Raw genomic sequence first — 116,993 nt, 5'->3', positions numbered from 1 at the left:
CAGCAGTTATACCACTTTCCTGAATTCTCTGCTCCCCTCCTAACTCTACCTCTCTGACCAGCTGCTAAATTCAAAGTATTCCATTCCCTCATTTTTTGATAGCTTGTTTTCATGTATGCTTCTGAGAATCTTCAGAGGACTTCTGCTACCCGGGGACAGGAGAAAGCAATGTCCTATAAGCATGCAGAAGGATGCTTGAAGTCCTTTGAACACAGTATTTTCAGCCTACTTTAGAACTTACTTTATTTTTGGTCTTGGAAATATTTAGAGGAGGTGTAGACATGATTATATTTCATAGTCTGCTCTCTCAATTTAAATTTTCTTGCCATAGTCCCTCGAGATTGTTAAACACAATATTAAAGCTTTACATGAGGAATGCCAGCAATGGGATTCTTTTCTGCTGTGCAAGGCTGTGTAGTGTTTCTAGTAGGACACAAGCCAAGCTAAGAAATTCTGCTATAATGCTGTTTACAGGACTACAGGAGACTGGACAGAAAGGGAAACAAGGCTGAAAGGTGCTCTGTGTAATGGTAGGGTGGGAGAGAGAAAATGCATACAAATAGTCTGAGCAAACAAGCTGTTTCAGCCTGTAGTACTTATATTTGCACTCCCTTAGTTTAATGTTGGTGGTGGTCTGGAGAAGGTCTGGGCTAAGCAGCAAGGAGTCCTCTTGGAAGTCTGGTGCATGTCTCCGTCTGGATGTACACTGGGTATAGCAGAGCCCTTATGATTAGAGTGGGCAGTGATAAACCAGCAAACTCCTAATGCAAGTTGCTACTTAACATGGTCCTCTCCATATTTAAGTGTGCTGAGGCTGAGACTTTTAAGTGTACTTCAGAAAGAGGTAGTATTAACAATGAAGATAGTGATTAGTTTTCCATATTAATCAACTTCTTCAGCTGCCATGGCAGAGAAGGTGAAGAATGCAAGTGAAGAAAGCTGTGTGGTGATGAGCTACTGTAAGATAAACTTCAATGCAAATTTCCCTTTGTTTAGGATGGGTTCTGAGTCGGAAATTTCAATGATGTAGGACAGTAGAATGACAAGCACTCCCCTAAGCTCCTGAAGAGAGATTTCCTATATGAATACGACCATTTCTCACCTTCACAACTCTGCAGGCTGATTGCTACAAGCCATTCTTATGGCAATAGAGCATTTTGCCGGAACTATTTGTAAGTTTCATGAGAAATACCTGGACTGCATTTGCATCCATTAAGGGTCTGCTCTTTGTCAGAAGTTTATTTGTACTTCTGTACTGATGAGGCAGAGTTTGTGACTCTTCACTTGTATTATTAGAGGACAGACCCTGGCAGATGTTCAACAGACTCAAGATGGTTTCCAAACTTTTCTGCCCCTTCTGAAATATGCCTCACCCTCTCCTTGGTTGTTGGTGGCTAAAAAGCCCAGGTCAGAAGCAAGGACACAATCCTACAGTCCCACGTGTTTGCGCAGCTCAGTGCTGGAGTTCCCAGAGGCCGGTTTGTATGTTGGTAAAACAGACTGCAGTCTAACTGATCAGCAAACCCTTGGGCACTGCTGTACACGTGGTGAATTTCGTGCGTGCATGGAGCGTACACCCAACCCAAAGTTACTGACATGCTGCGTTCCGTTCATATGCTGTATCCAGAGGGGCTGCACTGATGTGTCTCTCCATCTTCATTCCCAGGATACAGTACCACCCCTGCCTTCAGCAGCTCCACTACTCTTGCATGACAGTACAGGTACTGCTCTCTCCTTGTGCAGAACTATGATTTTACACCTGCTTGCAGTGTTGCTCTCTTACCCCATGTAAGATCCCATTGGACATTTGCTGATTGACCTGCTAGTGCTCTTTGACACATTTCATGCTCTGCTTTGAAAAACGTGCAGAGCATGTTGGGCATACACAGTATTGAACACTTAAGAGATTGCTGAAATTTCCAAGCCATGAAATGGCATAATAATTAGTCTGCTGTCCCCAGGAGGTACCAGACATGCCTGCTCTGTGGAAGCTGTTGATGCACACAGAATGCTGTGTGGTTCTTCAGTTTTTCAGCAGTCAGTGTTGCAGGTGGTTGTGAATCATTTTTCTGCTTTCATGAATTGATGGCACTTCACTAGGGATGCATCCACAGCCGGTGTCTAAATCAGGCAGGTGGTGGAGTTACTTTCCATTCTGACAGCAATTAGAAAGGCTTCCACTGGAACCCTCCATGCAGTTCTGGGCACTGTCCTCCAGGAAAGATGTGGATTAGTCAGAGAATCCAGATGAAAGCAACAACAATGTCTGGTTTAAATAGTAGGATTTGCAGTTTGTCTGGATGGAAGAAGGCTATGGAGGAGAACACTTCCTGAAGTTTTCACTGTAGATAAAACAAGTAATGTAAAAGCTTTAGTTACAGGAAGAAAGGGGCACAGCCAGGGAATTCACTGGAACTCCAGTTTCACTATAAATACCAAAACCATGTAGGATGTATCTGCAGAAGTCCAGCTGATCATCCCTTGGAATGTGTGTGTCTTGGGATCCCAGCCAGAATAACTTTACAACCAGAAAAGGGGAATGTAGCTTTGATAAAAATGTTTTGTGAATCACTGAATTTTTAAAAATGAAAAATTATCCTTGATTGGCTAGAGAAAACAGATGATGCTTTTATAACTAAAACAAAGAAAGCAGGTCTCTTACCCAAGGCTGTGAACAGTAAGCACTTTCAAACCTCCTCTCTTCTGTTTATTCAATCTCAGCTGTGTTTTGTTAAGTTTATAAAGTTTAAGTTTACCTATTTTCATCTCCCAGTGTGTTAACTCCAGCTCATTCTGAGGAACTCTTGTTTTGTCAGACAAACGTGAGAACCCTCTTTGCTATCTCAAAATTAATCCCTGTCCCTAGGGTTTCCAATGCTGGAGTACTCTTTCCCCATTTGGGAAGACTTTTGTTGCAAAGATCTTTTGTCTCTGCGTTTTCACCACACTTATCCTCTGTCCTCACAGTTTTGCATCAGGCAAACCTAATAATTAGTTAGGTTTAATTTAATTGAGAGCCTGGATTCTCATGTGCTGTCTGTGTTAGACGAGAAAAGTGAAGAAAAATCATTCAATGAAAAAAAACATCACTTTAAACCTTCATAAAGCCTGAAAGCTCCCTTTTGTGTTCTTGTGTTCTTTGCTGATGTTTTCAAGTTGGACTGGAATTCTTAAACAGGAGAATTGTGCTGCTCTGTGAAGTTAGAGCTTGGCTAGGGCAAGAGGAGCTCATGGCCTGAGTGGACATGCCTCAATCATGCCAAGCCACTTCTTTGAGAGCCCTGGTGTAGTTGGTTTAGTGAAACTTGGTGTCTTGTGAAAAGTGCCACAGTGTACATTACCTGCAGCATTCCTTACTGCAGTGTGTCACGGTAAACCACTAAGAAAGAACTACTGCCACTGATGCACTGAAAACAAATGTGCTGAGAAGCTGGGTACAGCTTATCTTGCCTGATGGAGACAGGTGAGTCCATTCTAAGGGGACCAAGACACCTCGGATGAGGTTCTGGTGCCCACAAAGCTACATCAGACAGCAGCCAGATAGGATTAAAAAAAAAGTGGATCAAATGTATCTCTGGGTGCAAAACCAATGTGGGCATATGGGGAGGCTCAGTGGTGCCAGTGGGTCGCTTCCTGAGCTTCTCTCGGCTTGCACACCATGGAGAAAGGTACTTGGCAAACAGTTGGCAGGGAAACCGGCATCCGGGTTTGTCTGATCTTGTACCTGTCAGGCTTCTTTAGCCTGGGCAAACCGGCATTTGGGTGAACTGGGTGGTTCTAAGCAACCTCTTCTCTGCTGCCAGCAGCTGGGATGATGCCAGTGACTTGGGCCTGCTCACCTCACTGAGACATGCACTGAGTCCAGGGCTTGGCACAGCCCCCATTTGTATCCTTCCTTTGTCCTAGCTGGGAGCTGTATTTTCAGAGCTAACTGCAGATCTTCCTTCAAATACCACAGGACATGGTATTTCAGTGCCAGACAGGTCATGGGAAAAAAAAAAGCCAAGTACTATCTTGTGGCAACTGGGGACATTTTCAGATAAAGGTCATCACTAGGTCTGGGAAGTATGGGGCTGGAGAAGCATTCTCATGGACTGGCCACCTCTGGTAAACATCTCCACTCCTGGCTTGTGGCTGATAGTGGAGACCAGACAACAGAGCTAAGGAGGAGGTTGGGGCTGACATTTTGTGGGAGATTTGACAAAAAATCATTGAAGGACAAATCCATGGGGCTTTGAAGTGACTCAAAGGTGACACAGGGGAAAGGAGGTTTGGCAGCAATGTTAAAACTTGATACTACAAGACTGGAAGGCAGCACTCCTGGGCTGACTGCAGACTTGGAGCAGGTCTAGTGGCTGTCACTGGATGTATAGAGAAAACTGACAGGGAGAAAAGTAAGGCACGGGATTAGTAGGTGCATTGATACAGGTGGCATTTGTGGGGAAGTGGCTTTTAATAAAGTGCCCATGACTGCAGCTACAGGTCCCCAGCAGTGCTGGTAGTGGGGCCATCCAGCCTGGGCGGCCATGACTTGGTCTGGCTGAGCCTTATGGCCTCCCTGCTCCCCCTGTCCCAGTGCTGCATCAGTCCTCCCGGAAAAGAGTTTTTCCAGCCGCACTCTCAGGGGGGCTTTACAGTGTCCTGGATCCCCAAGGAGATGCGTATGTATGTTGTGGAGCTTCCCAAAAAAGCAGTTTGCCGAAGCATTTGGCTCGGCACTCTGAATAAAGGACGTTGCCACGGGACAAAAGACAAGCTCCAGCGTGTCTGACTAGTTAAAAAGCAGGAAAAACCCTCTAAAAACAAATGCTGCTCTTGATGCCGCCCTCCGCAGCGCCCCACAGCAGCCCCGGGGATGGACGCAGGGCGCTTGCCATCCCGAGTGCGGGCGGAGGGTAAGGACCGACCAAACCGGGATCCGGGGCGGGGGCCGAGCCGGGCGCAGCTGTTCTCGGCCGGGAGGGGCGGCGGGGCCGGCCCCCGCTGAGTGACGGCCGGGCCGGGGCCGCGGCCGGGCCGGACCCCCGCCCCTGGCAGCAGCGGAGCCGGCGCGGCCAGGACGAGCCGCCCGGGCTCGGCTCGGCTCGACTCGGCTCGGCTCGGCTCGGCACGACACGGCACGGCTCGGCTCGGCTCGGCGCGGCGCACGGGTGCGGTAAGCGAGCGAAGGGGCGGCGGGCCCGGCTTGTCTCGGGACACAATATTGGGCCGGCACCAGGCGCCCCCGGCTCCACAGAAATAGCGGGAGCCGCTGCGGTCCGGGTAGCGCGCAGGAAAGGGGACTGCTTGGTTGCTGGGTCGCCGTGCCTGCCTGCGTCTCTGCCTGCCAGCACACTTGCCTGCCTGCCGGGAGCCGTGCCCAGAGCTGGGAGCGCTGCTCCAGGATGCGCGGAGCCGGCGGCGGGCGCTGCGGCAGCCGGGGATCTCCGGGCTCGGAGAGGCCGTGCCCCTCGGCGGGCAGGCAGGATCCCGGGGCTCGGAGCGGCCGTGCCCCGCGGCCGGCAGGCGGAGGCCCGCGGCGGAGGCTCTGCGATGGACGGCAGCCGGCGGCGCTAACGCGTGTCCGCGGCAAATCCCGGAGGGGATCGGGGTGCTGGCGCGGTGGGAGGAGAGGGCTCTGCCCGGCGCTGAGCCGGGTTGCAAAGGGCACCGAGAGTTCTTCTTTACTGTTTTTGCTTGCCTTTGTAATCCAGGGAGCTCTTCTAGGAGATGGTTTTCCAGATAATGAATCGCTAGAAAGCTGTCCTGCTTTTGTAAGGGAAAAGTGGAAGTTAGGGGGGGGAAGGTTCCTTGAGGTAGTTTGTTTTATTTGCCTTGTCCCTACTTTCTCCAGCTTGAAATAGTCATTGCTTTGAAAAGCCCTGCCTATCCTAAAGATAACCTTTCTTCATCCGGATGGACACAGCTTCTACCCTCTGATTTTTATATAGTCATGGGTGGTCTGTTGGGTGGAATCCATAGCGCTCTGCCTCCCTTCAGAGCCAGCTACTCTTCCCTTATGTAGAGGTCCTTTCTCCTTGCTCTACATCTTTCCTTGGGTGTCGGGCCTTGAACCACAAGGGTGTTCAGCCATCTGACTGAACTTGGTTTTAAGTGTTTTGATTTTTTTTTTTTTAATCCCTTTCTTATGTGTGACCTGCCAGATCATGCAGCAGTGAAGAGATGACTTCCTCGTTTTTCGTCAAAATCCGTGCTGAGAGGTGGCACCTTACTCAGACTATTTGATAGAGCAAATACTAGACAAGCTTTTTGGGCACGGAGCCCCTACTTCAGGCTATAGTAGTGAGCTCTGTTGCCTTCTTGAAAGGAGGAGCTGGACTACAACATGGAAGCCAAGCACCATCTTGCTCGCACTGCAGTGCCCTTTTGCAGTGCTGTCTCTTGACAGCCTCTGTACCTGTTGCCCTAATGTACACATGGCTGGGTATTCCAATGAGCGCACTGCATCACAGGCTCACTGCTTCTCATTTCAAAGTCTCTGTTTTCCCCCTGTCAGGGCTCTTCCCCCACCACTCCTTCAGCACTGCATTGTTTTCCAGCCTGACTCATCTTGTTCTTCACACACTTCTCAGCTGTGATGGTCTGCTGCCTTTTCTCCAGATACTGTGGTTTTGCATAATATTGGAAATATGTTGCTTTCCTCTCACCCCCTTACTGTATTTGGGAAAGCCAAACAGATATGGAAACAGTCTGGTCTATCTCATTACTGATTTTCTTTGCCCAAGTTTTACTTTCATTCACCCAAAGGACCATTTGATTTATCTTTACAAAAGAACCTGAATTAACCTTTTGTAAGAAGCACCAGTCCTCAGTTGCCAGATGTGTTGTTCCTATTCCCCAGAGCAACTTGCTACTAAATTTAGCGTTTGCAGGTGAATTGTTGTACTCTTCTGTGTGTGTCTTCCCAGTTTTTCAGATATGACGAGTTTTTGTGAAAGCACAGCTAGGGGGAAGGAAACTGTGTCTGCCTTCTGATTTTTTTCCTCTATAGCTGACAGTCATTTGCACATCATGAGCTAGGAAGACTGTTTTCACTCCTCTGTTCAGGCAGAGACCTGTAAACAAATATCTTCACTTGATAAAATTACCAGGCTCTTGGAAGAAACAGGACAGAAAGTTGTGTTCCATGACTCCGTGGTGCTAAATGCCCCCATGTTCTTGGGCATGTAGAGGAAGCACCACGGGAAACTCTGTGGCTGTCCAGCCCATCCCCAGCTCACAGCAGATCTCTCCTCAGATAGGGAGGTTCTGGCTTCATATGGCCTGTGTCTGCAAATCCCCAAAGACCAAGATCCCCCTTCCTGAGGCTCTGCCTTAGAGCTGCATCACCCTCCTGGGAGGGAATTCTTCCTACTTGTTCATGGTGAATGAGATAAACACATAACAGAGGTTATCCTGGGTCAGACCAAAGTCTGTATATCCCAGGACACTCTGGCTGGCAGCAGCCTGGGGAGAAGCTTGGAAGCAAGGTTGCAGTGATGTTCCCGCAGAGCTCTCGCCCATGCAGCTTGGTAGCTCTTCCAGCTGGATCTGGTTCCTTTGCTTCTGCAGGCCTTGCATGATGGTGTGAGGGTCTTGCCTCTAAGTGTCTCGTTCAGATTTGGTGCACACTGTACCCTGCATACTCACTGCTGCTGCAACATCAGCCTGTCTGGAGCTGATTAGCTGCAGCTTGGTAGGGCAGTGCACTGCCATTCCCTGTGCCTCAGCCACACTAGCAGTAGGGTGGGATTGGGATGTGCAGGCATTCATGTATTACTAACAGCACACTGTGCTTTGGCTCTGGCACTCTGGCAGGGCTCTTTTACAAGACATGGCCGTTGCCTGTCTGAGGATCTGAGGCACTACTCAGTGCAAGACAGGAGCCTTTCTGCTCCTATGTTCATAATGCACCCATCAGGTTTCCCTCCAAAACTAGAGTGTGCCACAGAAATGGTGTGTCCACCTGAGGACTAAGAGAAACTCAGGCAAGAAACCCAGGATCACTTTCTGGAGGAGATTGTGCTGGCTGTGAAGCTTCCAAGTGGAAGGGTTCGAGTTACAGAGCAGGAACTGAGCGCAGAGTGTCACTAATGACTCAAGTGTGCCCACATGCTTTTCACAGGGATTAGTAATTAAACAACTCAGTGCATGCCAGGTGCATGAGACAACCTCACCCCAAATAGGAGAACACATAACTCTGTTTACAAGTGTGTGTGTTAAAAATATGTGAAGTGGGGGAGATACAGCTGGGATGCTTTGTGCTTGGGCTTTGTTAGATCTTGGCCTGGTCAGCAAACATCCAGGCTATTTGCTGATAAGGAAGACCACTTCATGAGCACCAGTATTGAGCTGTGTGGCTTGCAGGCTGCAGGGCTACTGACAAGAGGAGAGCCAGGAGATACAGGCAGTTTCTGGATATTGGGTTCGGAGTTGGGTGAGCTGAGAAGACTGAGGAGAGTGCAAGCAGTGTGAGACTTTCTTCAGCAGTAGTGGATAAAGGGACAGGTTACTTAGCTTGAGTGCAAGGAGCCTTCCCTAGTGTGTGCATGACCTCAGACAACAAGGAGTTTGCTGTGGAGATGTCAAGGATGGGAATGTCAGCTCTGACATGAGGATATCCATGGGAGTGAAGCTGCATCATCAGTAAGTCTTGCTTTTGGCCTGTTGAACTTCACTGCTGCAGGGGTTTGGGGGATGACGGTAGCTGCAGATAGTGTTACATGTTCTGCATGGTTGGTATGTCACTTCATGAGTCAGAAGTCGTGTGCTTTGAGAGACCCAAAATGCCTTCTTCCAGATGTTTCCTTTCAAATATGAATTTCAGGATGTCTTAGATTAACAACTCTTATTGGGACAAAATCTAGATCTTCTCTGGAGAAGTTTCAGTTTCCTGAAGGGACAGCAGATTGGTTGTTGGATTTCCTTAAGAATGAGCTTCTTGCAGAGGGGCTGAGAGTCCCTCAGTCTTCCTTGTTGATGGCTGCCTTGCCTGAAGTAATGAGAGTGTGTGCTCTGATTTCTACATCTGACATTGCAGAGCTTCTCACCATCTGGAGCACCCCTGTCTTTTCTCTGTCTACTCTCCTCATCCAGGATACGGATTTGTGTTTTTTCTTCTTTACAACTAATTTCCCTTTAGGCAGAATGTGACTGACTGCAGTTGGATTCCTCTGCAGCCTTCCTCTCTCCAGGCTGAACAAGTCCAATTCCTTTTGCTTGTTCAGCTTGGAAATACCTGTCTTGTACTAGAGGACATCAAATTGCATGCAGCATCCAGCTGCATGCTCAGTGGTGCTAAGCAGAGGATCCCCTTTGGGTCTCCCATGTGGATCTCCTGGCTATACACTTCCTAATGCAGCTTGGACTCCAAACCCAGAGCAGAGTCTGTCAAAAGTCTTTTGTAGCTTTAACTAGAGTTTTCATCATCTTGTACATTCAAGGTGGTGATGCAGAGCCCAGGCAGGCCAACAGTACTTGATGCTGCAGCCTGGGTGTGTGTTTATGGCTTGTTAAAATGATGCTTTCCTCTCTGCCTAGAAAATGAGATCTGCTTGAGAAGGGGTGTACAGAAATGTGCAGGAGAGTATTACCTTAAAGGACTGGTCTTAGGCATTAATCTTTCTTTCATTTTAAGAAGAACAATGTGCATTTGAAGTGGAGTAAACTTTTGAAGGTCTGTACCTCCACTGCAGGGTATGTAGTCACTTGCAAAGCCACTCCTAGGCTCTGGTTGTGTCTGTGAGAGAAGGGACTGTGGGGCCAAGGTGTGATGTTGGTACCTGTGTGCTGGGAGGAGACACACCTGTACCAGCTGCACTGACTCCCCTCGTGGGCAGGGCAAATCATGGTCACAAGCACCAGAAGTGAAGACTTCTGCTGTGTGTGGCTATGTGATGACACTGGGGATAGATCCAACTCCTCCCTCCATTCTGCTCTGATATCCTACTGGGTTTTGTACAATTCACATAGATTCACATTTTTAGATGTGGTTTCAGTAGGAGCTGATGTGCATCTTTGCCTTCGTGGCTGCTGGATCTGGCCGTAAGTTGTTGGTCAGTTCTTGAAACTGCAGGAGCCGGTTATGTCTGGTTGCCCAGTGCCTCAAAAAGCAGAGCTGACCATGGAATCACCAGCACCCAGTTATGTTGGGATACAAGCTCAGGGTTTGAAAGTTGTCCCAGGAGGGGAGAATAGCAGAGACTCGCTTTTTGGTGGGTTGATGTCCTTCATCTCTACATCCCCACCATGCCTGCTCCAGCACTACATGTGTAACAGCTACCCCTTCTCCGAGTGCTTCTGGTAACCCCCACCTTGCCTTGGACCACAGTGCCAGTGCCCCAGCTCTCCTTCATTTCCTGACTGTCAGCCAGAGGAGATCTCTAGGCTGACAGACCCTTTGCACACGTGTGCAGCTTCCCAAGAAATAAGGGTCTGAGTCCTGCCTGAGATTTCGTTAAGGTTCACTACAGGCTTTAAGGTTTGTCAGAGGACTGACCACGTAAGAAGACAGTTTTTATTTATGAAAAAGCTGGAGGTGATTTCTTCCTCTCATCTGCACAGAATGCATCTTGGATCTGCACCTGGATGACTCACTGAGATTTAAGTGTATGCACAGAAAGTACCAAGTTTTTATTGAATTTATAGGAAATGGTCACTTGAGGTATGTATACCTCCTTCATCAAAAAAAAAAAAAAAAAAAAGCCCCAGACACTGGCATTTATCTTTTAAGTTATGCTGCAAGTAAAGGAAAAAAAATATTGTAGCAACTATAGAGGGGATGGTTGATATTGGTTTGTTATTTTTATACTGCAAAATAATAACTCTGAACTTTGACTCAGATTTATACTTAAGCTGTAAAAAAAAAAAAATCTCATAAATCAAAACCCTGTGTGAGTCAAACAGGCAAACAGGAACAGTTTTCAAGCCATCCTTCATGATATGAATTCCTACCTTCACTGCTCCTTAAATACGGCTTTCATCCTGAAAAGACTTCTGTCTTCAAACTTGGCAGTTTTATGAAGAATCATCAATACCTATGCTGGTCATGCTTGGCTACCTCCTTATCCCAAAACCCAAGCCGCATGGTCTGCTTTCACATATCAGAGCACAGAAAAAGTTTTGTGGTAGATTCATGGGCTGTCTGGGGCAAGGATGTTAATTTCTTTTGGGCGTGGCTCTCATTCTGTGGCAGAGTATACAGAATTCCTGTCCTCTGCCTCTGGTGGTTGTTTGGTGTGTCAGTGGCCAGGGAGGCCCCAAACCCTCCCACGTGCCAAGCCTTGGGCATGGTGCTGCATGCGCAGACCCCCGGAGCCAGGGCTGGCTTGGTCTGACAGCAGAATTTATCCCTGGGAAGCCCTGCACCTTTGCTGGGCTTAGTTGCTCTTTTTCCCTGTGTTTTGATGAGGGGAAGTGGTTTCTGTGCAGTTCTGGTGTTGGCATGCTGGTGGTTGTGCGGAGAGGCGAGGGGCTGCCCGGCCCAGCGTGTGCCAGGTGCGTGTCACAGGGCGAGTGCCAGGTGCGTGTCACACGGCGAGCGCCAGGTGCGTGTCACACAGCATGCCTGACACACCACCTGTGGCTTCCACTGTGACATTTTTGTCTTTTGTTGAAATCTGTCTTGCTGCTGTTCCTGTCACTTTACCCAGCTCTTCCTCTCCTCATTTGTTCTTTTTCCTGGGTCTGTCGGATCACGGGGGATAATCCACCAGACCTTTTGGCTCGGCAGTATGGGTGCTGCTCCACAGCCTTCCCAAGCAGCCTGCTGGAGCCTAACCCCATTGCTGCCCGGCTCCTGCCCTCCCTGCTCGCTCATCTGAAGAGCACAGCCAAGTAACATGAGGATATCCATGCCTGCCCTTGGCTGGTGGTGAAACAGTGGGATGGGACCATGTGGGCCTCTTTCCCAGATGGATTTCCACTGCTTCCCTGTGCAGACGTCAGTGCTGCTCTCAGGTTTCGGCACCCCAAAAAGGTCATGGTGCTGCAGGGGGCTGTACCAGTGCAAAGCACTGTGAAAGGATTATTTCTAGTGTCATACAGGATGCTTTTCATTTTCACTTACTTTCAGCATCCCTTTGTTTGCTCAGCACTTTTGAACCCTTCAGAAAGAAACTGTTCTATCCCCCTCATGATCAGCAATGTTGTTTGGTTTGGCTTGGTTTTGATTTCCCATATTCATAGTGAGAACAGCCTTTCCTGTAGATGACCTTTTATTATCTCCCAGCCAATTAAATTTTTCTCCTTTAACAGTTTTGATGATCATTGTGCATTCCAGCCTGTGTGCAGACTTACTAAGTGCAAGTGCTTGGGCTGTCTTCCTGTGTGACTGACAAGTACTTTGAACAAAGAGACCTAATATCATGCTATCTTTGTAATCTATATGAGTTTCAATTTTTTGAGGACTTAAAGTTGCAACAGTGTCAGTTCTGTGCAGTATCTGTATCTTGCACTTATATTCTTTTGTGACGCTTCCTTAGTTGATTGAATGAAGAGTGATAGGGTTAATGGGAAAGAGTGAGAACTCAAGTTGTACTGAAGGATCTTGTTGTTTAGTTTGAACTCAGGTGAAGGTGGGACCTGTGTTAAACCATGCTTTGACTCTGGCACAAGTCAGGGAGAACTGTTTTGTGCTGATGGGTGTTTCAGTACTCTGTACAAACAAAAACAATTACGCTTAGGCAGAATTTACCTGCTTTCTTATCTCTGGCAGTTGAAAGCCCTCTTCCATTTACAGCAGATGGGCCGGTTTGCTTTTTCTCCCAGCACTCATTAGCAAGATAGGGCAGGAGAGGCCTGGGACGTGGAGATAAGGGAGCACCAGCAAACATGCTGGTCCTGGAGGCTGTGCTGGAGGACACGGTGCTGAACAGCTGGTTCTGCAGGCATGGGAGCAGTACAGAATGTCCTGCTGCCACAGGCAAGGCTGGTGCTCCTGCGAGCAGTCCTCTCAGTGTGCTCTCTGTGGGAAATGCGCGGGGCGCCAGCACCGCCCTGCTGCCCCAGCAGGTCTGGGAGGGCACTGTGCCCCTCCAACGCTTCTCTTTGGGGTACGTAGCAAATTAAATTCTCTCCACGGGGATTTCAGCTGTGTTTCAGCAGGCTCTGCACCTGTCTTCAACCCTCAGGGCCTTTGCTATATGCAGCCTCGGCTTCATATCTCTGCAAGATGCTTTGAAACCTGAGGCGTTTTCCAGAAGCGTTGCCTGTGTGCACTGACATCCCGTGTCTGTCCTGCCTCTCAGTGCTGACATCTCTGTCCTTCTGCAGGGAGGCAACAAGGTCACCCTGCGGGGCTGCACTCTGGTCCCAGACAGGCCCCTGCTTGCAGTCTTGCCTGCATTCCTGGGGAGGGTCTGTGGCTGCCTCTGGGAATAGTTGTCCTCAAGTAGCCAAGACAGATATTGCTCTGTGTGTGGCAGGTGGGGATATTTTAAGCCATTATAGGGAATTTAGCAGCCTGGGGTGGGTTATTCTCTGCCTTTCTGCTTGCTCCTATATAGCTCCTGCTCCTTCCACAGCATAATTGTCAAAACTACATGTGCCATATGCACATTTCATGTACATATGGCACATGAAATCCAGGCTAGTGGTGGCTCATGCACTGCAATGTGAGGCTGCAGTAGCACAGCACATATCCAGATCCAAGTCCAGGCTGCTTTTCTAGGAACTCCCACCTCAGTGTTCATGGGTAACTGCAGGAAAGTCTCTGCCCTTCTCTGTGCTGGCAGGAAGGGCAGGCTTGCAGGGGCTGAGCTGCTGGACATGGCTCAAAGGCTGGCTGGTGGCTGCCAGACTGGCAGCTCAGGAGCCCTGCACTGCGGGCTGCGGGGCGCTGGTGAAGCACAGGAGTGAGGGGTTCCTTCCACCACCTCACTCAGCCAGACCCGCTGAGCCACACCGCCCCTGCTTCCTCTCCACCCTCTTGCCCGCCCTTGGCTGCCGTGCCCACAGGTTGATGGCTGCTCCTTGGAGCAAAGCAGCCCAGTGAAAAGCTGATTTTCACTGAGCTTCAGGAGCTGTTTCTCCCATCAAGAAGGCACCATCTCCTCGCACTTCACCTTCTAAGTGGCGAGTGGCAGGAATGTGAGTGATGCAGGAATTGCCATCACACTAGTGGGGAACCAAACGTCTGACAAGATGACAGCTTCTAAATTTAAGGGCTTGCTGTTGAGCAAGCATGTGTGCATTACTGTGCCCTTTTGTGACCAAGCTAAAGATAATTTTCCTATCTGGAACAGCAGCTGTGTTGTAACTTGTACAAAGAAACTTCTCCACTGATGAAGAGTGATCATAAGAGCATAATCTGTCCTGAGGGGACAAGCAAAGCTGGAAAGATGTGATTCAGGGTAGGGCTCTGATGTTCCACAGGAGAAGAGACCATTTATAGAAACTCAAGATGTTTGGCTCCCTAGAAAATACACAAGCCTTGCTGTTATTTTTAATGTACATGTCGCTCAAAAGAATAGAAACACTTTAAGAAAAGTCACTTTAAATTATCTAGGACTCGATATTCTCTGCAAAAACAGAGCCAAAAAAATATAAATGTACAGGCAGTGCCGTGGAGCAGAAGGAGATTGTCAGCAAAAGAGCAGAGCTGGATATGCTTTTGTGTGTGAGTGTACTTTTAACCCACCTGCATATTTTAAACACATAGACCTTTTTCTCTGCAGCCTTCTTGCTTGCAGAGGTCCAGTTACATGCATATGATTGTGTATGGCACATTATATTAGGAGACATGGGCCAAACCTTGAGGTCAGCAGGGATTATCCAGATAGACCATTTCACTTCTCTTCTTGAAGGATTGCTGTAGAACGTGCAGTAGCGCACAGGTCAGCTGCTTAGCTGGCAGCAGTGCAAACATGTGTTGTCCAAGGAAAGGTGGGTCACTAAATAGCACATTTAACTGGCAGCCTCCTGAACCTGAGTGGATAATACTTCCTGATCTCCTTGTGGCTTTAAAATAGGGGAAGAAGTGCCACACGCTGTAGCCTGGTGGAGGTTTTCAGGGCTCAGAGATACTCAGTGGTGCTACAAATCTGTTTTCCCATCTGGTAACAATGTTATCTGGAGTGCCATGTGCAGGGCGGTGTTACTGCGGGCTTGTAAGGCCATGAGAGCTGCAGGCTTCATGACTTAAGGTTTATTGTCCTTCGAAGAAATAAGTGCCTAGGATGCTTCATTAACATCTAGCACTGCTTGCAGAAAGACATCCCTAGCCAGGGTCCTGTACCAAGAACTTCCTCAGTCCTGTCCCGTACATCCGTGGTGGGGCAATGTGCTCCCGGAGCTGCGCTGCTCTCACGTCTGTGGGTGATTATCTGTGTGTGGGATATGAAAGGGGTGCCTGAGCAATCTTTTGAAACCAGCTATGTTTTAAGCACAAATCTCCAGCTCTGGAGTGTTCAGTGTTCCCCAGCCAGGCAGGCTGCAGCATCGTGCTTCGTGTGTTCAGTCTTAACGCTTCTTGTTTTCACATCAGGTTCTGTTACAGCACAAAAGTGAGATCCACGAGACTCCGCTAAGATGTCTTACAGAAAGGAGCTAGAAAAATACCGAGACCTAGATGAAGATCAGATCCTTGGATCTCTGACAGAGGAGGAGCTCAGGAAGTTAGAGAATGAACTGGAAGAGCTGGATCCTGATGTAAGTAATTTTTAATTGAGACATTAGGTCGTGAGTCTTAGTAATTGTGGGGGAGTGGGCTGCATTAGTAATCTGTATTTCAGTGGGATCCTTTGCAGAGCCTGTACCTGGAGCAAGAGTGGAAGAGACTGGCTGCAGATACACAGAAGAAATTTTTGCCACTGGAAGCACAGTCTACCTGTGTATCTTTGTTTCTGTTTTCCTGCCCTTTTCCCAATGTGATGAGCATCTGTGACTTGCAGCAGCAATATGAGCCAATGCTGGTGCAGTGCAGTAATCCTGTGGAAAATGGATCTCTGTTTCTGAGCAGGCCACCTTGGAGGGAATGCTTTGTGGGTTGCTGGGTTTGAGGTTTTTCAGGGATTTTTTTTGGTGTCTTGGGATTGAGTTTTTTGTAACAAACTTCAAATGGCCTGTATTTTCCTCCATTTAGGCAGAATTCCAAATCCCGGAGTTTTGCAAAGTGGGACAGTTTATTTTTAGCAACCTCCTAGCATCAGCAGGAGCTGCACATACGCAAACATGGGGGGTGCTGGAGCCAAGCTGGTGAAAGGTTTTTGGAACCAGCATTGTCCTGATGCAGGGAATGTGCAGAGCCAACTGGCTGGCCTCTGGTTTACGGCAGTGATACTCGAGGAGCTTGGGCACTGCCAAGTGAGAAATTGTTCCTGCAACATGCAGTTAGTGTTTCTGTGGTAAACAATGGGTGCTGTAGGTTGCATCATCAGTATTTTAACTTGTAATGCAGGAAAATATTTGAGAGCTGGAAAACTGGCTCCCAGGATTAAGTGTACGGGCTGATGGGCTAGTTACAGCTACCTCAGAAGACACAGAGTCAGGCAGCATTCTGGGGAAGATGAAGAAAGGTAAAATAATTATGGACAGTGCAGGTGTAGTCTGCTTGAAGAGTGCATTGTTGCTTTGCACAGCATGAAGTCCGTGGAAGCAAGCTGTCTCCTGTGCCTCCCTGCTTGTGCAATTCACACACTTCTCTTGCCCTCCAGGGTTTCCTGGTTCTATCTGCTTCCTATTAGTAATTTTCCTTCCCAGGCTTTTCACTGATACAGACATAAATTATAATGAACTACTTTTATCAGGCAGGCATGGAAAAATCAAAGTGTGTTGTTCAGCATCACCTTGGATGTCTTAAAAAGTAAATGTCGACTTCTATCCAGTAAAGCTTTAAAGAACATGCTTAGTGTCAAATCTGGGAATAGTCTTACTTACTGCATTAAGGCTGTTCTATATTTAAATATAAGCAGGTGTTTACGTGCCATATGTGTCAAGCACGAACCAACTTCCCGTGGAGGCTTACGTGACTGAATAGTAAGGGGGCAGCTTGAAAAAAAGCTGGGGTTCACAGGGGTTTTGCTCTGCAACCAAGTGATCTCCTCTCTGCAGTTGTGTGATTGATCCTGAAAGGCAGAAGAGACCACCAGAGCTCTCTGATCTGCTCTGTGAAAGATCATGAGATTTAACTGAACTGGTCTTGTTGGGACACATGGAGCATTATGGGCACTTGGACAGACTCATATAGTGGGGAGAAGGTGGCTGACAGCTTCCAGAAAGAAAGGGCTGGAGCTGATGTTGCAGAAAAACACCTACTGGGCAGCATTTGAAACTGAAGGGGGGAAGGAGCATCACATATCTTGGATGATGTGGGAATCAGTGGGGCTGGATGAAGATAACCTTTGACACAAGGAGAATCAAATTGTCCAGCACTGTGGAAGAAGATTGGTGCAAAGAGGGGAGTGTGGAGGGGAGAGTGTTTGATGGATGGGGATTGTGGCCTGCAGGGATAACCCGTGTTTCTCCCCTCCATGTCTAGAATGCACTGCTGCCAGCAGGGCTCAGGCAGCGGGACCAGACGCAAAAGCCACCAACTGGCCCTTTCAAAAGGGAGGAACTCATGGCCCACCTAGAAAAACAGGCAAAGGACATTAAAGACAGAGAAGACCTGGTTCCTTTCACGGGCGAAAAGAGAGGTATGGTCACCCTTTGCACCATGCTGGGTGTGTCACAATGCAGGCATAGTGGGTGCATAGCAGAAGGGTTATGTCTGACCTGTGTTGACAAAACTTCTTTTTGACACTGCTGGGGTGGTGAATCTGCTCTCTCTGCTGCCTAGCCCCAGCCCAGGCTGGCTGATAAGCTGGGTGGGCCCAAGAGGTTCCTGTGCTGGCTGCTTTGGGCACCACCTGATATGTTGTTAAACGCTGGACAGAAGTTGTACCACGGTGCAGCCTTCTCCCATCCCCATGCCACTGCATCTGTATCAGGTTCTGGGAAAGAAATCATCTTCTGTCCTCTCCTGTTCCTCTTTGCCCTGTTCTCCTGTGAGCTCCTCATGGTAAGCTCCATGTTTCACTGTTGCCTTCCACTCTCCATTGTGACTCTCCAAGCTCCTCACCGTAGAGAAACTCCACAGCTCTCTGCAGCTGTGATGAGGCCCAGCAGTTCCCATCTAGTTCTCATAATCTCTTGACAACTCCAGCCTTATTTCCCAGTCTCCTGCAGGTTGCTGGTTTGTGTCTTCCTGCACCATACTGTGTAGCAGCTGCTGCACTCCTGCTCTGCATGCCCTGAGGCCTGTGAGCAGGGTTTTCCTCTGCCTCTTTTCTTTTCCTCTCCTTCTGGCATCTTTTGCTGTTCTCCTTGTATATGACCCATTATCCAAGTGACTTTCCTGTTCCCGTTAGAACTCCAAATATCATCTGACATGGGACATGATCTGCTCAGTCCTTGCCTCTGCATTCCAGGAGCTTCTCAGTAACTTCCCTCAGCTGTTGTGTCTCCCTCTGTCCTGTGATCCCCCATGCAGCAGAGAATCTGGTTCTGTGATACTCATGCTAATGGTTGGCCAGTGTAAAAAAAAGTGCTTGAAAATATGGGCATATGAACCTGTTTCCTAACTGAAGGGCTTTCTGAAAGTTGCCTCCTTACTGGCCTACATGGCTCTCTTAAAAAGAGCTTGTGTAAAATCTGTTCATTTAATCAAACCTGAGGTGTTATTTTTTTTAGAAAGTAATCCTTGAGAGAAGTAAATGAGTAAATTGAGTACTATCAGGAAGACTGGTTTGATACCTTTCAGATGTGCCCCAGTCCAGTGTTGCTTATCCACCTGGCTAGCCCAGAAGGTAGAAGCAGTGTTCTGCAGGAGACAGAGGTATTTCAAGCATTTTGAGTCTGCAGCATCATATTTCAGTCTGTTGTGATCTCAAAAGCATGAAACATATTTTCATTTGTAACATGCTGTTGAGAGAAGACACTATTTATATTGACTGTGAGCCAGAGATGGTAAATTACATATTTACAACTGTGATGAAGCTGTAAATAAATCACCACGTTTGCAATTTGGAGGGTGATTTACTAGTTGGCCATGGGAGGTTCTGTCCCTGGCTGTGCAGCTGGGCAGGGTGGGAGTGGGGCTGTGCAGACATCCTGTGGCATAAAATGTCATGCATTGTCTTTATCCTGCATGCACTGTTTAATTTAAAGTTCCATCTTGTAACAAAGCACCACTGAGATACAAAACTTTGTAGAACTTAGAAATTTACTCAAATTAGGTAATTAAAATTAAACTAGAACTAAACCCCAGAAATTCTGGTGTCACTGAGGTGTCAGAAGTAGTTACTGCATGACAGCAGAATTAAGTTTGCCCTGTTTCTCTTGTTCTCTGCTGGTGCTGTGCACACCAGAAGGTACATTCAGTTTGCCAGCCATGCAGCTGGTGGGACGGGGCTTTCAGATCTCCACACCAAGCCAGGGCAGGCATTTTCCTGCTGAGTACCCAGAAGGTGCCTGGCTGTGCAGGCACATGATGCTCTGCCTATTTTTGCAAGAGCAGCTGTGTCTCAGGAGGCAGATTCCTGCTCTCTCTGTTGGAGTGGCAGCGTGCAGGTGGAGCATAGGAGCACAAGGCTGTTCACGGCAGCCTCCATTTTGTCCCTGGGGACCCTGAGGTCAATTGCTTCTTCCTTGAGGCTAAATTTAGCCCCTGTCTGCATATCCCTGAGCAGCAGGATTGTTTCTCCCTTTTGGTGCCACTGACTCTGGTTTCAGGGAGGTGACAAAAATAGTCCTGGCTGGCATGCTAGACCAGGCCTTTTGCAGTCGCTATCTGTGCAGTGATCCAGGACTATTTTAGGGGAGGGGACTGCTCCAAAATATTCCCAGAGCCCTCCTACCCCTGTCCCAGCAATGCTGGATTTACCCAGCAGACTGCTCCCTGCTGTGGAGTCATAAAACATCACAAGCCTCTCTCTTTTTTTTTTTGGGGGGGGGGGGGGGTTGTCACAGGTGGATGCTGTGTTGTGAAATCCCAGACCTGACCCATTCTGCCTCTGAGAAGGATCTGCTGCCCATTGCAGCACGAGCAGTAAGGAGCTGGGAGCAGCTGTGCAGGGCCATCATCCCCGTCTGCTGCCCCCTGCTCCTGGGATGCAGCCAGCCCCGGCAGAGAAGGCCTGGTGGCTTGCCCAGAGGATGCCACCAGCATTGGGATGGGGGACTGGCAGGGAGCCCACTGCATCCAAAGCTCCAGCCTCTCATCCATGGGGGCACTCCCCTTAGGAAAAGGCCATGAGCAAGCAGCTAAGATGACAAGTTGGCATTACCAGCTGGACCTGTGGATTTGCACCTTTGAATTGCAGGGAATAGGTCTGCTTTGTGGCCTTTTGCTGTCCAGAGAGATAAAGCACAGGAATCTCCATCTGGTATGTCTTTGCAATGGGGTTGAGTGAGACCAGCTGTCCTAAGCCTGCTCCTCCTTGAATCCCATGTGTTTATTGAAGGGCTGTCTCTACTTGCTCCCAGAGCTTTCCACCACCTCCTTTCCACCCTCTTGAGTCGTGTGCCATCTGCCTTGCCAATGTGCACAACAGCAAGAGGTGTCTCGGTGGCAGGACCCATCCTGCACGATGCTGGGTATGGACCTCTCTTGAGTGCTGGCAAACCTTCACCCCTTTTGTGCAGCCTTTGAAGAAGCGAGGACCTGCAGGGTCAGGCTGTGCATGCCTTTCCAAGTGCTGGGCCATGAGCAGCCATGATCCTGTTCCAGTGTGCTGCTGGAAGGGCTGAGCTCTGCAGCTGCCCATGTCAGGCAGGTGCCTCCCCTGTGCATGGCAGCAGGACTCAGACCAAGCTGATGGAAAGGGATTCAGTTTCTCTTCTGGTTGTTCTCTTGTCCCCCCTCTGTCCTTTGTACTTTTCAAATCTCACAGCATGGAAATGCAGCTGCAAGGGTAGCTGTGAACTGGGTGCTGTGGCTTATACTGAGAGTGACCTCATTTTGCATTTACAGGAAAGGCTTGGATTCCCAAGCAGAAGCCGATGGATCCTGTTTTGGAAAGTGTGACTCTGGAGCCAGAACTGGAGGAAGCCCTTGCTAATGCCTCTGATGCAGAACTCTGTGACATTGCTGGTAAAATAATTTCACAGTAATCAGGGGTGAACGTTGTCCAGCTCCTAGGGGTTATTTTGTTCTTTTGTAAGAAATGAGCTATTGCACTTCTTGCTGCTTCCCTAAATGCTGTCAGTTCTGTCAGAATTTATTTATTTGTAAAAATAATTACTCTAAGCCTATGTGATTCAGTCAAGAGCGTAGACCAAAGCTGAGGAGGGAGAAGAAGCGTTTATGTATGGAACAGTGTGTGGTTTGATCTCTTCCTTTGTCTCTGCCACTGTCTGTTGCTAATTCCAGCCTGCACATTCAAGAGCAAAACTTGCTTCAAACCAAATCTTAGGAAACAGTCAAGCAGACCAAGTGGATTTCTTGTGCAACCTGTTAAAGGATCTGCCAGGTTACAGAAGTCTTTCAGTAACACTCAGGCCTGGTGGTTGTTAAGGAGTTTTTCAACACATTTTAAGTGGTGGATTTGTTGTTGATTTGTGTGGTCACACAGTCAGATGACAATACTGGTATGTTGCTGAAGGCCATCGTGTGGACTTAGCTCCTTGAGTCTTGTAAAGCTCTATCCTATAAAATCTGCCTTTTTAAGCTACACATCTGTGCAGCAATTATTGTCCCATGGAAAAGCTCTTCAGGGCAGCTTGTTCTACAGTTGCTGGGAGAATACACTTAAGTGGGAGCAGGAGTACTGATGTGATACTAATTGTGCTGGAATCTCAGTATTGACAGTGACAGCTTTGCTTCTGCCTGCTTAGCAGGGATCATTGTGAGCTGTGGTGTGCTGGATCCCTTCCTTGGCAAGGCCAGGAGGGTGGCTCCCAGTAGCCCTGGAAGGGCTCCCATGCCTTTGGTCAGGTGAGGGAGACAGAAATGGAGTGCCTTCATTCTGCCTGAGTTCCTTTGGAGAATGCATCATAAGCACCAGACTTAGAAAGAGTGGGTCCCTCTTGTCCACCAGCACAAACAGGAGCCCCCAAAATGCGTGGTCATGACAGCAGATGCTTACCTCTCTCTGCAGTCCAGATACTCACACTCCTGGCCACTGGAGAGATTTCATTGTACAAATAAGTTGCAATCTGGGGACAATCTGAGTTACCAAAATGCTGAACCTGCAAATTCTTTTTCCAACCTGTGTTGCACCCCTGAAAATTCCATCTACAAGAAATTGACAGAGAAAAGGGTGACCTAAAATACAAACCATCACACTTGAAGTGCCCAACCTCACTCAGACTTTCAGATGGAGACTGCTTGGCTCTGTGAGATCCAGTTGGGAATGTTCTGGGGGCCATGGGGAATTTCACTGAGACACTTTGCTTCTGGCTGTCTAGCCTGTGCAACCCAGACACTGAATCAGAATGAGCTGCCACTATAACCTGTTCTTGTGCTAGGCTTCAAGGATACCTTTCTCCTACAAATTCCAGCCCTTCTTGGCCTAAGCAACAGAACATGGTGACAGACTGGTGTTAACCAAGTCTAAAAAGTGCCTTTGTGGTTCAGTGCTTGGATTTTGGGGAGAAATTTATTGTTTTCACAACTGTGTCTATCCAGAGATTAAGACTTGTTCAGATGTGTCTGTTTCAACAAATATTCATGCATCTGCATTTTTCTTTAAAAAGTCATATAGCTACTGAAAAAAAAATTAGTTGATTCAAAAATCAGTTTATTTTCAAAATTGATCTTTCTGTGCATAGCAGGGTTGCTTTTAGAAACAAACTCTTTACCCAGAAGTTCCTAAGCCACTGATTTCTTATTGGTCATTTGCAGATGCCAGGAAGTTCACCAGAGCCCCCAGACATGGTTGAATTTTCATGGTTCAATTTGGCTTTGCAGTCTTGAGTCTGAGACACAAATTGGCTGAGTTTGGCTTTTGGGCTCTTACAGCATTTGAGTGGTGTTCATAGCACCACTCTCTACATTTTGACCAGGACAGCAGAGCTTCAGCTTCTCACAATGTCACCTTCCAAAGTACCAAGTGCAGCACTCCAGCCTGGTGAGTGAAAACACAATGGGCATTGCTGTGCTGCAGGTGACAGTCACCTCCCTGCTGCCTTGGGGTTGGTTTGGCTCCATGTGGGGCACAGCTCCTTCTCCAAGCTGTGGAGTTGTGTGGCATGTGCCCAGTGAGGAAGTGTGATGAGGATGTTCAGGCTCCTGCTGGACTGGGCCACTTGTGCTAAAACCTAACAGTGACATTTTTTGGAGTTTTTTACTGTCTTCTCCTCATTATTTTCATGTGATGCTGAATCGGGTAGGTTACTGGGAAGCTTTGAATGTTCATTGTCCACAAGATGATGTTCCTCTTCTCCTATGGCTCAGGCTACACTGGAATAAACAAGAGAGCTCATTGGAGCACTGTTGTATATTTATATCAGCTGAGGGGCTTTGTCTTCTCTTTTTATGTTTTTCTGTGCTTGCACAGAGAAAGGTAGTGTGCTGTGTCTTTTCCTGGAGCCCACAGTAAGTCATGTTCTTCTGTTTCTGTAGCCATCCTTGGCATGCACACCTTGATGAGTAACCAGCAGTACTATGAGGCCCTGGGGAGCAGCACCATCGTGAACAAAGAAGGCCTCAACAGTGAGTGATTTATGTCAGCAAGCTGCAGCACTCGGCTTTGAAGCTGCTAGCGGGGGCAAAGCGATGATTATTTTTAGGCTGAAGGCTAGAGCTGTGCATGTCAGAGCAGCCTGCGATTGCTGGGGCCATCTCTGGTGCATCCTTGCCCCGTGCCAGCCAGTGTGGTGTCAGCCACTTCCCTGGTGCCATCTGGGAGCCAGCACTTTCCAAGGGACAGCCCCACGCAGGCAGTGTGCCTCCTGTCACTCAGATTTGGTCCTCAGCAGCACACAGCAGCAGGCACTGGCTGTCCTGTGCTATGTGGCCCCAGTGGAGTGGCTTCTCATCTCATGGCTGCTTGTCAGGTCATGCTTCCATCTCTCCACTTCTGGAAGAGGAGGAAAACACTCAAAGAAAACATCGTGCTACTCAGGCTGCTTTCATTTTGACATCTTGCTTTTCGCTTGCAGGTGTGATTAAGCCCACACAGTACAAACCAGTTCCCGATGAGGAGCCAAACTCAACAGATGTGGAGGAAACTCTGAAACGAATACAAAGCAATGATCCTGACCTTGAGGAAGTCAACCTGAACAACATTATGGTATTTGCCCCTTTCTACCCTCCTCTCTTAGTAACAAGATGCTGATGCACAGAAGGCAGACACTGAGTCTGTTTTGCTGCTCAGAGCAGTACCATCACACTGAAGATAGCCAGACAAGAAACACCAGTACTTCCCATCTCCACTGTGGGCAGCAGAATGGATTGTTACCTGCTGTGGGACAAAGGCCTGGGATTGGTAGAGGGAGGATTCCTCTAAGTGCCTGGAAAAATGGAGCTGCGTTGAGCTGTGTTGAACATGGTCTGGGGAAACTCAAAACTGGCTCTCTGGTTAAAGCCATTTTAGGTTGCTTTAATGACTTAGACAGGTATATTTGGTGGAGGGAATGTTGATGTATGTTATAAGATGTGGGAGGAAAAAGGTTTTATAATCCAGATATTTGCCATAAAAATATGAAGAAGTCACCCTTCTTGCAGATGACTCTTTCTACCACCCAACCATCCCTTCTGTGGACTCCTTTACTTCTTGTAGAAAGCAAGTCAGGACATAGTATATTTTTTTAGTCTATGTATGTGCCTTTGGGACGCATACATAGACTAAAACATACAGTTTCTATTTATGGGGTCTGTTAAATGATGACATAGCTAAACAGTGAGAACAAGGTTAACTGCATGTGCACACCAAAGACATTTTTGCTGTGCTACCCACACCTTTCTACAACAGAAATATTTTTAATTTAATGTATTTGATTCAGGCTAGTGACCCCCACCCCTTGAGAACACAAGGCTGAGGACTGGGCAGGCAGGCAGGCACTATTTTTGTGTGTTGAACTCATGACTTTGGGATGGGGTTTGGAGAACTGGGGAGTGACAGTGGAGATTCAATGCTGCTGGGTGCTGTGTCATGGCTCTGCAGATGACTTTGAGTATAGATGACTACACATGGTGGGATCCAAATGGTGTGGCAAGAAGTCCAAGGTGAGGATGCCACTTACAATTTTAGGTGAAAATTTGAACAGCTGAAAAGGGCATCTAAAGTTCTTTATAAGTGAAAAATACTGATTTTTGAAGGAACTCAGAAAAAGCAGCATGGATTGTTTTCTGGGCTGAGACACGGCATGACAATTGTTAGCCTGTAAGAGGTTGTATAAAGCAGTCAGGGGTGTCTGTGATTTGTGTTACGAGGAGATAATTTCAGGCCTTTCTGGATCAGTTCCCATTGGTGAAAGTTTTCTGAACGGGACATGAATGCTTCTCAGTGCTGCCATTTGTATCAGAGAGCACAGGAACAGTGCTTTGTAGGCTCCCAGATCCAGGTTACAAGCATCCCCACAATGCCCATGTTCCTAGGTAGCTGAGTTTCTGGGCAACTAAAGAGCAGAGATGTGGCTTCAAATCAAGGCAGTGAGCTTTCAGCAGAGCACAAAATAGGATGAAGACATTGCCATGCTCCTTAGAACATGATGGTTATAGCAAGAGAACTTGTGAAAACATTTTTCAACTCCTTCCCAAATTACTTCAGTGCATTTGGTGATTTGACCTTGATGAGAAGTTAAAAGTATCTTTTGCATGTATTGCATATTTATTGCATACAGATGATGGCCTAACACATGACTTCTGCATTTCTTGTCACAGAATATTCCCATACCAACTCTAAAAGCTTTTGCAGAAGCACTGAAAAACAATGAGTATGTGAAGAAGTTCAGCATAGTTGGGACCCGGAGCAACGATCCCGTTGCTTTTGTAAGTACTGTGAGCTCATTGTCCCAGTGTTTTGACAGGAGCTGTTCCCAGGCAAGGTATTTCCAGCCTTATTGACTGACTGCTTCTGGACCTTGTGTTGTGTTTGGTACATTCTGCTCCTCTGGCTGTTTGCTGGTGCTTTGCACAGTTTCAGGAGCACTAGTGGAAGCCAGCCACAGACAGGCTTTGGTTCCTTCACTTCATTTTTCATCTGTGGAGGTTTCAGGGTGCAGTCCTTTCATCCATGCAGTCCCGTATTTGTCCTCTAGGATCTCCTGAAAAAGGAGCATGGGGCAACAACAGATGTCCTAGTGGCATCTTCTAAAAGCAGTTTGTCTCTGTCTCTGGAGATTTGTTTCTGTTGGTACAAAGGTGTGCACGTCTGCTGCTCCCCTCACACATGTCTGTTCCAGCTGTCTCTCATATGTTCTTTGTGCAGATGTGTGCAGAAGCAGGACTCTGCATCTCCCAATGTGTGGCCTCTGTAGGTGATAATGGGTCTTTCTGGCTGCTGTGAGTGATCTTAAATATCAGTGGGGACACAGGGAGGAGCCAGTCATTTTGCCTGGCCTCCATGCTGCCTTCCAGGCTGCATCTTTGCATTCTTCTCCAGCACCATTACAGTCAGTTTTTGCTGTTAGTCACCCTGCCTACCTCCACACACACATGCACACACGTTTCCTGATAGAAAAAAAACTTTCTGGAGGGCAATACTGCCCTTAAATTACTTCAGGCACTCTGGACTGGGAAGACTGCCTGTGCAGGCAGGACAGGTGCTATGTCAGAGCTTGAGGGGTGCTGTGCTGGGCTGGGGGAGCTGTGGGGCTAAGTGCTGTGGCTGCAGGTTAGCCCTGCCAGTGACATGATCTGATCAGGTCTGGGGTGTTGTGAGCATTCCAGCCACTTCTGGTCTTACCCACTAAGGAGGCAAAAATTATTAATATGGCTGTGATGCCGCTTGGGAGGACACCTTGGGTGTGGAGATCCCTTGTTGTTCAAGAGAAATGCTCCTCTCTCTTCATGTTTTAATGGGAAGTATCTCAACCCTGTGCAGTGCAGGCAGGGCCCAGTGCTGGTCAGCATCCTTGTCATACCATGCTGGCTTTAGAGGAGGGACAGATGAAGCTGTAGGGCAGCTGCAGGTGTGCACTATCACCTTTTGAGGTAGCCCCAAGTGCTTGTCCATGTGAGGTTTTTGCTGTGGCCTCCGGCAGGCTCATGTTCAAGAATCCCCCTGCAGCAGCAGGGAACCCCTTCACTCCACAGAGAGCACTTCCATCTGGTGGCAGTGAAACCGTGCAGCACGCTCCAGGAGTACTCTGGAGGAGAGGGGGGCTGAAGCCCTGCTGCCCCCTGGTGCTCTGCCCCTGCCTGTCTGACTGCCAGCTCCTCCTGCCCACCTCTGTCCACAGGCTCTGGCAGAAATGTTGAAGGTCAATAGCACACTGAAGAGCCTGAATGTGGAGTCAAACTTCATTTCTGGATCTGGGATCCTGGCTATCGTCGAAGCGCTCGAGGGCAACACGTCGCTTGTGGAGCTGCGCATTGACAACCAGGTAAAGTGAGTGCGGGTGACAGCTCTGGCCAGGTGAGCATGTGGGGAGCAGAGTGTGCCAGAGAGATACAGAGGCTGGGGCAAGCACAGCTCCCTGAGAGACCCAGAGCTTGAAGCAGCTGAGCTATGGGCATCGCAGAGACAGCTGACTGAGAGACCAAGATCCTGGTTTCTACAGATGTCCAGCAGCTGCTAATCTGTCCCAGAAATAAAGTCGTTGGGCAAAAGGACTTGTGGGAATGTCTGCTGGAGGAGTTGGAGCCTCTCAGTTGTAGCATGTGTACAGGAACAGGCCAGCAGTTTGTTTTACCAGGTCAAGTCAGAAATGGACACAGGTCCAGAGAAAGATCTACAATCTCCACCCCTTCCCTCTAAGTGCTTGCTCTGAATCACACTCTAGCCTGAACAGCTTGCTTTTCTGTTTTCTGTTTTCAAAAGAGTCAGCCCTTGGGCAACAAAGTAGAAATGGAAATCGCAAATATATTGGAAAAGAACACCTCCCTACTGAAGTTCGGGTACCATTTCACTCAGCAAGGTCCCCGGCTTCGCGCCTCCAATGCCATGATGAGTAACAACGACCTGGGTGAGTCAGGCTGGCCGAAAGCTGGGGAGTATGGGAGGGTCCTGTGAGCAATTCCTGGTGGGATTAAGGCAGAACTGCTCATGTTAAAGATGAGTGTGAATTAGAATGTGCCTCTTGAAGGGTCTGATGATGCTTTGCCCCTCTAGGAGGAAGGCAGCCTTCACCAGCTGGTTTCTTACTGCAGCTGCTGTCAGCCAGGCAGTGTTTTTTGCAGTAACAGTGGGTATTGTTGGGAAAGAGCAAGAGCTGCTGATGTGGTTCGGTAGAGCTTGTGATACAGCATGTGGCACATGGGCTACGAGCTTCTAGCATTTGTGATTCCTGCCAACTGCTTGTCTTCCTCTAGCTTCATTCCCACTTTAACAAGGAGATGAAAAATAGTAGACTTGAACTTTGACAGCAGTTAAGATTTGGCCCATTCCCCTCAGCAAGACAAACTGGAACTGCTTCTAGGGATATGTGGGAAGCCACATTGCTTTGAGTTATCTGTATATCCTCAATGAAGTGATTAGACGTGCTTGTGAAGCAAAATGTGGGCAAGTCTGCAAAGTGCCATTTCAGCCAAAGCACGTGGCAGAGCCTCTCCATTGCTTGGCTACGAGCTGCTGTAGAGCACTGGAAACTGGGCCAGCAGAGCAGTGCTGAATGCAGCTAACACACCCACCACACTGTACACAGCAGCTGTCATATCAGGCAGATGATAAATTTGTTTGTTTTGAAAACAAATGGGAAAAATCAATCTTGCTTCAGCCAGTACTCTGCTCCTAGGAAGCACAGCCAAGCTATGTGCCAGTTCTTGAAGGATCACACAAAATACTCAGTACCTGGTCACTCAAGCACTGCACTGGGACAGGTTTGCTATTTTCTGTCCTTTGGAAGAGAGCTTGATTTTTAATGACTCTGCAACAGCTGGTATGCAAAGTAATCAGCTCGAAGATTTACAATCTAGTATTTTGATTGTTCCTGCTGTTAAGAGGACAAATTCACAACTTGCCTTCCATGTAAGACTCGTGTATTTCGCCTGCTTGGCCACTAAGATCTGCATTTTTTGTCTGATTTAGTTCTTGTTTGCAGCTCATATTCATCGGTCTGATGGTCTCTGGCAGTAGCATCTCAGCTGTACACCTGGACAATGTATAAGTAAAAAAAGCCTTTATTTTCCTCCCTGTCAGCAATAGCTCTCTGCTTGTGCTCCACTCTAGTTGTTCTTGCCTATCAAGTGATGCTACCAGAAAATGGTTTTGGTCCCATACCTCCTGTTCCCTAAGATGCTCTCTGTGAACCAACTTGAAGGCTTTATGTTCATCTTATCAGCTAACTTCTGCATCCTCTTTATGTTCTGGGTTGGTTTTTTTCCCACACCTTTCCTGGAAAGTCACAAGTGTAGGTGTCAAGAATTTTAATCAACTTTTAAGACTAGATATGAGACTGTTTTGGCTATTTTAACCATGATCAGAGGACTGCAGCCCAATGGCTTAGGATAAGAAGAGATTTTTTTTTTAATTGAAAAGGCAGATTTTTAATTTGAAAAACCAGCAAAGGAAAAACTATGACATCTGTTTCCTGCTGTCTTTCCATCAGTCAGATGATGAACTGGCTGAAGTCCAATTACAAAGACAAACTGTGAAATATAATTAACTACAAAATAAGGGAGGTAAGGCTGAAAGTAGCTGCTAGCCTTAAAAATGCAGAGGGAGAAAAACCTCATCTTCCTTGATTTTACTGTGAAAGGCTGTGCCTGCTGCTTAAGGCAGGAATTCAGAAGGGGATGCTATCCTGTTTCTTTCCTAGCAGAAAGTACATCTTTCAGCTCCTTTCAACGGCTGATAAGGCAAGCCTGCCATTCACATTATCCCGTTGCCATGACTGACTCCTCTTTCTCCTCTTTTTCAGTGAGGAAGAGAAGACTTGCAGAAGTGAACGGGCCTATTTTTCCCAAGTGCAGAACTGGAGTGTAGTTCCTGGCTATGGAGGTCATTCCCAGTGATCTCTGCTACACTGTGGAAATCTAAAGGCAATAAGTGCCTTGACAGAGTATTTGTGGTGCCTCTGTTCTGTTTTATGCACTAACAGTTGAAACGAAATAGTGGCTGTAGTTTTTATGAAAATTTTATCCAGTAGGACTGTTGATGTTTTCTGTAGAGTTGGAAACTATTCAAGCCAACTTGACAATTTTATGCAACCTCAGTTTAGAGTACAATTCAGTGTTAAAGGGGATTAATTTTTCTATAAAATTCCTGCACGGTGTTTCATAGTTAGGATGTGGTATGCATGAATGAAAGATAAAATTGTTTCACACAAATTATAGAAGTATTAAAAAAATACTTTATTTTATTTTATTTTTCAAAGTTGATCTCAAGTAACTACAGAGGAATAACTAGTTTAACAAGCACTTCTAACATCTGAAGACATGGCTAATTTCAAGAATTGTGAGTTACAGTTTTTTGCCAACATTTGCTGAATAATTTGAGATGCTTTGTCAAATGCATCCCGGTGTTTCTTATAAAAAAACTGATCTCCACCCCCAGTCAAATGGAATTTAAGGCCACCAAATAGAAAACAGAGTCTCAAAAATCAAGTGGTTTAGATGGGTGAATATCCTTCAATCCCATGCACATGTGAAGAAAACAGTCATTCTCAGAGGTGTGATGCAAACCCTAACCCCCCAGAGATGGCCAAACTAATCGGCAAATGAGAACCTTCTCTTCTACTCCCCACTCTTTCCAGTTTTCTAGTGTTAAAAGCGTTTGTCCAGATATTCACTGCAGACAGGTCAAATTTCTCTCCCTTTGCTGTTTTGTCTAGATGACCATGTCCATTAACTAATTTTTTTTCTGCTAGGAATTATTTCTCTTACTGCTGTCCCTTACGTCCACATAAATGCAAGAATAAATGTCGTGCCCTAAAAAAACTGTGAAGTGAAATACCCCAAATCTGAACTTACACTACGTATGATCTCACAGCTTTTTGTCAGCGTACACTCATCATTCGGCCTAGGAGGAATTGCCCACAGGCTTGTGGATCCCCCAGACCTGCAGTAGACTGGACCCAGCACATCCAAAACTCCCACTGTTAATGTGGGTGGGATCCTGCTCAGTAAGAAGTCTCCATGGAAGAAGCACTGCTGTACTGAAACCTTAATCTTGGGCAGGTGACACATCCTAGAAAATGTTCTCTCTTGCTAAAAATCTGCCTTTAAATGTCTGTTAGAGAGTGAGGTTTTTCAGCCTTTTACATACATTCTGGCAAAAGTCCCAGAGATTTCTCCAGTGCTTGTGCACAAACACCGCTGATGATTTAGCTCTGACCAGCAAAGCAGAGGAACACTATTCAGCAATGTGGGAAACATACTTGTTGCTCTCCAAATCTTAATAAATGTGCCTGTGGTGTCATATAAAATACTTCACCATAGCTTGTTTCCTCACTGTGCAAGTTCTGTATCAGAAAATGAATGTGGAATAAAAATACTTGAAAACATATTAAAATGAAAAAAACTGGTAGACTTAAAAAAGTACTTCCTTCTATGTGCATTGTGAAGACTTGGAAATGACCAACTGAATCATCAAATTAGAGCCACACACTTTTAGCAGAGCCATCTACTCAGGTTTGCATGACACAGGCTCAGCTCTTCCCTTGGTTTCAGAACGTAAATTAATCTTATCCTGGAAAGCCTTGGTAGTACCAAGAAGCACAGACATGCAAGGAGATTCATCTGCAGATCAGGGAGCACTACCACATGGATACTATACAGCCCTTAACAAAAAAAATCTAAGAACTTTGTCCACTGTAGCAGCATTCACATTAATCTTGCAGCCCAAAGGTATATTAAGCTGCAGAATCATCCCAGGTTGGCTGATCCTTACAGAGCTGTTTTGCTGCAGGATGCATCTGACAGCTGAGGGTGGTGCAGCAGAGACAGGCAGTGCTGAGGCATCAGGCTGTGTGGTGAAAGGCTGTAAGCTGTGCAGCAATGGAGCTACAAAATGGTGATACTTAGGAGCAAATGCATCCCTGTTTGCAAATCTGGCCCAGCAGCTCCCTGGGAAAAGGGAGGAAAAGCCATCTGGTGACTGCAGCATTTGGCAGTCACAGCCCATCTGAAAACTCTTCCCTCTCCTGGAGCACTCTCTGTGCCTTCTCTCAGTGGTAATGCCTCTCAGACATCACCACTGAGAGGCCTGGATGCCACCACATACCTTTTCACATGGCAAGTCCTTATGTGTACTAATCTGACAAAACAAACCCAGCAAACAGGTCAGAGGTAGCCTTATGGGCTAACTTGCAAGAAGCAGGCTGAAATGGTCTCTTATCCCCTCCTCTGCTCCCTGCAGCAGAGACAACATGGCTTTTTGGGACTCCATCTGTACATCTCAAATCCTTCTCCTCCCTTACCTTAGTGCAGCAAGGACCAGGAGAGGCCTCATGGCTCCCCTCTGCCTTTGAGGTAGAATCTCCACCTGGGAGGAGCTCTCAGAATTGTACCTTGTAGCCAGGTCTACCATGTGGCAGACTAGCTAGTTTCAGTGTTTATCTCTGCAGAATTAAGCACCTCCAACATAGTATGTGAAGTGTATTTGTGCAGTACTTTAAAAATTATAGTGGAAGCATTAAAGGTTATTTATCATAGATGCTTCAGAAATTTACATATAAAATAAAGTTGTTGCCATCCTGTACTGGTAAGTGATACAGAAAAAGCATTACAAATTGATTACAGTGTTCCAGACCTGCTGATGGCCTGAATAACAAAGTTGTGTTCTTTTTAGCCTAACACAAGAAGATGAGGGGGCACTCCCCCTCAGTGCTTTAGACCAGACCCGCAAATACAGCTTGCATGTTTCTTCACAAATACTCCAGTCCTCAAAACCACAGGAATTAACCAGCCAGCAGTGACCGGGAAGCCAGGGAGACACTGGCACTGCTCAGACTCCTGCTGAAGGTGTCTACTGATGGGAATTTTCTAATTTCTTCTCAAGGATGGGTTTTTCACAGATTTATATTAAATACTATCCTAGAAAGATTCCCAAAGGATATACGCCTAAGCTCTAGGGTTTTGCCTCGTTAATGGAATTGTCGTGAGGACAGCTGGTGAACCGTTGATTTCATGGTAGCAATACTGGAAGCAAGAAGAAATGCTTGTCATGGCTTTAATGGAACCAATGCCCATGTATTTAATTTGCTAGTCAAGCCAACAATGAGGCCTTGCTGAATTAATAGCACCATGGGAGAAAGGTACAATCTCTATGAAAATAACATAGCGCTGTCATTAAGCAACTGCAGAAACCTAAGAAACTATTTTCTAGCTTTTAAAAGCATTTGAAGTGAAAAACCCCAAACCTAGTGACTTTGATGTCCTAACGACTTACTGTTTACTTCCCAGAATGACAGTAAATTTCAAAGATATTTTTCAGTCAAGACACATCTTCCATGCTATTAATAAATCCTTTCTGTACATTCTACAGCATCAGGCACACAATACAGCACGTGGAGCAGTATTTCAAGCTCATCTGCTGTAGGTCCCTTCAAAGACAATTTCTCCACTAACAAGTGCTGGAAATTGCATAAACATCTTGCAGCCTTTAAAAAACTCAACTTATGTTTAAAAAGCACAAATGCTTCCCAGAACTTGAATTATTTAACCTGGATAAAGGATCTTGCAGTCTCCTCACAGCTGTTGCTGACATTTGCGCACATAGGCATCACTTTCAGTGCCATGATGCTGGTATTTTGACAGTCTCTGTGCTCCCCTCTCTGTGTGCTTGTTTCAACATGCTTCAAGCTGTTATGTTTTTTTAGTGCAAGCAGAGCTGAGCCCTGACTATTTCATACACTGACAAGCTGAGGGGAAAAAACAGTTTCCAGGGCGACTGAGCACTAGCAAGAAGATTGGGTTTGCTGCTCATCCTACAGGTCACACAAGTATGGCTAGGCAAACAGTGTCTCTGGGCCTTTGCTCCAGCTCCTTATGCTGCCTTCAGCCAGTTTTACAGGAGTTAAGCTAGTAATTTCAGGTAACATCACCTTCCTTCTCACTACTATAAAGCAAGAGATGCAGGTCAATGGCACGCATGTGGACTATATCTTCAGGATCTTAATCTGGTCACATACCCACACCAAATTGATAAATCTGCTGTTTGTACACCTTACTACAAGCTACTGAAGCAGATGCATGATCCTTGGAGAGGTCAGATAGGTTGATCTCCATGCAGGAAGAAAAAAACGGAATTGTTCTTGAATTCTTTCAGTTTCTTTTGAACAGTGAGCAGCTCTGTCACATTGCAGATACTCTGCTCCAAAATCCCCATGGTAAAGGCCACACTACAAGACTGTACCCAGAGAGAGGAATCCTGTAGTGCTGGTGATGAATTGGGCACTCAGGTAATTTACAGGCAAGCAATGGATGGTTTTCAGGGCATATTCTATGTTTAAAGGCAGCATATGAACAAGACTTCCCAAGCTGACATATTTTCATAATTTCCAAACCTAACTGTTTAACGGATAGAGATCTGGTTACAAAAGCCCTTTATATGAGCACATGCCAGATTAACCAATGAAACAGCTTAATCTTTTCCTGTGTCCAGCATCCTTGGTGAGACATGTTCAATGGGTACCCTTGGCCGTCTCCTTGTACATTCACATTCCTCCTTAAGTATCTGTCCTGAAGCCCTTGAAGTCACCTTGAACTCCTTCTCTTGACAAACAGGACAGCAAGCTGTAAGACCTTTGTTGCAACAACTTGGACATGTCAGGACAAGCTGCCGGCAGTGCTGACTGGAACAAAGTTTATATTGGTCCCACAGCACCCCACAGTATCTGCATGCTGGAGGGAGGAGGAAAAGAAAAAGTTAACACCCATACTGCTCTGGCTGCTCCCTTGCAGAGGGCTTGCCAAGGCACCATGGGGCTGCCAGCTCCCATTTAAGTGGCTGATGTCTTGCAGGTTTTTAATTCCTGTTTAGCTTGATCTTCTAGAATCTAGTTCATTTTAGAATATCTTTTTTAACATACTTGAGACAGTTTTCCCTCTGGAAAAGAGGAGAGTAGCTCACTAGTACTTTCTCTAGTTCTGAATAGACAGATATAAAGATTCTTACTGACAAGAGAAGAAAGACATGCAGGTAGCAACTAAGCCTGTATGCAGGAATGTCACCTGCTGAGGAAGGGGATGCCATAGAACTTCCCTCCATCTACAAACAATGGCTTGTGCAGACAGGACGCCATTTGCAGTCCTGGTAGAGTCTTTCCAGAACATTATGGGTTTTACTCTTTAACTGAAAGCTACAGCCCAGTTTTAGCTGTACCAAGAAGGTGCATATCACAGCACTTCCCCTTGAAACTTCCATATGGATGGCTGTGATGTATCCAAAGTATGTTCAGTTTCCATACCAAGTCAGGCCCCTTCAAGATGTATAGAGTAAATGCAGAGGAGGAATGGGACGTTATTCTTTAAAAGTTACCAACTCAGAATAAAAACAGCACTGCTTCCTTAAAAATAAGAGCTGGAGCCAAATTCCAGCTACTTGTATCTGGCAACTGATAGCAAAATAAAGAGATTACTTAATTTGCAGTAATTGAAGAGCAATCCCAGCCAGAAGATCAGGCAATGTTTTCAACAGCATTGACTAGAGGCCACTGAAATTCCATGGGATACAGAGTTTTTTAAACATGAAAATAACAAATTGCTGAAGAGCACAGTGCCACTACTCTCCCAATACCTGGAAATCTTTGTTGATTTTCTGTGAGACTGCTGGAGCAGAGGACTGCTGGTAGCAAGAGAACTATTTAAGACTTTGGTCACTTGGCCAACCACAGTCTACTCAGCACTGTGGGCAACCAGGTGGTAACAACAGCTGTAGTGCTGGACATATGTCTCCATAGGTACAGATGGCTCATAACAGAGCTGTTCTGCAGGGGATACTTCCTTCTACTGCTCCAGTTTTAGTGAACTCTTGTTAGTAACCCCTTTCCGTCTCATTTCTGTTTTACATGTTAAAGGACATGTAAAGCACACGTACATGTTTACGTATAGTGTTGATAGTCATCGCAGGAAGTGACAGCACTACGAGATCAAAGCAAGTATGAGGAAGAACTACACAGGCCAGCTTGCCTGTCCCTACCCTGCACACCTCTGGAAATGATTGCAATAGCTTCCCAGCCTTCTGCACTTACATTATCTAGTCCTACCTGAGATGATATCTTCATTGGAACAAATGGCGTAACGATCATCAAATACAAACAGCTTCCCCCTGTAGAATCCATCTGGAAACTCTTCTAGGTACTTGTGAATTCCACCTTTTAGCTGGTAAACCTCTCTGCACACTGCCTGTTTAAAGCATATTAGCAGAAAAACTGAAGGAGACCACAGCAGTGGTGGTGTGCCAGAGTTCCCAAAGCAAATGCTGTAAATGCCAGAGGTCAGTGAAAAGCAGCAGCCTCTCAGTGACCATTAGATGGCACCATGTGCAGCCACAGCTCTAGGCAGTGCCACCAGGGAGCTCTGGGGGGCTCCACAATGCTGGCTTGTTGGAATGAACCCAACTCTTCATTTAATGTTACACTCAAAAGAAGCTGGTAACCTCCTCACTTGAGGAAGGTCTGCTATATCACAGATCAAATGTTTTTGAATCTCCATGAACTGCTGCTTGTTATTCAGTATTCATCTAGTTAACAGTAGAAGCAGAATTTTGCAGGGTTCACATTGATGCAGCGGAAAAAAGAACCCCAAGGTTTAAATCTCTGGAGAACCTTTTTATTTTGTTCCCTTGATCCTTGAGAGAAGGATCCAGGAGAAGAATGGGATGGAAATTTTAGAACACAATTAGAACAATGCACTGTACTGGATTTAGTTCTCGAAAAGCACTGACTGGCTAATTTTCACCACTGTGAGATGCTCAAGCTGTGCAGTAATGACCACAGAGCATAACCTAGACAGTCTGTGGAAACACTGCAGAGTATTTTCAAGCCCTCCTAAAACAGTCCTACAAATATCTCTTCTCAGGAAATGGGTTATGTAATTATTTTCACTGCTGTGACACTAGTCCACGCATGTCATACTGAGCCACACTCAACTATCCAGGTGCTTGACTGACAGCGTGAGGCAAGCACATGTCAGAGGCATTTATCTCCCCACCTATGCATTCTGCAGTTTGTGCACAGCAAGAATTCTCCAGCAAGACAAAAGACAGGAGCTCTTAAAGCAGCCTCAACCCCCCGACACTTTGCCCTTAGAATGACATCTTACCTTGCTCCTGAGGTAAGCAGAGCCTCTTTCACAACGAATCCCTCCTGTGCAGTACATTAGGACACGCTTGTCTTTAAAAAGCTCCAGGTTTTCATCTACGTAGCTTGGAAAATAGCTGAACTTCCTGATATCTGGAGCCAGACAGCCCTGGAAATGTCCCTGCAATTACAACAGATGGCCACGCAACTGATTACAAGCACTGTTACTGATAAGGTCTGTGCCTCAAACCAGAGGAAGTAACAAACGTTTGGGCTGGAATATTCAGCTCACTGCAGCTGCTTTAGGCAGCTCCTCAGCTGCATTAATGCATCAAAACTTATGTTAAAATCTGTAGGAGGATTCTGGACACAGCAAGTCTCCTCATCGAAAGAAGAGAAAGCTAAGCTGAACTGTCAGAGAGAGGACAAACCACAACAGTGCATGAGGGGTGGTGGCTGTGACAGCAGGATGCCCTTTTCTTTTTGACAGATGGACAAGACAAAAATTGCTAAAAACCATCCCTACAAATTATACTACTTCAAACATTCATGCTCATGTTGTATGGACCTCTTTGTTTTCTTTCTGCCCCACACTGTATAAGCACTGGCCAGGTACGCTCCATCCTTAGTTGCTGGGCAGGTCCTCTACTGCTTGTATCTAATATTCATTACTAAACTGCACTCTGTACACATTACAGTCAAGCTGGAGTATGTAATCTCTTCTAACAGTAAGCTGTACTCACAATTGTAAATATTTCACCCCTGCACCTGTAAAGAAGCAGGCAAGCAGCACTTACTATTTTACTTTCATAGAAGTTCCTACAGTCCAGCAAGATGGTATCGCTTTGTCCTTGAGTGGCCTGAGACAAATACTGTTCTACTTCTCTATGAAATTCCTGAGGGGATAAATGGATTCCTTTAACAAAACAAAACAAAACAAACAAATAACCAAAAAGAAAAAAAAAAAAAAAAAAAGAAAGAAAAAGAGAGAGAGAGAAAAAGGGCCGGGGGGGAAGAGAAGTGAGAAGCAGAACTACGAAACAATGTCACAAATGAGATCACTGATCCAGATTCTCCTCAGACTTCCAAACAAAACTTTTTTGTGATTATTAACAGACTTTCCATCCCAACTCAATCAGCCAAGTTTATCCATTTTTGGTTTTCTACTGGCAAATGAAAGAAAACACAACACTCTTCCATACAACGGAAAAAGCAGCAGACAGCTACTTATCTCTATGATCTTCTGTTGCATCCCCCTGGCTACTCTTTACAACTGTAGAAGAGGGAGTAACATGTGCCACTCCTCTTTGCTCATATGTCATTACACTTGGAGGTGCAGAAATACAATTTTTTTAATAAACTCTTCTTGATAACAATAGAAAATTTCCATAAACACGTATTACTTTCAGTACAACTTCAATTTACAAAGAGTTTCTCAATTTTCAGGGCTTAGGACTCTTAATCTACTGAAAAACTAAAAAGCTCAACCAGCAAAATCCTTTAGTTTATTAAAAAATACCCCTGCAAGCAACCTGCCAGAGTAATAGGAACCATCTTCACAAAATGCTGCAAAAAGGGCAAAAAAGGAAAGAAATAGCCAAACATACAGCCCACAAACTACCAAAAAATGGGAACAAAAAATAATCCTCTTCCAAATCCACAAAAAGATGCTGTAGAAGTTTGGCACCAACAAAATCTCTTGGTGGAAAAAACCAGCCCAAGGCTGCTCTGTTAATTGCTATTTACTGTGCTCCTGCTTACCACCTATGTAAGCATCCTTAAAGCAAATCCATGGCCAGGAACACCTTATCAGGCGTAATCCACACTAAGCAGCTACAGCTAGCACAAAACAAATGCAGTCAGATGGAGCTCATGCAGAACTTGGATCTGCTTAGTGCAAAAGGTAGGAGCATGGCTCTTGGTGCCAAAACGAGTGAAGCCAAGTCAGCAGTCCCTCCTGCTCCATGTCATCTGAACTCTCCCACAAAACCTGAAGTTAATTCTGAAGTTTTCTGAGGCAGCTATACACTTGGCTAGCCAAAATCTAGGACGGAAAATTCTCTGCACCAGTAGCTTTTGACTAACAGTAAGATACCAATTTCTGTATCTATTTCTCCTGTGGGCTGGTGATTCTGCAAAGGGAAGTATTTTTGATAAAGGATTTTACTCTTCACTCTTCTCTCACTTGGGTGAGAGGCTTTATTTTTTTCTTTATCTAATTACATAAACTTACCAGTTTCCTTATAAGACACTATCTTTGGATCAATGCCCATAGGTACAATTTCTCTGAATACTCCAACTCGAAGGTCTGGGAAACAGTGAGCTCCTCCTGCACTGCTCTAAGAAACCAAACATAAAAAAACAATTCACCAAAATATGCCAGGTGTCAAAATTAAAATTACCCACTCACTGGGTAATTCTACTGATCATTACAATATGAAAATATCTTTGTGGCTGAGGGAAAGAAGTGTCTTTCCTGCTGAAATCCACACTCTAAATCCTGAAGTTTAGGCAGTGGACCCCTAACATGACCTGGAAAACAGGTGTCTTAGGCCCAATAACTGCAGGTGAGACAGACAGCATTTGGTTGGAAGTGCAGGAACGTAGACCAAATCTTAGCAACACGTCCTCACTTACTGAGAGAAAGTTGAGGCCCCTACAAAAACATGGTGATCCTGACAGGAATATTAAAAAAAGCCCTCCAGTAATGGATCATGTTGCCACACGCAGGCCCAGCAGTTCTCTATGTGGGCCCTGCAGTTCTCCTCATCCCTCTGGCACCGGACACAAGCATAGCTGTGCTCCAGTCATGATGTGTGTGATGGGAACTGCAGTGTTCATGTGTGTGATGGAGATGTATGGGAAGTCAGCCAGGCACGAGATTTGTTAACAGTGGAGGCTGGCACCTACCTCTCCCCTCAAACTCAAGCAAGAGATTTCCCCTTCAGAAGTCCTGATATGCCCTTTATTGGTAGGCACCCCCATTGCAGGCCACAGGGAGTGAGAATTTCTGCAGGACTGAGCCTCAAACATGGCCTAGGCATCATCAAGTAAATAAACACTTAAAGAAAAGTGCACCTGTGCAGCAGTGTTCCAACTATTACAGAAATCAATCTGCAGGAACTGTAGTGGCTACTGGGTATGTTTATAGCCCCAAGCACAATTCTCACTCCTCAATCCCTTGTCTTCATGGCACAGCCACCTGAAAGCCTCACTCACTTGGGCATACAACATTCAGGAGGAACTGTGAGACAGCAAACAGTGTTATTCCACTAATGCATGAACACTGATGCCCAGAGAGATCATGCAAGGTTGAAGGTTTTGCCAAGGTTTGGGAAAAATTCCATCCCTTTTTTTTTGTATCTACATGTGACTGTAACTAACATAACTCCTCTTGAAATTCAGCCAAGCATAGCTTTTAAAGCTAAGACTGAATCATCACTGCAGCTCAGCATGGAATTTGAGTTTCACAAGTTCCACTAACTCCTTTGATCTACTTGTTTATGAAAAAATAATAGCACTCCCTGCAAATAAAACTGTGTGGAGAAGAGCTGCTGCTAAAGCTGCAGCTTTACTTCCTTGCAGAGAAACCAGAACCTACAGTGGTTGGCAGCCAAAGCCTACCAAAATGCCATACAGTGCACCAGCCACTGCTGCTCTCATCATCTGAGGACAGCAATCAGTACATACGTAGCCAGGCACTAAGTGGAGTAGGAAGAACCTATTTACAGTCCCTGTGTTTTCTCTGGAAGATACCCAATCCATGGAACTGACAGTGCACCTATATGGACACCAAAACCTGCATGAACCTAAACCAGTAGTACTGCTTCCAGTCACAGCAGGGTGAAGACCACAGTGTGCAAACACTTTGCTGGGCTGTGTGTCATGATGCCTGCTCAGTCTGGAGTAAGCGCTTGTTGCAGAGTGGCGGTGCTTAGGCACACTCCCTCACTCACCTGTACTGGGGGGCTTTGCAGCTGCACCCACAGCTGCCAAAGCTTGTGGCAGCTGCTAACACTGCCCATGGAAACTCCCAATTCTGGTAAAAACTAGCACAGATTTTTGGTATGGTTGAGATCCACCAACTCAGGTAAGTGGTGGGGGAGCAGAACTGCCATGGCAGAAGTAATACCGCCAAGAAGGAATCTACTTATTTCTTGAAAATTAAAGTACCCCCATTAACAATGTCTATGTGAAAATAATTTTTTCATACCTTGAAATCCTCTTTACACAAAATGTTTTTGAACAGAGGCTGGGAAAGCATAACTTTAATGTAGAGACTGGTAGCTACTTTGCTTCCCCCAACTGTCCCATTAATTCCTTCTGAAGCAACTCGTACCTAGGAGGCAAGAGGAAAAGCTGGAGCTGAGCCTTAGTTACAGCAAAAGAGATCTCAGTGAAATTGGCAAAATATGACTGGGTGACAAAGGGCAGGCACAGGAGTATGTTCAGAAAAGAGACTACTGAATAAGGAAGGAAAATACAGTTAGACTGAAGTTGAACATGAAGACAATAAACAGGAAAAAAACCCCTCAACAATCCAGTCATCACTTCTCAGCCATTTTAAAAGAATTGCATCAGGACAGTCAGAGAAGTCCATTCAATAAACAGAAAAATGCTGTATAAACAGGGAAATTGCTGTCTGCAAATCCTGCAGTCAGCATTAGAATTCCCACTGGAAGTTGCCTCAGAAAGAACAATAGGCTTGTGCTGCATGACTCAGAGAGCTAAAAAAGAAAATGTGAATATGCATAACATCGTATCTAATATTAAATTTTGGGATGAGTCATTTTATCTCCAGCACTGACAAATGAACAAAAGCTCTGAAGTGGGGGTGGGGAGGGGTAAGGAGGAAAGACTAAATATAAGAAGCAAGGAAAAAAACAACTGACTGGGAAGGTAAATGCTGTACCTGTCTTGGAGATGAGATGGAAAAAAAAAAAAAAAAGAAAAGAAACTTGAGCAAAACACCAACAACCAGGCAAGACAGCTGAGCAGAAAAATAAGTGAATCCATGATGACACTTCACCCCCAGACCTGTGCTGATGCACCACTGGCAGAGAGCAAGAAGCTACTTAGGAAGACAAGCCACAGAAAAAAGGAGCCTCCTGCTCCACACTGCCCTCCTTTTCCCCACAGAAAACGTAGGAACATCAGCTTTGTGAGGCTAAAATTCACCTTCTACCACAGCATCCAAAGGCCAGCTACACAAGCAACTCACATCGTTGGTCTAGCCTGCCAGGAATGAAGAGAATAGACTGTGCAGGAAAGAGAACTGCTACATTGTGGTGTGCCCTAAGGTGTTGGCTGCTCTCACCTAATTCCTGACAGGATGGTTTTCAGCTTGGTGTAGCCACTCTGTCTGGGAGCCCACTGTGCACTGAGGAGGGAGGATACAGGTGATCAGGGAGTGGAGCAGGTCCAGACACATGCTATCCCTCCAGCTTGGCACTCCAGCTACACTGTCCTGCACGTGCCCTTCAGCCACAGGACACACCCAGCCTGCTAATGCCAGCTGAGACACCTGCATGCAGCTCCCTGCTGACACCAGTAAGTAAGCTGCTTTCATCTCCTTGCCTGTATAGAAAAATGCATCATGAATCTCTCATGTGAATATCCCTTCTGGTTGATGGCAGGAGTGATAAAAAAACTCATTTTCCTGTTTCCATGTGTAAAACTGATGGAAATGGGGTAACCCTTGCAAGAACAGGGTCTGCACCATGTACTGCCTGTGAGGCTCACTCAATGCCACACCCAGGGTTCCCTGCATCAAAAGAGATTTAAGATTATCTGTATTTTTTTTCCTTTGTTATGATAGCTCTTAAACAGAATTCTAAAAGATACCTTACCAAGTCTGAGCCTCTCTTAATGGGATCATAACAGACTAGCACTTTCTGGTGCAAAACACATCTGGTTCTCCATATAACCCATCATCCTGTACTAAATAAAGATGTGGGGATTTTTCCTTAAGAATAGAACCATTGCTTCAAAACTTACCTTGCCAGTGAGATGTAGATGCTGACACAAGGCCTTTTGCCAAGCACAGAGCTTCTCTGGATCCCTCACCTCACAGTAACAGTAATAGAGAAGTACGTCTCCCACCTGGCTGTCCACAGCATGGCAAAGGTAAGCAAATAGAAAAAGAATGTTAAGAAAGAACAAAATTATACTATTAGCAGTAACCATTCAAAAAGCAAGACAATTTTATTTTGGCAGATGTGTAGAGAAAAAAAGCCCTCAAACAAACTTTGGAGGGATTAGCACTACTGGTTTGATTTATTTCAAACAGAAGGAATGTTAACCAAAAAAAGCTCCCACATTGCCCTCCTTTCCCACAGAAAACGTAGGAACATCAGCTTTGTGAGGCTAAAATTCACCTTCACCACAGCATCCAAAGGCCAGCTACACAAGCAACTCACATCGTTGGTCTAGCCTGCCAGGAATGAAGAGCATAGGACTGTGCAGGAAAGAGAACTGCACTTGTGGTGTGCCCTAAGGTGTTGCTGCTCTCACCTAATTCCTGACAGGATGGTTTTCAGCTTGGTGTAGCCACTCTGTCTGGGAGCCCACTGTGCACTGAGGAGGGAGGATACAGGTGATCAGGGAGTGGAGCAGGTCCAGACACATGCTATCCCCCAGCATGGCACTCCAGCTACACTGTCCTGCACGTGCCCTTCAGCCACAGGACACACCCAGCGTGCTAATGCCAGCTGAGACACCTGCATGCAGCTCCCTGCTGACACCAGTAAGTAAGCTGCTTTCATCTCCTTGCCTGTATAGAAAAATGCATCATGAATCTCTATGTGAATATCCTTCTGGTTGATGGCAGGAGTGATAAAAAAAACTCATTTCTGTTTCCATGTGTAAAACTGATGGAAATGGGGGTAGGACCCTTGCAAGAACAGGGTCTGCACCATGTACTGCCTGTGAGGCTCACTCAAGGCCACACCCAGGGTTCCCTGCATCAAAAGAGAGTTAAGAGTATCTGTATTTTTTTCCTTTGTTATGATAGCTCTTAAACAGAATTCTAAAAGATACCTACCAAGTCTGAGCCTCTCTTAATGGGATCATACACAGACTAGCACTTTCTGGTGCAAAACCACATCTGGTTCTCCATATAACCCATCATCCTGTACTAAATAAAGATGTGGGGATTTTTCCTTAAGAATAGAACCATTGCTTCAAAACTTACCTTGCCAGTGAGATGTAGATGCTGACACAAGGCCTTTGCCAAGCACCGAGCTTCTCTGGATCCCTCACCTCACAGTAAACAGTAATAGAGAAGTACGTCTCCCACCTGGCTGTCCACAGCATGGCAAAGGTAAGCACATAGAAAAAGAATGTTAAGAAAGAACAAAATTATACTATTAGCAGTAACCATTCAAAAAGCAAGACAATTTTATTTTGGCAGATGTGTAGAGAAAAAAAGCCCTCAAACAAACTTTGGAGGGATTAGCACTACTGGTTTGATTTATTTCAAACAGAAGGAATGTTAACCAAAAAAAGCTCCCACATTTCTAATTCTTGGGTCTCATTACAAAGTGAACTTTGTACTCTCACTGCCAGCGGCCTACCATATGTTCTCCCCACAGAACACAAGAATTGCTGACTTTTTTGCACACAAGCAAGACATTAAATGCTCGCTTTGCCAAAACAGCACTTGAAAACTCACGCACTTGAGCTGTTTAAATTTAAAAAGCCAAAGCTTTTTGAAAGATTGTGTGTTCCCACATTTTGTGCAGCACAAGCCAAACTCTGCCACAGTCAGAAATGTTTCCGTGAAACATCTTCTAACTAAATGAGCCCATGAGGAACCTGAACGAAAAGCAGAAAGGAATCCGTGCAGAGCATACCCTATTGTTCTGCCCCTCTCTGCTGCAGTCTTTCCTTACAGATCCAAGCTGTCAAACAAGACCCATACAGGCCTGCTTTAAAACAGTACAGGATGGTTCAACGCACCACTAAAAACGGCAAGGGGTCAAACACTTAATATAAAGGATATTCAGAGAATCTGAAGATCCAGAAGAATATTCGGGAAGACTCTTCCTGTATCTTAGAAGTGTCGCTTGACTGAATCTCATAAGAAGTACTACTGGCGGACGGTCATGTAGAGCCGAATACCCCACTCCTGGAGCTTTAGAGCAGCGAGAGGCTCCCTTACCTTGTCAGATCATCCTGGCTGATGTGGCTTGTGTCCGGGAGCGTCCAGGAGATCTCCGGACTGCTGCAGGAGTGCCCGCCCGGGCGGGCCGCGCTGCCCGGCGGAGCCGGGCCGCCCGCGGGGCTGCCTGCGGCCTCGGCCGGCCCCGAGCCGAGCCCCGCCTGCCGCCCCACGTCCCCGGAGTGGTGCAGAGCCACGTGCCTGTGGATGCTGGGCAGCTCCTCGAACGCCTGCCGGCAGCACCGCCACCGCACGCCCTCTCCGCCGCCGGGACACCGCGACGCGGCCGGCACCTCCTTGCCTTTGACGAACAGGGAAAAGGCCTGGAACGCACCGCAAGCGTCCGCGTTACCGAGGTTACAGAGCTGCCCGGCCCAGGCCCGGCGCGGCCCCGCGCCCGGCCCCGACCCACCTTCCTGCGGGCGGCCGCGCGCTGCTTCCGGCCCGCCGCAGCCCCCTCGGAGCTGCCTCGCGGTGAGCCCGGCCCGGGCGGAGCCGCCTCGCCCGGCACCATCTCCTCTCCGCCGGGAAGGGCCCGCTCTCCTCCGCCTCCCCGTCTCTTCGTCCCTGCCCCGGAAGCACTCAGGTTCCTCAGGGAAGTGGGCGGGAGAGGCCGTGCCCGCCCCGGAAACAGTGCGGCCGCGGGCGGGGAAGCAGCGCTCTTAGTCGGCCCGCGCGAGGTGTCCCGGCCCAGTGCTTCCCGGAGCTCCGCAGCTCTCCTTAAAGCTCCTCACCACTCATCACCGCTTCTCCCGGTTGCTCTTCTCCGACGTTCCTTGCCATGTCTCGTCGGCGGCACAGCGACGACAGCGATGGTGAGCCCCGCGTCCCCCCCGAGGTGGCCCGGCAGGGAGGGTGGATTGGGCGGGATGGAGGAGCGGTAGAGTTTCTGCGGCGTCGGTAACGCTGTGCTCGGTGTGTTGTTGGAGCAGGGCAGCCCCACAAGAGGCGGAGAACGTCCGAGCCGTCGGAGATCGAGGAGAGGCTCGAGTCGCTCATCTGCAGGGTGGGAGAGAAGGTAGGCGGGCCGGCGGCTCCGGAGAGTTTGAGCCTTCCTTGTTTCCCTTCGCCCTCTTCCCTTGCCGTGCGTGGTGTGGGGGGGCAGTTCGCCTGTAGTAGCGACCCTCAAAAAAAAATACTAATTTTATGAAACGGGGGGAAAGCTGCCTTTTTTTTTTTTTTTGCTAAGCCACGTGCTGTGGCGGGTAAGTGCTTAAATCGTAGCACAGTGCTTCCCAATCGGCCATAAAAGGCTGGAGGATAGCTACCATTGTATCTAAAAATGGTGCTGATGGTTCTGGCCTGCGAAGGGTGAGAAAGAATTAACTGGTCCTCCTGCAGCGCATGTTTCCAGTCCCGGCAATGGGGCTGATGGAGGAATAGGAGGTGGCAGAACAAAAGGTGATGATGCTCTGAAAACCAAGGTGTTTTCCTTCGTCCTGTGTCGTTAATCTATGCTCGGCCGCATACCGGGGTGTTCCTGGGGTGATATTAGATCTTGCATCCCTGGGGAAAGTTCCTAGCCGGGGAGATTGGCGGTCGGGTGCAGCTCTTTGGCAAGCGAGAAGAGATTTTTGCTGCTGATGGATTGTTGCCCTGAAAAATTAGGCGACATGAAAGGATGCTCTTGTCCAGCTTCATTGTCTTACATGTGAGAGTTGGACTAGTTCGTTTTGCCTGGTTGATGAAACAGGGTTTTTTTGTTTTAATTTTAGAGTAATTCATCATTGGAGAGCAACCTGGAGGGCCTAGCAGGTGTTTTGGAAGCTGATCTGCCAAATTACAAAAGCAAGATACTAAGAATCCTGTGTACTGTGTACGTATTGAGGTCTGGGAATGTGGGATGTGCTTTCGTTGTGCTTAAGTTTAGTGTTTAAGGTAGTTTAAAAGCCATGAATAGCTTCAGTTCCTGATTGCTGTCATAGCCTAAAATTTGTCTTACTACAAACGACAGAAATAGAGGAACAAGCTCATAACTTACTGGGTGTAATTCAAGAAAAATACCTCTTTCCGTTGCTTTGACTTGAAATGTATATAAAGGCTCGAAGCAGGTCGATGAAACATTAGAACTGGTCTGCAGTAGCTGTGGGAACCCAGCAATGCCGGGCAAAATACTGTTTCACGTGACATGGTTAAGACCACCAAAGTAACTGCTAACAGCTACCTGTGCTATCTGCGACGTTTTCTCCCAGCTTTGTCTTCCCTGGCAGTTATGTGCTCATGCCTTTGTGAGCCCATTTGCTAGAGGAGAGGAACGTGAGGAGCAGAAACCAGGCTGTCGGGTAGCTGCCAGCTCTCCTTCCTTTCCCTCGAAAAGTGCAGGAGCAGGGGTGCCATGTAAGGGTCACTGGGTGGTGTTGAGGGAGGGGTTGTGCAGGATCTGTTGCTGTAGGTAAGACAAGTCCGAAGGAAAGTTGTGGTGCACACAATATAGCCTGTGCTAAGGTTTTGCAGATACTTAAAGTCTATTTTGTAGCAATGTTTTTATTAAAACTAGTGCCCTTCCTTCCCCGGCAGCAGAGAGACCCTGCTTATACTATACTTACTTACTTACAAAAGCGGTAGAGGTAAATTACTTCTTAGCAGCAAGAACCGCCCTTCCCTATGCTGTGTAATAACATTATTTATTAATTGTGAACTTAAAACAACTTTTTGCATTCTTGCAATAAATTCTGTCACTAATATTATTTGTCCAACCCTCCGGTATACTCAGCATTACATATAAATTTAAAGCAAATATTGTAGTTCAAAAAGTGATAGCAGCTGTCTTTCCTGATTTTCTGATTTCCTCATGAGGCAAGTTTGACTTCCAGCAGGCAGATTCTAAGATGCTATGCAGTGGTCAATTGGCACATGATGAACAAAGAACTAACTCAGTATTTCTTTTTCTGTGTCAGCGCACGTCTGCTACCAGAAAAGCTTACTGTTTACACGACATTGGTGGGCTTGCTGAATGCCAGGAACTACAATTTTGGCGGGGAATTTGTAGAAGCCATGATTCGTCAGCTTAAAGAATGTCTGAAAGTGAACATGTATAATGAAGCTGTGCATTTAGTAAGTGGAGTTTTATTTGTCTGTTTGCTTCGTGTCCTTTTTATTTCCTCCTTTCACCTTTTTGTTACAGAAGAGCTGGGCCTTGCAATGTTTGTTTCAGTGTCTCTTGCCATCAATGTGCAGTGAACTGTAAATATTCCAAGAGGAAATGTGTGTTATGTGAGAAGTATTTTCTTTTTCAGGGATGAGGAGTTGTATTGCATTTCCAAATTTACTTCCAACAGTATCTTTTTCAAATTGAAAAATTAAATGTGTGTTAAGCAGAGGTGCTTTTTGCTGCTTGTCCTTCAGTCAAATGTAAAAGATTTTAAAAAAAAGTTCATTTTCCTTGTATTCAGAGGTACATGAAAATCTTGTGGCTCCTGTGGAAAAAAAATTGGAAAGAAAATGAACACTGTAGTTCTTAAAAGCTATTTTTTTATAGCTGGTTGCATTCTTCTGATATGGGGTAAAGATCAAGCAGTCAGTTTTAAATGCTGGCTGTCTTTAAAAGCATTTGCTCCATCCTTGCTGCTTGTAGATTTTGTCTGCTGTAGGGTCTTAAAACCTCAGCAGTGTCTGATTTAGAAGCCCACTGCCAAGTTCCCCACCTTCTTCTGAATCCCACCAGTGAAAATTAAGATTCTAGTCAAGAGACTGATGTTAGGTCAACTGTAGGACAGTATTGCTAATAAGGTCTAATTTCTAGAACTTCTGTTGTTTTTGTTATCTGATACTGTATTGAATAGAGAGAATTACCACGGTTTTCTTCTGTAGTATCAGTTTGCATGTTGCTCACCATTCCTTAATTAGGAATATTATCCTTATGATGTATTGCAGTGGGAGGGATTAAGGGCATTATAATGAACAATATATTAGGCAGCACTTATGATGCTTGTTGTTAAAAGGTGAGTCTGTGCAGTATTTCAGGCTTTGTGGTACTGAATGAGTATTATGCTTTGATTAGTGGTTGGTTTTAATCATTTCAGTAATGTTTATTTGTACTTGTGCAGCCAGTTTAAAAAGTATTCATTTAGAATGTTCTTTTTCTCTTTAGGTACGTTTTCTGTCCGATCTCGTGAATTGCCACGTAATAGCTGCACCTTCAATGGTAGCTATGTTTGAGAACTTTGTGAGTGTAACACAGGAGGAGGACGTACCCCAAGTAAGCAAAAGATCTGTAGGCTCCCTGGGCCTGTTTCACAGTTTGTCTGTACTGTTTGTTCTGTCCTTATGCTTAGAAGAGGGAGCTTTTAGGGAGAGCAACCTAAATGGATTGACACATACAGTTTCCGGAGCATTAGTGAAAGGAGCCTGTGGCATTTGGGAAATACATGTACAGTAAGAAAGTATGGTGAAATGGCCAAATTGAATTTATTTTACCTTACTCTGGAAATTGCATATTTCTCTGGAAAGTGCCTAGCATATCACTCTGGAAAGTGCCTAGCTTTTCTGCTGTACTGAATATCTGGGAGAACTTTCAAAGTGATGCTGTTTATCCCATTTTTCAAGTCTGCCTAATGCAGTTCAAGTGAAAAATTTTGCTTTTTAAGCATTAATATTTTTTTCTGGTGCCTTGCCTGTCCAGTCTGCAACTGCTGGCCTTTACATTCCCCCAAAACAACTTGCTGATGTTTTAAATTAAAATGTGTGTGTGCAAAATCTGCTGGAGCTTACTGGTATACTCAGGTTTTGGTATGTTACTTTCCTGTAGGTGCGATGTGACTGGTATATGTTTGCATTTCTGTCATCTTTGCCTTGGGTTGGAAAGGAGTTATATGAGAAGAAGGATGCTGAAATGGATCGTCTCTTGTCTCAGGCAGAAAGCTATCTGAAGTACGTTGTAACTGGTTGGAAACACTCTTTTTGGTATCTATTCAAGTGTGAAGTAATAGTGTTGATTATTGCTCACTTTAATGTGTTCTAAAACTAGAATGGTGTGAACCATTTTGTGCAGGAACAAAGCCCTAAAATGCAGTAGGTGCAGAGGTTTTTGAATTTGGAAAGTTTACCGTCTTGTCTAGTTCTAGGGTATGCTGAGGTCGTGTTCTGCTCATGCTGAAGCAGCTGGAGTTGTAAGTGTGCTGTAAATACAAATTGTTGCATTAGTTCTGTGCAGTGTCATTGCATTCTGTCTAGGTGCTTCAAGTTAATGTTGTCGAGATACCATAATGGAGGTATTTTAAGAATCACAAACCTGGTTTTTATCTACTGTAGACTTCATTAGCTGAAGAGAATGAATAGTAGCACACTCACAAAAACAAAACTGCTGCCCTAAATTAGTCTGTTAAAGCTCAGATTTTCTCTCCTGTTTAAACAGACGTCGCCAGAAGATTCATGTACCCATGTTGCAAGTGTGGACTGCTGACAAACCACATCCACAAGAAGAGGTGATTAGACTTCACACTTCATTCTTTCAGAAAGCTGGGAAAATAATTTTGTACTAAGGTGTTCTTTTATCATGAAATTAGAAAGCATCTCTAGGAGTGAAGGCTTTCATTTGTCTGCTATTTGCCATTGGATCCAAAAAGTTCTGTGTGGGGAGTTCTTCTCCAAGTATTGGGCTGAAATTAGAGGTTAAGTAAGAAAGAGGAGATTCTGTTGTTTACTGCAAGCCCCTGAGGAAAAGTTATGAAGTAAATTGTAGTGTTTGATTTTGATCTGCACGTTACAGGGCTTCATGTTAAAAGGATTTTTTGTGTGAAACTTGAGCATGCTGGGATATTATGACTCTTTTAATACCACCAGAGTGGTGACTGTTCTCTGCTATGGATTCTCTGGGGCTCCTGAAGTGCCTGTTGCTATTTAAATATTGCCAGGAGTTAAATTTTACTGACACAAAGCTGTATGGACTCAGCAATAGTTCTGGCATTTAGAGTTCTTAAATTTTTTGTTGGTTTATTGAATCAGCAGTTTAACTAACTGTTGTATGGAAAGTATATATTTCAGGTAGTTCAGGAAACTGTCTTTTTTATTCAGAAATTCAGCAGATCTAATGTTTCTCACCTTTCCCTTCAGTATTTAGACTGCCTTTGGTCTCAGATTCAGAAACTGAAAAAAGACCGTTGGCAAGAGCGGCACATCCTGAGGCCCTACTTGGCTTTTGACAGTGTTCTCTGTGAGGCACTGCAACACAATCTGCCTCCCTTCACGCCCCCACCTCACACTGAAGATTCCGTATACCCAATGCCAAGGGTTATTTTTAGGATGTTTGACTACACGGATGACCCTGAGGTACGTGATTGCTGTGGGGAGTGGAGGGTGGATTTCACAAGTTCCTGGGGCAATATTGGTGAAAATGTGATGTCCTCTCTACCAGTGGAGATGGTGAATGGTTGGAAGGCCAGCCGCAAAACTGAGTCTGCTGCCTTTTACTTTCACTTACTGCCTCTGGTTTTTGCAGTGAAGAAGACCATGAGTGTGTTCTTTCCACTCTGCAGCTTTATTGTAGTCTGTCTTAGCTGTTTAGGTTTTGGGTTTTTTTTTTCCAGTGACTCCACAAAGCAAGGGAAGAAGCAGATGCTCTGTGAACTTACAATCATGTTCTCTAATTTTGTTCTTATCTCTTCTTGTAATGAGTCCCACTATTAATTTTGTTTTTAACATGGGTGACTCTGGGGTTTTTGTGGAAATGTGTCATACCTGCTTTTTAGTCCTGAAGGATACAGGGCAGCTGAGACCTCATGGTGTTTATATGGTATGTTGGACAACTTTTTTCTACCTGTAAATGTATCTAGGAAAACTTGCTGCCTGTGGTATCACTGCATTAAGCAGTGATCTTCATGGTCTTCATTTTTCTTACCAGGGTCCTGTCATGCCTGGCAGCCACTCAGTTGAAAGATTTGTGATAGAGGAGAACCTCCACTGCATCATCAAATCTCACTGGAAAGAGAGAAAGACTTGGTAGGAGGAGCTTAGTACTGGGGGGCTGTGGCACTTTTTAAATGCTGCTGTTGCTTTGGTGCCAGCATTTTTTAAATGCTGCTGTGGCTTTGGTGCCAGCGGGGATATGTTCTGCGCTGGTTAGGCAAGAGCTCAAGATCAAACATTTCCTGAAGCTGGTGTTGAAAGTTTATTTATTACATTTATCTGTGCTGAAACTGTTACCTGGAATACTGTGTATCCATAACATCCAGATAACAGAGAGTCTGTGTAATCCAGAGGGCAGTGGTTTCTTGGGAAGGGAATCCCTTGGTAATATGGCATGTGCTGCAAAAAGGATGCAGACATGCCTTATTCCTCATGGGACCTCTGTGGAAAATGTGGTTGTGTTGTGCTTCCTGGAATGCTAATTAGTTGGGGCAGTGACCATGGAGCTGGTTCATCTGCAGCTGACTGAGCGTTGGTGTTTATGGACACCTTGTGCTTCCTGTGGGAGTTACATGCCAGACATAATTGAGTTCACTCTGGGGAGTCACTGCAGGGCCAGATTACGTCAGTTTCAATTCAGCTGTGCCAAGAGGCACTTTGCTTTATTTCTGCCCAAACACTAACTGATGTGGATAATTGATAACCAAGATGGTTTGCCACAGCTGTCACACTTCGATATGAAAACTAGCAAGCCCTGAATAGTATGCATGAAATGGGCAAAAATAACGGTTTTTGTGATGGCATGGGATAAAGTTTTGTGGTTGCAGCTGTTTGATTGAGCAGAAATTAGAAATTTGGTGTTGTTGCTGTTACTGGGATAGTCTTCATTAATTGTCAGAGGATATTAAAAGACCAGGAGAGATACAAGATTTGCCAGGAATAGTGGTTTGCTTTGCATAAACGAATAGGTGATAATGACCTGATTAAAGATAAAGCATTTGAAACATGAGTTTCTTATATAAACCATTAGCTTAATTGTACTTTCAAGTCATTGCAAACATTTAATTGTTTGGGATAATTTGTCTTCCCCTTTTCATGTACACATGTACAATTACAGATCACTGTGACTTTCTGTGCTAAACCATTGCCGGTAGCAGGATAGCGTTCAGGCAACGGTACTGCTGCACATAGAGTACATTGTTACATATTGTAGTTTAGGCAGTGCTAGTGAGTTCTTGTGCTATTTATTTTTGTCAGTGCTCTAAGGGTCAAATAACAGATTTTTGCAGGATTATTGATTTGTCTGGTGCTCTTTTAATTTTCTGTAATTCTCTTGCTTGAGTTTTATATCACATTTGCTGTGTTATGTTTGAATTTAATGTGTCTGTGGTTTTACAGTGCTGCACAGCTGTTGAGCTATCCGGGAAATAACAAGATCCCTTTGAACTACCATATAGTAGAGGTATGGATTTTATAGATCACCTCTTTGGTGCTCCAATATTTCATGAGTAACACATCCCTGTTAGTTCCATTATAGGTTCCTCAAATTACAGTTTGATTTGGGAATCAATCAGATTTTTATTAAATTCAACCAGCAGCTTTTAAATGAGCAGGTTATGTACAGATGAGTGATAGTCTTGTGCTATTAACTTGGTGCATTCACTTTTAAACTAAAATACCAGAGGAAACATACACAAACTGAAATTCAAGGAACTCAGTTTAAACATAGGAAAAATCTATTTTTAATGCAAAGTGATTGAGCACTGGAAGAGTTGCAGAAGTTCAAAACCTAGCAGGACACAGCCCTAAGCAACCTGCTCTAAGTGACCATTGCAGTATGCAGGGAGCTTTTGACTTGATGATCTCCAGATAAACTCAGCCATTCTGCATGATTTTGTGTTTTGATCTTCTAAATTATTTTGTCCTACTAGCCCTGAAAAGAAATTACAGTGAAGTAGCAACATGTTTCCTCTGGGACATTCTCCTTACTAGAGAATTCTAGATAACTGTTAGGTGTACCATCAGTGCAGCCCAGTTTTCTACTGCCTTCATTGAAAAGTGCTTTCAAGTTGCAGAGCCATATTCACTAATTTTCATCAAAATTTCAGAGGGATTAACAAAGTACAGTAAAAGCAATTTGTTGTATAAAGGCTTTATGAAGAAGTAATCAGAAGTATGATTTTCAGAGCTAATTATGGCAAGAAATAATCCCATGTAGAATATTGATCTTAAAGTGGGATTGAGAATTACTTTTGCCACCAAAATGACAAATATTCTGATTGCTGTGAAATTGCATGAGTTTTGGTCACTTCTGTTCTTTTTTTACTCTTCAGAGTAAAGATTTTACACTTCAGAACAGTATTAAATTCATTACATTAAACTATGTTAAAATAGAAATAATTTTATGCCTTAACATTGTAGCATATGCCGTAATTTTACCTCCAGTATCTTGAAGTGCTGTAAAAAGTGATGAAAAAATTAAAAGAGTACAAATTCTATGACTAACTGTAAAAATTACCTTTTTTCTTGTGAAATTTCAATGAGTTTCAGAATGCAACTGGTTGTCCAGTTGTTATTTCCTATCTTGAAAAATGGGGACATTTTCTGCCCAACAGAGTTCTCCCTACCTTTTGGCCATATCTGTCTGAACAAAATGTCCAAATTATGCTGACACAGATAGGTTCCCCAGCATGTTACAGTCTCTTCATGCTTTTGAGTCCTTCCTTAGAAAAACAAATTCTAGCCCATGTGTTTTCATGTCATGTTTTTAAAATCTGTAAATGGATGTTGATTTCTTACACAAGTAAGACTTTTCTAAAAAAAAAAAAAAAAAGGCTCCTTTAAGCTTTATTCAGAAATTTATAGAGGAAACTGATCAACCATAATAAATCAAAGTTTCCCATCTCCTTTGATGTAATTTAAATTTAGTTGAGAGTTGAATACAAAATAAACAGAAACTCTAAGGTGGATGTTGTACAGTGATGGTTTTTTTTTTCTAGCACTCAGAGGCTGACATGCTGTTATTATAGGCAAACTTTAAAATAAAAACAGAAATGCTGACTGCAGGATTATTTTCATGTGTCTTAGAAGAGTTTTTCTGAGGGGTAGTGAGCATATGTATTTGTTGTATGAAATGCTGGTTGTAATTCTCAGTTTAAATTTTTGACTTTATTTATATACAGTTTTGTATAGGAGAAAGGAGGAAAATATAAAAATGTAATTTTAATGCATATATTCTTTTCATTCTAAATGCTTAGGCTTCATTATTTACTTCTCAACAAGATCAGATAATTTTTTCATTTTCAGATCATACGGTATCATTGCAGTGGGCCATGTTATAACTACCATTTCTACAGTTACTTACTACGTTTGTTAAACATAATAGATAATGCTGGTGTTGTGTTAGCATGAAATGATCAGAGCAGTTAGAATGGACTGTATTGGAACAGTGTTGTGTTGCACTGTACTAATGAACCAATAAGAGGCACAGTGTTGTGCCTCTTATTGGTTCTTTCTCTTTTTCCTGGAATGTGCATTTGAAAGAAAAATAAAGTTCTTTTGGGATAGGTATTTATTTAAGATTGATGGCCACTATTGAGAAGCTGAGAGTTGTGCAGGAGACATTGGACTGTGCTCTTATTCTGTGATTTCCTTTCCCATAGGTAATATTTGCAGAGTTGTTTCAGCTGCCATCTCCACCACATATTGAAGTCATGTACACAACGCTGCTGATTGAGCTGTGCAAACTTCAGCCTGGCTCCTTACCACAAGTTGTATCCTTTCTGTGCTCCTGAGGAACATTTATGAAATGCAGTCTTTATTTATTTGTTTGGTAGCTGATGGGACAGTAATAAATACTATTAAAATTTTACAGTATTAATATTTCACAGTATCTGCAGGAAATTTTTCCTGTAACACTTGCATTGCTTGTTGCATGATGTGAATTCTGTCCTTTTGTGGAAGAAGCCATCAGTCTTGTTGCCATAATGGAAGAACAGGTTGGGATTACAGGGTGAAACTCACAATATTCTTTGCTTTTTCTACTGTGGATTTACTTGATTTACCTGATTTTTGGGGTAGGCTCAGGGAGCTTCCAGTACAAAAAGTTGATGACATTCTACTGAAACAGGAAAGGAAAAACATCTGACTTACCTACTTCTTTTTTGTAAGCCTTAATAAGAAACTTTAAGCTTGCACAAGCCACAGAAATGCTCTACATGCGTTTGGACACAATGAATACAACATGTGTGGACAGGTAAATGTGTTTTGGAGATGATGGAAAACATTGCTTGATATCCAGTGTAGAAGAAAACAAAGACTTTGGAAAGAGTAGTCAGGCCTTGTCAGAACTACCTGATGTTATTTAAAATGTTTTGTGAGCTCTGGCTTTCAGTGATCTCCAGAGAAGGTGGAGGATTTACTGCTTACCTCTCCTCCCAGGAACGCCCACCTGCAGGTCACAAGTCCAGCTGTCTATGCAGGACAGTTAAGATCGGTGATAACTTTTCCGTGGTCAGAATTGTTCATGGTTGTGTAGCACTCTGCTACACACTATGCCTGCTCCCTAGTGGTCGGGACTGTGACTTGGAAGGGAAGTTGATGGTATATATGCCACCCAGAGGAGGAGAATGGTGGTGATTTTAGCTTTTCTGTGAAATCTATTGAATAGGAGAGTGTTTAATGACTCATTAAAAATGTGAAAGTTTTTTTTTCACACTAAGTTTACATTTTATTTGGTAGTTAAATACTTCGAGTCTTCATGTGAAATGCTTGACAGCCTATTTGTCCATAAAAGCTTTATCACTCTCCAGACTGAGTCTTTTGTATCTCAGCTTTTACAACCTATTTAATGCTGTAATAGCTTAAAGAGATTAGGCTTGTCTTGGAAAAGTAGAATGCATTTATAAGAAAAGCTCAGCGCAAGGTTTTCCTGCATATCTGACATTAACAGTTTTTGATTTTTTTTTTTTTTTAATTAAGATTTATTAACTGGTTTTCCCACCACTTGAGCAACTTTCAGTTCCGTTGGAGCTGGGAAGACTGGTAAGTTTCTGTCCTTCGGATTCAAACCTGATATTGCTAAAACCTTAACATTTCAAACACATCCAGAAAGTGTCACAGTATGGTGGCCCTGTTAATGGCTTTCCTCTAGTTTATCAGAGACCTTTTGTTATCTATCCACTAGCAGTCACTGGTAGATTATCTTGGTAATCTCTTTAATCAATGTATTGTCCCTGGCGAACTATGTGGTAAATCTCCACTATGTGTATGCATTCCTTAAAGAAGGGAAGCAGAAATGTGATCCCTTTAATTTGTCCCTTAATTTTTCTGTCAGTTGCTAGCTAACTTTCCAAAATGCCTCCACATACCTTTTCTTTACTTCAGTGGTTTGTGCTGACTCTTTAAATCCTGAATTCGTTCTGTTGTCTTGCTCTCTGCCCTACCCTAAATCTTTCACTAAAACTTTTATCTTTCATACCTTGTGGTCTTTTTCCTACCTGCCAAATCCTAGTGCCTGAAGTTCCATCAGAGCTTGCCCTGCCATCTATCCTACTGTGTCACATTTTGAACCTGCTCCTTGGAGCCCATTAATGTCTGAGCACAAGCTCCCTGAGATTTCTGTTCCAGGCACCCATGTAACAAGGGAGATTCCCTTGAGGCTAAGTCCTACAGCCTGTAGTCCTAGCCTGTGACTGTACCTGCTTTCTGTAGGTGATCTGCCTGAGAGTCCTTGTGGAGAGGGGTTCAGCCTTCTGACAGGATTGTGTGACTTTACTGAAGTTTCATGCACTGTCCTCTAGTGGAGTTGAGTGCTTGGTGGTTATCCTGGCATACATCCATGTGAACTGACCAGGCATCAGTCTTCAAAGACTTAATTTTAATTTGCCTGGATGTTCCTTGATGGCAGTGCTTCTGTGAACCTCTCTCAGAAGAGACCTTTTTCACAAATCTTGCAAGTAACTGTATTTCAGGGGTTTTTTTACCTGCAATGCATCTGAAATCAGCCAGAAGAGCTGAGGGAGAAACAGACTTTAAAATCACTCAAGGTTCGTTTCTTAAGGAAAGGGAAAGCCAGCTAACCATATCCACAAATTATTTTTAATGCGCTGGGGGAAGGGAGGTTACTTGAAAATTTATCACACAGAGATGAGATTCCAGCAATGCTAATTGCCAACAAGGAAGTAGTGATTAACTTACCTCGATGGCTTTAAAGAGCCTACACTCCAATGGTCCAGCACACCCATTGTCTTCAGACTGTGATTGTTTTCTTCTATCAGACGAAGCCAAAAAGAGACTAAAAAGAATAAATGCTTTTGCTAAAAGCCATTGTTTTCTGTCCTTTGATAGGTCAGATTGTCTTACTCAGGACCTTGAAAAACCCAAGCCCAAATTTGTGAGAGAGGTTTTAGAAAAATGCATGCGGTAAGTATGATCTTTCCATAGTTGCATTCAAGGCAAAGTTTCATCTGAATACTGCCACATTCCTTTTAACGTGATTCTTGTCCTGCGCACATCTATTCTTACAATTAATTTTCAGTTAAAAGATGAGTCTGTTGTTTGTATGATTTTTAATCTGGTTTACCTGCTGTAGGACACTGCTTTAAAGAGAGGGAAAAACAGGTGACGCAGACAGTAGTGAGCTATCTGTGCACACTGTAGTTACATAAAGACATGCATAGGCATGGGAAGAAAGAGAACTTAGGTTATATTCTTGGAAATTATTCAGCACTCACAGAAATAGAGGGAACTGACCATTAATTGTACTAAAAACTGAGAAACTAGTCTTAATTTTTCTAGGCGCCGCTGATGTTCATTTATTTTAAAGTAAAGAACAACTGTTAAACAAAATCTCCAAATGCAACAAGACTGAGCTTAAAATTGTTGCGATTAGAGTTGTGTAGAAGAGAGAAATAGTTTAAAAAGCCTATGTTATTCAGCATTTTACGTGAAAACGATCGAGGTTTGGATGCATTCTATATCCAAAGTGTGAAAGCACTGTGCTGCACAACAAATGCATTTTTTTCTGTGGCAGTCTTCCATTTCACTGAAAACTGTGATAGCAAATTAAGTCTTTGCGAGAGTGAAATGAACCTGGAAAGTAAAATGAAGATGTCTGGTTTAATATTTTTCCTGCTTTGAATACTGACATCTTAGTAGTTTTCTGCAACACCTCTCAGGTTTTTGCATAAAATTTCTTACCAGGCAGCCTTTTCACAAGGCAAGTTAATTGTATGAAGATGAAACTCTAGCATCACAGAGTTAAAATTAAAAGCATGTACTAATAAGTTTTGTTTACTCAGCTCTTACTACCCAGCAGAAACTACCATTCTGTTTTATAGGCATCCTGAATCTTGTTCTGTGGACATTAAATACAGAAAAAAACATTATGAAGGACTCATTAGCTGTGGTGTTTTTCCCTTTTTAATTCTACTGCTGTGGAACTTGTTCTTTACAGACTCTCCTACCATCAGCGAATAATAGACATTGTTCCTGCAAGTTTTTCTGTCCTCAGTCCTGCTAATCCAGTGTGCATTTACAAATACGGAGATGAGAGCAATAGTAAGTATTAAAATTACTAGTGGTCAAGTTGAAGAAGTAGTAAGGGAGCACACTAGATTGACTGTAATATGAGTTGTCTTGATAAAAAAAGAATACAGATCAAATATACATGATTTTCATATGGGTAAATATGCTTCACATGAGTAATTAATACATATTAAAGCCTGGATCTCTCTAATAAGATCCTTTCTGCCACTTTTGAAGCAAAGAAACTCCAGATACATCAATATACTATTGCTGATATGGCTATGGTGTTGTGCAGTATTATTTGCCAGAAGTCTAAAATTGGACAATTCATCTGTTTCACCTGTTTGAGCACATTACTGTGGAAATCAGCATCTGAAGTGATAATGAGAAATTATTTTTTGGTCTTCATGAAGTGCTAGAATATTTTACCGGTAAATGTGATTTAATGAGCATACAGAAGGAGCAGGCGCCATAATGGCTGAAGTAGAGAGGGACCTTATTATTCCTTTTATTGCTCAGTGTAAATACAGCCCTAAGCATAAAAGTGTCATCATCAAAGATACAGTGAGGAAAAACAAGGGAGTATTGTATTTTTAGATACCTGGTGGAAACTGAAGTAGAGCTTTAGTGAGGAACGTGATTGATTGCCTGAGCTCAGGTCTAAAAGTTCTACTCCAAATTTTGAATTTACATGAAGACCCGAAAATGTGTTGATCAAATTTATGGCATATTGAGGTTGACAGTGGCAACCTCAATATGCCATAAATTTGATCAACACAAATTTAGCTGGGAAGGATTCTTGTTTCTCTGCAAGGCAGACTGATGTTAAAAGTGCTTACTTGCCATTCCATATTTTTGACCTTTTTTGTTTTTGTTCAGGGTCTCTTCCTGGATATACTGTGGCACTCTGTTTAACAATTGCAATTAAAAATAAGGCCAGCAATGATGAAATCTTCAGCATTTTAAAAGATGTACCTAATCCAAACCAGGATGATGATGATGGTAAGATACAAGCTGTCATTTATTCTGTGTGTAGACTGGTCTGCCATGCTTTGGAGCTGAATGTGTTGGTTCACAGACCTGTATGCTTTTTCTTCTAGTAGTTGGTTTCAATTGAACAGTAAATACATGACTGCTAGTTTTTTTTGTAAACATCTTACATGCAGAGGCCTACTAGTTTTTCCTAATAGAGATAACCTGGTGCTTGAGGGGTGTTTTCTTGCAATTATTGACGGAATAAAAGAATTTAACATCCCCTTTGCTTTCAGCTGTAGAGGGCAGTTCTGTAATTCAGTGCTTCTGCCCTAAGAGCTTCCCTCCCCTCAGGGCAGTCCCACTGCACATAAGACAGCCAGCCTACTGGCTGGCATGTTCCACAGAGAACAATATAAAAACGCACAGTGGCAGTACTCACATTCCCCTTTGTCTTGCAGCCACAGGCAGCACTCATTCCTAAAGCCTGAGTGTTTTATGGAGTGAGGGGTGTGAGAGAGTTAGAGGTGATCTAAACAATGGCGAATGCTTCATTATTTTCTATTTGCAAGGGTTCAGCTACAAGACACAACCATGATCTGGTGGATTTTTTTTCCCTGGGACCCACTGTCATGTTTCCTGATCTGCTTTGGGCGTTGCCCACTAATTAATGCTCTGCCATCTGACTGTCACCAGGGCACCTGACACCATTCACTATAGTAACCATATTTGCTGTACGTGCCTGGTGGACCCCTCCTATATCCTAAATGGTTGGCTTCTGTTTGTTAATGATCCTTACCTTCCCCCATTCCTCGCCCATGGCCCCATTTTTATGGCCTTCCTGCTGCAGTTTCCTTTGCTGACTTTCTGTGCTGCCATCAGTGCTGTCACATGTTGGTGGCGTGGCTGTGTCTCTGACAGAATTCCATGTTGGTGAAGAAGCTTTCTACACATCTTCTCCATGGCAAAATTGGAGCGTGAAACTGCACATTTTGTGGGAGTCTTTACTATCCCTTTGCTCTGCCCTGCAAAACTCTATTGATGGAACTTTTGTGAAATGAGCTAAAACCATAAGTTGTCTCTACAGCTGTATGAGTAGCTTACGTGCTTTACTTGAAGTATTTATTAGTTTCAACCTCAAATGACTTGCAGGTGAAGGATTTACTTTCAACCCTCTGAAAATAGAAGTCTTTGTTCAGACTCTGCTCCATCTAGCTGCAAAGTCTTTCAGCCACTCCTTCAGTGCCCTGGCAAAGTAAGTATAATATGTGCATTATTTTGGGGCTCACAGAACAGTTTAATTCTGACAGTGAAATGCATGATAAAAGAAGTGGAGTGCAAGCTGCAACAGTGTTGGTTGCAACTCCACAAAGCAGTATGACTTGGAGAGCTAATGACATTTCTTACTGAAGGAATGGTAGTGTAAATCCTAGATTATATAGATGTATTATACCTTATGAATGGAATTAGCAGAAATGTATACATTACAGTCATGTGATGTAAATGAGACGCGTTTGGAAAGTTACTTCATTTTTGTATTGCTTATTTGCTGATTATGGCAAAGAAAAAGGGACTCTCCCTATGTATCAGTTACTGGGTAGCTGCCATCACAATGTCTTGTTCTATGAATATGAATCTAGGACAATTATATTTGTATAAAATAAAGGAAAGAAAAAGAAAATATGAAGCTTCAAAACAGTCTGCTGTTCATTTCTTCTGTCTACCAAAGCAGAGTAAAATCCATCCTTAAAAGAGCTTGGAGTTCATCCCTTAAAGATATGCTAGAACTGCAAAGAATTTGGTGCACCATTTTTAGCAAAATTAGAATAACATTTTTAATTCTTTGTGGTTTGGAGTTGATTTTAAGTGGTTTTGTTACATGAAAGGTAGTCACATGCATCTTAATGAGTTATTTTTCTATCTGTTCCTAAAGATACATAAAACTACTGCAAAAACATGCACCTGGAAGCTCTACAGAGGCAATGTTGTTAAGAAGCTGCAGGTAGTAACCTGCTGTCAGGAGTAAAAGAGGCAGGGTGATTCAAATGCTCAGACCATGGTATTTTCTCTGCTGTACAACAGCAGTGGCAGCCAAGAGATCAAGACGAGCCTCTTATGCTTTACAGTTATATTACAATAAGCCAGGCTATGAATGCAGCATAGCAGTCAGAGTAACTGCTAAAATAGGTGCTTTTAGCAGCCTCTCCTTGGAAAAGAGGCACTTAGGATAAGTGCCTGGAGTTGCAGAAACACGCTAAGAGGAAGGTCTAAGGCTAAAAAGGCAGCAAATTTTGGTTCAGCTGTGTATAGATAGGCACGTGAAGCAGAAAAGTGCCTCCTGCTTTAGAAAGCCTGAGAAATGTAGCCTAGTTTCAGGAAGCAGGTTCACCACTAGCATGTAAGTTACTGTTAGGAGATGTCATTTCTGTGTAGACTATTTTAGCTCAGGATGATATTTTCCAGGGAACAGTTGTCTAAGAAATGCTGTAGATAGCCACATTGTTTTCCTTTGGCCAATGTAAACCACTTCCCTTATATCTGCTGCTCTTTTGACCTGGTCCCAGCCTATCCATTCACTACTTACTTCTATTAAAAGGTTTCATGAAGTCTTCAAAACACTTGCTGAAAGTGATGAGGGGAAGCTTCATGTTCTGAGAGTTGTATATGAGGTTTGGAAGAATCATCCACAGGTAAGAGGCTGGAATGTCAAGGATCTTTGAGTTTCAGCTCACAGAGGTCATATATGTATTAAAAATGTTTTATAGCCTTTAAAATTTGTCTGTTGTCATTCTAAGAAAAGTTTAGATTGTTTTTATTGTTGCTACTACTAAAATGAGGCTGAACATAGAATATATACCATTAGTGGTACTGCTTCTTTCTCAAGAAGAGTTCACTGTGAAAGAGCGAGGACTGTCATTAAAACTGAGATTCATACTGCGCTGGTTGTTGAGCAAGAGACTAACTTTTGCTGAAGCCGTGGTTTTGTTCAAAGTTGGTAAGCAACATAAATACATAAATTTAAACAAGATGTAGATCTCATATCAAAACAGACCACAATCCTAGAAATGTGGAAGCCTAGAGATTTTAGGTCTTGCTTGCTGCTTTTTTTTTTTTTCCCATAACAACTGCTAGTGGTAGCTGTCCAGTTATTACACAGAGCTCATGCTGGAGTCACTGTTGTGTGTGGGCAGGGTGAGTAGAGCTGCAGTAGTGGCTGTTCAGAACAGATCAGTCTGATAGTGCTGTGATAATGTTCACTCTTGAGCCAGAGGAGATAACACTGTAAAAGACCTACAAAAGATGTCTCAGTTGTTTAAACTGTTCAGTTTCTTCTCAGCAATTGTGTTTTACCTCAGCTGTCATTTTTCTATGAAGAGAAATCAATGAGGAACTCGGGCTGACCTTGCCTGCATTAGTTACTTCACGTATTCCTTGCTGGTTGGTTTGTGTTGCTGGAAAGTGAATTGTGCCTATCAGTTGCTCAGGACAGACTACAAGAAGTGATGCCACTGAGAACCAGGAGTAATCCATGCTAGACCTGCGGTCCATTCTCTAGTGGAAAAATGAGCATCTAGAAGATACCCGTGCAAGCTGTTACATCTCTTAAACATCATAAAAGGAGTATTTCAAAATATATCTATTTAACTTATTACCCAGTTTACTGACCTTGAAAATGTGACATTTACAGTCTTAGTTTTTGCTGCCATTTGACTGGATCAGTAGAAATTTCATTACTGCAATGTAATATCTGAATCAGCTTCCTCTTCATTCCTTTGTATCATAGCAATACCAATCTGAGATGGAGGTTTCAAACCTAAATAGACTAAGTAGTCATGTTAAATTTTAATTAATAAATCAAGATCCCTTTAAAAAATCTGAAGTGCAAAACTTAGGAAAGTCCCCTTTTTGTTGTTCTACTTAATCATGGAACTTCTCTTGCTTTTGATGCAATTCAGTGTTTTTTGCTTCTGATCAAGAACTTTTTTCTTATTCCCAAGTCCTCAACCTCCTTGTCACATGAAAGGAATGGTGCCTTCAGAGCAGGACACTTGTCCAGAGTCTATTTTCAGGATGTTCACCCTACTCCCATGTCTGTGGTAACATCCTTTGATTTGGTTCTGACCAACAGCGCTTATATGGCTTAAAGCACTAATGAGTGCTCTGTGCTGCAGATAGTGACTTAATGGCAGGAGCCAGTAGTCCCTGGACTTGAAAACAAGGTGGTGGTTGTAACTTCATAAAGATAAACTTAAACACTGAGATAAAATATTTTCTCAAAATCCTAGATGTGTGTTTTTTGGAAGACCAGGCTAAGTAATCAGAAATCCTTCCTGGCTATGCAGAAATACAAATAGCGCATAGGATACTATCCTGGGACTTGAAAGTTGAGTGCTGAGTCCTCTGTATGATTCATTCAGTTATTTTAATTTTCCTTCCTTAAAAGGAGCTTTGTTACACTTCCTCATTTGACAGCAGGTGGTTGTAAGGATAAATACAGTGCAGGCTGTGGTTCTTAGATACTGTGGCAATCAATCACATGAGTAACTAAGATAAGCCCTTTTTTCTGAACAGCTTGCATCTTCTTTAGTCAGTAACTCTTCTTTGCAGTTGCCTGCTAGATGGCTTGCAACTCCCTCAGAATCATGGCAGTGCCTGTAGCAAGTAAGCCTTTCCATGGACTCCACGATGCTCGTTCGTTCTGTCCTGAAATTAATGGGCCCTGTAGAGAAAAGCTTACTGTCATGTTTGAGGGCTGTTGCAGTTCAAGGAGAGTAGGCTAACAGCAGCTCCTTCATAATGGTGATCTGACAGGTGTGTGTGCTCTGGTTGGAGTACTTTTATGGCAAATACTAGCGCTTGTGTCTCTCAAGGCCTCAGTTCCAACTCTGATTTTTGTATTTTTTGCTTTTGTATGGGACTGTGTATGCTAACAAGGAGTGATACTTTCAGTAGTAGGCATGTTTGTTAACAAAGTTAGGATACTTTATGTAGTTGATACAGATCCCCACATTTGAAATGTTTTAAGCTAGACTACCCAATTTGTTAAAGTATTTGAAATTACTCAGTAATACCACTGATGTAGAGTTGCATCGAATCGTCTCTGGTTTTATCTGAGGATGGAATATTTTACACAGATTTTGTGTGTATTGTCTTTCATAAAATACAGATGATTGCTGTGCTTGTGGACAAGATGATTCGGACGCAAATTGTTGACTGTGCTGCAGTAGCAAACTGGATCTTTTCTTCAGAGCTGGCACATGATTTTACCAGGTAACAAGAACTTGGTTTGGGTTGTTATGTCTTTGATTTGCTATTTTAACTTGCCAGTACATAGTTCAATCTTTGAAAACTCAGTAGTGGAATAAAGTACAGTTGGCTTTTGCCCTTTCTACAAAATATGTACTTAAACACTTTTCTTTCTGAATTGGGGTACGAATGTTGGCATGACAGTGCAGGATTGCTGCTAGCATGTCATTTTGCTAGTAGTGTCTCAGCCTACTAGTAGTGTCTCAGCGGAGCTGTTCCTAGACAGAGTCTGTTGCTGTATGTTGTCATGCTGCTGGCTGGGCATGGTCCTGGCCCTTGGGGATCGTTCATAGCTTGTACCGCCACTGGTGCACTGCATACTGAGATCAGAAGAGCTGTTCGATCTGAGGAGCCAAGTTTGGTGTTAATATACCAAACTTGTTAGTACACACAAGAGTGTGTTAATACACACTTGCAGTGTGTACATGAAATAAAATTCTGACTCTGAAGTGTACTGCAACATATAGGCACTAACTACTGCAAATAGGCAAGAACTGACTGTTAAGATTTCTTGCGTTACAAATATGCTTTCTTGTATGCTGGGTGTTCATTCACTCTGGTAGATGTCACCTTAAGTGATATGTAGATTTTTTAATTCTCCCACTTATATTTTTCTGTTAAGAAATGACATTTATTTTCCTATTTTCAAGTAGTGTGTCATGCGGTGTTTTGAGCTGTGTATCTTTCCTAGGTTTTATATCTGGGAGATCTTACATTCCACAATCCGTAAGATGAATAAGCATGTCCTGAAGATTCACAAAGAACTGGAGGAGACCAAAGCAAGATTGGCCAGGCAGCACAAAAGAGTGAGTAATTTGTAAATTTTAAACCAAGTTATATAAGCCTGCATGCTCATGTGCAGACACACAGCTGGTTTTGGGAAGGAGTGAATACGTATGATTGTTCAGGAAGCATGTCTGCAGAGATGTGGTCAGCTGTAGCACTGAGATATCAAAAATCAGATGCATGTTCTTGGTCCTAGCTATAATTTAAGAATTTAGTAAAATCTTTTAAAGGAGTGTATATGTATTTGGTCTCTCACAAGTTTTTCTTCCAATATGAATATGTCTTCCACTTGCCTTCTAATCTGGATTCCAATTACATTATTAGAGAACAGTAAGAACAGTTACAAATTATTGATAGTAAGTTCTGTTAAAGAGTGCTCTTGTGGCTTCCATGCAGAAGTGCACAGAAACAGCTATTTGCAATTGTGAAGTTGTCTGTTACTGTTCTTCTGATGGATGCTGCTGGATTCTGACACTGTCATGGCGCTTCCTCCTTCCAGCTTATTTTCCTGAATACGGTTGCATGATCTTGCATTATTAAATACAGCAAACTGATGAGGAAGCAGCTGCTGTTGTGTTTGGTTGTCTCAAGTGGGCCAGTAAAATGGAGTGAGTGTCTTCATCTGTGGCAGCTGGAAAAGATAGGGCCTGAGGAAGCTTGGCTGAATGCAGTACTTAGTTATGACAGAATTAAGTCAGTTTATAAATATGCTGAATTGCAGAAAGCAAGAGAGAATTTCTGTGTTTATTTGAGGTCTGTAAGTGTGTTTACCTGCATAAAACCCTTAGCTATCTCCAAAATTTCGAATGAGGTTGGTGTCAAAATGTGACACAGAGCTTGGTGATGTTTTTGGAAGAAAGCTCCTCAAGTCAGTCATTTGTCCAGAAGCTTCTATAGAGATCACTAATAACTCTCAGCTTGCCAGTGTTGGTCCATCCCAGTGCCTTTATCTTGTTTCCTTCACTCACAGCAACAGCCATCCTGGTTGCCTCCTCAGTCTACATTGATGAGCAGTTAATAAATATCTGTGATTACAGAAGACTTAGGTGCAGTCATTGATCTTACTGTGAGGCAAAGAACTTCCCTGCATCTAAATATACCAGTGTTTTAATTTCTGTCCTTGTCTCTTGCTGCAGCTCTTTATTACTTAGTACTTTAAATGAGTATTGTGCCAGGAAGAAACATTTGTATGCAACAGTGAGTAGTTCTGCAGGCTGTTGCTCTGCTGCATGACCATTCCTTTTAGAGGAAGTATGTCTTCAAGTTTTGATTACCCCAGCATGAAGGGTGTTCCCTTACCATGGAATGAGTCCAATGCTTGCATGCTTTATCTTGGTCCTTCAGTGTTTTGAGTTCAGAGAACCTCTGTAGATGGCAAAAAGGCAAGTTCCTACAGAGAGAATAAAATTAAATTCTCACTTGTTCTGGTAAGTTTTCATTTTTTTATACTGATTCAGAGCTATACCTGCCTTATGGTTGTGAACTTTATTTCCTATTCTGTAGGTGAGTTAACACATTTATCCCAAGTTACACACGCTTCTTTTACAGGCATTTAAAGATTTGGGCTGGTAATTTATGGATGTTGTTGCACAGAAACAACTATATGATACTAAAGCAGTGTCTTGTGTTTGAATTTACCATAATCCATCGGATCCTGTCTTTCCTCCTATATGCCTTGTAGTCTTGTTTAAGACTTAGTCACCTGAGCTGGTTTTAAGGTATATTTTGTGGGTGGTGGTGGTGTTGTGTTATTTTTGATGCAGTGAAGCATGCCATATTCCTAGTTAGTAGATCAGTTTCTTTGCTGATCTTTTCTAGTCTTGAGAGTAGCCCTTTTAATCAAGAATATAGGGAGTACCCAGTTCAAAACACTGGCTCCAGTCTTCAGCCTTCCTGTTGTGCTAACTAGCTGGGTTTGAGTTCTTGCACCAAGTGCAGGAAAGAATTTGCACTAGGTGCATTATTTTTTAAAGCCCTGAGATTTCAGAACTCTTTGTTTAATTAATTGCCTGTCCTGCTGCAGTAGATACAATTTGAAAAAAATCTATGCCAGATTGTTTTTAAAAACAAAGTTGTTTGTTACCATGTAATGATAAAGTTAGCAGGCATATTACCTTTCATTGTGTTTCCCTTAATAAACTGTGAAATCATAGAATGGCCTGGGTTGGAAGGGACCTCGAAGATCACCTAGTTTTAAGCCCTTGCCATGAGCAGGGACACCTTCCACTAGGCCAACTTGCTCACAGCTCCATCCAGTCTGGCTTTAAACAGTCCCAGTGATGGGGCATCCTCAGCTTCTCTGGGCAGCCTGTGCCAGTGCCTCACCACTCTCACAGTAAAGAATTTCTTCCCTATTTCCTATCTAAACCTACTGTCTTTCCATTTAAGGTCATACATCCGTGTTCTACCACTGCACACTCATGTAATTAGTCCCTCTTTCTTGGAGGCTCCCTTCAGATACTGGAAGGCTGCAATTAGATCACCTCAGAGCCTGCTCTGCTACAGGCTGAACAAACTAAATTCTTGCAGCCTTTCATCGTAAGAGATGCTCCCTCCCTCTGATCATCTTGGTGTCTCTCCTCTGGACTCACTCCAGCAGTTCCATGTCCTCCCTGTGCTGGGACCCCAGAGCTGGATGCAGGGTTCCAGGTGGGCTCTGATCAGAGCAGAGCAGAGGGGCAGAATCCCCTCCCTCCCCTGCTGCCCATGCTGCTTTGGATGCAGCCCAGGACACGTTTGGCTCTCTGGGCTGGGAGTGCCCATGGCTGGGTCATGTCCAGCCTCTCACCCAGCAGCACCCCCAAGTCCTTCTCACAGGGCTGCTCTCCACCTGCTCATCCCCAGCCTGTCCCCTGATACTGGGAGTTGTCCTGACCCAGGTGCAGCACCTTGAACTTGGCCCTGTTGATTCTCATGAGATTCCTATGGGCCCCTTCTTGAGCTTGTGCAGAACCCTCTGGATGGCATCCTGTCCTTCAGAAGTCTCAGCAGCACCACTCAGTTTGGTGTCATCTGCAAACTTGATAAGGGTGCACTTGACTGCTTTGTTTGTGTCATTAATCAAGATAACACTGGTCCCAGTACAAACCCCTGGGCAACACCACCGGTCACTGATGTCCCACTGACTGGAACTCAGATTTGTTGACCACTACTCTCTGGATGCTACCGATTTCTTATCCATGTAACAGTTCACCCATCAAATCCATCTCTCTCCATTTTTGAGGGAAGGATGTTGTGGAGGACCATGTCAAAGTCCTGATAAATTACATCTGCTGCCCTTCCCTTGTCCACAAGTGGAGTCACTCCATCACAGAAGGCCTGAAGGTTGGTCAGGCAGGACTTGCCCTTGGTGAAGCCATGCTGGCTGTCCCAAATCACCTCCATGTGCTTTAGCACGGCTTCCAGCAGATTCCGTTCCATGATCTTCCCAGTCACAGAGGTGACACTCACAGGTCAGTTGTTCCAGGGGTGCTCCTTTCTACCATTTTTAAAGATGAGTACAATGTTTTCCCTTTTCCAGTCACCTGGGACTTCACCTGACAGCCACAGCTTTTCAAATGTCTTGGAGAGTGGTTTGGCAGCTACATCAGCTGCTTGCTTTAGGACTCTGGGATGCATCTCATTGGCTCCTGTAGATTTTTAGGCTCTTGAGGTGGCCATGAACCTGATTTTTACTTAGAGTGGGAGAGACTTTGCTCCCACAGTCCCTATCCTGCTGTTTGTCCACTGGAGATGTGAGAAGAGGGGTTACCATTGAAGATGGCATGAAAAGAAGTTCTTTTGAAGAAGCTTGAGTTCCTCAGCCTCCTCCTCATTTGTTGTTACCAGTGTACCAGCATTGTCTGCCAGGGGACACACCTTCTTTGACTTCCCTTTTCTGGCTGGCATACCTTCCTGTTTTTCCTTGTGTCCTTTGCCAGGTTCAGTTCCAGCTTTGCCTTGGCCTTCCCCACCCCGACTGTGCTCTTCCCAGGTTACGTGTCCTCGTTGCCACTACTTCTCCATTTGATGATTTCCTTTTAGTTTAACCAGCGGTGCCCTGCTGAGCCATGTCAATCTCCTGCCTTCCTTGTCTGATTCCTTGCTCCTGGGAAGTGCAAGCTCTTTCTCTCTTGGAGATTTGCCAGCTCTGTTTCTCTCCTTTGTCCCTGAGGGCAGTCTCCCAGGCAGTCTCATTGACTATGTCTCTGAAAAGCTGAAAGTCTGCTTTCCTAAAATTCAGGGGCCTCTCTTGACTCCTTTCCCAATCCATATTCTTCAGGACTGTGAATTCCACCAAGGCATGATCACTGCCTCCTAGGTTGACATTCCCCATTAGCCCCCACGTGTTGGTGACCAACAGATCCAGGTGACACTTCCCCTATTGTAGGGCTCTCTACTTCCTGCAACAGGAATTTATCCTCCATGCATTTCAGGAATCTCAAGGATTGCCTACAGCTGATTTCCAGCCTGTGCAGGGGTGGTTGAAGTCCCCCAGCAGCACCAGAGCCCGTGAGTGTGGTGCCTCCAGCAGCTGGAGAAGGAAGGCTCCATCCGCGGTCTCTGCTTGTTGGGAGCGAGTCACTGACACCAGCCAAAGGCTCCCTGTGCTGCCTGGGCTGGGATCCTCACCTGCCAGTTCACACTTGCTCATGGCTGTTCTTCAGACACTCTTCACACTCAATCCAACTCTTAATGGGGAATCCCTCTGTGTCTCTTTCTTCCAATGTCCCTTCTGAACAGCCTGTGGCCATTGTTAGTCACACTCCAGTCGTGGGATCCATCCCACTGAGTTTCAGGAGTGACAACAAAGTCATAGCTGTCCAGCAGCACAGTGGCTTCCAACTCCTCCTCTAATCTGCCCATGCTGTGTGCCCTGGTGTAGGGGTACGTCAGCTGGGCTGTCAGCTACAGCACCTTCCTGGAGGAAAATACCTGGATTCTGATAAGTCTCTATGCTTGCTCTAGTATCTCTGAAATCTTGGTAATTTTTCTTCAGGGCTTTCCCATATTAGCATTTTTCCTTCCAATTTTTTATCCAGAATTGTGTGCTGCTCTTCAGTTGTTCTGCAGATGTTTTCACATGTGGAACTGGAGGGCATTAATGGTATCCACGCCTGCCAAATTACTGGTTAAGTCCTGTGTTGTCATTTACAGCGAGACAGTGATGATGATGATGATGATGATGACCGAAGCACCGATCGGGAAGATGGACCACTAGAAGAGCAGATAGAGCGCTTGCAGGAAAAAGTAGAGTCAGCCCAGAGTGAGCAGAAGAATCTTTTTCTTGTTATATTCCAGGTAATGATGGTCAAAGTCTCTTCTACGTTTAGATTTCAAAGTTTCTACATTTAGATTTATAAGCTTTCAGCATCACTACTATCTTAAGCATTTTCTTGGAATAAGAATATAGGAAGGGGTTGATGACTTTACCATGGGTTAGTTAGAGTCAATCCAGATCATCCCTTTGCAAACCAGTTTGAAACAGGATCTGATGAGTTTTAAGTGCATAGGAGTAGAGGAGTTCTGCTAGCACACAATTTCCTGAACAACCAGAAGGTAACTGGTTTATTTTCATACTAAATTCAGTATTTGCCAAGCAAAGTAATTATTCAAATTTCTGACACCCAGATCCTCTTACCTTAGGTTAGGACTCTTCTTTAATTTGATGAGACTGAATAAGTTTGGATTTTTTCTCCTCTACTGCAGCGTTTCATTATGTTGTTAACGGAGCACTTAGTGCGCTGCGAGACTGGTGGAATTGATGTATTTACACCTTGGTACAAGAGCTGTATAGAGAGGTTGCAGCAGATCTTCCTGCAGGTAAGTTTCATTTCTCAGTTTGGAATGGTGTTGGCGGGGCCATGCTTCATTGGGAAAGCTCGGTTGATGGAGGGCTGAGGCTCCCCGAGAGTAGCAGTAGGTGGCAGCAGCACATTTTCCCCAGAGGCTGGTGTGGGGCCAGCTCACAGCTCTCTGGCTCTGGCCAAATCTCTGCCGCAGTCTGGTGGAGTGACTGATCCTGAGTGGAGAATTTCCTCACTGTAAGCGTACTGCAAAAATATTTCAAGATGTGGTTATGAATTTCACCAACTTCCCCTTAACTGTATTTTTGGTAAGGGCAAAGAATGCTAAAATAGACATGTTTTAAATAAGTGAATTAAAATATTGCAGGATTCCTTTTAGTGAAGTGTGTTAATATCTATGAAAGATGATTTTTGAATATTTGGCACTGTATTAAATCAGTTAATAAACATAGGTGGCTGGATGAAAGTGATTAGTTACAGGAGGGTATACCTGTGTGAGCACAAGATATGTTGAAGAATGGAAGCAGTGGTGTAATTCTCCCATGGGATGAATCCTCCTCTGGTAGTAGATGTGTCTTCAGAGGAAAGGAAATACCATGATTCTCCCAAGATACCTGCAGTGGCATTGGATCCTGTGCACAGCTTGGGGTCCATGAGTGAGGAGTTACAGGGAGCACAAGGCAGGAATTCAGTGCAGGCTTCGTTCTTGCAGTCAGCAGTGCCTCTACATTGTGCTTTTCTTTTCCATGGCTGCTATGGTGTGGAAATTAGATGTGCTAAACAATTCAGATAAGAACATTTGTGGTTCTTACATATCTTGACTTCTCTGCCTATTCCGATATAAATGTAAAAACAGTAAACATATGTGGTTTGTTTTTGTTTTTTTATTTGCCAGCACCACCAGATAATCCAGCAGTACATGGTGACGCTAGAGAACCTCCTGTTTACAGCTGAACTGGACCACCACATTCTGGCTGTGTTTCAGCAGTTCTGTGCTCTGCAGGCCTGAGGGATCATCCATGGACAGAGTCTTGTCTGCAGGACTTTAGTGAAATTTAATTTTTTTTAATGGCAAAACTTAACATGGGGATGGAAGAATTTTTTTAACTAAAACTGGCTTTCATGTGCTCCTATATAAAACATGAGTGTTCTAAAAAACCAAACTGTGTAAGCATTGTAAGCCTTAAAAGTTATGACTAATAGGGGATATTTGTGAAGTATTTTGTTTTTTAATTTAGTTTGACTTTTCTCTTCATAATGGTAATTTTATTTCTCCCCTCTTGCCTGCATAAAAATAAAAATCAGGCACACTTCTCCCCCCAAAATATTTTTAACCTCACAACAAAAAAGCCAACCCCAAGCAATTGAATTTGTTACCTCTGCTTGTCCCTTAAATCAAATTATTGCAGAAATGTGGAACAATTCGTCATGTTTTGTGAGTATGAAAGGGGATACACCTTCTCAGTGAGCAGTGGGATAAGTTCTCTAGTATACAACATAGGAAAAGTGTCTTAATTTTGGGCATGTGAAACACATTTTCAAAGTAGCATAGAGCATACAAATTTGTTTTATTTCCAAGCCAGATAGATTTTCACAGTTTAAAGGAACATACAGTACAATTGATATATGTTTTTATAATTGTATTTGTCTAGTGTCTTCTTACAGTATCTATTAACAGTCAGTAGAGAAACTTCATGGACCACTTCTGAAAAATGCAATTCTTTTTGCATTGTGGTCAAGAAATCATGAACTGCTCTTGGCAGCAGTCTTCACTGATAAATAGAGACAGAAAGCAAGAGTTGGTGTGGAACAAACTTCTGACTTCCATGCTGCAAGCCTTACTTGGGTGTTGGGAGCTCCAGCTCCAGATGCCCCAGACAGTGCTGAGCTTGTTTTTTGTTTCAGCCTGTAACTCATTGGACTGTCACATTTGCGCTGGGCTGGGCCTGCAGGATGTCAGAAGTCTTTCTGTTAGTGACAGTGATGAACCAAGTGCTCTCACCTCATCTGGCATGGCAACAACTGTTGCATCTGCTAGGCTTCCCTCGCTTTAAAACGTGACAGCAGCACATTGCTCCCATGTCTTGAGAAGTGTTTTAATGCTGAATTAAGTGATACATTACAGGAGGCTTAGACTGAGAACACAACTGAAAATAGAGCAGTCTTAGTTTTGTGTTAGGCTGGTAACATAAGATACGTAAGAGCCAAACCAGAATGTTCTGTACCACAGTGAGCAGTGGTGAACAGCAGAGACACTGCCTTAGGTGCTCAGGTCCAACAGCATGCAGGGGGCTTCCTAGCTGCTTATGGTCTCTTCATTTTGCAGGTGAATGTTTTAAAGAATTTCATACCCAGTGCTGTTTAGTTTTAGCTTAGGAAATTACGTGCTTTGAGTAACTTTGTTCCTGTACAAGTTATTTTTTTTAGGTATTATACCTAGAAATTAATTTCATCTGTACATTGACCAGTGACCTCCTGAATAAGCAAGGAGGGTAAAAAATTGAACATTTTGCTTTGACTGTTTATCTGATTTTTGTGTGTGGCCTGTAGCAACCCTATATATCCTCATAGACTTAGATCTGTTACTTCTACTTTTTCTGCTTGCCCTTTCTGACTTGACTGATTTCCCCCTCCCCCCCCCGCCATTCTTTCAGGGTGTATTGTTATTTGTTGTAAATTTGCTTTATGCAAGGATTTTGTCAGTCATGCACGGACTTATGCTTCAGATACTTCTGTGTTAATGTTCTTCAGTAATCAAATAGGGTTTCTTGGGTTTTTTTTTTGTTTGTTTTTAGGAAGCATTTAATACTTTAAAGGTTTTAAATGGAGTTTAATAGTTTTTTCACTGGCTTGGGTCAGTATCAGTTCTGATATTAACTAATGGTGAGAGTTCTGACTATAAATGTGGCTTCTGTAAAACTGGTAATGCAGTTAGAACTTGCAAACCTGTAACTTTCTTTGAGCCTTGACAAATACTGATGCTGGGGATACAGTTGCAAATGCTTAAGTGTAATCCTGTGTTTTAAAACCAAATAGCAATGTCTTTCAAAACTGATTTAACTTCCAATCATGCCAAGCTTTGAGCATGGGATTTGAGTGCATTTCTTGAGTCTGTTGGACACCTTCACCTTCTTTTAGGTGCAATGGTGTATACCTGACTTGACTAGGAAATTGGCTGGATCTGTAGGAAAGAGTGAAATACTTATGTAGTGATACCAGCAGCTAACTGGAGAAACTTGGAACTGCTGAAATATGAAGTGGTGGATGGTGTAAAGATGCTGTAGAAATGTGGTGTGGTTGGAAAAAAATGCACACATAAAGACAAAAATAAATGAAGGTGAAGAAGGTTGCTGCTGAGTGTTTGTCCAATCTCTTTTGGGGACACTGAGAAGGAAAGTAGTTGTGCTGGGTTATGCTGCTATTAAATGCAGAGGAGTGTGGAGCCGTTTTGTTGCCCAGTGCTGGTACCCTGACTTAACACACAAGCCTTCACCTCCTTGCACTACAGCTGGTCTAACACACTCCCCCTCCTGCAGCCGTGTGAGGCAAACATATGTGCTGCTAGGTACAAGGAGGTGCTGATGTAGAAATGCTCCTTCTCCCTTGCCACCTCTTGTCCTCCGGGAAGGGGAGGTGCTGCCTCAGGAGGTCAGGAGGGTGTGGGCTGGTGGTGCTTGCTGTGGGCTAGGGCAGATGCTGCAGTAGTCAGTGACCACCTCCATCTGCCCCGGAGAGGAGTTTAAGAGCCCAAGACAACACTGGATTGTGAATCCATGACAAGAAGGACTACCTCCAAAAGCCCTGCTGGGACCTGCCTCCCTCCTCTAGCCAAGTCCCTGTGCCACTTTCTTAGGTCTTGCAAGGCCTTAAATCCTTCTCTGCTTGGTGGGCAGGTAGGTTTCTGCATAGCTGCAGAGGAGAACATTGAAAAAGTGAAGACCTATGATTGGAAGCATCATGTGCCCTTCCCAGGCATCTTGTCTCCTCTAACAAAACCACAGAGTCAATTAGGTTGGAAAAGACCTCTGAGGTTGTCAAATCCAACCTGTGACTGAACATCACCATGTCAACTAGCCCAGGGCATGACCATGTCCACACCTCCAGAGATGGTGACCTCACCATCTCCCTGGGAAATCCGTTCCAAAGTTCAGTCACCCCTTCTGTAAAGAAATCTTCCTGATGTCTGACCTAAACTTCCCCTAGGGCAGCTTGAGGCCACATATGCTCTTGTCCTGACACTGGTTGCCTGGAAGAAGAGACACCCCCACCTGGCTACAGCCCCCTTTCAGAGAGTTGCAGAGAGGGTAAGGTCACATCTGAGCCTCCTTTTCTCCAGGCTGAACTAGCCCTATTCCCTCAGCTGCTCCTGGATTCTTCACCAGCTCCATCAATCAGCTGTGGGCACACTCCAGCACCTCAATGTTCTTCCTGAATTGTGACCGTGAACAGGATACAAATCTCAGGGTGTGAAATCACCAGTGCCAGGCTGGTCACACTATTGCTGATAGAAGCCAGTATGCCATTGGCCTTCTTGGACACCTGGGCACACTCCCAGGGGGAAGGCTGCCCAGCACCTGTAGGCTCTTTTCTGCTGGGCCTCCTTCTGACCACCTTGCCCCAGCCTGTAGCACTGCACAGGGTTATTGTGACCCAAGGGCAGGACCTGACACTTGGCCTTATTGAGCCTCACACCTTTGCCCTTGGCCCATTGATCCAGCCTGTCCAGATCCCTCTGCAGAGCCTTCCTGCCCTCCAGCAGACCAACACTCCCACCCAACGCAGTGTCACCTGGGAACTTAGTGAGGTGCATTCAATCCCCTCATGCAGACCATAAAGAAAAGGTATTAAGCAGGACTGGCCCCAGCACAGACCCCTGAGAGCACCACTGGTGACCAGCCCCCAGCTGGATGTGACACCATTCACCTCCACTCTCTGGGCCTGACTGTGCAGCCTGTTTCTAACCCAGCAGAGAGTGCTCCTGTCCAAGCCGTGGGCTGCCAGCTTTTCCAAGAAAAGCCTCTGGGAGATGGTGCCAAAGCTTTGCTGAAGGTCAGGTGGACAACATCCACAGCCTTCCCCTCACCCTCTGGGGAGGTCACCTAGTCATGACAGATCAGGCTGGTCAGGCAGGACATACCTTTCCCAAAACTGCATTGGCTGGGTCCAGTCCCCTGGTTTTCCTGCATGTGCTGTGTGGTCACACTCATGATCTGTTCCATCCCACTACAGAGGCTGACAGACCTATAGTTCCCTGGATCCTCCTTCCGTCCCTTCTTGTAGATGGGCATCACACTGGCCAGCTAAGTCAACCCAGACCTTCCTGGTTATCTAGGACTGATGACAAATGATGCAGAGCAGCTTAGTGAGCTCTCCTTCCAGCTCCCTCAGTGTCCTTGGGTGAATCCCATCTATCCCATGGACTTGGGTCTAATGGCTCATTAACAGGTCACTAACTATTGCCTCCTGGATTACAGGAGGTCAGTGCTGCTCCCTGTCCCTCTCTACCTGCTCAGAGTCAGGTTGTTCTAAGGATACCTGGTCTTTCTGTTAAACTCTGAGGCAAAGAACCAAAGTACCTCAACATTTTCCTTGCCCTTAATGACAATGTCCCCCCATGCATCTAATGAAGATTCTCCTAGACCCTCCTTTTGTTATTTATAAAAACACTTTATATTTCACAGTGGTGGCCAGATTGAGTTCCAGCTGACCTTTTATCTTTCTAATTATCTCTCTATATGACCTACCATCATCCTTGTACTCTTCTTGAGTTGTCTGCCCCTTGTTTCAAGGGTCATAACCTCTTTTCCCTGAGTTACAGCAGAAGAATCCTGTTCAACTAGGAGGAACAGGAAGACCAGGCTGGTCTTCCTCCGGCACAGAAGGAAAGTCTGCTCCTCCGCCTTTCAAGATTTCCTCTTTAAAGCATGGCCAGTCTTCATGGGACCCCTTTGTTATTAAGGACTGTATCCCAGGGGATTCTGTGAACCAGTGTTCTGAATATGCCAGGGCCCACCCTCCAGAAACCCAAGGCAGAGGTTTTGTTGACCCTGTTCCTTACTTACCAAGGGTTAAAACTATCATTTCACTGTGCCCAAGATGGCCTCCAACCACATCTCCCACCAGCCCTTCTCTGTTCATAAACAGCAGATCTACGAGGCCACTGCCCCTGATAAGCTCGTGTTGTAGTTCAGGAATGGTGTTCTCCAATTTAGCATTTCTACTGAAACAGTCTAAACCATGCATAGCTTGCTCAACTCCTCCCAGCAGAAGCAGATGAGAATTAGAGGCACAAAAGGATTGAGAGCAAGGATTGAGATAAGAACAATTTACTGGAAGCAGCAATGAGGTAAGAAACAAACAGAACCAATATTGATATCAATATTGTGTGCAGGAGAGATGATCAATTCACATGCAAATGCCCACCCCATGAAATCCGATGTTAGCCTGGCTGGAAAGGATGTCCTTCTGCCCACCCACCCCTGTGTATGGTGTGAGGTGGCACAGGATAATGTCCCAGTCTGGCTTATGCCCCTCCTGGCTATGGCAAAAAATAACTGTCCCGGCCAGAACCAGGACAGCTCACTTGCCAGCTGTCCTTTGTCTTCCACACACTCCAGGAACCGCCTAGACTGCTGCCTCTCCCCTGCTGCTTTCAGCAGACATCCCACAAATTAAAGTCTCCCACAAGAACAGAGCTAGTGATTGTGAAACACCAGCTAGCTTCTCATAGAACATTTCATTTGCCCCTTTATCCTGTCTGGGTGGTCTGTAACAGACTCCCCCTCGGATGTCTGCTTCGTTGGCCTTTACCCGACCCTTACCCACAGGCACCCAACCACCACTGTGAAAACTCTCTCCTACAGAGCCACCCCACCACCCCTGCTTGCCCACTGTCCCTTCTGAAGAGCTTATGACCACCACTGCAGCACTCCAGCCACTGTGATGGGAGTCATCCCGTCACATTTCCATACTGGCAAATATGTCATAGTTTTCCTATTGAAAATTTCAGTTCTGTTCACAGCCACAGTGGCTAAGGCTCACAAAGGAAGTCTCCAGAGACTTCCCTGGAATCTGCCATATTTACAATGCTAAATAAATGTAGAGCCACACACGATCCTTTACTTCAGAACATGTTCCTTCAGTAAATGCCACATGCATTCCCCCAACAGCTGCAAGAATGGGAATTTAAAATTAAAACTTTAAAGTAAATTCACTCTACTAAAAGCAAGCACCACTCAAGTGCATTTAAAAGAATTTTATCATGGAATGCTACTTCCCTTTTGCCCCAAAGACAGGTCTTGACCCTTGCCTTGGTCTCTGCTTCAAAAGTTGGGAAGGACAAAAAAGGGAAAAAAAGATGTATACAATTAAGGATCTATCCTGTAAAATACAGTAGATATATGTCAGAAGCTCCCCAGAAGGCAGGCAGCTTTCCTTTTAAAAGAGAATTCTCCTTTACGGACTTGTGCATCTGAGCCAAAGGAGAACCTGCATCATTATATGGCCTCCAACCACCAGAATTGCTGCTCTACCAGCCCTTTGCCTGCCCATGACCAGGAACTGAAAACCAGAAAACAGAAAATAAGCCTTCTTCCTGATGGGTGCAGAAAAGCCATGGGAAGTTCACCCCAATTTCATCAGTGCATCCAGTACAATGATACAAACTTAACATCTTTTGACCAAGAGGATACCAATTGTTGAACTGCTGCCATAGTCTACCCTCAGATTTAGCTTAAAGGCCAAAGCCTACTATTCTTCACAGAGCTTCTTGCAACCGAAAAATATAATGCTTCACAAAATTTGGCAACAGCTTGTTCATAATTAGAATTTATTTGACTTTAATACAAAATACTGTTAAAAACAAAGTAAAATTTAAAAAAAAATAGGTTAACACTACATCTTCTCATAAGTTAATTCATGGCCACACACAGTGCATGTCTTTTTATATGTATCTTCATCAATGTTTTCTTCTGGTCCATATTCATGTTCATGGATACTGGCTTGTTTCTTCCACAAACTACTCCTTACGGCACGGCGGAGTTCTGGTAAAGAATACAAGAAAGTTTTAAGATTTTAAAAAATCCTAAACAGTGTTCAATAAAACTCAAGCTAACCAGCTTCTTGAGGCCTATAGATGACAATATGCTTGCTGCCCATCTTCCACAAGGTCTGGGAAAAAATCTGCTCTTGCAAGAACAAGCTCTGACTTGCCTTGCAATCCTCACCTTATTTGCATATTTTAAAGGCCAAGAACTACACTGTCATGGGATCTCATAGGCAAAGATTTTCCATCTGGACTAAAGATGAGTTGCTTCTGCTTTTTCACACAAAGCCATTCAAAGATATCCAAAAGGGGTTGGTGGAACGTAAAGGAAAAGTTTTTATAGAACACCTCATTTATTTTACATGACCAAGAAAGAGTCATTTTCATTCAGGTCACAGTGAGCCTCCCAAATGAGTTGGCATTCTCTAAGCTTTATGCCCAGTAACATGAGTTGCCTCTGCAGCATCCGCAGTGAAATCTGCGGGTTCTCTAGAGCGCACAAGCTGGCAGCAGGGCCCAAGATATTATCCGGATGTTGCAAGCGGGTGGCAAGAATACTGAGCAGCAAAATGTGGTCACATTTTGAGCCGAGCCATTCAGGCTGCAAACTTTGTCACGTTAAGGCCTGTACTTGCACTGAACTCTGGCATCTTGGCTACAGTCTGCTGCCAGTCCTTCTGTGTGCACAACATCAATGGCCCAGACGGGTTATTTGTGCAAGCCCAAGTTCTGCCTCCTTCAGACAACCCTAGTACAGCCAGCTCAAGTTTTCTGCCCTTGTAACCACCCCCCCAAAGCAAAGCATGGATGCTATAGGTGGTACAAAAGGTTCCACCCATCAAATACTCCTCTAAATAATAATTTATCAGAGAAAAAACCTGTAGAGCAATTTGCAGTAAACACAGCAGCTAGGAATACTGTGAACAACAGGAAAGGCCATTTTCATTACAGTCATTCCACCTGAAGGCTATCACAGAAGTATAACCCATGGCCAAAAAAATCCCTGTCTTCCACTAGTCAAAAGTATCAGAAGCAATGCATGGCACATTCTGGGTCATACACAAAAATTTGAAAAACACTATAATGAACCATTGTAATTGATTTCTGTCACATAATGTCCACAGGGCAACAGGGGAAAAAAGTTGGAAGGGACCTCAAGCTTTGCAGTCCAACACTGCCCAAAATAGTCATCTATGTGGTCACACTAGACTGCTCCAGGCTCACCATAGTCCTGAAAACCTCCATTTTACCACACCGAGTATCTTCTCAGTAATTTATTCAGATGCAGACACAGGTTTAAACAGAACTGTACTTCCCTTCAGGTACTCAAATATGTAATTTTACCTTTAACTTTCTTGTCAAACTTCTTCTGTTTCATCTTCTCTCTGCTATCACGGCGGAGCTCCTTTGCTTCTTGCAATGCTTCTTCACTACCCCAGACTTCAAGTGAACGCTTGATTACCTACAGGATGGACATAAATGCCTTTTTTTTCCTGAAACGATAAAAGTAAACTATTCTACTTACAAATTTATTTTTTCCCTACACACACATAAACCAACCAATCTTACTCTGCCTCCCACCTGTCTCTGCTCTTGACTCACAGAAGACTGCCCTCCTTCCACAGGAAGAGGCAACACTGGTCTTTAGTATCAGCTGGATGTAACTTAGGAAAACTTAAATCCAACTCTAATTTTGTCCATATTTTACTAAAGCAGTGCAATGGCTATGAAGTACCAAACAAGAAATGACAAGAGCCCTGGGAAATCCACTTGCCTTTCCTGACACCTCTGCAGGCAAAGCTGTGAACACAGCTACAAAGGGCCACACACAGCTGCAGCTGCCCCATGCAATGCAGAGAAAAACTGAAGGGCCGTGTGCTTTGTGACTTGTAATGGTGCAACCCACTAAAGTTCTGCTCAGTGAACATCTTAAAAATGCTCTCAAAACCAGACACTTTCACAACTTGGACTGCAACCATTAGCTATAACAAGCTATACATATCACACTTAGCTTTGACAAAACCATTTATGTACCAAGTGACAACCAAAGCTGTATGAAGGTTAAAAAAGGTTTGAAACACAGTAAATTTCTATACCTGTAGTTTTAAATAAAGTTTCATTTCACCCCATCGTGAATTATGAGGGTTTTTCTTCACAATGAATCTGAGCACTGGTTCCCTCTTGTCTAAGTCACAGTCTTTAAGCAGATACTCTTCTTTTGCTTCTGTCCTTGTTATAAGCTTATGTTTATCTTCAACATCTCTGCAAGATGTAAAATAATGATGAGAAAGCTACACCCTAAAACTACAGGTTATTAACATCTAAGTCCCCATCTCTCCTAACATTCCTGAAATACAGGTAGCTCTAATACCCTCAGTGTTTTATGCATGCAAATAACTTTGGATTCCAACAACCTAGCTGAATTCCAGACTAGATTTACTGAAATTAAGTGTTTAAAAATTCCCATTTCAGCAAACAGACTGAGAAGCCTGCTCTTCTAGAAAGGCTTTTCTTCTATTTTCTTACAAGAGGAAATAACTGAAACTTAAAACGAATATGAATAATTTCAGGTATTCACTTAATTCAGATGAAATCCAAGAGGACAGAAGCATGAGCCTCACATGGTCAAGACACAAAGAATGCGTAATGTGAGACAGGTCAGATCACCTGAGAATATACACACTCCATATGCTTCTAGATCTCAGAAACTGATTAGCAACACAGAGCACTTCTTTCTATAATGCAAGACAGTAGGCAACCATAAAATAAAGGCTCTTTAAAGACTGTAGCCTCTACCAGATAGGTAAGGAAAAACTCCCTAACCACAGCAGCATTTATGAGTTAATGGAAAAAATTACATTTACGCAATCCTGACTGAAGTACAACTTGAATCGAATCGCTTGAGCCAAATGATCTCCCAAACATTAAGTGCTAACAACGGTAATCAAGGGAAGTACTGCTGTAAATGTAGCTTCACTAGAATTCAAAGTTCAGTTACAGCTAATGCACCAAGGACGCTCCAGCCATCAGCTGCAAGAGCTTAGACCAAAGACTCCACAGGCTCCAAGTCCTGTCCCTATCATCCTTTTCCTACCCACTGTAACTTTTGAGACAGAACTTTGCCTCCAATATGACTGCCAACTGCCTACACCATGTGCACATCCCTAACGACTCCCTGCAGTAAATGGGTAGGCTCCCAGAACCAACTGCTTTTTCATTTCATTCACCCAATTCATTCTTACACACATGGGCAACCAGCTGCTGCAGTTGGTTTCATTGCCCTGGTTATCTTGATGGCTTTTGGAGCGTTTTCTGTGTTAAAAGAGCTTGCTCTTCTCTCAAGGTCAAAATGCTTACCTCGCAGGCCAACCAGTAACCTCCCATGGGGACTCTGCCCTTTGGCTGCTGTGCTTCCAGCACGCCCATGCTGACCAAAGTACCAACTTTACTTGAGTTAAAACACAGGGACCGCAAACACTCTCCTAATCCCTGCTCCACTTCAGAGAGTGGATATTTGTGTTGCTTTAGGTTTTCAAATGGCTCTAGTCTGCAGCCAGACATAAATTTTCACACTGACAAAACACACCAACTGCTCTCATGACATCCCATTTCCGTAGGGTTGTGAAAATCCACCGATGGAAACTATCCTAAGGCAGGCTTATGAGACAATTTGTGATTCAATTCCATAATGGAACTTGCACAGGGTATCAGTCAAATTTACATTTTTTTTCAAAGTTACTGAAATATGTCTCTTGCTGACAGTCTCTTTAAACGACTGTAACTCACTGAATTATAGCCAGCAATCTTTATGTAAAATAGTGTTTTTATCTCCTGATTATTTGTAATACCTGCAATTATCACATGTTGCCCAATCAAAGTGCTGCATAAGGTAGGAGTCCATGAATTCTTTGCCACAGTCTCCACAGATGAGATAGTCAAATTCTAGCACGGGTGCTAATGAAAAGAAATATTTTTTAAAGGGACTACAATGATAAAAACAAGCATCTAGAATTGGTATTACAGGCAATTTTACTAGAATTCATATAAGCATATTACAAACTACTTTCACTCTATCAAAGTTTTTCAGAACAATACAGTACAAATTCAAACCCATTACCACACAATTCCATGTATATTGGAATGTTTTAAGTTCAGCGTTAAGTACTTAACTTTAACATTTAAATGTATATTTAACTTAACCAACGTTGAAAAAAGAATTCTCCACATTTCTCCCACAAAGTGCTTCAAATCCTTTCCTGCCACTTCCTCTGTTCTGACCCTTCCAAAATATCCTGTTATAGAGGACATGTGGGCAGAAACGGGAGGAAGCAGAGAAGGGATTCAGTTTGAAGAGGGTGGCTAGAGCAGGAAACTACAGGAACTGCGCTGGCATCAGAGTTGTCTCAGCTCTGCTCCAGTTTTTTCCCTAGCTCAGCCACACCTGCCTCTCCCTAAACAAGCTCAGTGGAAGCCCGGGGCAGTTGGCAAGGTTCTTGTCCGTTCCAGCTGGCAGAAACGGAGGTGGATGGCCAGAGAGCTGCTAGGAGTGGAATGGGGATGGAGCTCCACTACAATCCTCTCCCCAAGCCCTCTCAGCACTGCTCCAAGCCCAGACTCATCTCAGCACCAGCCACTGCTTCTGGCCGCATCCTCAACGGGTGGATCACCTCCAGCGTCATCACCATCTGCTTTTATGTTTCACAGGACACCAAGAAACACCGATTCGGTTAACAGGTATAAGAACATTCCTTGAACAGTAACATTGGAATTCTATCAGAAAATTAACATTTCTATACAGTTTTGAAATCTGAAAGCGATGCAGTGCTGTGAAATTTGGAACACCTGAAGCAGAAGATTAGTGGTTAACATGCAGCACCATATATTTTAATTGCGTTTGCATTTATAGCAGATCCGATCCAGCAAAGACGACATTTTATGTAAATTCAGTCCTACTAGCGACAGCCGGATGCTCAGTACTTCAGTCATTTCATACTCTTACATCACATTCCATCATTTAAGGCAGTGCTCCCGAACACGAAGACATTTTATTGACAATGACGTTATGAATTACACAGCAAAAAATACGCCCAGTGTAAAGGCATCCCAGATCTACTTTAATTTATTGTTAAACATTAGCCCATCAAAAGAAGCAGGGCTGCTAATTGTTTACACCGTTAATGAAATCTGGTGCTGATTTCTAACAAAGAGATACACTGCACCAACAGCCCCGCAGCTGATTCAAGCAGAACAAAGCAAGACAAAGACAATCCCAGAGAAGAAAGTCGATCTATATTGGGACCCTTACTTCTCCATTTGTTTTTTTTGGGGGGGAGAATATCGCAAGGCAACGTGCTGAAATCCTCCACCGAACGATCAGTAACTTGGCGCCAGCACGTTTTATAACGATAAAAGCTGGCACTGCAGCAGCGCTCCGGTCTTGGCACAAACCACATAAATCTTAAAATTCCTACAACCGACGAAGCCGCGAAAATTTACGCTAATGTCGGTCTTAAAATTCAAACTCCCCGAAAGAAATAATAGAAATAACGTTTATCGGGAAGAAAAAAAATTAAAATGTGCTATACCCAAGGGCACTGGCTGTGTCCCACTTCTGCGGCTTAAAATTCTTCATTTTAATTACCGCGCATTTACTATAGCCGATTTAATGCTGAAAAGAATCGGACGCGCCACTAATCGAGCACATCCAGAAAAACGTGTGAAGAAGGAAAAGAGATGGCAGCACTTAAAAAAAAAAGAAAAAAAAAAAAAAAGAAAAAAGAAAGAAAAAGAGGGTAAGAAAGGAGAGTAAAAAAAGCCCGGGAAAAAAAAAAAAAGGCGCCCATCCATCCCGCCCCGCTGGCGCGGCCGGAGCCGGCTCACTGTCGCCCCCGCGCCTTCCTGCCCTCCCCCGCCAGCCGCGCGCACGCGGCGCCGCCTCCTCCCTGCCAAACCCCCGCCGCTCCCTACACGTTTTTTATCTTAATTACCGGGGGGGTGCACGATCTTCTCGCCGGCGCCGCGCTCTTCCTTCTCCTCGTTCTCCTCCTCCTCCAGGAAGAATCCCCCTCCCGTGTCCACGACCTTGGGGAGGGCCCGCGCCCGCGCGCCGCCGCCTGCAGGAGCACAAACGAGGCGGGTGCTGCGTTAAAGCGCCGCCGCCAGCAGGGGGCGCGCGCGGCCGCCCCCACCGCGCCGCGCGCGCGAGGCGGGGGGCCGCGCGGAGAGCGCGCGCGTGCAAGAGCCCCCCCCTCCCCCACACATGTGGGGGGAGGGGGGGGCCCCTCGCGCGCCGCGGCGGATTCTTCCCCCCCCCCCAGCCGCCACTCCGCTCCAGCCACCCTACCGCACCCTCCCCCCCCCCCGCCGCCGCCGCCCCCACCGCCTCATGGCCGGCGGAGCCCCTTTTACCCCACACCTTTCCCCTCTCGAAACCTCCCCCCTAAAAAAGAGAAAAAAGGGCGCGGGGACTCGCCCGTTCCGCCGCCGCCGCCATCCGACCTGCGGCAGGGTAGGGCCGGGCCGCCAGCCGCGCCTGCCGCAGTGCCAGCGCCCGCTGCCGGTTCCGCTCGATCTTCGCCAGCGCCGCCGCTGAGAGGTGCGGCCGCTCGCCCGCCGCAGTCGAAATCTTCTGCTCGTGGTCTTGCTCGTGGGCCGGGGCCGCGCCCGCCATGGCGGCGGCGGGAGCGACGGAGCCCCGTGGTCCCCCCCGCTCCGGCAGCCGCTCTCGCCCTTCCCCTCGCCGAGCCGCCGCCGCACTGCGCCTGCGCAGGGCGAGGGGCGGGGGTGGCCACAGAAGGGGCGAGGCCGCCCGCGCAGGCGCGCTGCCGCCGCCCCGCCCCTCCCCGCGAGCCGCCAGGGCGGGGGCCCCGCCCCGCCGCCGCCGCGCGGGGAGCGCAGGGACGGAGGAGCGCTCGAGGTGGTTGAGGGGAAGGGGGAGCGGCGCGGCGGCCAGGCGGCGGGGCGGGGCCCGCGGCCCGCGTGGCGCGCGGGGGTGGGGGGCGGGGGGCGCGCGCGGGCCGGGGTGGGGGCCGGTGTCGGCCGGGGGGGCGGCTATGCCGTGATCGGGACCGCGACCGGGACCGCGGGACCGGGGAGGGGACGGACTGGGGGAGGGGAGCCGATGATGACCCTGCGCTTTCTGCACCGTCCCCCGCCTAGGGCCTGAGCGGCCCCGTGGAAAAAAAAAAAGCCATAAATCCCGCCCCGCCCGGCAGGAATTCCTCAGCAGCGTCACCCAGCAATGCCCCTTTTGTCCGCCCGGCCCGGCCCCGCCACATCCCTGCGCGAGGCTGGTGCTCGGCCGGAAACGGCCCCGGCCACGTTTTCTGCCCTGAAAACTGTGCAGGAGCGCTCTCCCCACTCCTTGCTCCTGCTGTGCGCAGCCCGCCGTGTCCCAGCCTCGCTCGGCACGGGCAAGGAGGGCTTTCCTAACAAAATCCCCGTCCTGCCCTTAATGGTTTCGCGTGTTCCATGCAAGGGAGGATAAATGGAGGCTGCAACCTCCCTTACTGACGAGGGACGCGCAAATGGCTTTGTCATGCAAATGTGGCTCTAAGCCACTTTCATATAAAGCCACTTAATGCCGAGCAGCCAGTGATCTTCGCCCGCCCGTCAGGCAGTGCCTGCCCTGTCCTTGAAGAAACGGAAATGGAGGCACTGGCACAGATGCGTGCTCCCTGCCTCCATGCTGAAACGGGATGACCTCAGCACAGGGAGAAGCCTTCCTTCCCCCCCACCCCCCATACACCCCCCCCCAAAAAAAAAAAAAAAAAAAAAAAAAAGGAAAGAAAAGAAAAGAAAAGCTCGCTCTCTTCCGTGAAACTAAACTTGTTTCCTGCCAAACCTTCCTTGCTGCTCCCAGAGTACGTCCCTTGTCCCTCTCCGTTCAAATGCCCGCGGTAATTACCTGCATGGATTGTGTTTCTCCTGTGTCCTAAAACATTTTATTTCTTTTTAGCTTGTCGTCCTCGCTTGGCATTAACTTTCGACAAACAACCAGCAGAGTGTGCTATGAACGCTGAGAGAAAAGAACATGCCGGCTGCGGAATTTTTTAAATATAGATATATATATATAGATATAATATATATATATATATATATATATATATATATATCTACACAACCATATATATATATATTACACACATATATATATGTGTATACATATGTACAGAAATGCAGATGAAGACATTTTAAGTAGTTCTAATACTTGCATGAGTGGTAGGTAGCTCCTCCCGTCAATTAAAATACTTCTCTTGTCCCACATCACAGAACCTCTTCCTTAAAAATTAATAACCAAGTCATACTAAACCGTCTGCTTTCAGCGAGATTGCTTTCCAGTGTTTGTATAAAGTTGGAAAAGTGCCACAGTGGAGATGTCCAAATATGTTTCACAGTCAGAGAGAAGGATCTAGAACACAAGGTATTTAATAGATGAAAATGCAAATCGTAACCCCAGCGTACAGGAAGCAGCTTATGCAATTATACAGTATGAGCATACGTTCCTCCAACCTCATTACTCCCTTGTTTGGACTGACTTACTGACAGTAGAGTTCCAAACAGAGTAATAAACACAGTAGAAACAAGTGAAATAAAAAAAGATAGAAGGAAAGTGTTTACTAGATGGCTTGGAAATGGAAATGTTTGCTTGAAAAGCAAACTCACGTATGTTTAGATTCCTTATGCTATTCTGGTGTCTCTTCTTCCTTGTTTTGTAGGAGCAGACATTTAGGGAGGAGTGAACTGAGTTGTGCTTGTGGGGTAACAAATAGTTCTGTATCATTAATAAACCAAAACCACCTTAAAGCAAAGCCAAGTTTGAGACCCTGTGTAAGGGTTTTAAGGACAAAAGGACATTATTGTTATGCAACCAAACTGGAATTAGGATTAAAAGGAAATCAGAATACATAAACAAAAGTGAATTCAGAGGCAAGGCGTTCAAATAAAATTGGCTGTGGGCCGCAACTATCTATGCAAGTGTTAATTATTAAGTAAAACTGTTTTAGAAGTATATACTGGAGATGTTTGGCTTTTTCTTTTTCTCAGGGGCAGTCTGACAGCTCAATGAAAGCAGAATATTCTCCCCAGCTCTGCTTCTGACCAGAATGAATCAAATACAATACTCCTAATTTTCATGGCCAAGAGAAGGTAACAAAACTAATCGTTTTGTATTAGCAAGGAGTTACAAACTATCTCATATGCATTGCTCTGGTCATGCAATAATACTTGTGCTTAATATTAAACACATGTGGCTTAATATGTACACAAGAGATAATAATTATAATGGTATCTGTGTTTTAAACAGTTTTTCATGTTCTGTATGCTGAGTAGTATCAAGTATTCCTTGGCTACTGGTAGCCATGTATTAGAAGGTAGGCTGCCATTAATTGTCAAGCACAGATGTGCATTATTTCATAGCCACAGAGACCATCATCAGTGAGGGGTTGAGTGCAAGTCGGCAGCTGAGCAGTGCTTCACAATTCATCACTCCCATGGAGGAAACAGTGAGCGGCAAGACAAGAATGTTTGCTGACTGTGCAAAACCTTTTTAAGTTAGCAGGGGGTGAGGGTCATCCGTTAAGAATTGTGGGTGATTAGGCAGTAAAACAGTAGATTAAATACAGAGTAGATAAATGCAAAGTGATAACTAGTCATAACTTTACATAAAAGGTAGGAATACCTGGATTAGTGCTGCCACTCAGTAGTGAGACTTAAATGTGTAGGCCCTGCATGAATGCCATCTTCATGTTTGGAAAAGCAAGGCACATTTCAAGGAAAGGGACAGAGAACAAACCAGGAGCACATTTATGGCACTCCAGAAATCTGTGGTGAATCTGCACCATGAGTACTGTTTCCTGTTGCATTTCCTGCCTCTTAGAAAGAAAATTCTGGACCTAGAAAAGAATAACAAGGATGCTGTCTGACTTTGTGTCCCTTAAAAGGGACAATTGAGGTTTTGAGTTCTCACCAAAGAGGGAGGATGCATGAGGCCTGTCACATACTATGTAACTTGTAGAGAGTGGATGCCCGCTGACTTTCTGAGTACAAACCATCAGATTTGCAGTAGCAGAAGCCCAAGTCTAAACAGGCAAGAGGAGATGGGTCTTCGTTCAGGGCCTTTCTGAATGGCATGCTGAGTACAGGCTGTTTCTCTAGGGTGCAGGGAAGATAGGCCAAGTATTTGGAAGAGGACTGTGTTGAGAGTTAATGAATGAACACCCCCTCACGCTCAGGAAATTCCCTGAGCTGAAAGCAGTTGGTAGCTGTGGGAGTGTTGCAGAGAAGATATCATGTATTTGCCTTGCTTTTCCTCTTCCTTTGACGTTTGCCTGTGGCCTGTGGTGGAAACAGGATGTTGGACTGAATGGGCTCTTCATCTGAGGCAGTACACCTCTTCGTCTGTATTCATGGAGGATCACACTGAGCCACATGATAGCAATAAGCCTGTGCAACGGGGTCTTTCCAACCAAATTCACTCTTCATCTAGGACCAGGAGTTACTTATGGAGCTGCTGCTGGGCATGTGTTTCTATTTTGCTTCATGATAAACTTCTTTCTCTGTGTCCTCAAAATCTTAGTAGCAATATGCATACTGCAGCATTGCCGTTGTATACCTATAATCAAACCATCCTTCTGTCCTTCCTCAGTAGAAAAATACTCTTTCCATGAGAACCAGACCTAAATCTTACTTTTTCAATGAGATTGCCTTTTGAAGGAGCAGCTGTGGACAAAAATCTCTTTACTCCTCTCCCTGCCCCTCCCACCTATCCCTCTCCCTCTGTTTAATGGCTCATATGGTAGCGCATAAATTGGGGTTTTTTTCCCAATTCCACATTCAAATTCAGTAGCCAGAAGCTGACTGGCCAATATACACAGGGTGTTGGGCTGCTGCCTCCGAGCATGACTAAGGCATTGGATTTTTTCCAGTGATTTCAAATGCTTTTTGAATGGGAGAGAACAGTTCAGCTGCATCCTTAGGAACATAGGGCAAAAAATACCATGCCCTTTGTGATTTTATTTCCATCCTGTTTTAGCTTGGTACACCTATTTCTTATGTTACCTTTAATAAATAATAGAGAAATATTGTTGGCTGCTTGGTGAAGAAGAAGCATGTGACCTGTGAAAAGCAAAGTGAACTTGTTAAAACCAGATAGTATACCTGCTTGGATTTGTATGTTTTCTTTCTGAATTCATCTGTGCCATAGCTCATCGATCAGGGATACACAGGGAATCATCCAGTTGGACAGAATGGGACATACAGAGTAAATGAGGTTTGTCATCTCACTGAGATTTTCTCCTTTGCCAACTACCTGTAGGAGAGGATTTTCATAGTAATGTGGCCTGTCTTCACGCTCCATTTATCGTACTCCAATTGATGTATGCAATCTTGGTTGAACAGATAGGTAATGGAGTAAACATATAACGTGTTGAATGCCTAAGCAACACATCTGAAACAAACAGGTAGGCAAGAATCAAAGTGCAATGTTTAGAGACAAAAATTGGCATTGTTCTCTGACAGGAGATCTTAATGCAAGTTTGTTGTCATTTTCTCATTACAGGACATGACATAATTTGAAACGACAATGTAAATATCCTTTATTTGCTAGCATTGTACAAGACTTTTCTGTTTTATTCCTGAATAGGACTTTAATATGTTGACTTTTAATATCAATAGAAAATGTTCATTTCATATCTGTGAACAGAAAAGTGTTGATGGCCACATGATGAAAAGATGCTGTTTACTGTTTCAGAGATTGCTAGAAAGCTGACTGGACACTTTTGCTATTGATTGGCAATCCAGAAAGAGAAATCCTCTTCCAGTATTTTACCAGAAAAAGCCATCTTTCTCTTTAATGCACATAAAGAGTGGGAAACTGTAGCAAAAACAGCAAACAAGTTCTGTAACTGTGGTATGGCAGCCTGTGGTGATTTGATATCTTCAATACAAAGGACAAAAAAATATTGTAGGAAAACATGTACTTTTTTCTGAAACTAAGACACTAGGATATTTTTGTTGCCTCACCAGTGGCTGGCAGAGGAGATTTTATAGAACTGGGTTTGAGGACCTGTCTGAGCTGTTCTAAAGTTAAGCTATTCAGGTTGTGGGGCTTTTTCCCCAAGTGTATAAGGAATAGTCTCATATAATGTAAAAGGGATTTATTCTCCCTCCTAGTGTTTCTGTATGGATAGTTATTTAATCCATGCAAGAACCTTTCCTGTAGCAACTTAGAGACATCAAGAAACTTTGCTGAATGCTTTATTAGCACCTTTTTATTCTATAATAGCATCTTGGGCTTTTCTGAGACAGAAAATAGGTACATCATCTACTATAATAGTCTCAAAGACATGAGCTTTAGTTGTATTGATGGTGAAAGGCTGAGTGTTCAGGCCTTGCTGAAGTATTTAAGGAGATGGGGAATGTAAGCATTTAAAATTCTTCAGATTTCCACTTTATATTGTTCAGTGTATTATACTTTTTTTTTCCCAAGCCATAATATAAAGAGAATTTTTAATACTGCTCCAAGTCAGCCTGACTTGTTCCTGTATGCAGAGTACTTGGAATGGAAGTCCATAAAACAGCTGACTAATTCTACCATAGCAAGAAATTCATGTCCCAGTTACCAGGGTTTAAGCAAGATGTGTCTCTTGTGGTCCTTACAGATCTCTGCAAAACATTTTGGTGCCATTGTCCACAGGTCTGATCAGATCTCTCTCTCCAGTTTGTTTTCCCAGTGTTAGCTGCAAACACATGGTAAGTTCATCTCATGGTGCTGCCCGCATGTACCTCCTGCTTTTCAGGACAGACACCACCAGGAGCTATGAGTATTTCAGCTCACTGAAGCATGAGGGGAGAAGGATAATGTGGAATTGATCTTAGTGACTGTGCATTCTAGGTTCACAACAACCTACCTGTGAGAGAAATATGGAGGCAACACATGGCCTAAGCCCTCTAGGAGTGCAGGACCAGTGAGAGGTGTTTCTGAGGGACTGTGCTGTCCACAGAATTCGAATCTTGAGCATAATCTAAATGTGTCTTCTCAACATGATCAGAAAATAGTTTCTGATCAGGGTCTTGCTACCTGGATTACTTCAGGAGGCTGATTTTGTTGTCTTAGTTTTGATTGCTTTTTCCCCCCTCAGTGTGCAAACTTGGCTTTGCCTTGCCAGAAAGAAGAGCAGTGACATAGCAATTTAACATGCAAAGTTAAGTGATTTCTTTCTTGGTACAGGGAAGAATGGATTCCAAAGGTTTTAGTACTTACCTCTGATTAAATTGAAACTGTTTATGAGTGAAAGAATGTAAAAAGAATTCATTATGCCACTTGCTCCTTTCTTACAGGTTTGGTATATACTACATTCCTGTGTTACTTCCACTTCATCCAAATGTTTCTGACTAAGCAAATCAAACTTTTTTAGAATTTGTTCTCTTTGTAGCATAGGTACACTGAGCTTTGCCATTTACTGTAACCCTCTTTTTTATTTTCCTTGAAAGACCATGATATGCCTAGAGCATGGGAAGTCATTTGTGACAAAAAACAAGGCAGGGGGGTGGGGCAGGAAGAGGTTCTTCTCTTCCTGACTAGATGTGGAATCCAGTTAAGTGATCTTGGAATGTAGTTATTGATCTAGTGAAATGACACTTCTTTTGCCAGAGACTGCACTTTCTTGATTTTTGCTCAGTAAGGGTTTTCTTTACAGCAGTGGTCACAGTTTCCAGTTTTCAGCATCTTCTTTGAATTTGGAGGCAATGAAATTCTTCACTGCTGTGTGGAAGCATCCTTCCCCTGTCTAGGAAAGCATCCTGTCTAGCACCTGACTATTCCCTGACTGAAGACCTGACAGACAGCTGCCAGCCACTGCAACTAATGTACCACCGGAACAGTCCCATGCCAGGAGGGATATGTTACTTCTTCATGAGTCTGCAAGTACTCTAGGTCTCTCTGTGGTGTGTCAGTCTGGTTAAACTCAACCAGTTTGGATCTTCCTCAAGTCTCATTTTTTAACTTCTTGTTTTACTGGTCTTGGGGGTACATTTTTTCTTCTGAGTGTTGCACATTTTCCTAGTTTATGTTTGAGATATTTTTATTAGTTTCAACTTTTTTTTTTGTTCCTTCATTTTTCTGAGAAAGCAAGAAAAGCAGAGTTGATGAAGTCTCAGCAACATTTCACAGATTCATTAACTTTTACATTGGTGTCTACCAAAATCTGAAAGTGCATGTACAAATCACCGAAAACATCCATGGTCTTGGGCTGTTTGTCTGAGCTAGCCACCCTGTCTCTTCTCTGAGCAATGCAATTTCTCATAGTACGTTCAAAAGTATTGGGACGGGCAATCCCAATGCCTTTATTTTCTGAGTGTGTGCCTCCTGGTGTCCATAGAATTGGTCTTCTTGGAAGAAAATGGAACATTTTAGTGCTGTGTAGCACAACCTCTCTTTCTTCTCTAATACACTGATAATTTGAATAGTTTCCTTGTTTGTTTTATCATTCCGTTAATTGGCTTCATACTGTGAAACTTACTTCCTTGCTATTTCTTACTTTCCCCAAAGTGATTCTCAGAACTGCACACTGCAGTAATCTCCTATTGCAACATAAAATTGTCTTAACTGAGGCAGAATCCATGTTGCAGATTTCCTCATATGGTACATCAGTTCTCTTGACTCATACATTTATGTGGCAAATCACAGAGGACTCACTCAGTAAATAGTATGCTGTCATGGTAGTAGGTAGCAAGAACTTTAGTTACTAACATAATCATGCAACATAATGATTAATGAAGACCACTACTATACTAATATTATACAGCAAATTGTTGAGGTGTAGTCCATGTCTAGGGGTTGTGCTTGGAAATTAAATGCAGATGAAACATGCTTGCTGGCTACTTGGGATTCAAGATACTCCTCCTAATCTGCTTCTGTAAAAACTATTTCCATCTGTCCCTTACATTTGACAATTTCATATGCCATAGCTCTTATATAATCTAACCAAAGCTAACTTAACTATGGCTAACTCGCCATAATATGGTCAAATATTCCCACCTAGTGCTTTCATACTGTGTTTTATGTTTAATGACTATCAGACATTAATTTCTGTATTAGAGTAAATTCCATACTTGGGCATCTTGAGAAAAGTTTTGATTAAATGGAAAGTCTACGTGTTCCATGATTGCTTCAGAGAACTCCAACAGTTCTGTAAAGATCAGTTAATCATGACTCACTTTTACAGTAGCCACATTGCTTCCTTCTCAACAGATTGCCTCATGCAGCTGTGTATTAATTCCATCCTCTGCTATACTTTTTGCTAAGTTCTCTGGAAAGGAGACCAAAATTACTGCTCTGTCATTTTTTGTATCCTTTCTGCGGGCTTCCTTGCCAATTTTGAAAATCGCAAATAAAGGAATTACTGTGTTCTAAGCTGCATGAAATGTTAATATTATTAACATTATCAAATGTTAATATTTTTATTAAAAAGCATACAATTTTTGGTGAATAAGCAAGATAAAACCTTGTAGTTGTGTCTCTTGGGTGGATATAGAACAAATCATGTACAGCACATTCATGTGCATATTTTAATAAACTTTCTGGGTTCTGTATTGGTATGAGAGAGCAGATACATCAACAGCTTACCAAAAAAGGTTTAATTAACATCCGTAATAATGACCACAAGAGGGTGCTCTTAATTACTGTTCTGTGAATGCCGTTGGACTTCAATTCTCAGAGCCAATGGGACAATTAATTTTAATACTTACAAAAAAATCAAGCGAATTAGTCATAAGTGGAATCTACCTAAGTTATTTGAAGCCAGCCATAATGCTTGGTCATATAATCCCCACCCAAATACACTTTCCTCTGACTTGAAGCTAAACCAGACAAGATCTTAAGCTTCCCTTTCATGTGTGTTTTTTGCATTAACACAGCTGTAAGAATAGCGAGAATTTTTGTTTACTTTAGTTACAACTCTCACACCTACAAAGTACATAGTAAAACGTTTTGTGTTTGATACAAAAGTCAGTTTCCAAATGAAAAGACATTTTCATGATGTCCAGTTGTTTTCCAAAAAAGAAAAGGAATTTTCGTGTTCGGTATTGCAAGTACTTCAGCCCGGTTTGCACACTGAACGACGTACTGAAAAAGGGCTTGATTTGGCTTTACATCTTGTTAGTAATTTAATCATTAAAGGTGGACAATTATCTTGCTGCTCCTTCTTCAAAGACACCTCATTTTCCACTCCCAGAATAGATCAATTTGTGTGAGCTTTATGCATCTGTTTCTGTGTGTGAGAAATGAGAGCGTATTCATCTCAATTTTAAAATGCCACTTAAATTCCTGACAGAGAGTGGATGCGATGTTAGAGTGCCACTTCCGATGAAGTGGCGCTGCCCACTTGACGGCCAGTTAGTGGAGTACTTGTGTTAAACATCATTCAATGCACAGGTAAGCACTGAGTTTCAAATGCGGCCATCAGACTGCTGTATTTACGAACACATCACTAATCTTTTGTGGCAGTTTGTGCTGAAACCGTAACTTCCAAGCAGACCACCCACCTTGCAGTGCGGGAATGCATTTTGCACAATTGACAGACCTTTGGGTTGTTTCATTTCTCTCTTATTTTTTTATTTCTTTTTTTTTCTTTCTTTTTAAAACCTGTTCCTCTGAATCTGCCGTTCAATGAACAATAGATTCAAATAATGTCAGCAACGTTGAGTTTTCTGTGTGTTCATGCTGCTGACAGAAGATCAAGACTAAAAGAAGAGATTTTTGCCTCTGTAGAAGTTGAAACTGATGAGGCTTACTCCCGCTGTAAGTCACACTGTGCAGTTTTGAATGAGACAGACAGCTTCTGGCTGGTTCTTTCCTCTATTTCTATAAAACTGAAAGGAGGCAGCCCTGAGAGAACAACAACTGAGAGGAAAGCTGCCACACTGCTGAATTAACCCAAACCATAGCTATGTCACTCTGGAGTCAGAAGTCCGCGGCTTCTCTGTGCTTCAGAACTGCCACCCAGCATAGCAATGCAGTGCAGGCTCTGTCCCATCCTTACCAGGGGCTTCCGGCAGCATCAGGGTACCACAGGGCTGGGACCTGTGCTGTGCCTGTGGCCGTGGCTGGGCTAGGGATAGCCAGCACAGAGTCACTCTGCCACATTAGAGATGGCTGTGCTAACCTGATGCTACTCCAAAATGACCATTCATTCATCCAGATCAGTACTTTGTGTCTCTTTTGTCTCTTGTTTAGTGAAGTGTATTTCCCAGACCTTCCTACTAACATTTAAAAAGGTAGGCAAACAGATGAGCAAAATTCATCCTTTCTGTGCATGCCACAGGGCAAACAGTGTAATCTTTCTGTAAAAAAACTTTGTAAGGTGTATCCTTCTCCTTCTGTAACTTTGGCAGCACAAAAGACTTGCAGAAGTCGTGGGCGCATAATTCAGTGTTCTCCAGCTGCCAATGATATCTCTTCAGTGACCTCTGGGTTGGGAGTGTCTGACACCACCAGTGAAGACAGCTGCTGGCAAGACGGTGCAAGACCACATAAAAGATTAGGGGTGTCAGTTAAACAGACCCTCAGGGTGTCCTCCTGCTGGCTCACAGGACCTTAAAGCACTTGAAATCCTTACATTTAAGTCACAAAACCACAGAATGGGTCAGGTTGCAAGGGAGCAAATTTGACTGGTCCAACATCCCTGCTTAGGTCATCCCAGAACACATGGCAGAGGATTACATCCTCACAGTTCTTGAGTATTTCTAGTGAGGGAGACACCACAACTTTCTATCATCCTCTATAGAAAGTGGCTTCATGGTGAATTGTCATGCATATATTGTCTCTCTTCATACAGCAGTTCAGTTGATTAGCAGTGTGTAGTCCTGCTTATGAGAAAACATAGACAACCACCCATTATGAGTTTAATGTAAGTTTAAGGTGTAGCCTTTCTTAAATTTTGGAGACCTTAGTATATTCCGAGTGTCTGTAGAACCAGGATCCCTGATCAAGCCTCCTTTTCCCATGCAGAATTTTTTGTGCAGGCCAAAAACCAGAATCTGGGCTGTTTATTTCAGGATTTGTGAGTCTCTTGATAAACTGTTGGAAGAGTAATGCTGTGTAATGCAGCAATAATCTCTGAAGCCGTGGTCAATATGCATGCGTCCTGAAAGGCAACCATGATGTGTGCAGACCTATTTTTTCTAGTAAAACCAGTGAATCCAAAATGACCTAGAAGCTGCAAAACCATGGTTCCTGATTCCTGTGGGTCAGCTGCTTTTGCTCAGACAGTCCTGTGTGTTCTTGGCACACGTGTAAAACCCTCCTGCATGTGCTCAGTAAACCCAGGGTGTGTATGTAGTGCTCACTGCGGAACTGCTGCACAACACAAATGCATTGAGACGTCATCTGGTAGAAATATGGGAGCCATATAAAAAAGTGCTAGTGATTATTATGTTAGTACTCCCAACTGAGAGTCTGATTGAGAATTAAAAAATCCTGTGTCAGATTTCTGCTTGAGGCATTTTGTCTCTAGCCACAACCATGTTAAGAATCTTTCACAAGATAACAACATTTGACCACCATTGTGAGGCTGCAGTCTACACATTACTAGATCAGTTTGAATTACTTCTGGGCCCTCCAGCTGCACAGGAAGAGCAAGGCATTTGAGTTTCTTTATTGCTAAAGGACACAGCCTTAGTGTGTCTGCTTGAGTAGTTAGATCTGGCCCATCTCAGTACATTCATTGCTAAAGACCTGTGAATTTGTTTAGTAAATACCTGAGATGTGCCAGAAACCGGAAAAATAAGAAAGACAGAAAAAGATGGGCATGCTTTGAATTGCTTTCATGCTTACAGTTTCCAGTGAGTAAAGAAGCACATGGACGGCATCTCCACATTCCTCAAAGCTCTGTCAGAGGTCTGTTTTACTTCCAAAGGTTTACTGGTAGTGGCAGAAGACACTGTTCAGGACTTGTCAGTGCTGCAATAATTTACACTTCCTTTCCCTTCCACCAAGAAGAGCAAATTACAGACAGAAGGGGGAGAAAGAGAGAGGGAAAAGTAATATTGTTGTCATTACTGAGAAGGTAGAGGAGATTTTATGAAGCAATTCAGCTAAGCTGCAGATCTGAGTCTCACCTGCATACCATACCTCTTTTGTTAGCTCCAAGAAGTGTCTCTCTAAAGTGATTAATTTGCTCACTTCTTGTAGCTGTGCAAAAGTCCAGACTTCTCATCAAAGCTGCTCTTTTAAACTGTCCATGGGATTGTTACATAGAGTCCATGGGAGACTGCTACAAATTATTTGGATTTGTGTCTTGGGAAGGGCTGAATCACAGGAGTTGCCCGTTTTTCTCCCTTACGGGTAAACTGAGCCACGTTCCACTGTCCACCTGATTCCATGTAAATTGCCTGTTGTCTGGGCCACAGCTCCACAGGGCAGTGGAAATGGTGCTATACAGTCTGGTGTACATGTACCTGGCATAATGTGTCACTGAGTTTGGGGAGAACTGGTAGTGATGCTTCTGTTTAATTAGACATAAGAGCGATGGCTTCTGTTTTCTTTAAAACTTTAAAGTATTCCCAAGAGGCCACCACATGAAAGCTGCTACATGCAGTATCCCAAGGATGATTTTTGATGGTTTCCTGCCCTTACCATGGACAAGGCAACACCTGTGACATTTGTGGGAATCACTGCTACACAAAAATCTTCAATGAGACAGTCAGAAAAGTGTCTTTCTAATGTGCTTCAGCATATGTGCCAGGTGCTCCCTCGTGCAGATCCTTTCCTGTACTGCAGGGCAGGCAGCAGCGCAGAGGTGCTGTGTGAGTCACGGAGGTGATGGCCGAGCACTGAACCACCCTTGAAATCTGGGAGTTGCTGTCACCATCACACATGGAGGATGTTGTTCCCCTGTCAATAGCACTTACGTTTTTGATTAAGCATGGATGATCAGTTCTGTCTTGCAAGGCTGGTCATGCTGGATGGAATATGGTTCCCAAAATCTGACAGAGATTTTTGTCAGGAGACATCTTCTAGAAGTGTTCAACACAAGCCTAAGAGCCCAGCAGGGCTCACCACAGGGCTTACACTAGGTCAGGGAGCTCAGGCCCTCATCTGCTTGAGTGCTTGATACTTTCAAAGACAGAGATTCCCACCACCTTTCTGCAGCCTGTCCTAGGGCTGTACTGCTCTCAAGGAAAGTTTTCTCCTCACATCCAAACCCTTTTACAACTTGTGCCCCTCCTGCAGGGCCTTCTAGCTGTGGCTGGTGACCTCAGAAAAGAGTCTAGATTTACCTTCCCTGTAATGCCCTACAGGCAGTGGGAGGCTGTAACCAGGCCCCTCCACAGATGTCTCCTTTCCATGCTAAGCAGAATGTGTTTTGCAGAATGGACTGAGTTGAGTGGAGAACATCTCTTTAACACAATCAAGAGTCAGTTAGCCTCCAGACAGAAGCTGTCAGCAGGTAATGTGAAGGCAGGGCACATATTCCTTAGGAGGCACAAGGCAAGGTGCTGATTGGAAGTTACCATTGCCAGTTTTCAGTGACGGCAGTAATTAATAATGCTAAAATGGGGCAGCAAGAATAAAAAGGAAACAAATGAAACTAGAGGACTAGCTAGATACACAGTCCTGAATGCAATTCTCAGTGAATGGTTCACTGTGGCTGTCTGGCCCAGGAGAGGGTCTCATGCTCTTCCTTAGTGTTTTCTGGATCCTCCTTATCACAGCAATATTTGCTTTGCTGGATTTTGTCTTTTCCTGTTATTTTGTCCACCTCTTTCTGTTAATTTATCTTGTGGGTTTTAAATCCAGGCAAGATCACTGGGTCTACAATAACTAGCAATAATGGGTCACACAGCTGGATTGTGTGTGGTAAGAAAAAATTAATCCTCTGGCTGAATGTGAAGTTGCTGTCTGCTGGTTTCATTTGTTGCCTCTTTATTCTTGTACTGAGAAACACACGAGTACTTATTGCCTGTTGACCTTCTCCTTGCCTCTCAGTGCTGAGGGGATCTGCTCTCATGCTAGTGATCTCTTTTCTAGACCAGCATGTCTTGATACAGTTGGCTATTACTTACTTCTCATTATCCTCTCTATGTATTTCTGTGCTTTTCCAGCTCCTCTATCTCCTTTCTGAGACAGGGAGATAAAGGTTAAATATTATTCAGTTGGCATGTGAAAGAGGAGATTTCAAAGTGTGTTTGGATACGTTTTGCCAGGAGGAGAGGGAACTGATGTTTGCTGATTGTTTATGTAATGTTTTCTCTGGTTGTCTGAAGGTTTCTCAATGATGTAGACAAAAATTATGACCTGGCAAAGACTTAACCAGCACCACTGTCAGTTCATCCTTTGTCCAGGCCGCATTCTTTAGGCATCTTCAGGGAAGGTCCCAGTGATGGACCTTCACTTGGTCCATTTGTGACCATTTACATGTTGCCTGATTTTCTGCCTGCCGAGATGCACTTGGCAACAGAGACAGTCCCTCCCCCTGCCCCAAGGAGGGGAATTGTATTATGAGAGCACTTTTGAAGAAAAACTGTACCTTTTGTTTAATTTCCCACTTTTCTTTCCTGCGTACAGTGGTCAAGAGGTACTGCTGCAGGTGGCTTGTGAAAACTCACTCATTTGCCGCTGGAAAGGGAGATGATTCAGGGCATTTCAGTGGTGGCCTCTAAGGCAGGGGCACCTATGAGAGCTACTCTACAGTGGGACTAAGGAGACTGGAAAGTAGAAGAGGCCTTTTAGAGGTGATGTGACCCATCAAGTGAAGGCTGATACCGAAACATCTGGCAGGAGAAGAGAGTTCTTGCAGCAGCTTGCAATGGACCCTGGAGGCTCCACAGCAGGTAACAAACATGGGAGTTATTCCCCCTGCAAGCAGTTTCATGTGTGAGGGTCACAGCAGAATCCTCAAGCCCTGAAAGCAATTCAGGTCAAGGTAATACTGCAGTTATTAAAGCAGCAGAATCTGTCAGTTTTACTGTTAGAAAATGGCTTCTCAGACATCCTTGAAAGAAATGGAGCTATTTTATTTTCTGAGTTGCCTTCTGCAGAGGAAGTTGCTGGGGGGGGGACACAGTGTTTGGCGAAAAGAGTGTTAAAATTCAGCTCAGGCTGAAAAGCACTCACCTTTTACATGGGTGAAGGCTGGCAGGATTTTCTATCTGCTTTCAGCATTTCTTAAATATTTGTAAATACATGGTTTTGGACTTGGCCTAGGAGTCAGCCCCCATTTTTGCTGGTACAGCCCAGAATTCAGAAGCTTATTTTGTGAGGTTTGTGGCACTCAAGGGGAGAGCTGCTCTTTGTGCCAACGTGTGTCTGTCCTAAAGTAAGCCATGGGCATTCAGTAGGGCAGGAGAAGAACAGATGAAGCAGTCTGTTATTTTCCACTAGGAATGTTATGCTAGTAAGATGTCCTGTGCTTTTTACAGAATTATCCTCTCTTGCTGTTAGAATATTTTCTCCTTCAAAGTCATAAAATACTGCTGGCAAGGGAAAACACTGCTTTAAGAATAGCCCAGAAAGCAGCAAAGGGCAAATTTTTATGTAAACCATTTTCTCAAACCATTTTCTCTTGTGTCTTTGCCCAGGAGCTACCCCCACAATTCAAGGTACAGCCATTATGGTGACACTTTAGGTACACACACAACAATAGGGCAGCTCTGCAAAGAAATGAGATATGCATCACCTTTGATAAGAGAAGAGTTGCAGGTATGCTGTTTTGGCCTTAAATCCCATTACCTGTCCTTTCCCATCCCCCAGTTTTGCTTCACCTAAGCACAAGCTCTGTGTTTTCCTTTAACTTTCCCCCAGTCCTGCAGGGGATCCTCTACATATGAGAGCTTCTTCCAATGGCTGCATATCAAAGGAAGTGTTTTAACAAACACAAAGGAGGACAGAGGTTTTGTGCTCCCTTGTTATTCCTTGCAACAAATGCATGACTACTGGGGGGATGAAATTGTTTCCTTGATCAAGGAGTCATTGGAGATTAACCTTCTCTCAAAGTCCTGGCAGGACAAAGCTCCTTCTCCTGGCAGCAATTGAAACACATGCCATGAGATTAAACACTGGGTTAGGTGGCACCCAGACTCTCAGGGCTGGAGGAAAACTGACCGGGCAGGGAGACACTATTCATGCAACCTCTGCAACTGTGTGAGTATCTATCTGAACATTGTGGTAGTAGCTGTGCCACCTCTTTTCAGTCTGTAGAGATTACTGGGGTGGAGGAATGGTCAATCAGCCCCACTTTGCAGGGCATGGATGTTTTACAGTGTAGTGGGACCTGAGTTCTGGCCTGACTGTACCACCACCATTGCTTCTGTGTGGTGTCCCTTCCTGTGCTTGCCACTGCTTTGGCTCAGACACTCCCAAACAATACCCAGGCCTGGGAGCACCTCTGGGAAACTCCTGGAACAATTCTCACCTATATCACTTCCAAGTCAGACCCATTTCAATCACACATAAGGTCCAAATCATACAGGTGTCCCCCCAGACTACCTGAATTCCTAGCCCTTGGGTGCTGCTCTTCCTTCCAGTGACTGAAAACTGCCCCTAAGTAGCAACACTGTCAAAACATGTGGTGTGAGTGTCTATACATATTCAGGTGAGAGGTTGTTAGGAGGGGTACTCCAAAGCCAGTATCACACAGCAGCTTGGACGTGTTCCTGCCAGGCTGTGGGGAACAGACCTACACTAGTGTTGGGAACACTGGAACAGGATGGCCTGCTGGGGTGCATCTTCCAGGGCTATACCCTGCAGTTGGCTGAGAGTCTCTACCCCTGCTGCTCCTCAATCTGCCTTGCATCACAGGGGCTTTAGCCACCAAAGGGAAAGAAGCCTGGAGACTTCATGCCCTTGCCCAGGTAAAGACAGCCGTGGTGCCTTCTGTAGATGTAAGACTTGCCACGCAAATGATCCAGCTCCCAGACAGCTTCCGCTCTTCTGCTGTGTAGCCCAGCTCTTGGGAATATGCAGGAAATATAAGAATAAGTTATTGATCGTGAAAACAGGCCAGTCTGTTGGCGGCCCCAAAAACCCTTTAGATTTAAGGAATGGCACTGTACAGGACTGGTCCGTGGCAGGCTGCTTGGAAGGGCACAGATCCTCTTTGGCTGTGTCCGGCAAAGAGAATGGAACCGGAAACTAAAGAGAAAGGGAATTTTGCCCTAGCAAAAAGGGCAAAGGAGGGTGTTTATTTCCTTGATATTCTGCTCTTTGCTTCTGGTGAGAAAAATGTCCAAGAGAGTCCTTCTGCCACACTGGTGCAGCCAGGTCTTCATCACAGCATCTGTGAAGGAGGAGCAGACAGTTCCCAACCTGTCTGATTGCTGCTGTGGGCACAGTTTGTACTTGCTTCATTTTTGCCTGTCTCATTGTTTCATTGTTCATTTGGCTGGACTCTTCATACGAAATAACATGTTAGACAGGCTCTGTACTGGAGTATTGTGGGAAGGCAGTAGCTGTCTGTGGAAGGGATGGGCAAAGGGATTCTGCTTTCAGCATCCATACTGACTGCCTACGAAACAGTTGTGCGTGTTTGCCTTGTCAAACCATTTACAGTATAATAATGATGTTTCACGTCAAAGAAACACACCTATGAAACCAAATCTTTCTGGCCAGTGGCTCTGCCCACAAGCTTTCTGCGCTTTGTCCTACAAGCTAATTCCAACTCTTTGCTTCGTGTTAAACAGGGAGGAGTGAGACTAGCACATGCCTGATGTTTTAGTTGAAAAAAGTTAGTTACAAATGGGTGGAACAGATATTTCCCTTCCCACCTTTCATTTTTAGTCCCCTTTCAGCAGTGCTGTTAAGCGGGTTAACACATGTAACAAACCAAAATATGAGCGGCTTCTTTTTGAAAAGAGCAAAGCAGGTGCCTCAGCTGCAACAGGGCACTGAAGTGTGTGAGTGGGGTTGAGGGAAGGGAAATGGTAAGGCCTGTGTGGAGGTGTGGACCGAGAGATAAAACAGAGATAAGGTCTCTGCAACTTTCCTCTCCTGAACGCTGTTACTCCCTGGGCAGCCCAGTGGCTCCAAAGGCCAAGTTCATTAGCAGCCCCCTTGCAGTGAGGGGGCTGTAGAGGGGCCAGGGGAGAATGGCACTGCCCCACACCACTGTGGTGCACCTCCATCCTGCCTTGCTATTGAACATCTGGGACAGGGGACACTGGGGTGGGAGACAGCGTCAGGGTCTGCATCCCTGTCTTGGCTGAGCCTGCTGCCAGGGAGGATTTGGACAGGCTCTTCTGGGTGTGATGGCAGACCAAGATACAAAGGGCCACCACAGAAAGAGGGGACTGGAGCTAGCAAAAGAAAAGCAGAGGGCAAACAACTTAGTTTTTTTAGTGCTGTCAGTGGAAAAAGTGGGCTGGGGTTTTTAAACTTGTATCTCATGTCCAAAAGTTCATTATGAAGTTCTGACTCTAAAAGCCTCAAAGCAGACAGTGGTAGTGGCTGAGTGAGAGGATGCTCAGACCCCTGCTGAGTCCACAGACATGTAAATAGGCCCCTCTTTCAATTACTCCAAAGGCTCTGAAGCTCAGAAATGCTTTGTCCCCAAATCAAACAACTGTAAAATCCACACCTGAGGGTCATAAAAAGAGTGGAAAGATTTAGATTAGAAGAGGATCATAATGAGGTCCCCAGTCCCACCCCCTGATCAAAGCATGACTCACTAAAGCAAGGTCAGGTTGCTTTGTCAACTGTAGAATATCTCCCAGGACAGAGGTCCCATCACCTCTTGTCTGGGCCTTGTCTGCATCAATGATGCAAATAATTTTTTGCTTATATCCAGCTAGGATTTCCCCTGTTGCAGTTCATGCCTGTTGTCTCACCATCTCCTCATGCGCCTCAGAGAAGAGGTGCCTCTTGCGCAAGTAAGCAATGACTGACTAAAAATTGTAGCCCCCAGTAGCCTTTTCCTCAGGCTGAAGATCAGTTTCCTCCACTTCTTCCCATAATGTCCTGCACTCCCATACCTGGGGCATCTGTGTGATCCTGTGTCTGAACTCCTCAGTTTATAATGTCTTCCATTTCTTGGGGAACCCAAAACTTTTCTTTGAAATTCCAGATGTGCTGAGCAGAGGGGCACAGCCCCTCTCTGCCTGGTTTGGGTATGGTTTGTGCTAGGCAGTCTTTAAGGCGTGTGCTGATGTTGTCTTTAGCTGCTGGTTCTGGGAGCTGTGCAGGAAGTGATGGCACATGTTCACAGTGCATGCCTTCTGCTGCTGAAAGCTGCCTAGGGCACACAGGAACGCTGGAGTATGCTCCTCTACGGTGACAGGACACTGGCTCAGAGCTCTTGTTGTTTGCTGTATGAATTTTGAGAGTTCTTTACAAACCTCTAGCTGCACAGGGCTACATTTCTAGCCCAATTCATATATTCTGTCTTATACTCCTACATGAACTAATACTGTTTTAAAGAAATCCTCTGTGCAAGTACAATGTGCCTGACATACTGGCATTCTCTGTGTGTTTAGAAACATTTCTTAAAGACTTTGTATTATTTGATATTTAGATTGTTTCACTATGTTTTTGCATTTGCTGACTGGAATTTATTTACAGAACAGAATGGAAGTACTTTTGACAAGCATGTTTAGTGACTAGTTTCAGAAAGATGGGGCAGGGCTCGCCTTACAGACATTTTTTGCCCTCTTTAGGAAAGGTTGTGGGGAACAAATAGCTGCACCTACATTTTTCTGTTTCCCACTGGTTTTATTTGCAGTTAAATTTGACTGACTCTTAAATAGGCACAGTAGCACACTGGAGTCTGCTCCCAGCTTTCATTCAGTCTTCCTCAGAGAATACAGCTTGAGGCTGCATGAGGAGCAGCAGGAGCAGTGGTGTAGTTGGCCCTCTGTTTAAACAACAGATGCTGTACCAGAGTCAGGGATTTTGTTTATGGCACAGGTTTTACACCAGCATAGATGCCTCTTCAACTTATGGACAGGAAACATGTTTTTTTTTGCTTCATTCCATTGTGACAGCCAGGCTTTTGGAGGAGGTTAAAACAGCCTTCAGATGGGAGACTTACCTTCTTGTACAGCTTTCAGTTCACCTGAAATATATATATATATATGTGTGTGTGTGTGTGTGTGTGTGTGTATACACACACATACATACATACGTACATATTTACACACAACAATTCACCTGTTGCCTGTTTATGCAGCAGTATCAGGAAAGGAAGAGACAAGGTTCCAGAAGGTTGAACTGTCTCTGAGAAGCGAAATGTTCTTACCATGAGCAAAATAAAAAATAAACCCAAAAAGGATCAAGTCCCTTGCTTCTCTCCATCTACCATAAGATTTTTTTTTAATGCAGAAAATAATTTCATTTCTAACAGAAATAACAAAGAGACTCGACTTATCACTGTAAAACCAGAAAGTGCTCCTTTAAGCTGCTAGGTGACTAAATTCTGTTCCTTGCAAAGCAAGCTTGCATTTCCCCAGAGGTGATTTGAAGTGATCTTGCTAAGTGCTTTAGTATTAAAGTTGATGCATCTTTTCTTGCATCTGAGTTTTTTTTCAGGATTGCACAAAGGAGGCAGAGTTTAGGAGCAGCTTTATTTTAACCTTTTGGAAATCAATGACTTCTTGGTTATTTTTAACCTTTTGAGAAGTCAGAATAGCACATCACTCACCAATTCTCATTAAATAGATTTTCAGGAATGGCTGAAATCCCAGGACCTTATCTACTGAGGATATGTAACAAGCTGATTCTTTTGCTTCCTTGTTCTTTGGCAGTGCCTTATATCTCTGAATGCCAGGAACACATCCGATGCCCCGAAGATGGTCATGTCAAGCTGTGTTTGTGTGTTTGGGGTAGTTCATTCTTGTAAGAGCAGGCTTCAGAAATAAAGCAAAGGCATCTGGTGTGAACTCCACAAAAATGCAGCTTCCCAGAAGAGTGAGCACAGCACGTACATGTAATTGCTTGTAGTTAAATTAGATGGGTGTCTTGGCTTTGTAATGTAATACATGCACAGCTGTATCTGATTGTGACATTATGCCCCATATTTCCTTCTGTGAAGCAGTAGCAAATTGAAAGGCAAGGTATTATCTTGTAACACTGAATTTTTAATAAATAGTCATAGAATCATAGAATGGTTTAGATTGGAAGGGACTTTAAAGATCATCTAGTTCTAATCACTCCCCTCATCATGGTCAAGAACAGCTTTCACTAAACCAAGTTGCTCAGAGCTTCATGCAGAGTGGTGTTGAACACTTCTAGGGATGAGGCACCTGGGTAACCTGTTGCGTCACCACCATCATAGCAAAAGATTTCTTACTAAAAACTAATCTAAATATTTCTCTCACTTTAAAGCCATTATCCCATGTCCTGTCACTAGATGTCCTTGTAAAAAGTCCCTCTCCAGTTCTCATGTATGCTCTTTAGGTACTGGAAGGCTGCAATTAGATCACTGCAAAGTCTTTTCTTTTCTAGACTGAATAAACTCTGTTCTCTCAGTCATTCCTCATGGGAGAGATGCTACAGCTGATCATCTTGGTGTCCCTCCTCTGGACTCAGTCTGACAGGTCCATGTCCTCCCTGTGCTGGGACCCCAGAGCTGGATGCAGGGTTCCAGGTGGGCTCTGATCAGAGCAGAGCAGAGGGGCAGAATCCCCTCCCTCCCCTGCTGCCCACACTGCTTTGGATGCAGCCCAGGACACGTTTGGCTCTCTGGGCTGGGAGTGCCCATGGCTGGGTCATGTCCAGCCTCTCACCCACCAGCATCCCCAAGTCCTTCTCACAGGGCTGCTCTCCACCTGCTCATCCCCAGCCTGTCCCCTGATACTGGGGGTTGTCCTGACCCAGGTGCAGCACCTTGAACTTCACCTTGTTAAACCTCATGGGATTCCTATGGGCCCCTTCTTGAGCTTGTGCAGAACCCTCTGGATGGCATCCCGTCCTTCAGAAGTCTCAGCAGCACCACTCAGTTTGGTGTCATCTGCAAACTTGATGAGGGTGCACTTGACCCCTTTGTCTGTCATTAATGGAAGTATTAAATAACATTAGTTCCAATGCAGACCCTTGAGGGACACCACCTGTCACCCTGATGTCTATTGGGACTCTGAGGTCTTGGCCAATGCTCTCTGGATATGACAGTCTAACCACTTTCTTAAATGTCTAGCATTAAATCCATCTCTCTCCAATTTAAAGAGAATGATGTTGTGGGGAAGCATGTCAAAGATTTTATAGAAGTCCTGATAAATGTTACCTATATCCATTCCCTTGTCCACTGACAGAGTCAATGGAGTCACTCTATCATGGAATGCCACTAGGTGTTCAAGACAGGACCTGAAGTTTAAAGTCATTTTCCTCCAGATCTTGGGGTTCAAATGTCATGGTTTCCCTACCACAAGCTGAAAGCTGAAATCCTTATGTACTTCTATGTCCATAGAGCCATGCTTTTAGAAAAGCATAGAGCACTGTAGGACTCCAAGAAATCCATCAGAGCTCATGTCAGCACACCCTGCATGTGCTGGCTTCCACAATGCTGGAGCACATCTTGGTTGATGGATGCTTAATTGGACTAAGCCCCACTGAGAGTTACTCAGCTCACGAGATGTGTACCAGAAGCATGCAGGGGAACATGTGGGAAAGCATGATTTTCAAGTGATCCTGACTGCAGTCAGGCTCCAGGTGTAACCATCAAGGTCATCCCTGTCCTTCCTGAGGTGCAGAATGCCACTGGGGAGGGAGTAGAAATGCACTGATGATGACCCAGTGCAAAAGGTTCACCAGTGTTCAGCAGAAAGGGGCTAACCTGCAACCTTGATCTCTTACCGCGAAAGGTGAAAGGGAATAATGAACTGTCCTTTGGTAGTTCTTGCTCTGACTTTTGTATATTGGATTCTGCACATCAAGGAAAACCTTGCTGCTGTTTGGATGGACTTTCCAGATCAACATTAAAAAACTGTCAGGCTTTTTCCTGAAGAATATGTCGACTACACAGTCAAGAAATATCTTTTGTTATGCCTTTTTGCCACAGTTGTCTGATTATAATAACCTGATGATAATTAGATGGACCTTGTGGGCTCTTCAGGACCTGAAGATGACTTTCCAGTCCAGGAACAAGCCTCTGTCTCTGGGGTATGACTTGTGTCTGGCAATATTGTTGGCATGTTCTAAGAAAATACTCCCCATGGGTTTTGAATTAAAATTTGCCTGTATATAGAGGGGAATGTAATGTTTTTCTCCTGACTTTAACTATTCCATAATCACACCGATCTTTATGACTTTTTGTGTCTCAGCCTAATTTCATTGTTGTGAAAGTGCTCACATTTACATGCCTGAGGAGATAACTAGGCAGGCAAAACCCAAATTCCGTGTGTTCGGTTGCAACTCTTTAGCTCCTGGAGTTAAAGCTAAACTGGCTGTTTTGCCAGTTATTGTGGTTACAAAATTGAGAAAGGATTTAATTCCCTGGTGCTTGAGATCCTCCGTATGTAATGTACCCTAAACAGCCTTTCCAGAAGTGCTGAGCCTCAAAGCTATGGAGCCATTGGTAAGTAATGGTCCACAATACACCAAAATAACATTACTCTGGCAGAAAAAAACATGAAATAGTAAAACTTCTGGACTCATGAACCAGACCAGCATACTGTCCTGAAGATGGTAAATGGAAAATACCATTTCAGCCTGAAGGTTGAAGTTTACAGAAAGAATGGGTGGGTTTAGGTACTCTAAGGTAATGCTGCGAGTTTTTTTAAATACATATCCAACTAAGGTATCTGTTATTTTTTTCATTTTTAACTTTATAGGAGGATTGGGTTATATGAACACCAGAAAGGTACTAACGCTTTTTCCATCAGTGTTAATCCTGTTAAACAGTAAGATGGGCTGGCTAGCTGCTATGTTGGACTTGCCAAGAGTGCAGAGCAAATTCTAAGTGCCTTTCTAAGTAATCCTCTCCATGCTGATAATGTGGTTGATATGTTCTGGACTGTTTTGTTTATGAGACACATATAGTGTCAGAAATACAAAAGACTGTCAGAGGGAGTGGTAAAATTACCCTGGAATTACAGTCCTTCAAAATTCTAATAGTAAATGTGACTGCTCATTGCTTCGGAAATGGTTTGGGTGTGATAAAGCTTTATGTGAACATTTTAAGTGCACATAAAAGAATGTAAATGAGGGGCAAAGGGTGCAGCTCCCTAATTTTTTGGCTTAGAGTGTCCAGGACATGATAGGGCATGTCCTGCTATTTTTTTGTACTGATAGATGTGAACTTGAAACTTAGGTCTTCAAAATGAAGGGAGGGTAGGGTGAGGGGAGGAGGCATGCTTCCAGAGATAAGCACAAGACATATTTCCAGTGCAACAATTAAACCTGTTGCATGTGATAAATTTAATGTAATCCCAAAAGTTATCACAGTCCACGTGCAGACACCGATCTGCAAGAGGCCAATAATTGAACAAGTTGTTACATCCCTCCTTGGCCAGGAGAGCTGATGGTGTGTGCCTGTTAGAGACAGCTTGCAGGGAGTCTTGGTGAAGCAGACCCAGGCAGCCACTGCCTCTCCCCCTTTACCATCCCACTTCTCCCTTTGCATGGCTCAGCACCGTCTCCAGGTACCGCCAGCAGTGCCAAGCTCTGCTGCAGTTGCCAAACACAGGCACAGGGATGAGCTTGGGGGCCAGAACAGAGAAACAAGTAAAAGCTTAATCCAGACGTGATTCACGCGATGTTAGTCGGTTCCTGGAAGGCAGGGATAAAGCCTCTCTGCTCTGCAGCTGAGAGCTGCATTTGCAGCTGCAGCTCTCTCCCGGCAAAGGAGCTGTGTTTCTTATTCCTGAAGGGCTGAGTAGCATTGAGTAGCAGGGACTCTTTGACTCTTTGTTCTTCCTACTGCCCAACACACTGCCGCCACAGCTTTTAGGTGCAGATGCTGCTTTTCATCAGCAGGGCAGTCATCACCTGGAGATGCAACCTCACAGCCACTCCACATGGCTCCACCTTAAATCGCCCTGAAAGCTGAAGCTGGGGGAGAATATGGCAGCTCTGTGCTAAGCTGGGTATTTTCTGCATACACATGTCATGCTTCTGGTTTCAGGGTGGAGTTCCAAAGGTGGCTTCTGATCAGTAAAGTCTCTGTACCCTGTTGTCACTGATCTACTAAAAAAGTATTCAACAGAGAGGTCTTTTGGTTTAGTAGGGTAAGGCACTCAAGGTCTGTGTCTGGCAATGACCCTCAGCTTTGCACCTCTCTCACCTCCTGCAGCTGAATCAGCAGAACTCAAATCTGTGACCCCAAAAGCAGAATTCAAAATTTTTGTACTCCTGAGAGGAGGGAGGAAAGTCAGGGAGGCTCATTCTGATGGCAGGTGCAATGTTCCTGCCTCATCCTTTTCACTGAAATATTCTGCAGTGTGGTAGTATATACATTTGATTGATTTGGTAGCAAAAAGGATTCCATTTAAAATATGGGCCTGAACACTCTAGAAAGGCACCTCTTTCCATCTCTCCTACACAAAACAGTAAGTAAATGAGACAAACAAATCCAGGTCCTGCCATTCCATGCAGTGGAAGAAACAGAGATCAAAAGTTGATCCTATTTTTTTTTTCTTCTTCTGAGAGCAGAAAAAACTTCCCTTTTGCTATCTAATGGCTTTGAAATCTATTGTACCCATGCAGCGACTGAGCCAATTGTTTCATTTTATTACTCTGTGAACACTTTTACAAAAATCTGCTTCCTTTCTCAGCTGCAAAACTGATAGGACAATAATGTGTCTAAAGTGACATGACTAAGAAAGTTCTCACAGACACGTGCTTGTTTTCGTTTTTTAGTTTGCAATGGAGTAATTCAAGATACAATTAGTTGTGTTTGTCTTTTTAAAATAGGTGAAATCCACAGCCTTTATTTACTAGCAGAGATTCCAAGCTATTCAGGCAGGTCACACAGTGCTCACAGCTAGTTAAGGAAATAAAGGTGATTGAAGTGAGAAGCCGGTGGAAAAAGTCTAGCTGAAAGATCCCTTCGGGAGGAAGATGATGCTGGGTGTTTTCTGGAACTTCTGCAAAGGATTCTTTGAAATACTGACTGAGAGGGTAAGTATTTCTTCCTGCTCAGTGAGCACCAGAATGAGCGCAATAATGATTTACAGAAAAGACCAAATACAGAGGTATCATCTCTATTATTCAACCTATTGTGGTGTAAAACCAATTCCAGATATATTTCCTGGAAAGTAAAAAGAAAAATTTTCGTATATAGTTTGGAAAAGACGTTTATTGTTCAGATCAGTTTAGAACAGTATTCACTAGTTATATGAGCTATTCACAGTATTCATAGGATTTGTCAATTAATGCTTTTTTTTCTATAAAAACAGGTAAGGTTTTAGGGAAACATGCAAAGAAACAATGTCTAAGCTTCTCACATAATACTTCATCATAGCAAAGCAGACTTCAAAATGCATGGAGGTGTGCGTTCATCCTGAGAAAAGTGAGTAAGTTTTAGTTCTGAAACAGTGAATTGAAAGTGTTCTGGGAGTTTAAGCATGTTACTTTCCATTACCAGAAAGCTTTAGCAGCAATGTGTTTTTCCTCGCTGTGTGTGGGAGCTCTACACCTGTGGTAATCTGAAAGGAAGCATCATCTCCTCCCTGCTGTAGCAAACAGATGCATCAGGCGATGTGGTGCCTGAGGGATTAGCGTCCTGCTATTCATTTGGGTCTTTTTTGAGTGACAGGTAGACTCTGTGCTTTGGCACTAGAGCTTTGGCTGACATACTCTAGGTATTACTCACCATACAGCATTGTCAGGATGTCAGATTAAAGCACACCCAACCTGCAGATAAAGCCATGTTTCTTTGTTGCCTGTAACTCCTTCCAGTAGCTCACTTTTTGTCCCAAGATAATAAAAGCATCAATGCTGCTTTTTTTCCTGATTAGTAAAACTATGTTTATGGGGCACTGTCAGTCTCTTTCCTTCATTATATCTATTTTATTGTCTGATCAATAATACATGAACTTTCTGACTCTAGGAGTTTACGAAAGATGGATTTCCCTGCTAGTTTTCACATATGAAAAACCCCTTTTGCTGGTGCCAGTGTTAAATGATGAGTGGGTGTAGTTTATCACAATAATAGGGTGTTCAGATGGTAGACACAAAACCAACATGCTGATCCCTAGGCTGGGCCAGCACCAAGGGATCAAACTGACAAAAACAAAGTTTCTGTCTATACATGGTGATGTTTTAGGAAGGAAAATCTTCTGGCAAAAGTTATTTTGGAGTTTTTGATCATTACTTTTGAAGTTAAACAGAAGAAATTGTGGATTTCATAGGTGAACTGTTAAATCAGTGAAAAGCTGGATGGGCTGTCAGGTTCAAGGACAAGAGTCCATCATAAGAGTAGCTGGCAGACAGCTACACGTACCGCTTCTCAGGGTTAATACCAGGGCAATATTTTTAACAAATTTAGCAACAACATAGAAGAGGGGATGTAGGGCATTGGGGATTGTTTCACACTGGGGGAGCAGCTGGAGGAGAACACAGTCCTTCAGAGGGGCCTCAACAGCATGGTGCCATGAACCTCCTGGAGCACAGCCTGAGCAAAGGAGATTTCCTTCCCATGGCTCTGAGAAGGCCAGCAGTGAATGAGGCCCTCGGTCTGGACAGAGGGGCTGCAATCCTGGTGGAGAGCAAGGCATATCAGATGTGAACTTGGGCTGAGCAAGCCTTGGATGGTCCTTGGAAGCCAGTGTAGGGAAGTGCCTCTCTACTGCTTGGTGGCTCTGATCAGGCAGCATCCTGAATTAGATTCAATCCAAGAGAATTTTTGGGAAAACAGAGATGAAGTCATCACACATCATCATCCAGTTCTTGGACACGGTCCAGAGAGATGGTGGGATCTCCATCATTGGAGATAACCTGATCTAGCTTTGTGGTCAGCCATGCTTGGAGCAGATTGTTAGAACAGGGACCTCCAAAGATGGCTTTCAATTTGATTTTTTCTGAGCTCCTTTAATAGCATTTCACAGGACTCTTGTAACAGGCCTAAAGTTGAAATGGAGAATTTGGTTTGACTGAATTCAGTTTCTTGTGCCATGCCCAGGAGGCCTGTGCTGAGATGAGGTGGTGACTTACAAACAAGAAACCATATGTCCTGACAACAGGAGGGTGGCAACCAGGGCCCAGAACACACTTCTTGCCGCGCTGACGCGTCAAAAGCACTCCGTCCGAGCTGGGAGGGGGGGGGGGCGGGGGGGGGGGGGGGGGGGGAAGGCAGCCGTGGCTAGCTCGGAGCACAGCAGCAGCTAGCAGGGACGTCCGGGCTGCGCCTTCAGCAGGAAGCAGCAACAGTATCGAGAGGAGCGGCAAGGCGGAGAAGCCGGAGAGAAAAGAGGGTCTTAACACGCCCGGTGTAGTCCAGTGATTTTAATGTATGATTTTTTCCACCAAGTCCAGGCGGGAAAAGACCGGGACAAAAGGGGAAGAAGCAGTATATAAAGAGGTGTACAAGACCCAATCGGGAGAAACTGAGGAGGGGAATTCAACATGAGTGACACCGGTGGCAACAAGTGATACACGAACAAAGGACTTGCCCAATCACCCCCTGTGGAAGGGAGAAGTTTCTGGAAGGATGGGGCGGTTTCAGGAGATGAACGGGGCTCTGGAGGAGGGGAAAGGGGCAGTTGCCAGGGGAACAGGGGTGGAGACAAGGGCTTGGCAGCGAGCCCAGACAGGGAGGACACCATTCGAGGGAAAGGGGGAACCAGGACTGAACCATCGAACTGGGTATAGGGGTGTAACTGGGGGAAGCATCACAAAACAATACAAAACAGGGAAGATAACTCAATTGGGAACTGAACACACACCACAACAACTTCTGTCTTGCCTCATCTGATACTTCATGAAACCCAAACCAAGGAGAAATAATGCTGAAAGAAAACAGAATGCTGAGGCAAGACTGTCCCTCTGCAGCAACACCTGTATCCTAGAGAGTACACAAGACCTGCCCAAAAAACATCTTACCACCAAGTGGTGCCTCCAACAGAGGCTGCAGTTAAAAGTTTTATACCTGCTGTCCCTCATCCCATCCCAAGTGATCCTGAACAGATTGCTTGGGCACAGAGCTCTCTGTGCCTGTGAATACCTGTGTGACAGTGGGTAAGGGAAAATCTGTGAATGCATAAGAATGAGAAAACTAGCTTACTTAAAATTAAAGTGGCTTTCCTGGTCCATAAAAGCTGAGGCAGATAAACTGGTTGCAGATGTGCTGAGAAGATCCAATCACAAGAAATCACTAAGATCCATAAAGGTGACCTAATGATTCCAGTGTGTGCATACAAACATTTTGATTATAGAGATCAACAGTGAGTCAATGATGTAAAA

At 44.4% G+C, this 116,993-nt stretch overlaps 4 protein-coding genes across 13 annotated transcripts; 2 read left to right on the top strand and 2 right to left on the bottom strand.

The window, feature by feature from the left end:
• Positions 1 to 4,871: 4,871 nt before the first annotated feature.
• TMOD1 (tropomodulin 1) lies at positions 4,872 to 31,432 on the top strand. Of its 6 annotated transcripts, XM_050987409.1 has the most exons (11): positions 12,808 to 13,031; positions 15,464 to 15,627; positions 17,456 to 17,612; positions 20,930 to 21,049; positions 23,522 to 23,611; positions 24,061 to 24,191; positions 25,784 to 25,891; positions 27,304 to 27,447; positions 27,885 to 28,029; positions 29,104 to 29,169; positions 29,923 to 31,432. In XM_050987409.1, the coding sequence occupies exons 2-10, from the start codon at positions 15,508 to 15,510 to the stop codon at positions 29,136 to 29,138; spliced, it is 1,050 nt and encodes a 349-aa protein (XP_050843366.1). In that variant the 5' UTR covers positions 12,808 to 13,031; positions 15,464 to 15,507; the 3' UTR covers positions 29,139 to 29,169; positions 29,923 to 31,432. The 6 variants fall into 6 exon arrangements, with proteins under 6 accessions (XP_030092663.1, XP_030092662.1, XP_050843366.1 ...); XM_030236803.2 differs by lacking the exons at positions 12,808 to 13,031; positions 29,104 to 29,169 and adding an exon at positions 4,872 to 4,895; XM_030236802.2 differs by lacking the exons at positions 12,808 to 13,031; positions 29,104 to 29,169 and adding an exon at positions 4,925 to 5,155.
• On the bottom strand, positions 30,848 to 45,985 carry TSTD2 (thiosulfate sulfurtransferase like domain containing 2). 2 transcript variants are annotated; one of them, XM_050987405.1, is made up of 9 exons: positions 45,819 to 45,985; positions 45,407 to 45,729; positions 43,243 to 43,351; positions 41,459 to 41,584; positions 39,479 to 39,584; positions 38,043 to 38,161; positions 37,268 to 37,426; positions 36,211 to 36,349; positions 30,848 to 34,846 (listed from the first exon to the last, which is right to left on the bottom strand). In XM_050987405.1, exons 1-9 carry the CDS (start codon positions 45,918 to 45,920, stop codon positions 34,587 to 34,589), a joined length of 1,443 nt encoding a protein of 480 aa, XP_050843362.1. In that variant the 5' UTR covers positions 45,921 to 45,985; the 3' UTR covers positions 30,848 to 34,586. The 2 variants fall into 2 exon arrangements, with proteins under 2 accessions (XP_050843362.1, XP_050843363.1); XM_050987406.1 differs by lacking the exon at positions 41,459 to 41,584.
• Positions 45,986 to 46,043: 58 nt separating this feature from the next.
• Positions 46,044 to 75,976, top strand: NCBP1 (nuclear cap binding protein subunit 1). Its single transcript, XM_050987404.1, has 23 exons — positions 46,044 to 46,221; positions 46,339 to 46,424; positions 47,122 to 47,222; positions 48,304 to 48,460; positions 49,497 to 49,604; positions 50,154 to 50,275; positions 50,760 to 50,829; positions 51,458 to 51,673; positions 52,245 to 52,342; positions 53,648 to 53,711; positions 55,912 to 56,022; positions 56,440 to 56,504; positions 57,230 to 57,292; positions 58,598 to 58,672; positions 59,706 to 59,809; positions 60,656 to 60,778; positions 61,901 to 62,003; positions 63,345 to 63,438; positions 65,916 to 66,019; positions 66,747 to 66,861; positions 71,978 to 72,121; positions 72,530 to 72,643; positions 73,523 to 75,976. The coding sequence occupies exons 1-23, from the start codon at positions 46,188 to 46,190 to the stop codon at positions 73,634 to 73,636; spliced, it is 2,385 nt and encodes a 794-aa protein (XP_050843361.1). The 5' UTR covers positions 46,044 to 46,187; the 3' UTR covers positions 73,637 to 75,976.
• A 4,462-nt stretch (positions 75,977 to 80,438) lies between these two features.
• On the bottom strand, positions 80,439 to 88,598 carry XPA (XPA, DNA damage recognition and repair factor). 4 transcript variants are annotated; one of them, XM_050987019.1, is made up of 7 exons: positions 88,578 to 88,598; positions 87,144 to 87,432; positions 86,659 to 86,784; positions 84,520 to 84,625; positions 82,768 to 82,933; positions 82,016 to 82,133; positions 80,439 to 80,669 (listed from the first exon to the last, which is right to left on the bottom strand). In XM_050987019.1, the coding sequence occupies exons 1-7, from the start codon at positions 88,581 to 88,583 to the stop codon at positions 80,521 to 80,523; spliced, it is 960 nt and encodes a 319-aa protein (XP_050842976.1). In that variant the 5' UTR covers positions 88,584 to 88,598; the 3' UTR covers positions 80,439 to 80,520. The 4 variants fall into 4 exon arrangements, 3 of the variants coding, with proteins under 3 accessions (XP_050842976.1, XP_050842978.1, XP_050842977.1); XR_007780473.1 differs by having other exon boundaries at positions 80,601 to 80,669; positions 82,016 to 82,164; XM_050987021.1 differs by lacking the exon at positions 84,520 to 84,625 and having other exon boundaries at positions 87,170 to 87,432.
• Between the last annotated feature and the right edge of the window lie 28,395 nt (positions 88,599 to 116,993).

Source organism: Serinus canaria, chromosome Z (assembly GCF_022539315.1).
Source record: "Serinus canaria isolate serCan28SL12 chromosome Z, serCan2020, whole genome shotgun sequence".
NCBI classification, from domain to species: domain Eukaryota; kingdom Metazoa; phylum Chordata; class Aves; order Passeriformes; family Fringillidae; genus Serinus; species Serinus canaria.
The sequence above is the reverse complement of the archived record's forward strand: the minus strand, read 5'-3'. Positions and strand labels throughout refer to the sequence as shown.

What these genes read in the sequence shown, in the direction of transcription:
- TMOD1 (XM_030236803.2), top strand. Translation starts at nt 15,508, where the DNA reads ATGTCTTACAGAAAGGAGCTAGAAAAATACCGAGACCTAGATGAAGAT. An exon ending in AGCTGCGCATTGACAACCAG is followed by an intron (nt 27,448 to 27,884) that starts GTAAAGTGAGTG and finishes TGTTTTCAAAAG; the next exon opens with AGTCAGCCCTTGGGCAACAA. An exon ending in GATGAGTAACAACGACCTGG is followed by an intron (nt 28,030 to 29,922) that starts GTGAGTCAGGCT and finishes CCTCTTTTTCAG; the next exon opens with TGAGGAAGAGAAGACTTGCA.
- TSTD2 (XM_050987405.1), bottom strand. Translation starts at nt 45,920, where the DNA reads ATGGTGCCGGGCGAGGCGGCTCCGCCCGGGCCGGGCTCACCGCGAGGC. An exon ending in CTGCTTACCTCAGGAGCAAG is followed by an intron (nt 36,350 to 37,267) that starts GTAAGATGTCAT and finishes TGCTTTAAACAG; the next exon opens with GCAGTGTGCAGAGAGGTTTA. An exon ending in CAATGAAGATATCATCTCAG is followed by an intron (nt 34,847 to 36,210) that starts GTAGGACTAGAT and finishes TCCTCCCTCCAG; the next exon opens with CATGCAGATACTGTGGGGTG.
- NCBP1 (XM_050987404.1), top strand. Translation starts at nt 46,188, where the DNA reads ATGTCTCGTCGGCGGCACAGCGACGACAGCGATG. An exon ending in CAGGCAGAAAGCTATCTGAA is followed by an intron (nt 50,276 to 50,759) that starts GTACGTTGTAAC and finishes CTGTTTAAACAG; the next exon opens with ACGTCGCCAGAAGATTCATG. An exon ending in ACTACACGGATGACCCTGAG is followed by an intron (nt 51,674 to 52,244) that starts GTACGTGATTGC and finishes TTTTCTTACCAG; the next exon opens with GGTCCTGTCATGCCTGGCAG.
- XPA (XM_050987019.1), bottom strand. An exon ending in TGGCGGCGGCGGCGGAACGG is followed by an intron (nt 86,785 to 87,143) that starts GCGAGTCCCCGC and finishes GTGCTCCTGCAG; the next exon opens with GCGGCGGCGCGCGGGCGCGG. An exon ending in GAAGATCGTGCACCCCCCCG is followed by an intron (nt 84,626 to 86,658) that starts GTAATTAAGATA and finishes TCTTTTCATTAG; the next exon opens with CACCCGTGCTAGAATTTGAC.